We start from the raw sequence: 117,371 nt of genomic DNA, 5'->3' as shown, positions 1-117,371 counted from the left end.
TGATTATCAAAATGTTTCCTTTTTCTCGTGTCTAAGTTTATATTTTCATTGCTTTAGCATAAAAATTTATACATCTAAACGTGCTCCTTAAAACCTATTAGCTTAAAATCCCAAATTTGTTTATTTTCAGTATTTTATATCCGCACTTGATCAGTATTTTATAGTACCAGTATATTATAATATGTACACTCATGTCCAAAATTATTGTCGCATGTCTATAAATATGTTGTTATAGGAATATAATTTGATAACGATTTCGCACGGTATTTCTTATAATGTTAGTATGTGTATAATCGGGAAATGTATATTTGGGGTAAATTTCACTGGAAAAGAATTATAAATACGAAAATTAGAGTGAGTAAAACAAAATGTTGCTAAATGGACAGGAAAGTTTTGTTTTCGTTTTATTGTTCTTAGTTACTGCTCTTTTGACATGAAATATGCCACATACATGTCTTTGCCGATTATGCACATACTAACATTATAAGAAATACCGGGCGAATTCATTAGTAAATTATATACCTACAACATATTTATAGACACGCGACATGAGTGTACATCAGGGGTATAAAACGTAGTCCTTTAAAATATTCATGTGTTCATTACCACTCACTGAAAACGGTTTAACTTCTATATCCGTAGGATACTGTTCTATGTCTTACTGTAGGGATTAAATAATCGTTTGTTGTGTACTACTCTATACATTTTAGTTTCAGGTCTTGTTACTACAGTAAATCAAGTCTTACGAGTAACCTTACGTGGATTCAAGAATGTTTTACTTTCAATTCTTTCTTCTATTAAATTATAATAATGCTCAAAGGTAATTACTCGACATGCCCGAAAATCTAAAGTAATCCTCCTAATTTTATGTACATACTCGAATTCTCTCGTTTGAATGCTTTTAATTTACATGCATAATTCTTCGTTCCATATCGTATGAAGACATCTATTTCCCAACCTTGTGGAACCTCCTTTGTTAATTCTCCTACTGCAAGCCTTAATTCAGGGAGGTGAGGCAAAAACATGGTAACCCATAATTTTGCAATTGCTGCGTTTTGCAGCGCCAAATAAAGAGCAACGCATGCCGTTTCGTCTAACATTGTACGTTTAATCCTTCATGCATAGTCTTATGTGAAAAATCAGCTTTCCGACTTTGGAAATGATTTGTGCAGCAGAAAACCTCTAATTTCTTAAAATAGTAAAATTGTGGGTTACCATGTTCTTGCCTCACACCCTTTAGTTGTCATGATTGAACAAACATAATACTGTCTATGCCACAGTACAGTACGTTGTTACGTCCAACAGTGGTCATTGGTCGTGAAGTTTAAGCCTCACTCATAACGTTATGAATGTTGCGGGCACAACTTTCAAAAACTGTTCGGCTAATTTTCATTTTCTCTGTCTATATGTTAAAACTAAATGTTTCTCGTTAATAGGTATTACTGACTGCATTTCGTATTCTAATCCATATAGAGACGCTTTAAATTTTTCAAGAGAATCGACAATTACAGATTGTGAAAGATCTATTCTTTGCCCCTATTTGCAAAGAATGAATTCAAAAATATTAGCTGTATTGCTATATTCCTTCATGTGTAAAATATTGTATGTGCTTTTTCTGATATTTCTTTCTAATACATTCGGCAGAAAAGTCTGAAGTTTCTTGCTTCATTTGAAGGAGTGTATTTACATAACTGCGAAACAAACTATTTGGATGTCCATCCTTAAAACTTATTAGCTCAAATTCCCAAATTTCTTTTATTTTCAGTATTTCATATCCACACTTGATCATTCTATGTAATTCGGGAGTACAAAACGTACACGTTGAAAATATGTACATTCGTCAATATTACTTCTCTGCATACATTATCGATATAGTCCATAACATTCCATTACATGTATAAGGCAGGATAGGGAAACAAATCACTCGGAGGAAAGACGGTATACATTTAACTAGATGATGGATATTTCAATGTCTGGAAATCGGGGAGATTCACGGACCATCACAAAAGGGTACAACGATGTCATGTCTGGGTAAGAAATAATCTCATTATGATTACATTCATACAGTGCCTTATAACATTCTACACGACCACCGTGGAAACTTCTTAGGGATAAGATTATCAACAAGATAATCACACTGATCTGTACTAAAATTCCGCATTTTCTTGTCTGATTTTACTTTAGCATCCCACTCACATTCCCATGCGATTTTTGTGATTGTGGATTCATATCGATCTTGTGTGATTGAACGATGATTTAAAATGAACCAAGATTTATAGATCAAGGTTAACATAACATTTTGGACAGCCATGCCAGGAGGACCCATTAAACTCAATTATTTTTTACTTTCCTACCTATCAACTCTGCTTTAACTATAACGTCTTTCCAATCCATTAGTAGAATATTCGATTTTTGTACCTCTTGTACATTCCATGTATCGTAACCATTGCAAAGCTTTTATACTTTGCCGGTCGCGATGGTCAAATCCAAGATGAGGAATAATTCGAATATTTTCTGCTAAATACAATAATCGATAAGTCAACATTGAAATACTTGCAAGTGTGCGACCAGAGATAAAGCATTGGATTCCGCCCGTTTTTCTTCAATTAGATCAGAGAATTTAATCATTGCTTCAGCTGAAATCTAACATCATGTCTGCAGTAATCGAACATTTCCTTTTGCATGTAGTACTGCATATTGTTTACTACACATTCTTTGTGCTAACTTATTCTTTGCTTTCTTCCGCACTTCGTGAGACTGGATCAAAATAATGTAACTCAGAAATCTTTCGTATATAATTTTGGTTTCTCTGTATGAACAAGGTATGAAAATATCCGGTCTTTAAATTTTGGTTTAAGCGTAATGTCTTTGCAAGTACAGATAACTTGACACCCATATACGGAAAATTATCCCTAAAAGTAATTTATTTGCTAATATCTCTATAATTTTGTCCCTGTGCTATTATTGGTGAGATTTTGACTTTGGATCAATGTCAGACGCAAAAATCATATACTTACAACCGTTATGAGATAATACTAGGATTGATTTAAGGGTGGACCGAATAATAAGTACGTGACGTATAAAGCCTGTAATAGAGACTGAGAAGTGTTTCTGACGTCATACGCAGTCTTAATTCCTAATTCCCATTGTCTTAAAGGAAAACTCACTGTTTACATATTTACGTTTCACAAAGTCGTTCATCACATGTGTGCAAATTTTTGTCGCCGAAAATCATATAAAGCAGAACAATCAATACAAAGTATGACATAAATGGGAAGATTGTCACAAACGCTCTTCCCATTCTCTATTACAGTTTTGTGATTGTGTATCACTTTTCTGTAAGAAATAGTCTGTGACAATCTATACATTCGCGTTTTATATTATTTGAAGAAGATACCTCATAGAATGTTTTACAATATGTATATTTCTATGCACATTTGTACATCGTAATTTTCTAAACACTGATGACTGCCCTTTTTCCCTAAAGACGATCTGATCGTAATCAACTGATAATGTTGATCATTATATAAAAAACATATATCTGCTTTCCAGAATCACTCACTTTTCATTTTCAGAGATGGTCGAACAACTACTTTCACATCTTTGGATCCTTCAGATAGATTGACTCGTCTTCCGAAAATTATAAATAAAATCTCTGACGGATATATGTCCTCACTATGTATGGTTTTATTTTATAGGTGAAAAAGTAATGCTGTAAGTAAAATTTTCTAATAATGTAAAATTTATTCGTTTTATTTTTGTACAACTTGCATTATCCCAACGATTATTACACAGCAAGTGGTTGTGTTAATACAGAACATTAGCTGATGTATTTCCCTCTATATGACCCCACGATATGTTCAATGTGTTTTGTTCATATTTCATACTTCACATTCCACATGTCATATGTTTCACATTCCAAACTCTCACATTCCTCTAAAACCAATGATAGTACATTTTAACGTTTATGCTCTTGCTAGAATGTATACTGTTATTGTGAGTAAGCACATCTTAGCAAGAAATAATTCTTTCGACTCTTCAATAAAATATATGAAACAGGATAGTGACCTGAAGACGATCATCATACCGATGGCTAAGAAATCGAAACAAGAGAGACGTAAAGATTATAGAACTATTAGTTTCATATTACATGCAGCAAAATATTGCTTCGAATACTGAACAGAAGGCTATATGGAAGAACAGATGAAAAAATTGAGGAGGAACAGTTTGGGAACATGAGAGGGGAGTGCACAAGAGATGCAATTGCATTAAGGGCAATCGGTGAAAGGTTTATAGAAAAAGGGAAAGGCGTTTGTTGCATTTATTTAGAAAAGACTTTTGACAGCGTAAATTGCGAATTGTTGACGGGAGTTCTAAAGTAGGTTAGTTGGAATGGAAAGATTGAAGATTCATAGGAAACATAAATGAACCAACAAGCATTAGACTAGGGGAGGAAATGACTAAGGAAAGGAGTTCGATAAGGATGCTGTCTGTCGCCAATATTATTTAATATCTATGTAGAAGAGTGAAAAGTCTAAATAATGAAGACAGTATTTCAGTAAAAGGCGAGGAAAGGTTGTGCAGAATATGGGATGAAAATAAATAGTGATTGAAACGAAGCATCTGATGCCAAATATAGTCGTGGGAGGGGAGAAAATAAAGCACGTGATAATTTTCGATACCTGGGTATTATTATTATTATTGATGATATGAAGTGCAAACGTGAAATAGAATTATTTTGTGGGACCCTTAATAAAGATTTGAGAAAAGAACTCAAAAATGTTTCCTGTAAACTATTGTATTGTATGGGGCAGAAACATGGACATTAAGCAAAAGTGATAAAAAAAACTATTTGAAGCCTTGGAATTGTGGCGTGGAGAATTAGCTAGGTTATGCGGGAAACGAATAAGGGAGTGTTAGAAATGTAGGGAGAAAAGAGCAATTTTATTGAGAAAGAAAAATGGTTGAGGCATTAGCTAAGAATTTTATCATGAGGGACGTGCAAGAAAGCAAATGCGGCAGGAAAGATGAGGAGAAGCGGAGACTAGAATCACTGGACGATATCAAAACAGGAAAATCGTATGTAAAGATGAACAGGTTAGCTGAAGACCAAGGAGGAAAGAATCTTCTTGGTTGATGCAAGTGCCCTACAAATTATGGCAGAACACCAATGATGATGACCATGTCATCCATCTCATCACCGTCTCCCTTAGTCTCGGTGCACAATGTGAGATGTTAAAACCCTCAGAAAATCAGTAGTCTACCATCTTGAAAATCACTTAAAGAAGGATTTGAGAACTAACATTATGAAGTGCAAGGGTACGAAAGTAGCGAGGAGTGGCTTAGACAATTGTGCTTGTAAAAATAAGCAAAACAGTTTCTGCGTTGAAACAGGTGGTTTACGTGTTACTGACGTCTACAAATAAAACACATATTGAAATAAGGAAAATGTTGAAGGCAGTGTACAGTGGGTTAATAATGTTAAGAAGCTAAAAAAAACTAAAGAACTAGAGCAGCAGAGAAAATCGTGGCAAAAAGTACTACGAAAAAAGTGATGGACGTTTCTTAAGGAAGCCACTTGAGATCGTGGAATTAACGTGAAAACAAGTGTGTTATCCTTGGTTCATGCATGTGGATGAGCATGGCAAAAAATGACTGTTTAGAGAACGATACGAAGTGGCATAAAGGTTTGGCGGTCCCGTAACGAACAAAAATTATCCCAGCTATGACTAACTCCTTTACGGTAGTACTCGCGTTTCATTTTATTGAATAACTTAAACAAAAACATCTTTGTGCAGTAAATGAATATCAAAAATTAAGCGAATTCGAAAATAATACAAGCAACGATCTTTGCAGGCAATTCCCTTCCAATGTCGTAGTCATTACTCTGAAGTCCCATAATATTCATGAACTCTGGGCATGATTTTGAAAAATTGGGAATTTTATTCAAAATTTACGAAATACACCATAACTTTTTCTTAATTCGTCAAGAAATTCCAAATCAAAGAAAAGTAAATACGAAATCTGATAACACATTTATTCGTATATTTTGTTCCAATAAAAGAAAAATAATAAATTTTTGGAACGTATGAAAACATTTTGGGAAATAGCTCTAATACTCTACAAAATACTAGGAATCAGTACTTAACATAAAAGTGGAAATTATCCTTTTATTTTGCGTTTGATTGCAATATGATAAACAGTAAAAGAAGATGTTTAATTCTGAAAACAAAGGGGCACGGTGGGTCAGTGGTAGAGTGACTACCTCTGGTGCATGGGTTCCTTGGTTCGGCCCCTGGCCAAGTAATTTTGTGGTGGACATTGTTTCTTTCACATTCTGATTCCATTAGCATTCACTTGCCGTAATTATAGTCTCCCTTAGCCTAAAGAGCATAATCGAGGTACGATAAACTGATAAATTTCATTTTCATCTCAAAATAAATGAATATAGTTTTGTTCCATACCTAGATGAGAGAACTTTTATTAAAATTCGTTATAACATCCGTTATAATTAAAACATTTTGAAGAAAATTTCACTAATCCCATCAGAATTACGTAAGAAAACTGAAATTTAAATTGCAAATTTAATTATGCCTATATTACGTAAATAGTTATAGTTTCACAACTGAAACTGCGTAAAATAGCTATAAATCAGTATTAAATTTATTACATAAAAGATGTAGCTAGGCATATTCATCTTCTCTTTCGTGCACTAAAGTTTTTGGTATAAGTGCACAGTATATATATGCAGTGTACACGTCCTATAGGCACTTTCAGGAGTGGAATTGTTCCAATACCCTTAATTAATTTTGATGATGATAATAATAATTTGGACACCTGTTCTGCTTTAGCATTACATCAGTGTTTCGAAAGGAAACTAACTCGTATCGTTACATTTGAAAAAATCACTATGAAGATATTACAAATCGTTGCAGCAGCAGAGAGTACTTGTCTTAATACTACTATTAATGGATTCCATCTCGAATCTTTTCTGGGAGCTATAGAATACATAATGAAAAGCAGTTGATGGGAAGTTTGTGCGAGACTATATACGCGAAAACTAGTTATTCACATATTTCTGGATAACTTTTCTCTTGAGTTGTGCATTGTCATGCTTTAACCCTTTGGGGATCCTATGGTACAATTTGTACCATATGCGTTTTTCATGGTACATTGCGTTATTTCTCTTCTATTTGAGCTTTTTCGTCCGGTTTTTTTCCCAAGTCCAGAGGCCTTGTAGAAGACATTACGTATGGTTTCAGACCGTCCTGCGTCCAGACATAGGAGGTGATGACATCATAAGTCAAAACTTTCTTTTCTCATTTTCTAAGCCTATGTTCAATATTTTGTGGCGGGCTTATTTTTCTACGTAGAAGATTGAAATTTTGCACAAACATTCAGTCCACCGAGTAGTATTTACCAGATTTTTTGTTATGATGTCAGTGCTAAAACAGGGGGGAACCAGAGGGGCAAAGGGGTAAAAAAGTAATTTTTTACCCCCAAAATCCCGTTTTTCGTCATTTTCCCGCCTTACATACATGATAGGACCACGTGAGTCATACCGTCTGAAAGGCAGTTCCAGTCTGAAGAGAACGACGGTCGAATTATTATTCTAGGGTAATTAGGGCCGTCTCAGTGAATTTTTATCCAAATATACTTCTGTATAGGGTAAAAGTGGGGCATGGTAGGGAAATTTTTTCTGGCGAGCCTATTTTTTCACGTAGAAGATTGAAATTTTGCACAAACATTCAGTCCACCGAGTAGTATTTACCATATTTTTTTTTCCGATGTCAGTGTTAAAACAGGGGGGAACCAGAGGGGCAAAGGGTTAAAAAAAGGGATTTTTAACCCAAAAATCCCGTTTTTCGTCATTTTCCCGCCACACATACATGATAGGACCACGTGAGTTATACCGTCTGAAAGGCAGTTCCATTCTGAAGAGAACGACGGTCGAATTATTATTATAGGGTAATTAGGCCCGTCTCAGTGAATTTTTATCCAAATATACTTCTGTATAGGGTAAAAGTGGGGCATGGTAGGGAATTTTTTTCTGGCGGGCCTATTTTTTCACGTAGAAGATTGAAATTTTGCACAAACGTTCAGTCCACCGAGTAGTATTTACCAGAAGTTTTTTTTCCGATTTCTGCGTAAAAACAGGGGGAGTCCAGAGGGGTAAAAGTTGAAAAAGGGAAATTTTGTCCCAAAAATCCCTTTTTCCAGGAATTTCCCGCCTTAGATACATGATGGAGACATGTGAATGGTACCGTCTGAAAGACAGTTCTATTCTGAAGAGAATGATTGGCGGATTATAGTCCTAGGGTAATTAGGGATGTCTCAGGAATTTTTTTCCCTGAGATCATAGTGTTTTATGGTAATTTGGGGCATTGTGGGAATTTTTGATAAAAATTCTCCCGCCCTTACTATTCAAGATAGAAACTTGAAATTTGGCACACATTCAGTATACCAAGTACTATTTATCAGATTTTTTTTAGATGACTACGATCACACAGGGGGGTCCAGGGGGGCCAAAGTTCGAGAAAAAAAATTCCCTCCGAAATTTTCACTTTGACATTTTTTCCCGCTTGTGGTATATGGTATGAGCATGCAAGTGGTACCATTTGAAAGCCAGCTCTATTCTGAAGAGAATGAGGTATGAACCATGATCCTAGGATAAATAGTGACGATACAGTAGCTGCTTGACTGAAAGTCTAAAAAATAGCCCAAAAAGCCAGGATCCTTTAAGGGTTAAACAACCGCGCTCCTATCTGTTCTCTCAAATGAGTCCAAAGATCTTCAAAAAGCAATTTTAGAACCCGCGGTTATTCCAAGGGGTTACTTGCGAATCAACTATCACCTGATGAAGTAGTTTCCACAGATTCTTTGAGTCTTTTGTTCAAATTTTTGAACTTACATGCGAGCAAATAAGAGCCGAATGTCGAGCAACCGCTCTTTGGTTATAACAATGAAGAAAGGATAATGAGTGCATTGGAGACGAAACATCGTCCCTAAATGAATATGTGGCAACTACTGTCTGCGCATTATTATCTATCACAGGGTCATTCGATGTTCGTAAGGCAACGAACAGCTGCCTGAAGCCTCCAAGAACTTGAAAAGAGTCATGTTGATCAAAAAGTATACATTATGAATATAATGCAGTCAGGTTTCGTAGTGCAAAGTTTCTAAATTTATTTGATCCTAGGTAAAGTGATGTGGTTTAAAAAATGCAAGACCTGTCCATCGAAAAATAAACATTTTCTCAGAAGCAAGTGATATCAATATATATACACATTGTTTTGTACGAATAAAGAATCCAAGATGGTGGAAGGTGTAGGGGTTCAACTTTATCTAACAACTTGCACATGTTTTTTTGCTGATCAATAACAGGAACATGAAACCCACGAGGCGAAGGTCCAACAAGATCCAATCGAAGACAATGAAATTAATAGAATATTGTTAACATGAAACAAGATGATGAGGTTGAAGAAATGCAAGAGATGTACATTAAAAAAATAAACATTTTCTCACAAACAAGTGATATCAGGACACATACAGGATACCTCAAAAGTCCCCTGACATAGGGTAACTGTTATCAGAGTTACAACAAAATGTAACAGGTCCAAATATGTTTTCAATCTAAAGTGAAAGAATTTTTTAAATCGGGCGAATCGTTTGGCCTGTAGACTCTTTATGCGCCCAATGTTAAATGAAAATGAAACGTTGCTATTCACCTGGACCCACAACATAAGCGATTGAAGTTACTGTCCTTTACGCTAATGTGCTGATGGAAAGCCCTCATTTTAAACATGCCTTATTCACCACACTTACAAAATATTTCCACTTCCCGTTCCGCCCTCTCTTCCACCACCCCGTTAAATGGCAATGTTCCATTTTCATATAACATTGGTTGCAGGTAATAATAGAGATAATTGTTTGTTTGTTGTTAAGGCTTTGTCCCAAAATCATCAAGGAGGACAGGATAACGAAGTTTACAGGAAAAAACAGCATGTAAGCAAAAAAGTTTGTCTAGTGCGAGACCGAGCAAATTTTTGTGCTCGACAAGAACGTCGTAAGACAGAACAAAGTGCAAATACTAAGTGGACAACAGTTAGAGAAAACTCACGTTTTGAAAGTTCTCTAAATGTTACCCCTCTCTGACGAACTCACGTTTTGAAAGTTCTCTAAATGTTACCCCTCTCTGACGAAACATTCCTGTATTTGCGAATGAGTTTCTCATAACTTTCTGCAGTACGTACGCAGTGAAGGATCGAATCTTTTCGCATATCGCGGCTTTGAGTTTACCCAGTTTATGAGGACGAGTAGCAAACACACGATCCTTTAAATAGCCGCAACTGTAGCTTATACGGATGGACTTTTAAATCTTCGTGTAATATTCTACCCAAATTCCGACGTGTTAACTCTAATGACTTGACATGTCATCGTGCAGCTCGTTGCGAACTTTGTTCGATTGCTCCATTTACTGCTTGGATAGTCACTGTAGTTCCAACCGTCAAATCCTTCCCCCATTTCTTCACACCATGGGCCAACGAAACAATATGACGACGGTGCAGTTGAAAATGACGCAGAAATTCACGCCATAAAGCCTCACAACTAGCAGTTTTTGTAATACACTTTCACCACGAAACGCGATGCTGCCCTGAGCACTGCTCTATGGCAAAATTAAAAAAATGATTTTTTAAAGTTTTACGATTATACGGACTAGGCTGAAGGAGAGGGTAATGATGAGAAATTAATGAAATGGTGGAATGAAAAATGGGAGGAAACGGAAAAACCGAAAAAAACATACACACGGTGTTTGTCCACCACAAAGGTCAATTAGTGCGAGCTGGAATAGAATCAGGGAGCCCATGAACAAGAGGCCAACGCTCTACAAGTGAGCCACCAAGACCCCTATGACGAATGAAATAGCATCGTATATGCTACATTGTCATGGTCTCACAACATTGTCATATTTAACAATGACCGTGTACTACATGATTCAAAATTTCCCACTCCCGCGCGCCACCCTGTATATCAATCGATGAATCAGATCAAGCGGAACAAAATGAGATGTTTCAGTAAATCTGATGTGTAGTTTTCGAGAAAATCGAGAGAACTTAATTTTAATGGCGCTAAAAGGTATACAAGGTGTGTTCAGAAATTATCGAATCTTTAGTTGGCAAAAATACATTTATTGAATTGGAAATCCGAAACACTAATCCCCTTGAAAGTAGTCTCCTTGGTAATGCAGACACTTCTCCCAGCGCTCTCGCCATTGTTGCAAACACTTCTGGAACGCAGTTTTTGGCAGTGGTGATCAACAATAAAATCGCATTCCACATGATGTCTTGACTCAAATCGGGTCCCTTTTAAGTGCATTTTCAACTTGCAAAATAACCAGAAGTCACATGGATTCCTGTCGAGTGAGTAGGAAACCTGACGACACACATGAATGTTGTGTTTGGCGATGAAAGCCTGAATCAAATTTCGCGGACACACTCCTCATGCCCAAATTCTCGTTCAAAATTAAATATACCGATTCGATTGAATGGTTTTGGCTTGGGTATAGCCAAGCTTTTGGGAAAACTTGATGCAATATCGCTGCTCGTTTTTCTCTGATTTTACACAATTCTTCAAATCCTACAACCGCTTACTACACGGCTTCACTTGCTGTCAGACTGCCAGCGACTAACGTTTTCTGCGGGCGCGAAAAAATTCACAACTGCGCATGAGTGTTTCCTCTACATTTACACTGAAGAAAGTCTCCCGCACTTCATTAGTTTACGCGGGGAAAAAATAAGGTTCGATATTTTTTGAACAAGGGGACACTGTAGTCTAGTGGTTACAGCGTTTGATTCGTGTCCGCGTGGTTCCGGGTTCGATTCGCGGCCGGTGCTTCCTCAATTTTCGACGTCCACCCAGCGTTGTGAGGCAAATTAGGAAAGTCACGTGAATAAAAGACGTGAAGGCCATTAGGTCTAGAAAGCTCCCAATACGCCGGTTAGCGATATTGCGACGCGGCGCGCTGATCACGCGTTCGTAGCAGCTCAGACCTACAGATGGCGTAGAGCGGCTCAGGCCCACAAATCGGATCGTTACGCCAATTGGTGGTTTGGTATTTTTTGAACATACCTCGTATGTTCGCTGCTAATAATAAGTAACAATTTCTATTCCACTTGAGTTATTTAGTGATGTACATATATGTTAAAAAACAATTAACTAGTAGATTGTATCTATCCTTATTGGTCTTCTAAATCACACATGCAACTCTAATAATAACGCACATGTTATTTAAAGATTTTTTTTTTAATATTTGATACTTTGTTGTCACACAAAACAAATAAACAAAATTTTATTTACACACCATCAAACTGTAATTTAAGAAACACAACAATTTTATTTGCATTTGTTCACATGTCATACGTTGACAGGTTGTTACGGAAAGAAGTCAAAGGCGAATAGATTTCATATTTAGCTCATGACCATACTCCTTCGTCCATGATAAATAAAATTCAATTTTCTTAATGTAAGCTTTCAATTTACCCTTCGGGAAGTACAAATGACTGGCTGAAGATTGCGTAGGGAACTTCTTGGAAAAGGATCCCTTCTTCTCTACTCCAACAGCACCTAATAATTAAAAAAAAAGATTTTAAAGAAATATATTAAAAGTATTAAAAGCTAAAAGACAAGTAAAATTAGTCTCATTTTCGATTTTAAAAAAGGGAACTACAAAAAGTGGCGCAAACTTATCTTAAGTAATTTTCCCAACTCCCTCGTGGCTGCATGGTTAGTGAAATAAATCTTTCTGTTTTACGTCCCAGGGTTACGCCGGCTAGGCTAAAGGAGACGGTCTCATGAGAAATTAATAAAGATTGTAGAACGAATAAAGTGGGAGGAAATGGGAGAACCCCGAGAAAACCTATAAATACTGTGTTTGTCCATCACAAACACACTTGACGCGAGCTGGGATCGAACCAGGGAACTCAAGTACTAGAGGTGAACGCTCTACCAGTGAGCCACCGCCTCCTGCACTTTATGTATTTGTGTGAGTAGTGTTCATGAACTATAAAGGTAATCAAGAAAATTCTGTCGCTTTTGTGGAGGTCTGTGTTCAATTGACCCTCACACCTTGAGTTGAATGCGAATGGAGATAAGGCGGTCAGTTGTTGGTGTGGATATATCCAACACACAACCTGCTTAAGGCTGTTCAGTTACACCGTGAACCAGCGTAAGGCCTAAGTGAACATGGGACCTCCACAGAGCGTCGTAAGGGCGTGTATGCTGTACGAGTTCAAACTGGGGTCAAAATTATCCGTGCTGCACTGTTGAGGGGCGGAAGATATGCCAGATCTTTGGTGAGGGTGTAGTGACTATGGGGCCAGTGCAGCTGTGGTTTAACAGGTTTAAGGACGGATATGAAACATTCGACGACGCATCACGTGCCGGAAGACCGCCACATGCACAAAATGACGATCTTCAGGCAGCAATTGAGGCGAAAAGTGGACAGACATGTGAGGAACTGGGACTACAATTCAATGCGAGTGTAGAAACCATTCAGCAGCACCTCCAACTTGGGAAGCACTAGAAGTTGGGTCGATAGGTCCAAATGATTTGGCTCCGGGTCAGAAGGCAAAGCGAACAGACACCTATGTTTCTTTGCTGTCTTCTCTGAGCAAGGAGCCATTTCTGGACAGGATGTTGACATGTGATGAGAAGTGGGTCCTGTACGAAGCTCCACGGCGCCATCATCATTGGTTAGCATCCCACGAACCGGTTCCGAAACAGCCGAAACCAGCACTGCACCAGAAGAACGTCCTCCTGTGTGTTTGGTGGACTGCTCACGGCATTGTGCATCGGCATCGGAAACTGCTACCAGCTGTTCAAAGCATCAATACAACTATGTGCTGTCAGCAGTTGAGTCATGTTCAAGAAAAACTCAAAACTCTGGAGCCAGCACTTCTGAATCGCAAAGGGGTCCTCCTGTTACAGGACAACGCTAAGCTCCACGTGGCTAGGATGACCTGGGACACCATTGTACGCTTTGGATGAGAAACACTATTGCATCCACCATACTCCCCGGACATACACATCGTCCGATTATCACCTGTTCCATTCCTTGGACAATCACCTTAGAGGACGTCAGTTCAAATCCTTAGTAGAGGTACAAAATGCACTTGATACTTTCTTCGCTTCACGTCAGAGAGAGCATAACGGGACTGGCGCTTTACTTAAAACAACATTCACACAATATAAGGCAGGTTAATGTGATAGGTTCAGCAAAAACAAAGAAACAACGGGAGATTAAAGAATCATTCTACTACAACTGCGATGGAATTCATGGCCTTCCAGAACGTTGGCAGAAGGTCGTCGATGCTGATGGGGACTATTTTTGATCTTCCAGGTACGTCTGTGGTGACATATCAATGTTCGAAGATGGGTGGGTGAAAAAGCGACAGAACTTTCTTGGTTACCTTTATAATAAAATGTAATATATCGAAAACGTTACTTATTTTCTTTCATCTTCAAGATTACACTGGCTACACAAAATTGAACATTTTGTTATAATGCATATGACAACTGTAACAATAAAATTTAATGATGTTGTTTCGAATGGAATTAAAGATGGACGCCAATAAAACTTACAGAAAATAGAACCAGCTTTGTAGTCAACTCAACAGAAATTTAAACATACCATCAGACAATTAAAAGCAAAATCAAAATTAGGGATTAATGGATAATACAAGAAGTAAAATGACTCTTACTTTTTCCTGATCCTTTAATCATTTTTTTTCCTTCAATGAAGAGTTTATGAAGATCAGATAACGCTGACAAGACATAGAATAGTGGATTCTGTTCATCAGGTCCTTCTAAAATACATTTCACAGACTTCTTTACGTCTTGAACAAATGCTTCGGATTCTGAAAGCCATTCACTCTGGAAAAAGAAGGAAATGAATGAAAAACAAATATCTATAAATAACTAGACGGTATGTAAGGTTTTGTGAATATTAATACCAGTCTTTCTGTTGAAAGCTTCAATTCGCATTCACAAATATACTTGCAATAGACCACAACCAACAGATGAACGTGTTCCGTCTATTCTCAGAACAAATTTCCAGTGGTCGCCAACTAGGTGACACTCGTCCAGTCTTTTGTCTTTGCGGACAGTTTGCAGCCAAAGTTTGTGATTCATTCTTGGTTAGGTTACACGTAATCATTTGGCCAAGGAATTCTTTTGGCTCCCTCTTTGCAAGATGAAGCTCCTGCGTGTAACGTTTAACGGTGATCCATCCTACTACGAAGTCACTGCTCCAACTCTGTTCTACTATGAGGGAAATTCTAAAGTTTGTATGGAAAACAGCCATATCGTACCCTTCTCAAAATCCTTTTTTTTTTTTTTTTTTTTTTTTTTTTTTTTTTTTTTTTTTTATGGCATATCGCCCGCTATAACATCTTAGCTCTGATACATAACAACAGTCAGATTAATACATGTATGCGTAGTTTAGTTGCATTATGAAACCCGGTCTGACAGGTGTTGCTATCTGCAAATTGTTCGAACGCAAATGTGTGTATCAATCCCTTCAATATAAACCACACACAAAGAGCGTAGCTTATTCAAACATTCCAGGAAATAACATATCTATAGTACTTCACACGGAAAGACTATTGAAAATCTTAACCTGTTGATGTAGACGTACGTAGTGTACGAGTAACCTACGTGTTTTCATATTTTTCCTTAAGCTAATTTCAAGTGTTCAGAAAACCACATACTATTCCCAAAATGTACAATATAAGGAAGTATCAAGAACTTTATTGCAATATTCCCTCATATTTACAAACAACACCACATGCCTCAACACAAAGATCACCAAGCAGCCGACGGATATCGTCTCCGAAGAAACACGAGGAAGAGACGAAAAGGACCCCTACAACCCCTCCGGAGGCTCCGCCTCCAACACTGACTATAAAGGAGAATGTCAACAGGCACAAGCCGATCACTTCCTGCCTTTCTCTCCAAGCTGCTCTGGGCAGGAGATACTACCAACCTCCGCTCTGCTACGATTCGTCAATGGAAGAATGCAGGTAAGCTTTCAAACTATCGCTACAATTCACAGAACACATGAACTCCTTCCTTGAAATTGTTAACTAAAACAAAAATATACACAAAGCGTATATATATATATATATATATATATATATATATTTATTTCCTTCACTTCTTCAATATTTTCAAAACGTCAAATGTATCGTGATTTCGATATAAGTTTATTTATTTAAAAAAAAATACAAACATTGATCTTTAAAGGCTCTTTATTAAAGCTCCATGTTTTTCTCAATATACTGAATGCTTTAAAAATCTGTAAGCTTTCAGTGCAATTCAAACATCTTAGAAAATACTGTAAGAATAAACCTGTTACTTTCTCCATTTTCCTTATAATAATCTATAGACTTATACAGAATTTTAATTCTACTTTCTTTGATGTAATCTTATCTGTGAACGAGGATAACAGTTCGAAAGATAGACAAGTGGCCAAATTCATCTGGAGATAGGCTTTCGAAATATCGCCAACATTCATAGAAAACATGAGCACTTTCTTTCGTAAGTAGTTTACTAGAGCAAAAATATATTGAAAAGCGCCTCGATCTCCTCCGGTAGTGTTACAAGAAAAAGGAAGATAAAATTACCAGGTATAAACATGAGAACTTGCAAATTTAAATTTACTCCCCCCCCCCTCCTCTTTCTTTAGCTGCGTCAAAATTACCAATGTCAGCTACTGTGCATTGGCTACTCTTCTTGTGCACAGTTTCCGAGTTCTGATTGGCTCAAAACTAGAACAAGAATTTTAGAAAAACCAAAAATGGATCAAAATTTGCGTTCTTCGGCAATAATTAACATTTAGATCGGGGCCCACAAAATTTTTAAACGGCCCCTAAATCGATTTTTCGTATTTTTTTACGGAATAAGCACATCATACTGAGTTAATAGTTCGGGTTTGGCTACACTGTATGTAGTTCTCCAGATATAAGGCCTACAAGAAAAATTTTGATTGAAATATAATGGATCTTTTAGTCCAAAAAAGAAAAGAAATTACATCATTGTATGTCTACAATAGTGTTACACGCACATTAACAAGGTACAATGACGTCTAAAACTGGATTCTTATGGAAAAACATTTTTTTCTTTCCCCGAAACTTTGAGATGACTATTTCAAATCAGTTTTCTATCAACTGAAGATAAATAAAGGTTAAACAAAAAGATTTCTTTAATACTTGAAATCAGAAAAAAAAAAAAGTAAGTACCACATACAAATTATTAAGAAATGGTTACGGAAGTTTAAAGAGTTCACCTCCAGACTCTCTATAAAGAAACAAAAAGAAAGTGATTAAAAACTAACCTGTTGAGAATGCTCCAAGAGCATTGCCAGAAGGAACTTAAAAAGAATTAATTTTTCTTATTAACTTCTACAGGCTTTATACTAATTGTTCTATGTACTTTATTATTATACTCATTAAACAATTCTCGTAATATATCTATACGTTTATAATTTCCTTAACTACTAAATTTTTTCCACGTGTTTTGTTTAAGAGTTCTGTTAAAGCATTCTACGATATGCTGTTTTATGAAAACACATGCTCAAAATTGAAAAATTTGCAAAATATTATCTCTCTACGACTTACGGCTAGCGAGATATGGCTCCTTAAATCTCCTGAAATTAGAAGTTTTTTGCCAATATCTGGGGGAACGGTAGTCAGTTGGCTAGTGCCCACCAGTTACTATTTGGTACCAAAATGTTCACGCTCCTCTTAGGAATTGATCAACGCCAATATGGTCTCTCTACGACTTACGGCTCCCGAGCAATGGCTCCTTAAATCTTCCGAAATCGCAACTATATTCTGGCCAATATCTCGGGAACGGTAAGAGTGACGCGAAAAATTCCATCTCTTTCTCAGATAGTTTTTGATGCTCTATCGAATGGAGAGATCAAAATTGAAAAATAAATCGCAAATAACAGACACACACACATAGAGACAGAGACAGAGGGAGAGAGGGAGAGAGAGAGAGAGAGAGAGAGAGAGAGAGAGTTCAGTAAGGAACTTTTTAAGCTCGTTGAAAATGGATAGAGTAAAATGAAATGAGATCGAGGTGCTTTGAACTGCAACGTAGAAATAATTTGGCCAATTAAAGTGAGTAGTTCGACTTCTTTTTCCTATTCGCATTAAAAAAATGGTTTAAGACAAAATTATACTATATTGTACCGAATGATTCATATGAAATAATTAACAAAATAAATTTGATTACAAAAAATCATATAAAGCTGGGCCATAAGTCACTTGACACTAGTAGTTATCCCTCAATTCACTAGGATAGCAGTAGCTGATTGACATAAACAACACGTTATGGTAGATTCATGAATAATACGAGGATAAATCAAAAAGGAAAGGCAATTTTCACATAATATCTCTATTTCTATCCAGCAAAAACTATACATATTTCTTTTCCATATATATGTCCCCTGCAAGACAGTATACTTTTGATATTGTATTATTAGCTTTTGTATCCTGTTCCCGAGGAAGTTTTTGGTTTCTCGCAGAGCCACGTCTGCACCGCCTCTTTCAAAGGGCAGAAGATATAGTAATCCGATGGCACCTTTCACTGCTGAATGGAGGATTTGAAGCAACTCAAAACCAAGCTGATATCTACTATTACCCTTGCTGTATGAGGTCTGACGTGGAGTGCAGTACGAGCAACCCTTTTGACGAATTGCAGATTCCAGTTTGTCTTACAGGACCACAAATAACTTATACTATTTACAATTTCTTCATGTGGGTCTTGTTCCTCGATGGTGTACGTGTGGAGAGGTGGGTCCATATGTGGTCTGTTTGCTACGCAGTGAGTGCGGCAATAATGCATAGTCCTATTTTCACGTCACTCCAAGCATACTGTAGAAAGGGGCACGGTGACTCAGTGGAAGAGAGTTTACCTCTGGTCCTTGGTTCGATCCTCGCCGAGGTATGTTTGTGGTGGATGAAATCGTGTCCATGAAATTTCTCGGGGCACTCCCGTTTCCTCCCACTATTTTATTCCACCAATTTTTCCGTCATTATTCACTTCCCTTAATCATCTGTCTCCCTTAGCCTAAAAGACATAAACGTAGGACGTTAAACTTAAAGATTTTCAATTTATTTGTATACACATGAAGTCACACATCCAGTATTCGTTTATTCCTTCAAAAGCACGAAACTTCCTTTAGTTCTTGATTTATCTTCGTTTCATAGTTCTCTAGTTGATAAATAATTACTTTAAAATATTTTTTTCTTAAATGACTGGTGGCCCAGGCGTTATATAAAAACAGTAGATAAAAATAAAAACAAATCTATACTTACACCCATAGCTTCCTGAATAACAGACTCCACAGCAAACTGAGCGCTGCCGAACGTCAGCTGATTGCTCATATTTCCACACAGCTCCAGAAACGCGTTGATGGCTTCAGCTACAGAGTCGTGAATATCGCCGTTGAAAAGTTTTATCACATAGACATAGCTGCACAACACGTTGATCAAACCAAATTTCACACAGTGGGAAGGTTTCGTACTCTGAAAATAAAGATAATTTGTAAGTTCATATAATTCTAACACAATATAGTACGAGAATTTCGAATAAGATACCGAAAATGATGTTTCAAACTGTAAACTTTTTTATAATTATTAAATATTAATTTAATAAGTAAGGGTTAATAATAGTTATATAAAAAAAGTAAACTTTCTGATACACTCGTCACCTGATTTCCGAAACTGCTTGGCCGAGGTAAAGTTTAACACGAGGATTGATTCGTAAGCCATGACAACTTTATTTTTTCTCGTGAACCGAATACAATACTAAAAATCTAAGATATACATCGGAAAGTGTGCGACGCCTGAATGTTGCCAACACATAAAATATGGATGGACACTGTCGTATGGAAAAAGCAAAACAAAGGACAGAGCATCATTATGACACGAGCAACACCTACTAAAGACAAACATGAACCAATACACATTCTGTAACAGCCCTCAAAGTAGTCATCTAGGTTATCCATAGTTCATTGCTAGCGACGGAAAAGAGGATACATATGATTCGGAATTGTGTCACCTCATTTTGCCAAAATACTCTTATAACGTCCTCTTGGCAAAATGTTTTTCATGCAATAGCTTTTTCAGTTTGAGGTTGAAATCATTACAAAAACTGAAATCAGGATAATAGAATAGTTGTAAGAAAATATTCCATCTCCATCGCAGTAAACCGTGTTTAACAATATTTGCTGAGAAACGCTTCAGAATATATATATATATATATATATATATATATATATATATATATATATTTAATTAAATAACAGGTACACACTTTGAACCCAAAAAATTATTAATTCTGCTTATATAATTTCAACCCTCTCTCAGGCCTTCCTTATTAATGTTACCTCTAGTCGTTTTTTCTTTCTCTATTCCGAAGAGGTCTTTCCTCGAATATTTGAAAAACATAGGATCATTCGGAAGTTGTTTAAATTTGTAATATCACAATGGATCTTTGCACTGTCCACTAAACAAATATGTTCTTGAATGTTCACAATTGATTCCCGTATTTTCCACTACAGAAATCTGGTATTCAATGTTACACTTTTTTCTTTTCTATTTTATTTTCTTAATGCCACTGTTAGAATTTAGAAAAACTATTTTACAAATTTAATAACGTGTAGAACTTCTTGGATGCATACTTAACATAGAAAAGAAACTCACCTTGCACCTGGTGCTTTTGTATACCTGTTAAAACATAATATTCGATATTTCACCCCGCGCTGGGGCTATGATCGCGAAAACTCCTACCGCAAACTGGAAGAAATCATTGGGATATTATTTGTTTGGTTCTGTAATATCGAAATACTCAAAGTGTATCCAAAACACGAAAGAAATATTCAACATTTACCAGTTCGAACTATGTCCGTTCATTTTTAAGATTTAATCTTGGAAAAAAAATTGTCTTGTTTAGATATTTTCACTTTTCATTGCTTGCTTCATTGTGTTCACTATTTCCTTAAATTGATTCATTTTCGTCTGTTCACCTACGTACAAGATTTGTTTTAGTTATGAAAATAATATTCATGTCTTTTCATTACAGATTTGTCACAGTATCGTATGACTACAGGTGTTTGTTGAGTCCATAATACTGTTATCAGAAGATGGTGATGTGTGACTTATTTGAAATTAAATAAAACCTATTTACATTGTACAAATGAAGAATCTTTATGTTTAGGTCTTGTCTATACACTTCCATCGGTGATACAAATTTCTCCCGTCTGCATTAAGTTTAGGATTTCTTGTTGTAATGAAAAACAATTCAAAAAGGAACATCTCGACGAGGGTGAAAGAACACATCAGGGATGTAAGAGGAGAGGAACCCCCATATCAGGACTTTCAAAGCACTTGCACATCAGGACACGACATTCATAGCACTGACATCTTACATTCGTCCTCTAACAACATAGAAAGGAATGCTTTTGAATAGTTTTTTAATAAAACAAGAAATCCTAAACTAAATGCAGAAAGGAAAAATTTCGATCACTGATGGGATTGTTATAAAGACTTATCAAGAACAAAATAAATTTTATTCTTCATTTGTACAATGTAAATAGGGTTTTATTTAATTTGGAATATGTCACACATCACCATCTTCTGGCAACAGTGTTCTGCAACCTATAGTCATACTTTAACAAATCTCTAAAAAAGATATGAATATTATTTTCATAATTAAAACAAATTTTGTATATAGGTGAACAGACGAAAATGAATCATTCTAAGCGAAGTGGATACAGTGAAAGAAGCAGTGAGAAGTGAAAATATGTAAACAAGACAAATCTTTTCAAGAATACATTTTTAATCTTAAAATGAACGGACTTAATTCAAACTGATAAGTTGTTTTTTTTAAGTGCTTTGTGGACACTTGGAACATTTCGGTATTACAGGACTAAAAAACATATCTCAGTGATTTCTTCCAGTTTGCAGTAGGACTGTTCGCAATCTTGGCGTCAGCGTGGACTGAAGGTTTGAAGATTAATTTTGGTTTTGCTTTGTTTAACGTCCCACGACTATTCCTGGGTGGCTAAAGCATATGTGGATCTACTGATTATAGTGGAATCAGAACCACTTTTTTCGTTCAACTCTACCCCCACCGGGAATCGAACCTGGCACCATGCACAGGCCAAGCGCGAGTCCTGTTGAAGATTGTTTTAACAAGAATACTGAAGCACCTGCAGGACCCAAGGTGACTTCCTTTTGTAAATATTTTTACACATGATTGAAAAAAAATGTTCTATTATCACAGCTACATGTTAAGAATCCTATTTACAAATAAAACACTTTTATACATTTTCACACTCAACTCACTGAACTGAACACTAAAAGAATTTCTTCTCCTATGAAATTTTATACTATATTAGGTATTATAAGTTGTTATTCTGAAAATTTCTAAACTGAAATCTTTACTCTATGTTTTACGTTTTTCTTGGTTAAATCACTAACGCCAACTATTCTTTATTTCAGTAGCCTATGCTGTGAAACGAAAAGCAATTTGCTGCTTCACAAATCAACTTTGAGCAGAATGAAGAAACAATTATTGTTGTGATATGCAGAAATTATTCTCAAAATTCTTATATGTATAGCTAAAGAAGAAAATAAACTACTTTTTTTTTTTTTTTTTTTCAAACTTGTGGTTTTTAAATTTACATACGTCATCCCATTTATGATTCAGATTACCTTTACTGAGATTTGAGTAGCAAATTTTTGTACGAATGAAAAATATCTCGAATACAATTTTATTTGTATTTGTAGAACAACAATGAAGTACTTTTACTTGATGCACCTGAGGTCCTGTTTCTTATAAGCGGGGATTATGTGGAGAGGTGAGGAAGGATCCACCTACACATGTATGCATACTTTACAAATGTATCCTAAAAAATAAATTTTTTACATCTTAGGGAAACTTATACATTGAACGACTCATATACCAGAAACCACACAAGTTCTATACAGTGACAAGATTACGATGGAGTCGGAAAAATGGTAAAAGGTCATCGAAAAAAATGATCCATATGAGGCTTCATAGTGTTATTTTCAAATCACAATAAACGCATTCTCAACTTTGACCTACAAAGGCTGAATACCTTTCAGACAACCTGTTTCATGATTGTTATAAATTGTGACAGAATCGAGGTAATAACATGATGGAATTCTAACAAGTAGAGTCCAACATAGTCACACGCAATGAAAATGAAATGAAATCTTTGAGTTTTACGTCCCACGATTATGCCGGTTAGGCTAAAGGAGACGGTGATTATGAATAATGAATGAAATGGTGGAATGAAGAAAGTGGGAGGAAACGGGAGAACCCCGAGGAAACTCACGTAGACGGTGTTTTCCACCACAAAGTTCACTTGACGGGGGCTGGGATCGAACCCGTAACTCCAAGCACCAGAGGTGAACGCTCTACCACTGAGCCACCGCGGCCCCTGAGTCACATACAAGTAACATGTCCGTGATGTCCAACATTTGTCACACGTCGTCCCCTATATCTTCCTTCTGTGCTTGAATTGTCATAAAAAGGATTATGTTTAACTTATTTATCAGTGTGAACTCCTTCGACGCTAAGCGCTTAGCGTACATGCCTCTGGCGTGGGAGACTCGGGTTTGATTCCCGGGGGGAGCTCATGTAGTTCAGATTCCACGTTAATCAGTAGGTCCTGTCTCACATAGCTTCGCTGCTGAAAGGGACGTCGGAAATCAACTCAACTCATTTATCAGTGTATTTGATGTTCGATCTAATTCCTGCGTAAACATAGGTTTCAGTGTGAAGTGTTTTAATATCTAAACAAGCTGCTGCGCAAGTGTTGATAGCCAAGGAATCGGCTAAATCAAGTGAATGCAGTTTTACCAAAGAAATAATTGATTAAAATATTGAAGTTAATAAGAACAAACGATAAAATATTACGGATATAAATATTAATATAATTGATTAGAGAAATATATAAATCATCGATGTTAGTAAGTGTGTTTTATTTTTTTTATGAATTACCCATTGCTTCCATTCCGTATATTCAAATATTAAGTGATTGTTGTCTGCAGTAAGGTTGTGTTGATGTTACTTGCTGTGTACATGCTATTGCAAGTTTATCCAGTATTTTATACCAGGATTGATCGACGAGATATGTTAGTATATGTTAATATTAAAGCGACTAGAGACGTTCTATTTCAAATGTGTCCTCGGAAAATATGTGACACTTCGGCTCCACCTTGTCGCCCTCTTACAGAGGAAACCTTCCCTTTGCTTTGAGAAAAGAAGTGAATGACCGCGGCTGTGTTGCCAATTTGTCATTCAGTCGTTTGGTCTTGGCGAGTGAAGATCGTAGTCTACTTAGAATGGCTAATAAGACAGAGCACAGCGAAGCCGCCCTCTAATGGAGGAAACCCTCCCTTTGCTTAGGGGAAAGAAGTGAATGACCTCAGCTGTGTTGCCAATTTGTCATTCAGTCCTTTGGTCTTGGCGAGTGAAGATCGTAGGCTACTTAGAGTGGCTAAGAAGACAGTGCACAGGCAAGCCTGTGAAATAATTCAATGTGGCAATTCTGTCCGCATCTAACTATTGAAGATTCTCGGCCACAACAACCTGTCCTTCAACTTTCGAGAGAGATACTGGAAAACACAAATCAACAGCAGAACCAGCAGGGGCACACTTGAACTAGAAAGGCTCTAATATGCTTAAATAGGATGTATAGAACTGGCAGAGTCTTAAAAATCTTAGTGGGTGGTAATCGGAACTGTCCGAACAATCATATCCTCTTACTAGTGACATTGTAACTTAACTTATGTTCAACGACGTTGCCATAGCTTTGGTCCCCATTACACTGTGATTAATGGCTTACACATGTAGGTTCTTTATTTCTATATAGAGAAGGGGGAAATAAACAAACACTGACCAACTTGCCTGCATATATAGATCATTCCTTCTCAATGGAAAAAGAAATATTCTGTTCAAAGCAGGTTGAAACTGTCAAATAACAAAGCAACATCAAGCACTCGGAGTTTCCAGACTACTTTTTTCTTCACCAAAACATTTAAGACACTCCATTCCTTGTTCATGTGAAGGAGATCAGCTTTTGCTCATCCCTATTTTCGCCGAGAGCTGCCGTCCAGTTCGAATTTTGTTCCTCTCCAAAGGAAGAAGGAAGATTTTTCCACTCAAAGTGTCAAATAACAAAACAACACAAACCATTCGGAGTTTCTACGCTACTTTTTTTTTTCTTTTTCGCCAAAAACCTTTCTCAAGTGACAGAGAGGAATACGCACTCCTTTGGTCGAGAATTATCAGCTAGCTAGAATTTCTTGGCAACACCGGATTTCAGAGAAAGTATGTTTCACTACCATGTAGTAGGAGGAGAAGGTTAATAGGTCAATTTTCCATATCTCCCCCAAGGTTTTTAAGATGTTTCTAGAAGTTTATCTACTGTGAAATCAGCAAAATTATTCAGCTGTTATGTTCTCCGAAGCAAGTCAGGCTTGTGCTGTTAACAATTACGGATCTCGAGGGATGTCGGCCTTATTCTGGAAATTAAAAATAAAGTTTCTGTGACCTGTCTCGAATACATCGGGTGAATCCTGTCGACCTGACAACGGAGCGTGACAATGTATTAATAATAGTTTGTGCTATACTTTCGGTAAATTATCAATACTTTCATCGAACGCATTTTGCTAAAAACTGTAGCACAACACATTACAACCATAGTTTATTCTTTGGTTATTTATTCACAATTATAGATAGACACAAAACTATCATTGAACAGCATTCAAGTCTATAAGTTTACAAACGGACACCAGGAATACACAGAGGTTCAGTTCCAAATGACGTCAATGATATTAAATATTTTTATTTGCATTTGATTTATCCATTTATAGTTTAATTACGACATTGTTAATTATAAAATAGAAAGGATTTGAAGCAATTTAGCTATTTGGTTTTCAAATATTGATGATGAGTACAGAAAGAAGCCAGTTTGAATGAACTCCATAATCACTAACATAAACCTTATACTTTATCGATAGATGTTAGACAAAAGTAGATGGCTAAAAAAAAGAAAATTATCACCACTTACTGATATCATATTAAACGGCAGAATTCCACCCAGCACTGGAGGACACGTGGCTATATACGGGGGATCTTCATTTTTATCACCAACTTCTTCTACAAGTTTCTCCTTTCTAAAAACAAAACAAAAACACATAGTATGCAAATACAGGAAAAAAGCAATATTACGAACTATAGTTATGTCGCTGTATGAAACGTCCTTCAATCACATAATCCTATCATCTAAATCAGAAGATTGCTGATGACTTCATATACTTGCAAGGGATCGGCTGTTGCCTCTAGGGTTGCCAACTCTAGAAAATAAAATTACCCCTTCAAAATTCCCTATGGAAAAATGAAATGAAATCTTTGAGTTTTACGTCCCACGGTTATGCCGGCTAGGCTAAAGGAGACAGTGATAATGAGAAATGAATGAAATAGTGGAATGAAGAAAGTGGAAGGAAACGGAAGAATCCCGAGAAGACTCACGCACACGGTGTTTGTCCACTACAAAGTTTACTTGGCGGGAGCAGGGTTTGAACCCGAGACCCCATGCACCAGAGGGGAACGCTCTACCATTGAGCCACCGCGGCTTCCTCAAAATTTCCTATGATATAGGCCTGAGTGTGAAGTATCTCTGTTCGGACCCATCCATGGAAAGGAAATGCACTATCGCGAACAAATGTGCACTAGCACTTGTATTCTGTATATCCGTAGTACATTCACTAATAAGCTTAGTAGATACATTGTGATAAAAATAAGAAATTGAAGTCGGTATTGATCATTCTATTGTATTTCCCAGTAATTACCACTTCTTCAAAATTATCGAAATAGATAAACAAAAGTATATTAATCCTTACGTGACAATTTTGGCTTTACAAAATGAAATTTACTCTTTAAACTTATATTTCAACATTGAAGGATTTCGACATTTGATGTTTTATTCTGGAATAAAGATTTCAAAATACCGGTCATAAAGGGACTAGTAAGAAATTTGTATCGGTCACCGGCCTTAATCAAAGTAACAGTAACATTTCCGGCCAGTTGGTAACCCTAGTTGCCTCGTCTAGTAAACAAAGTCGTACGCACAATATTTTTCCCAGCCGTTCAACTGCATATCAATAATTTAAATAAGTACTACTTTTTGTAGGAAGATAAAAGGCGGCATAAGGAACTAATAACAAAACACTAACAATAACATGAGGATTTAGAGAGCACACGTAAATAAGCAAAAGCCATACAGCCATAACTGATTGGGGGAGTCCAGGGATATGCACCCACAGCATTAACTCCACGTGCTTTCACGTCAATGCAGAGGAACCAGGTCAAGTGTAACAGTATAGGACTGTTTCGTGTATACTAATTTAAAATAAACAATTGTTACATTTTTAATACTATATAAAATGTGATAGTGTTAGGGTGTCTACTAAAATTCCAAAACGAAATTTCGTGACCTTTTCTTTACCAAATCATAAAATTTCCTAACATTTTCAAGAGCCAATTTGCGTACGGGAGGCCGAATTTTCATCCATGCGATACAAACGTACTTTGCTTGCGATTTGGTAGCATCTAAAGCCGGCCATAGACATTTTTGGTGGTGAATTTTGACGTTTCACAGAACAAAATTTTTCAATCTGTACTTACATTTGTACAGTTAAAAAAAATCGTGACCCAAAAGCTAAATTTCGTGACTTTTTCGTGACTTTCATGACCGTTTTCTGATTTCGTGACATTCGTGACCGATAGACACCCTGTAGTGTGCACCATTTCTAGTGTATAAAGTATTTGGTCTAGGAATTAATTCGTGCGGGTGGACAAGAGATGGCGCAACGAACGGAGCGTCCCACAGTTCCGTGTATCCACACATGTGTTGCAAACCCCTGTCATCGCGTATCGTTCGTAGTATAGGGCAGTGGATTAAAGCGTCAACAACACCAGTTTGTAGTTAAGTGAACATGGCGCAATTTGTGCCTAATAAAGTGTTTTTGCGGGGTGTCCTGCTGCATTACTTTAACATGCAGAAAAGTGCGACTGAAAGTCATCGTATTTTGGTGGAAGTGTATGGTGACCATGCTCTAGCTGAGCGAACGTGTCAGAAGTGGTTTGCACGGTTTAGAAGTGGTGATTTCGGCTTGGCAGACCAAGAGCGAGCTGGACAGCCAAAAAAATTTCAAGACGAAGAATTGACAGCATTGCTCGAGCAAGATTCGTGTCAAACGCAGGAACAACTTGCAGCAGCATTAGGCGTTGATCAAACAACAGTCTCCAAACGCTTGAAAGCCATGGGAATGATTCAAAAGATGTCACATTGGGTTCCACATGAATTGAAAGACAGAGACGTTGAAAGACGAAAAACCATTTGCGAATTGCTGCTTCAACGACAGAGCAGAAAGGGGTTTCTGCATCGAAGAAGTGAGAAGTGGGTCCATTTCGAGAACCCTAAACGAAAAAAGGCCTGGGTGAAACCAGGTGAACCAGGTCCATCACAACCAAAACGAGATATTCACTGTGCAAAGGTTATGCTGTGCATATGGTGGGATATGAAAGGTGTGGTGTACTATGAGCTGCTGCAACCGGGTGAAACTATGAATGGAGAACGTTATCGACGACAATTAATGCGTTTGAAGCAAGCTCTGGCCAGAACACGACCAGAATGGGAGAACAGACATGATAAACTTATTGTTCAACATGATAACGCTCGCCCACATGTCGCAAAACCGGTCAAAACCTATTTAGAAAATGTCGGATGGGAAGTTTTACCCCACCCGCCGTATTCACCAGACGTTGCTCCTTCGGACTACTACTTGTTCGATTGCATGAACAACGATTTGATTGGACAGCGGTTTACTTCTTCAGAAGATATCGAAACATGGGTCTCTGACTGGATCGCTTCCAAGGATGAGGACTTCTTTCGCCACGGAATCCGTACATTGCCTGACAGATGGGCGAAAGTGGTGGCTAGCGATGGACAATATTTTTCTTAAGGTATTTATGTATTTTGTGTTTGTACTACAGCTTCAATGTGTGCGTACCAACCGCACGAATTAATTCCTAGACCAAATAGTTTATTATACTGCCAATTACATACCGAAAAAGACATAAGTTCAAGAATAGCGCAGGCTAAACAAGCATTCAATGGGAAAAGAGGACTACTAACATCAAGAAATGTGTCGTTGGACGTTCGAAAACGATTTATTAAGACTCTGATATATAGCGTAGTGCTTTACAGATCAGAAAAGTGGACATTGAGAAAAGCTGGAATAGGATATCCAAGCTGGAAGCATTTGGAATGTAGTGTTGGCGCAGAATGCTGCGGATACCATGGACCAAAATGAAAAGGAATGAAGACGTACTAAAGGAAGCTAATGAAGGACGACAGATTATGAAGATAATAGGAAAATCGAAGAAACAGCAAATTTCGTAATTTTATTTGACACTCTGATTGAATCATGTATCGATAGAGGCATCAGAAAACCAGGAAGAGGAAGACCAAGGATAGAATATCTAGATGCAGTTACGAAGAAGAGACCTTATCAAAGTATAAAACAGCTCTCTTAAAGGAGAGAAAAGTTTTAAAATTTCCAATGTACCCACCAACCAATGGTTGAGGTGAACAAAACGACGTAGAATTATCCCATTAACTTTTGCATACATGTTCCATGTTTTGTGAAACTATCTTCAAGAAAAGAACTAATTTTAATCCTTGAGTTTTACCTGTAAGTCCACCATGGCGTCCACGGTGGTACTACTTCCGATACATCACCGCTATTCACCAGCTGCTCGAAGTCCTGTTTCTCTGAATCTGTCAACCTATCCCACACAGCATCAGCGTCGTCCAAATTCACACCTTTCAGGCGCTCCATTAATTCCAATCCTTCTTCGTCATCTGAATCTATGAACAAATCATGGAAATACTATATGAAAATTTGGAGTGATCATCCGATTCATCGTAAGCTTATCTTAAGCATGTTTTCCCCTTTCCTACGCCACTAGTCTACAGTGATACTTTGAATATGAATTTTAATAATGGTTCTCACACTTCAGTCTACTGCACAAGCAGCTGTTTCGGTTGTTGTATTAAATTGAATGAGAGTCCACTTTTTCTTTCTTTTCTAGTTTTAATACTTTATATGCAGTAATTCTAACATCGGATTGCATAACTTGATGTGGTTATTTTTTTATATATTTTAAATCACAACAATCACAATATTATAACACTACAAGCCAAAAAAATGGACTGTACCTAGGTATATATTGACTTTTAGTGTTGTCATATTCTGGCCACCCTGTAAAAGTAATAAGAAAAACACGCATTCCTCCGACCAATAATAGTCAACAACTCCTCCAACCAATAATAGCATTTAAACACACAACAGCGATTCCACAGAACAAGCGCAGTGACTAGTCATATAGGATATATCTTGTTCAGCAATCACGAGTGAATCAAACACAGGCACCCGATTAGTTGTAGCACAATCCCTATGGTATGAATATTTGAGCTCTAACATCAGTGGATTGGTAGCCCACCGCCACGGGAAGCCAAACATGCATTCAATACTTGGTCCAGTGGTTACTTTATTTCTCGAATTATAAGAAAGACCAGGCACAGCACGAATACCGGTACTTGTGAATGCAGTGGCGGCGCGTGTCCGACGAAGTCCAGTTAGAAAACAGTCAGTTATGACTCGTGAGCTAAACAAAAATCGAAAATACCAGTCTCGCACGTTAAGCAGTGACCTGGGAATTCATGTTTACAAACACCGCAAACGACATCTCCTGACAAATGAAAAGAAGGTCCAGAAGATTCTAAAAGCAAAGCGCTTACTTAAGCGTTACGCAACAAATGGACAGCGTCGAATGCTTTTTACTGATGAAAAGATTTTCAGTGCTGAGGAGACTTTTAATGCCCAAAATGACAATATCTGCCACATCCTCTAGAGAAGCTGGTGAAAAGCCTCCAAGGAACCAGAGGGGTCAGCATCCATGCCTGTAATGGTGTGATCTACGAGGGAATAACAGCGCTCCATTTCTGTGAAAAGGAGGTCAAAACGTCAGCCAAAGTGTACCAGGAGACAGTGTTTGAGAAACTAGTCACACATCTCACCAACACCCTTCCATGGACAGAACTGGAGCTTCTGTTTAAAGCAGTCTCTTCGGAAGGCAGCTCCAGATTTTCCACTTGTGTTGCGTAATACAACTGATGAGTAGCCACAAATACTTAAGTACAGTGTGCATGCTAATAGTGGCTATTTTGAATAATTATCTGTGATTTTGGTTTATAATGCATTCATATAACTCATAACCATTTTGTGTCAACGTACTTAAAACTGTGGCACAGTATTATGGTAAGAATAGGTATATTGAATATCATCTCACTTCAAACATACTCACAGACATTTTTACTACTCATAAATCCAATTATTTCTAGAAAAAAAAATCGATACACTGTACGACCTTAGAAAGAAGTAATTTTGAATATTTGTAGTTTACATCCTTATGCGACACCCAGGTAACAAAGGACAGTTTCTACTAATAATGCGGGCTCCGAACCACGACTAGGGCTTCAATATGGTGCAGTTGAGCTCCCTCGTGGCTAAGCGGTTAGCGTACGCGCCTTTGGCGTGGGAGACCCGGGTTCGATTCCCGGCGGGAGCTCATGTGGTTCGGATTCCACGTTAATCAGTAGGTCCACGTCTCATATAGCCTCGCTGCTGAACGGGACGTTAAACTCAAAATCAACTCAACTCAACTCAATATGGTGCAGTTGGCGCAAGATCAGTCCTTACAGTATAGACAATTCCTTACCAAACTATTTCGCCTCCACGAGAGGTGGATTACAAAGGACAGTGCCACCGGTCCTAGCCACAAATAAATAATACTAATAAAACGAGTGTCTTTTGGAAACAAATAAAAGTTCTAGCAAGTTGGCAACACTGCCAACTGAATTGCAACGCACGTAAAAATCATCATATTGATACAAATCAACTTTCTGAACTTTATCAAAGCTTTAACACACAGTTTCTGATTTAACGCGAAATATATATTTCATTTTCTATTGTTCCGAACCGATTTTGGATCCCGAGTTGGAAACCCTGTAACTCGAAAACGAAGCGGAATTCGAAGCATGTTTATAGGAACTTTTCTACTGGATTTGATGTCAGGATTCTACTCTCAAAATTTTCATACTCCCTTTCAAATCGCCTTGTGTATAGGACCTAAATGCCCATAGGAAATATTTACATTGCAAGTACAAAAATCGAAATTTCAATAATTAATTGCGAATGTTACGGCCTGCAACCGCATGAACGGTTAACGGATTTTAAATACTTAGGTACTTCTCCAATACATGTAAAAAATTCAGATTTTTAAAAGGTGGGGTTTTTGAGAAAATCGCGTCCAAACATGGCGTCTTAATGCAATTTTCAGCTTTTCATCATGCTATAACGTGGGATGTAATAATCAGAAACGTAAGTCCTTTACATTTTCAAGAGACCTTATGGAGTAGATTTCGATGCTAGAAGCAGATGGTTGATATTGCTCGTGAGGACAGGAAAAAAAAGGTTTGAAGTTAGCAAAAATTTCATCAAAGTTGGCAACATTGCGAGTAAATTGCGCGATTCCTATTGGACCAATAGACGAATTTTGGCCCTCCAACGAAACATACAACTTTATACTCTTCCTGCTATTGCGATTACGTTACTAAGTACACTCGTTTCTCTACAACAAAACTTTTAATTTGACATGTTTTTCAGTTTTTCGAGCAATTCGAGAGGAGGGCGGCCATTTTGGAAGGCTGTATATCGAAGGAAAAATTTTTTTCAGCCAAAAGAAAAAATATGGGTCTAATAATATTGCATGTAGATCCCATATAAAAAAAATAAATGAAATCTGAGACTATGATGGGGACCAATTGTGGTTTACCTGGACGATTTGAAATGGAATTGGTCAGAAATAATTTCTAAGTTGACAACACCGACATTATTGTTATCTTTTTCCTACCTTTTGTTTTTGAAGTGAGGTGTCTTCAAAAATTTCACCTAAAGCCTGTGACAAACATCTTGGCATTTCAGCTAAACGAATAAAACGCAAGCTCTGGCGCGACGTTGCCAAGTGGTAAAGGAGTGTGGCTATGGCTAAGCAGACAAACTACAGCGCCATCAGGTGACAGGGAATAGATGTGTATGTGTGCAAAATAAACGTGGCAATACCTCTGGCCTCTCATTTGCTAGCAGAATTTAAAGGGAACTTGGAGCGAAGCCTTCAAATGCCAAGATGTTTGTCACGCCGTTTAGTTTATATTTTGATGTGTCATATTGAATTCTTTCCTTATATATGTGTGTCTCCTTGCTTTAATGCATATAAATGTCGTGTTTTGAGCATGGATGAAGTTAGGGGTTGTCTATTGTGGGGGGCGAAACTTCCGGGGGTTTAGAATACCCCTCAGTCGAGTGGGAGGTCCGGCAGTTTTCCTGCAGGAAACTGTTAATATAAAAATTCGGTTTTTGAGCATTTTTGTGTATATTTCTCTATAATACAACATAAGGAGGATCTTTATTTTTTCAGATTTGCTGCTGGGGAATAAAAGTCCCTCTATGTCCTCCTGCCCGTAACTACAGAGAAACTCTCTAATGGTTTTTAGTCATTATGTAAATCGAAATGCAATCTTTAGGTAACATATTCTCATTGTATTTCATCATTTAGATAGCCGGTATGTCAAGTGAAAATCGAAATAAAACATATCTTTTCTGTTTTTTTTTTTTTTTTTTTTTTTTTTTTTTTTTTTTTTTTCACTTCGAACACTGCTTGTGTGTACTTGAATTCTGGAATTTGTAGCTGTACATTCGCTGAGGAATTTTTACAGGCATATTACAGATATAAGAGGAAGTTATGAAAGCATAGCTTAAACCCAAATATACAGACCTAATAATTCGTCATCCAAGTCCAACTGCTGCTCGTGTTGTCGAAGCAATATCTGCATCATATTTTTCCTCGCTGCCCTCGCATCAGGGTCATCCTCTTGAATCTTTATCTCCTCCATCACACAGTCCCGGTAAAATAATTCGGAACATTCTGAGTGCTGTTCCGACTTGTAGCAGGTCAGAGAGCAATAAGGATAACAACATTTTGGACAGGTGTATTTTGCAGTCTCTGTGCTGCAGCTGAAAAGAAACTAAACGTTAGGCAACACACTTACAATTAACTTATTCATCTAGCTATATGTCGTTTCAGAGCTAAATCCGTTTAATGGCCTAGAAAAATACGGAATTATTAATGATTTATAGAGAAATGACTCACTTCGTTAACACTTTACGGTGGCTCAGTGGTAGAGCGTTCATCTCTAAGGCTGATTTGATCCTACACCATGGGAGTTTATGGTGGAAAACATGCTAGTGAGTTTTTCCCTTTCCTCCCACATTTTCATCTACCTTCTCCCATAATTATTCACTTTTATTGATCATACGTTTCCTTTAGTTTACACCAGGGTTTCTCAACCTGTGGTACGCGGAGCTGCTTTGGATGGTATCAATAATGAATATGCTTTGGTGGTGCAATTGTGGAAGAGGTTGAGAACCCCTGGTCTACAAAGTATATGCGCGCGACGTAAACAGATTTCATTCTCTTTAATATTGTTAGAAGTCTTCAGTACGTTAAGTCCTCACTGTAAACATTCCCACTTTCTTTCAGAGAAATGCAGCCATCTTAATCAGTGGGTTATTTGAAATTTCACTTACACTGTAAACTTTCTCACCTCTCAAAAATTGATCTGTTTCTTCTTGAAACCAGTCAGGAAGAAAACTGCGCTTGGCTGTTATGACCACACACTTACTATACACGCTATTTCGTTAAATTATAAGCAAACTACGTTGACCGGGAACGTTCCGAGCTCGAATACCATAGAAGTCTGTATGAGACACATATTCCAATTGAAATGTAATATTTTCCATTGTACGAGCTTTACTTTTAACAGACTTAACTCTGATTTAAACTATTCGCTGAGCAAAGCAATACGGTTATTGTAAAAAAATATTAACGTCAAACAGTTTCGGAAACTGCCCACTTACCTTCATCACACACTATCTCTGACGAAGCCAAAGTGGATACTTGGCGAAACTGATTTTTTTTTTTTTTTTAAATACAATAACCGTATTGTTTTGCTCAACAAATAATCTAAATCAGATTTAAGTCTGTTAAAAGTAAAGCTCGTACAATGGAAAATATTATATTTCAATTGATATACGTGTCTCATACAGACTTCTATAGTATTCGAACTCGAAACGTTCCCGGTCTACGTAGTTTACTTAACGAAATAGCGTACATAGTAAGTGTGTGGTCATAACAGACAAGCGCAGTTTTCTTCCTAAGAGGTATCAAGAAGAAACAGATGAGTAGTTTAAATCAGATTTGAAATGGGATACGTAATCCAATCAAATGCAAGAATGCTAATTATTTAGCAACAAATGAGTTCTTGTGACTTTCATGGTTGCGAAGGGAGGAATATTCCATAAGTTCAAGATAGGAGAAAACACTGACTACCACTATATTACTATATATTTATTTACAAATTAAATTTGCGTATTTTAAAAGATAAAAACACCTCATTTTATATATTTATAAAAAATAATTTTTTATAAGGATGCACGGTAGAATGTTTTTATTACTTAATAATTTGATAGGGTGCATATTAAATACTAATTAAAGCGGTTTTTATCAAAAGTACCCAGAAGGTAAATCTCGTGAACGTTTCAGCAGGGTTACTGCCATCTTCAGCAGAGATCCTGTTGGAAACTGCACAGAAATATTTCTTAGAACACCGAGAAAACCTACGCACGTTGTGTTTATCCAGTACAAAGCCACCTGGCATGATCTGCGATCGAATCAATGACCCCATGTACCAGTGAGCGTTCTATCACTGAGGACCGTCCAGTGAACTGCCATAGGTCGTGTTGAATTACAACTATTAGTGTATGTGGTTATTTCATTCTCTGATAATCGATAACAGTTACTCGAATACATTAAACAGCAATTCTCCTACCTTAAAAGACTCAAAAACAAAGTTTCGAGGCACTCTCACCTTTGGGTCTTCGCATCTAGTGAAAACTTACTGCTACATAAAGAATATCATGTACTGTATGAAATTCCTTATAAATTAAAAATAGTGGAATTAATTTAAATTTTGATAGTAAGATTTGCTTTCCTTCCCAATTTATATGTAATGAAAAACCTTTTATGTACTTTTATGTAAGATCACAAATAGCAAGAAAGATGTGGGGAGTACCTCGAGACCATATAAAGATTTTATATCTTTTCGGTGTTTTAAGGTAGATTTTTTTTTTATTTACGGCTTCACCCCTCCCCTCGGGTTCACCTGTGGATCCTGGATCGAAATCAATGAAATGAAATATTTAAACTTGAAGTCCCATGGTTATGCCGGATAGCTAACGGAGACGGTGATGATGAGAAATGAAGGAATGAAGAAAGTGGAAGAAAACCTTGAGAAAACCCAAGCACACGGTGTTTGTCCACCACAAAGCTCACTTGGCGTGAGCTGGGATCGAACTAAGGATCCCATGCACCAGATGTGAACTCTCTACCACTGAGCCACCGCGGCCTCAGGATCCTGGATTGAATCGGACTCTGCTGTGATCATACAGTGTGGTTTGGTAACTTCGGGTTATGTTCTCTAAAGAGGAGGGTGGTAGGTCTCTCTACTCGTTAGAAGGCTGGTAACAAAAGAAGCGAGCAAACAAAGGGGAATTCTTTTGAAGTCCCTTGTAAATATAATACGCACGTACATCGCTAATGCATTGGGAGTACAGAACGGCCATAAGTATAAGGCTGGCCTTTCAAGGATGTTGCCTCCTGATGAGTGATCAGGAAAAGTGAGGTGCGAGACACTATCAATATTCATCTATTTTATGTCCTGGAATTCTAATGGGATTGTTATATAACTAGAATTATTTCAGCATCCAATCCTGTTGCCTTCGACTTCTGGACACTAATGAAAATCTCCACCACTACAATGCTCCTAGACACTAATGGAGATATTATTATATTTTATACATTCATCTTAGTTCTTTTTTTCACTACAATCATCAACAGGTTATTGAAATGTTGGTTATCAGTACAGATACTAGCAGCCGAAGGCAACAGCAGTGGTTGTCGAAATTCTATTAGGAATATAACAATCCGATTAGAATTCCTAGGACACGCAATAAATCGATGCTAGTTAATGTTAACAAAATAAGCCAGATTCTATCTCCTAAATCATTGTATGTATATATATATATATTACTAAAAGGCATTTTAGTTGGATACTTCAATTGCACAACGTTTAATGTCATGTAATGTGATAAGTTTGCATAGATGCTTTAAGAACCCGCTACTCAAAAAGATGTGAGTTCCCACTGAAAATTTCGCCATTTACTAAATAACAGACGTATACAAAGATTAGTCCAAGTGAATACTTAAACCAGCGTTTTAGGTCTATTTCTTCTTAGCCATCTTAGGTAACTATAAACTGGCTTTCTCGCCATTCACCTTTTCCTTTTGAATATTACATGTTATGTGGAAAACAAGATCATCGTACTCTTCTTGACCAGCCCTGGTAATTTTCATCAGGATAGTCTATGTCAATTCAGGCAGGGAGTTACCTTGATAATCTCAGATGTTACTGAATTCGACAATGTTAACCCTTTTAAGATCTTGGCTTTTTGAGGTAAATTTTAGACTTCCAGTCAAGCAGCTACTGCTTCATTGCTATTTCTCGTAGAATCACGGTTCATACCTCGTTTTTTTCACAATGGAGTAATCTTTCCAACGGTACTACTCGCTTGTTCGTACACCTGAGACGGGAAAACCGGGAGCTTTTTCGAAAATAACTTTTTAAAAAATTTGCACCCCTCTGGCCCGGGTCTGAGCTGACGTAGGGATCTCAAAGTTACTGAAAAAAAAATACGTACTTACGTACACAAGACGTGTGCAAAATTTGAATGTGATAGCTTGAAAACTAAGAGCGGGAAAAATTTTTGAAATCTGGTACAAGGTCAAAAGTATGTATATATAAACATACGTAGCACATAATGCAAAAATTCACTGCCTCATTATGATTGGTCCTAGGATTATTGTACATAGCTAACTCTTTACAGAATAAAGCAACCTTTCAAAGGGAGCCACTTGTATGCCCATATCATACACCAAAAACGGGAAATTTGGGGAAAATCCAGGATATTTTCAAAAGAAATTCCTTTTTCGAAAACTTTGAGCCCTATGGGCTCAAGCCTGGGTTGACGTAGAGGTCTTTAAAAAAAAAATAATAAAAAAATAAAATTTAGACATACTTAGAGGTGTAGACATTGCGTGTACAGAATCTCAATCTGGTATCTTGAAAACTAAGGGGGGGAAATTGCCTCAAGGAAAAAAATGTGATGCCACGCCTCCCCTTCCCAGCCTCGCTTTGGCGTATCCAAATTGACCACCTGGTTCCAAAACGCATCTCGCGTGTTCTTTGGTTCATGTCTGACGATCAGTAAAAAAAGTTTAAATGCCTGTTATAGGATCCAAATGTGCGTTTAGACAGCACTGCATTACGGTACGAAAATATACCATGGATCGTATGAGGGTTAAAATTTACGACAAAGTAAGAACACGCGTTTTTTCTTTTGTCCCCGCCCCTCAAAAAAAAAAAAAATCCTGGCCCGAGGTACAGACCGCAAGAGATGGCGCTTCGGGCAACATTTGTTAGGATTGATTTTTGGCAAAATATTAATATACTCTTATCTCTGAAACGATTCAAGATATTTTGTTACTTTTCGTTTTATTTAAAAGATAATAATTTACTGATTCAAATGATATCCTCCGTTTGGGCATATGTGTTCAAGTTCTCGTGATGCAACCTTCTGATTTTTTTTTAAAAACATGTGTGTTTTAACCAGGGTGGATTGATTTAAATCAGTCTGATTTAAATCACGATTTAAATCGAGATTTAAATCACTTGATTTTTTAAATAAAAATCGTTGATTTAAATCAAATTCCGAAATAAATTAATTTAAAGTGAAAATAAGTAAAATCCAGCCTCTGTTGTGTTATTTCAATTATGGAAGATAATCATAATACAATAAGATGCAAGTATGTACAGCACAGTATGAAAACGAGTGTTTCATGCAGAGGATGATTAGGGAAAATCACGTTTTGAACGGGTAAGGGAGGAATTCTGCTTTCTTATCTTCGTAACATAAGGTTTTAACTCTTTAACTATTCCAACGAGAAAATCACCATGGACATTTAAGACGAAAATTCTTTTGTGTACGCGTCTGTTTGTTTCCAGATAATAGGGGCGTATTTATAAAGGGTCCCGATTCCCTCTCCGAAACTTAAATCTTTTTTTTAGATTTTATAAATTTAGGCAAAATTTGCGTATTTCATATGTATTTCGTGCCGCAAGCTGGTTTCTTTCTTTTTCTTTTTTTCTTTTTTTTTAGGTATGTCCCTGCCAAATATGAGTAACTTGTGAAAAAAAAGTATCATGCTGATAAACGTCGTCGTACTTTTTCCTTAGTGCTTAAAAAACATTGTTTGGGATTCGAGATGCAAAATAGCCGGCTTTTTTGAATTGACGTTTTTTTCACATAAAAAGGAAAACCCGGAAATTTTGGCTTTTTTTCATTTTCATGATTTTTCTATCTAAATAGCTTTCTTATAGCTTTCTTATACTCTATAGTTAAACAAGATTTCATGACCTAAATGCCATATTTCCCTCTAGAATTCACCATCATGATGGATGGAGCACATGTTTTGTGAATTAAACATTAAGTACGTAGTATTTGAGAGCAATTTTAGAAGCTATACAACTTTATTTTAACTTCTGAGTTGACATTTTTTTCTTCTTTAGATCATTTCATTTTAGTTATTCGTGTTTCATTTCTTAGAGCTTAGTACTCTAGTTTCTAGCACCCACATTTCTGTTATACTGTAGCTGTGTAATGATGTAGCAATAATCTTCCGGATGCAACCTTGAATACCATTTTATACAAATAATCAGTACGGATTTAGAAATTGTATTTTGGGAGCGTTTTTTCTTATTAATGGTTAGTTTTTTCTAAAAATGCCTGTGATTTTCATTTGAGGGAAGCTTGAAGTTTATGAGTAAAGACATAACTAAAATTTCGTTTGTTTTAGAAATTCCGTAATTTCGGAGAACAGGCTTCAGTCCGAAAGACACCCCCACCCTAACCCCTTTCGCAAATCCGTCATTGCTGGTAATTAGTAATAACAACAATTTAAAACATAAGAAATGAAATCAGCCAGGAATCACACTACACGCACTATCTCTACATTCACAGATGGAATTAAGAACTTTTGTCGAAACGGTCAAATGCGGGACTGAATCCCGGATTTCCCAATAGAAGTGGATTCCATTATTATTTAACTTTGTGCTGGAATACGCTATAAGGAAAATCAAAGATAGCAACCAGGGCCTAGAGTTGAACGGTATTCACCAGGTGATGGCATATGCTGATGATGTAAATTTAATAGGGGATGATAGGAGAACAATAGAAAGAAATGCAGAGATCTTATTAAACGCTTGCAGGGACATGGGTTTAGAAGTAAATGCAGAGAAAACTAAATACATGGAAGTGCGTCGGGACCGTAATACGGCAAATTGTGGGGGCGTTAAAATATTAAATAATACTTTTGATAAAGTGGATACTTTCAAATATTTAGGATCAATATTAACAGATGAAAATCATATTCACGAAGAAATTAAATGTCGACTAAAAGCAGGGAATTCGTGTTACTATTCGGTTCAAAATCTCTTGTCGTCGCGAATTCTGTCGAAAAATTTGAAGCTTAAAATATATAAAACGATAATCATGCCTGTTGTTCTGTATGGTTGCGAAACATGGTCACTTACTCTGAGGGAAGAACATAGACTGAAAGTATTTGAGAACAGGATCCTGAGAAGAATATTCGGACCCAAGAGGAACGAGAATGGGGAATGGCGGAAACTTCATAACGAGGAACTACATAGTTTATACGGTTTACCCAACATTGTTAGGGTCGTCAAGTCTAGGAGGCTTAGGTGGGCAGGTCATGTAGCTAGAATGGAAGAAAGTAGAAACGCTTTCAAAGCCTTGACTGGAAGACCCATAGGAAAACGACCATTAGGAAGACCTAGGCGCAGATGAGAGGATAATATTAAGATGGATCTCGCAGAGATAGGAATACAAAGTAGAAACTGGATGCAATTAGCTAAGGATAGAAGTCAGTGGAGAGCTTTTGTGAACGCGGCACTGAACCTGCGGGTTCCATAGGCCATAGAGTTAGTTAGTTAGTTAGTTAGTGGAAAAGCTAACAACACACTCATATTTGTTGTGCTTGACTTAAATGTATTTCGTAGGTTTTATATATATTAAGGGAAAGTTCCGTAATGACATGTTGAATTCTTGTTAAAAGTTCAGAAACCTTTAGGACTGGGTAAACTGTGATGATGGTTATATATTCCAGAGCCTTGGAAACCAAACGCTCAGATGAACAGTATTACGCATATGATCCATGAACAGAAAATTCAGTACTTTCCTGACTCTAAACAAGCTTAAGGAACAGTCAGTGCATTACAGAATTTGGGACTTTACCGATTTTGCAGGTCCGAAGTAAGTGGTAACAGATTATTACGTATGTAATAAATGAATAGAAAATACAGTTTCAACATTTCTGTTTCATTTCAAAGAAGTTTCTGTAGGAGTAGCAAAGGCGGAAGCAAGAGGTGCATTAGCAAATTAGGTGATTTTTGAGCGTCCCATACAAAGATTGCATTATTTTCAGTCTTTTAAAGTAATACGTTGAATTGTAATAAAATGATTATTTTTCTTTGTTACTCTAGGACGAATGTTTATGAAAATCTCGGAAGTCAGACATAATAAACTTATAGGCTGTAACAGATTGACGAGGGAATGATATTTATTTATTTATTTAACAATCACCAGATGCAGCTCAGAGACTATTTATTTTATACTGGATACCTAACATGGAAAGGATTTGTGAAGGTATCGGCCAGGGTCTGTTTTAGTAGGTACCATCCCAGAATTTGCCTGGTAGGACTGAGGGAACCACTGGAAAGCCCCAGTCAGGATGGTCGGCAGCGGGAATCGAACCCATGACCTCCCGAATGCGAGGTCAACGTTGTACCACTTGAGCCACTTGATATACGTAATGAACAAAGAGAACAACATGTTATTTTTGAGAAAGCTACGACGTCGAAACTTAAATTGTTTTGTGCGTTTGTTCAGTAAATATATTATTATCACCCCGATGTGTTATTTCTTTGAACTCACACACACAGTACAATAAATTCTGTATGTCATGTAACAGTTTTTCCTTGTTTTTGTATTTTTAATTCAAAATAAAAAAAAAATGCTTATAATGCATATGAAAGTTAAAACTTAACTGCAACTTATTATATATATGGATTAATTTTTTGTGATTCATAATAAAAATGTGTTAAGAATTAAAATCGTTTGAAATATGTTTTCGAAATTCATGTTTATTTTCGAGGTTTTGTATTATTATGTGCATCCACTACTACTTAAATGAGTTTTTGTATTGTAGAGAAGCGAAACAAAACCTGCTTTATCAATTTAAAGCAGAATTTGGTAAAAAGCCCAACAATTTCCAAGCAAAAAAAGCGAAGCAGAAAAAAGAGAGTTTCCCCCACCAAAAAACGTTTTTTTTTTCGAATTCTTGCATCTCTATTTGGGATTGAAATAAGTTAACGACTGCGAATCAATTCAAAATTCAAGCCCAATACTGTCATTTAAATGGCATAATTAACATTTAATATTAATTCCTAATGTTTTATATTCAGTTCGTGACTTGTATTACGCGAGAAGAAAGATTTGATTTAAATCAAAAAAATCGATTTAAATCAAAAAAATCAACAAAAATGATTTTTTTCAAAAAAATCATGATTTTTTTCCACCCTGGTTTTAACTATATAACTCCACGCTCAGGAATTATAACTATCATTCTACTTTCTGTACTTCTGTAATTCCTGAATATTCTTTATACTTCCAAGCTTTCGACTCTCCCTTGGAATCTTGGTCACGAAAGTTAAAAACAGTAAGAAAAAGAATAGAAACATCCAGGAATATAAAATGGAACGCACTTACCAAGGGAAAAGCTGTGCTGGAAAACACGCCGTCTAGTACGTCGATGACCTTACGAGTTAGCTCCAATCTGCTGCTCTAGTGCATAGGGCGCGAGCCTTTGGTGATCCCGGATTCAATTCCCGGCGAGGGCACAAAAAATTGATTATTTTCATTAGTCGTCCGTATCGTTTAGTCTACAGGGCGTAATCAAGGGATGTTAAACTAAAAAATTTCCGTGCTATCTTAGTTTCGATAAGCATACGGCAGTATGATATATTGAATTCTTTGTCTTTCAACACGATATTTACTCTTACTACCTTAGAATGTATTTTTATCGAAGGAATTCTATTCCTGGGTGCAGACTAATTTTAGAAGGACTTTATCATTTTCCGTATATATACAGTGTTCGGATATATGCCATAAAACTAGTGCAAAAACACAATCCAACCCGGCTAGGTGGCCACAAAAACCAGAATGCTATCTATTCGAATAAGGGCGGGGCAAACCTGGTTTGGCTCGCACACAACATGTTTCTCGAGGGAGCAGGCGCGTCAGCGACGAGGGTATGCGTGTAAGTGACGATAGTGGAATCATACTGTATCCCTCATGTTACTAGATGCCTTAGCTGTCGGCAGAGTTTGAAAAAACCCGGGCTCATTTTAAAAAGCCCAACCCACCTGGGTTTTTTCGGGTTTAATTGGGTTTAACCGGGTTTTATAGAAATATTTCAATGTCTTTGGAGTAAAAGTTTAAAATGTGATTTGTATTTCAAGATTGTCATTGTCACAACTTGCAACAATTTTCTATTCACTGCTGTTTTGGAAAAGTGGCCGCCATTTTGAAATTTTACATTGGATCGCCGAGAAAATATATCCAGCAAATTTAGCATATCTCGTGCTTCCACCGTCAAAACTTCAACTTAAAAGACTGAAAATTGCGCTTTGTAGCGTGAATACTTGCTATTTTGAAAAAAATTGCCGCCATTTTGAAATTTTACGTTGGTATGCCGCCAAAATCTATACAGGAAATTTAGTGTCTCGTGCTAGTACACTGAAAATTTTAACTTAAAAGACCGATAGTTGCACCCTGTAGTGTGTGTAGCAGAGGTAGACAAACGAGTTGAGTTGATTTTGTCTTTAACGTCCCTTTCAGCAGCGAGGCTATATGAGACGGGACCTACTGAATAACGTGTAAACCGAATCTCATGAGCTCCCGCCGGGAATCGAACCCGGGTCGCCCACGCCGAAGACCCGTACGCTAACCGCTTAGCCATGAAGGAGCTTGGCAGACAAACGAACAAATGTAGATCAAGTCATCCAGAAGCCTGACTGACGTTCTACAAATATGAATACCAAAAGGGTCTATTAATTTAAAACAAAGATACAATTCATGTTGTATAAAATAAATATTTCGAAATGTCTGTCAAATAAACATCTTCCAGCGTAAAATAAATGGCTTTACTATTGAAGTTCACTTCCGATAATTTGTGCTTTCAATTATGGGAATTTGCAGAGCACTTGTCGCAAGACGGTTCTTTCCTGAAAATTAATTTAGAACAATTAACAAAGATATAATTCATATTTTATAAAGTAATTGCTCCAAAATGTATTAAATGAAATTAAATATCCTCCAGCATAAAACAAATAGTTTTATTGTTGAAGTATTAATTTCCGATGCTTCTGCGTTCAATTGCGGGAATTTCCCGAGCGCTTCTTTCACCAGGGAGATTTTTTTTTTTTTTTTTTTTTTTTTTTTTTTTTTTTTGAAAATATAGGTTTCTTTATTGAACATCGAAACTTCCACCAGTATGGAAATTTAAATTCAGCACTTGAAATAGTAAGCGTTACATAGTCTTCGGAACTCCGAGTATTAAGCTTCTTAAATTTGAGAAGAATATTTACGTTATTGCTTATGTTGACTCTACAGAGTGCTTATTTGGAGAGTAGCAACAAATGACTGAACTAAACTGTTGTTGTTGGAAAACCAAATTTTACTAAAGAATACTTGTGTTTTACATCAAAAACGTAAGAAATAATACTAACAGTTTTACTGATGTATTTATATATTTACTATTAGTACCGGCACCTATGGCCTTAAACCTGTCAAACGTATGAGCGACAGCGTCCCTCGGTGTCGCCGAGACCACGAGAACTTTATTTGCGGAAAGTATTTTCTAAAGTACAAAACTGCATATTTTACTTCGAATAGGCTATAAGCATAATCCATACATTAATTTGTTCTATAACTATCTCAGGCTAAGCTTTATTTTTTTAATTCATTCAGTGCATTCAGAACTTTATAAAGGTCTCATGTTGAATGTTATTGTATACCTTAACGTGAAAGCACCTGATTCTCCCAAGGAAAGTCTAAAATCTGATAGAATCACTTTCAATGTGATCACCTTAGTTGTACCAATAATACACTAACAAAAAGCTCAAGAACCCAGGTGAGTCCAACCCGAAAAAAAAACACCGGGTTTTTTCGGGCTTGGCCCACTTGGGCAAACCCTGGCTGTTGGACACCTTTATCGTTCCTTTTCATGACATAACACTGTATTCATATACAAATTCAGTCTATCATAGCTTCCTTATAGACTATTACGTGCTAAGAAGCGTACACTTTGGATTACGTTTTTAGAATATTAGGGATGTCAAATGTAATTTTTATCACTTATAACATGATTTTCATTATATGAAATAACATCAGTTATTTGTTCCGTAAATTACACAAAGCTATGGTTACCTAAAATAGGATAACACCAAAATTTCATTTTTCAAAAATGTTTAAGAACACGGTTTGGAAAGCAGAACAAGCGTTCCCGGTAGGGATGTTTCAGTTGGTTTCTTTGAGGCGACAAAATGGGATATGTGTTACCATAGGGGCCGCCTCCGGAAAATATCAAATTTTCACTCTTTAAAACATACCTCAAGCGAGTAGAGGCACGTAAAAGCACGGTAGGGAAAGATAGGTTGGGTTCGGTTTTTACCATTCTGGTCCCTTAGGACTGTAACACCTGAGCCTAATGTGACTTAAGGGGAAACACTTCCATCTTCCAACTAATTTGTACCCTGGTTGGCCTTCTCAACTTCCCCTATCCCAGAATGGTCGCACAAGACACACGTCGGCTTATGCAAAGGATGAAAACAAAATGACCGACAAAGGAAAAGTGTTAGGTGCCTATCCTATTTTAGGGAGGCATACATTTGTAAAACCTACGACAGAAATACGTTGATTTCAAAACAGGATTATATAAGTAATCAAAATATATCGCGACCTTACTTCACACATGTATTAGGTGAAATACGAAATGCAAAGTTCGTCAAGTATTACTACATACGGAAGATATGAAGTAAAGTGCTATTTAAGGGAGTCAACTAGTGTAGATTGAATTGCAACAAAGCTATGATGTGTTTTTATGGGTTATGTTTAGATGCGGAGGGCCAAAAGTAAGTAAAAAAGCAGAAGATTTACAGGAGGAATGAGTATGTGACGTAAGGGTAATTAATTCGTGTGTAAATTGTGAGGTCAATACTTCATTCAGATGTTCGGCTCAAGAGCAGATTATCGTACACATTTTTTAAAAGGCAGTGTACGATTTATACAAACTGTGAAGGTAAGTGGAAATTCTGGTTAAACTTAACCTAACATAACCCAAACGCAACTTAATTACTTAGCGTAATTTTAACATTTTTTCTCGAAAAAGGCTGATCCCCTAAAACTAAACATATGCCGTTTTTATGATATGTGAAGTGTTTTCCACTATCCTTGTTTAGCTAGATGTACACGCACCGTCGCTGGCGCGCCCTTTCCCTACGGACCCCATGCTCGCTCCTCATGTCTTCGGTAGGTAGCATTCGTACATTTTAGTGATCAGCTAGCAGAAGCTGGTTTATGTTTTAAGCTTTGTAGTTTTTGCGCCATATGTTCACACGCTATATTTATACTTGGCCCTTATGAAGTCAATATGAATCTACAATGCAATTTCATTTCCTAATGAAGTTTATAAGGCAGTTCTTGCCAAAAACCTGTTTCTTTTCACTATTCTCGCTTACGCGAATACTCACCATCACTGACGTGTATGTTTCCTTCGGACGCACCCTAACGCGGGCCCAGCAGATTTGCCCTGCCTCGCCTGGGTTGGATAGCATTCGTATCTTTTAGTGGCTACCTAGCATACGGTACTTTGTTTTAGGGTTAAATTCCAAAGGTGGGCGTCCGTTTCCAGCGAAATTTTTAAAATTTACAGAAAATATATGGATAATTTGATCGTTTGTGTGCTTGATAATATATAAAAGTCTCGAAAAATATGTTTATTTGTTATATATAAGCGGTTATAAACATGGGACTATATGGCGAGCGGAGGGAACTACTTGGCGCAAGGTAACTGAACAGTTGCATTGTGGGAAAGAAACGAGCATTTATGTTACCAACATGGCGAATGTGCAAGGGCAATGAACTAGCAGTTTTAACATTTGTGAAGGAATACATTGATAACGAGCAAAATCTTTTAAAAGTTTGTGAAGAGCACGGATTAATGAACCTAATAACAAATTGCAGAAAGTGTGGAAAGGAGATAACAGTGAAAAAACTTGACGAAAGCGGACGCCCAACTTCGGAATATATGCCTTGTTTTACAATGTAGTTTTTATGCCGCACATCCGGAAGCCGTATTTGTATGCAATTTTCAACAATTATATCTGATCGCCCCTTTAGATCTTATGTATTCCAAGTAGCCTATATTTAATTGTTGGCCATACGGATTAGTAAGTGGAAACCTTTAATGGGACAATACGGAAATTATTGAAAAAAAAATTAGTTTGTCAACAAATGTTTCTACTGGTACACTATAAGTAAACCAGTACGAGCAATATTTCATAATGTAAGCTCGTGTAAAATAGGATGGTACAACACAGAGCTTTGGAATAAGTATTTTTATTTAGACTTGACGTGCAAGTTTATATCTTTCACCTGTCTCATACGTATGTTTCATATGAAGAAAATCGTAGTATTCTTGGGAAATACATGTAATACTGCAGCACGATACACTTTAATTCTGTTCTGCTTGATACCTCCAAACTTACATTTTACATGTAATAGTTTCTTCTTCAAAGTTTTCCATTACCACACATAAATCTGTTTTGACGTTTCGAGATTCTGTTTTTTGATCTCGCACGAAATTTTTATAAAATAGATTTTAATAAATATACATAAAAGTAATTATTCTGATACATAAGTTCACTATCAGTTTCATTAGGCTATTAGTAATAAGCACTTTTTTTTTTTTTAATTTATACCAAATGACAGTTATCGTTTTTGAAAATTGAATTGTTTTTGTGCATGTTACACAATTATCTTGATTCATCATTTTTGAAACATTTGACTCGCTTGACCATGCTTGTTTCTATGATACATTGTAACAAAAATATTAATGACTCTAAGAATAATATTGACAACGACAGCTAATATTTATAACTATTTTATTTAACCAATATATATCTTGGACGTTCGTGTCAAAAAATAAAAATGTAAAAGAGTATTGTGTGAATGTTCATAATCGACTGTGTTCATATTGGTTAAAGAATGAGTAAGAAGAATAATCTTTTTTGAGTCAGGAAGATCTTACCGCGCAATTGGAGTGATGTGACCTCAGTCACATTATTAAAGGATTGTAACTGCATGCCATGTTTGTATTTGTTTCAAAATTACCAGATGTAATTTAGAGTTAGTTAGTTTAATAAGTTGATTACTTATGTACTGTTTACTATTTTTATTATTTCTTTATTATAATTTTATTGATAATTAAGTCCTCAGTTTATTTTTTGGTAGCTGAAGTAGTGCAATCTCATTATTCAGTTGCTGCATCGTGCATCAGACTTGATTCTGGTATTACTGGAGCCGGACGCTCGACACCGGTGTGGGAAAGTTTAGCAAGTGATAATTTTTGTGAATTGTGGTTACATGACTGTGTGCTAAGGTTGATTTTAATATTGCTTGAGGTACAAATATCCTATCTGTAAAAATGGTAGGAACAAGAGTGTATATTGGAGGTCTTCCGTATGGTGTAAGAGAAAAGGACTTGGAACGTTTCTTTAAAGGCTATGGCCGAATTCGAGATATTCTTATAAAGAATGGTTACGGTTTTGTTGAGTTCGATGATTATCGTGATGCTGATGATGCAGTTTATGAATTGAACGGTAAAGAGCTATTAGGGGAAAGAGTATCTGTAGAAAAAGCACGTGGGACTCCTCGCGGTAGTGATATGTGGAGAGGAGGGGGTGGTGGACGAAGCAGCAGGAGTTTCGGCCAACCACCTCGTCGACGTAGTCGAGCAGTTGATAAATATGGCCCTCCAACGAGGACCGAGTATCGTTTAATTGTTGAAAATCTATCAAGCAGAGTAAGTTGGCAGGATTTGAAAGATTATATGCGTCAGGCAGGCGAAGTAACTTACGCAGATGCACATAAGCAGCGAAGGAACGAAGGCGTCGTAGAATTTGCTACACATTCTGATATGAGAAATGCATTAGATAAGCTAGATGATACTGATCTTAACGGCCGCAGAATTCGTCTGGTTGAAGATACAAGACGTCGCAGAAGATCCCGATCTTCCAGCTCAAGATCTCGTTCAAGGTCACGTTCCCGCCGTCGATCACGATCAAGATCCAGGTCAAGATCTAGATCTCGCAGCAGGCGAAGTAGCCGAAGCAGAACCCACAGCAGATCGAAGAGTCGAAGCAAATCAAGAGAAAGATCGAAATCACCTACCCACAGCCGATCAAGATCTAAATCACGTTCAAAATCCAAGTCGCGAGATCAGTCAAAATCTCGATCTCGCTCGAGATCTAGATCTCAGCCTAAATCGAAGTCCAAGTCAAGATCTGCGTCTGAACCTAGACCAGAGTCAAAAGAGCGGTCGCAGTCGCGAAGCCCGAGTAAGGACGGAAGCAGATCACGAAGTCCTTCCAAGTCACCCGAGAAAGATGCAGAAGATCAGACAAATGACTAAATATTATAATGTTTAATTAATTTACAAATATGCTTTATATATAATAATCTTAACTATCTGAATTGTTCTTACCTTTATGTAACCCCCATTATTTCCTTTATTGTAATTACCTCAAGTAAATGTGCAGTCAAGGCTGGTTGTTGGGTCCATTACCAGGATGTGGAATACCTCTGTGTGGGATCCACGTACATGAAGTTGTACCAACTTTAAAACATAATTTTTTAATGTGTAGTTAAGTTCATTGCTGAAGCCTTTGTCTCAAAATTGTGTATATTCATGTTATGGTGTTTATTGTTTGCGCTATTATTTCAGCTGATCAGTTCATTTGCACTTTTTCCTCGATACCTTGCTTTGGTTCCATTATTTTGGTTGTAAATGGACGTTGAGGAACGATTTGTATTGTGTAGAGACAGAGAAATGTGATTTTTGTTCGATTCGTAATGGCCGGTAGGGACGAGGACGATATAGTAGAAGACTTTTATGGTGTTTATTTGTTGTATTGCACAAATCCTAAATACAAAGGGCGAACGTATATTGGTTTCACTGTGGATCCAAACAGAAGAATTAAACAACATAACAAAGGAGTGAAGTCTGGAGGGGCCTGGAAAACAAGCAACAAAGGACCATGGTAAGATTTTTTCGTTATTATTTATAGATAATTTCTATTATTTCACTAACTTATGATGCTTGCTTGTATTGGAAAGGCTCAGGTAATATATTGCTAAAGTTCGGACCCATCGTTATTCTATACTGAAGATGTGTGGCTGGTCTAGGAATGGGCTGAATAGCGTGGTAAACACTACACCTTGTAAGTCTTCGAACCAGCTTCGATTTTCGGTTCAGTCATACCTTTTCACTCAGAATTTCGGGAATAGCAAAGTTAACATGGATGGGATGGAAATATGTGTTTGATTTGGATGGCATTTACTATCCCTCTCCCCCTGCCCCCCCGAAATCCATCATCGGCTCAGGAGCTAGTACTGTGACTTATAATGAGCCGTTGTAAACGATCTCGTTTATGAGTGTATCCACCATCGCTGACGCACCTGCTCCCTACGGATGCACACCCTCCCTATTGCTTGGGTGCTCCTGCCCTCACTCAGTTGGATAGCATTCGTGCCTTTTAGTAGCCACCTAATAAATGTTGATTCGTGTTATTTCACTGTAGTTTTTGTCATACATGCATACTGTATTTATACTCATCACAATTACAAATAACGAATCATAATCGCAACTAAGTGAGCCAGTCGCTACCAAGAGATTTGGGGGAGAAACTAAATAATACCCACACGTTATTACTATAGCTTATAGTTTGGACTACCTTCATCGAAGCATTTAATAACGTTGAGTTATGAAATTCTAAGGGTTAAGATAGTATATTTATATTACTTAAAGGAAGGGAACTTTACCTTTAAGTAATTAATCTCTCAAAATACTTCCACATTCACATTCTTTGTTAAAGCATTATTCCTTTTAGGTTCACTCGAGCAGACAGTTCTACCAGATGGAAAATTTACAGGTTAAACTCGATGTGAAACATTTCTCGTGAAGGAATTAGTGTGAATATAAGTAATTACTGTCATTACACAGCATATTCAAATGAATTTTGAGTGATAGTGAAAGTATTACATGTGTAAGTGTGCTTCCACTATTCCCCGTCGCTGACGCGCCTGCTTCCTACAGATGCAACCCATCGCTTCCGCTCGTGCCCCCTACTGCATTCCTGTCTTGACTCGGTTAGGTAGCATTCGTGCTTTTTAATGACCACGTAGCACAAGTTGATTTGTGTTTTATGCACTGTATAGTTTTTATGCCATACGTCCACACTGCATTTATACATAGCCCTTAAGTCTATTTGCAAGTAGTAATGGAGCTCCTCATTTAGTGCATGCTCTGCTAAAAGAAATAAAAAGGTCAAATCTAACCTGAAAATGTAAGAAATGGTCAAAATTTGGCAGAACCGTCTGTTTGAGTAACACCTTCCTGTTATTTATCGATGGAGCACCTAAAATTTTGTACTTTTAAGTGCTCCGATTAAAACAGTTTTAAATTGTTGATGTTCTGAATCACAAAACAAAAATATTGAACACTAAGGATCAATTTTATTTTATTTTGTGTACAGCATGGGCTCTTTTACTGCTATAACTTGTAATGTACTGTTAGGATAAATTCAATTCCATGTTATGTTGTATTTGCGTGAATCTTCAATGTACCTTAGTTATTTTAACAGGTTGTCTATCAGAGTTTGCCCAAGTGGGCCCAACCCGAAAAACCCCACCTGGATTTTTCGGATTGGACCCGCCTGTAAAAACCCACCTTGGTTTTTGAGCTTTTTGTTAGTATATTGTTGGTACAACTAAGGTGATCACATTGAAAGTGATTTTTATCATGTTTTGTTGGTCTTTCTTAAGGCAGATAAGATTCTTTCGCGTTAAGGTATACAACACCTTTAAACATAAGACCTTTATAAAGTTCTGAATGAATAAGAAACCTTACCTTAGCTTGAGATAATTGTAGAACAAATTAATGTATGGATTGTGCTTATAGCCTGTGCTGAATAGAAAATTTCATACTACTGGAAATTTCGATGTACAGTAAAGAAAGCTGCATTTTCGACGATAGAAAGAAAAAAATTGCAGTAGTCGAGTCAAAAAGAAGTACTCGGGAAATTTCCACAATTGAACGCACAAAGCATCGGAATTGAATACTTCAACAATAAAACTATTTATTTTATGCTGGAAGATATTTAATTTTATACATTTAGTTTATAAAATATGAATTATATCTTCGTTAATTGTTTTAAACTAATTAATTTTCTGGAAAGAACTGTCTTGCAATAAGTGCTCGGGAAATTCCCGTAATTGAACGCACAAAGTATCAGAAGTGAACTTCAACAATAAAACCCATTTATTTTACACTGGAAAATATTTATGTCGTGTAACACATTTTGAAACTTTTATTTTATATATATGAATTATATTTTTGTTTTAAATTAATATATTTGGTGTTCATATTTGGCGAACGTCACTGAGGCAGTGCCGTAGCTTAGATTTTTTCTGGAGGTCAAGCATTAATACGTGTATTTTGGCCTCCTAGAAAAAGTTGTTTTACTAATTCTTGAGCCCCCTTTTTCCATATTTTGTTTACTCTTTATGGGCCTCACGGAGCCTGTGGTCCCTCCCGCACGGCAAGGTCTGCGGGGCCGTTAGTTACGCCCCTGGGCCCGTTCTATTCATGACAAATTAAGGGAACAATATTGACAAATTTCAAAGCCATATGAATAAATATTTTTTCTAGGGCTCCTTATAGTACACATTTTTTTACTGAAATGGGCCCATGACTCATTTTTGTTTTATTTACCTTTTGTGTGCTGTTTTATGTAATGTAGTGAGTCTGTTTGATGCTTCATTTATAAATTCATATGGAGTAAGAAAATTTTGTCTTAAAGTACTCCTCGAACGACGGGGAGCTTCCTTGGGGGCAGTTGTTCCCTGCCCCCCACAAGTTACGGCCCTGTACAGAGGCTACTGGGATGATTCAATATTCATTTGTTCGGTTGTCTGCCTGTATCATATATACCACAGGGTACCACTTTCGGTCTTAAAAAGTTTAAATTTTCAGGGTACAAGCACGAGACACTAAATCTCCTGTATAGATTTTGGCGGCATACCAACGTAAAATTTAAAAATTGCTGCCATTTCTTTCGAAATAGCAAGTATCCACGTTACAAAGCTTGTGAAATTTTCAGAGTACAAGCGCGAAACGCACTAAATTAGCTGTATACATTTTGGCGACGATCCAACGTAAAATTTCAAAATGGCGGACATTAAAAAGAATAGCAGTGAATGCAAAATTGTTTAAAATTGTGACAATGCTAATCTTGAAATATAAATCACATTTTAACACTTTTACCCCAAAGACATTGAAATAATTTTAAAAAAAAGGTAAACCCAAAAAGTCCCATATGCGCCTAAGTGGGTTAGGCTTTTTCAGAAAAACCCGGGTTTTTTCAAACCTTGGTGTCTATCGGTCACGAAAGTCAAGAAATTTAATTTTAGGTTTTTTTTTTTTTTAAAAAAAAAAAAACCTGTACAAATATAAGTAGATACTGGAAATTTTTGTTGTATAAACGTCAAAATTCACCGCTAAAAATGTCTGGTCAACTTTAGAGGCCACCAAATCACAAGCAAAAAACGTTTCTATCCCATGCAAGAGGTTTCGGCCTAATTCGCACTCAAATTCGCAAATGTATGTCCATCATGTGTATTTAGATATGTGATTTAAAGATTAGTGAATTTGTGAGTGTTTGCTGTTGGTTAATTACAGTGAATATATTGAATATACAGTGAATATAGATGAGTGCGAAAGAATGTAGGTACTGTTATTAATTTTTGAATGTTTCGAAATTTTATGGTTTGATAAAGAAATGGTCACGAAATTTCATTTTGGAATTTTAGTAGACACCCTGTTTAACCACCCATCTTGCTGTGGCTGGCTGCAATTTTATACCCCCAGGGTAAACTTTACGTGGAATGAAATCTGTTACATTTTAAGTTGTGGCTCTAATTTTCATGTAGGGCTAAATCATTTCCCGGTCAGCTTTGAAAGGTTAATTATTGAACTAATCAATTCACCAGTTTATTCATTTGCCTGAACGTACTTCTTAGTGCCACAAGTTGTCTTTTTTTAATTTGTTGAACTTGAATTTTGAGTAAATTAGCAAGTAATAATACATATAATTCTAAGACTTTTCGGGAGTAAATTTCATATAATCGAGCATGAGACTGGCGGGAACTCGAACCCGATTTCGGGTGACTGGGTCGTTGCACTGCTAAGCCACCAGTGACTGACAGCTACCCTACAGTGTTTAGGTGGGGGAGGGCGTGATAGTTTTTCTTTATTACTCCGTCATTGCTCTGTGGTTCCACGTAGGCTACTTTGAAAAAAAAATATCCTTATTATAGAAGGAAAAAGACCCGGTCTGTGAGTAACGCGTATTCCTAACAGTTAGCACTGATCACTTCAATATGTGCGTGGTGCTAATAGATGGTGCTACTGTACAGGTAATTTGTGGATTTAGTACTATTGTGCTGTATTGTTTCACTTTAATTATTTCAGAAAACGATAAGGCCGTAACCACATTAGGATTTCAGAATTAATATTTGTGTCTTTCAATAGCACAGCTGTGAAGAACCTTTTTTTTTTCTTCAGTTCATTGGGTTTTATTGGGCAATGTTGGGTTTTATCAAATTTTGTACGTGCATTTAAAGTCAATATTCCTACTTAAAATACCATTTAAGCATTCATGTTCTATTGGATACATGAAACTTGAATTCCCTTGTGGGACCGCGGCGGCTCACCTCGACTGGGGTTTTTGGTTTCATCCCAGCTTTCGGCAAGTGGGGTTGTGTTGGACAAATATTACGTGCGTGTTTTTTTGAATTCTCCCAGTTTACGTGTGAGCTTAAAGTTAACAACTTTTCTTTGAGCGTTATAAAAAAAAAAAAAAAAGTAATTATTGTTGTGAAAGAAAGCAATTGGCCTTGTGCCTCTGTTTTCTTCCTCTACTTATATATTTCCTTTTGCTCAGGGAATGTTGTCATCAATAGTTTCTGCTTTCTACTAAAGAACAATTTGCATATAGTATTCCGCAGAGGTAAAATAGGTTTTTAGTTGTCATTTAATCCACGAAATACTCTCTACAAATTGTTCTTACTGGATTATAGGAGATGTAAAGCAGGACGATATGATGACGACAAAAACTGTATAAAACTCAAAACAGAAGCATAAGGTATGTCACTTTCTTTTGAATATATTGCCTAGAGTTTCTATCAGTATATGCTGTTATAAAGGTACAGTGGAGAGTAGTTTATCCGCATTAGTTGGGACCGAAATCTTTACGGATAATCAAACATCTGTTTAACAAAGAAAAGCACGTTCAGTCCGAACTTTTATATAAAGAAATTACCAGTACAGTATACATGCAGGGTGTCTCAAAAGTTTCCTGTTATCAGAGTTACAACAAAATGTAAGAGGGGAAACCGTCTCCATATATGATGTTTTAAGTCCAAAGTGAAGTTTTTTTTTTTTTTTTTTTTTAAATCGGACGAGGCGTGTAGACTGTACACTCTGTATGTGCCCAAGATTAAATGAAAATGCAACGTTGCCATTTATCTGGACCCACAACGTAAGTGAATGAGGTTATTGTCTTTTACGCTAACGTGTCGATGGCCAGCCCCTATTTCTAACATGTCTCGTTCACTTTATGTTGTGGGTTCAGGTAAATGGCAGCGTTGCATTTTCATTTAACATTAGGCGCATAAAGGGTGTACAGCCCAAACTGCTCGTCCGATTGGAAAAATAAAATAAAATAAAATCCTTCACTTTGAATTGAAACAACATATTTGGAGACGGTTTCCGCTTTTACATTTTGTTGTAATTGTAATAACAGAGTTACCCTATGTCAGGGGACTTCTAAGCCAACCTGCATGTATACAAAAGCGAGATAAATGAGAAAATACTCCCAATATATGTGGATAAACGACGTTCTACTAGTGTATTATATGATGAATATATGCCAGTTTGGTTTGAGCCCATTTTAGTAATTGATGATAGTTGTAGTAAAGCACTGATGTCTAAACATTATTTCTTTATTTATTTTTAGGGAAATGGTGCTAATTGTTCATGGGTTTCCTAACGATATATCTGCTTTACGGGTGAGTTTTTGATGTACTGCTGAATGAAAACTTATTTAGAAGTAATTGTAGTATAGGTTCTCAGTGCCGTATGTTTCTTTGACAAATATATATATATATGTAGTTAAAATGATATAATAGCACATTTTTCTTAATTAATGATATGATTAGCCTTACAATGCAAGTGAGATCACTCGGAGAGCAGCTGCTACTGCTCACATATTAATTGATCTATAAGAACATTAAATAACACGTAAATCACGATACGTTGAACAACAGTCCTCTTACTCAGATACCAAATGAATACCACAAATATACACTAGTTAATTCATATTGCATAATCCAAGAGCCATGATAGCAAAGCAGTTTGTCATAGGGTTATAAAGTAGTCAAATCTACATGGGTTATATTTTGTGAAGTGATGGTTTGACAGGTGATAAAGAGCAAATTTTGTGACAATTTTTTTTCGGTATTTGTGAATGCTAGAACTACTTATTATCCAACATATCATGATTTTGTTTTTAACGTTAGTTACAATGTGTAACCTGTGTATTGAGTCGATTTTTCGTACTTCGAGCGACTGACGATAAAAGCAGTAGGAGCTTTCGAAATGATTTCACTGGCATAAATACATTGGCACTGAAAGGTTAATTTCGTTATACATATATCGTCGGCGCTCAGGGTAGAAGTCACTAACTCCAAAAACATAGAATGGAGTCAGGTACTTCTTCCAGTACGATAACGATACACACGACATTCTCAAACTAGATGTAGCAAATGAAATTGCGCTAGAGCCTGTCCTTGCTGGCGCTGCTGTCTTTTTTTTTTTTTCGTACCTCCCTCAAAAGAGGGAGAATAGTTGGATGCGGACAGGGTTACCATTTCGAATTATTTCCTGGACTTCGCTGTGCACTGTCTTGTTATGCATTCTAAGTAGCTTACGATCCTCACGACTGAATGACAAATTGGCAACACAGCCGGGGTCACCCAAAGCAAAGGGAAGGTTTCCTCCACAAGAAGGCGGCAAGAGTGGGGCCACAGTAGGTTTCACATTTTCCGAGGGCACAGATGAAATAGACAGGCTCTAGGCTTATTTATCCTTAACATAACAAATGCCATCTGCTACATCTAGTCTCATAATACGTACCACCTTGTGTATCGTTATCGTACTGGAAGAACTACCAAGCTCCATTCGTATGCTCTTTTAGTTAGTGACTTCTGCCTGAACGCCGACGGTAGTAACCAGTTCACCAATTATAATTATGTGTATCACGTAGATTTATCACTGCAAAGCAAAATTCTACTCTATGGAATCCAATTTTCTGTGGATTATATTACTCACCTCTCTGTTTTACAGCGTAAATATATACTCTTACGTGGGAGTAGTCCTTCCCGCTGGTGTAATGGCTAGCGAGTGATCCTGGCGGGAAATGTGATTCCGTTACGGCATCCCGGATTCCACTTTGTTCTTTAGATATTCGTCTCAGTCTCGGTGCTAAACTTCCAGTGAACAAACAAAATCGTACCTGAAGATCTATTTCATCGAGGCTTCTCGGCTTCATTGCCTATGTGAGGTTCGATGACAAGTTGTTGTTGTAAACTTAAAAGTTCTGTAGTTCTATGAATTCATTCGTTTTATCGTGTTCTTCGCGCCAAATATTTTTCGAAAATCACCATTCCCTGTTCTGTATGTATCGGCGACCAGATTTCATATCCATACAATATGATTGGCAGAAATATGCATCGTTTATAAATTATGCAATATTTGTCGTGAAGAGACGAGTTTCATTTAGAGTATTAGTGCACATTTCCTCTCAGTGTTACATTTTTCATCAAGTAGTTTCTTTCACCACTAATTTTCAACGTTCATTGCACAAGATTTAATATTTGTATGCAACTCAGTGACATGGGTTTTGAATGCACAATAAAGCTCCGATTTTCCGCAGAATTGGATGTCAAAGGCACCACGGATAGCGAGAATCGCGGATAATCCGGAAAAAAAAATAAATACTAAAAATGAGATGCAAATATGAAAACAAAAATACTGTACTTCAGCATAAAATCTATTGTTTGTGTTGCTCAGATCGTCAAGGTCAGTGATCAGAGAATATGAAAACCATGACCAAAACAAAAGAACAAAATCTGCCACTCATCCACAAATTCCGAGAAGGCCTATAGCATTACGATGCACAATAAAACTGTCAGTAATTTTCGACCTTCGCACTGTAGGGGCTATTCTATTTTCCCGGTGGTTGGCTTGAAATTTTATTTTATTTATTTATTTATTTTTAATTAACTCTCACTTCGCACTGAACAATGAATGTAATTTACTACCACGCAAATCACCCTTCCCAGTTCCCGTTTTTCATACCTTACAACAATCAGTTTCTGCTTATCAGAGTAGGGTTGCACTTCGAAGTATGCACTATTGTTGGAAATATTCATTTTTACAATGTGAGTCCGCGGCGACTACTTATGAAAAATAATTGAGTGCGACTGCAAGAGGGTTAAAAAATTTTTTTCGTTGCACTCGTGGATAATCCGTAGTGCGGATAATTGTGGCTTTACTGTAGTTGGTAATGAAACAAGAAATTGACGCTGACAACTTGAACAGCCATGAAATGATGAGATTCCAGCAACTTTTTGAAGCTACTTCTGTGCTATTTAATTTTCTAGAATGACATATGTTTATTATGTATGTCCTAGTAATCCATTGTCTGTTAATGTTTCAGAGTATAAAACAGCTTGATACAGTTAGTATGACGGGATTATGAGACGGAATTTACGAGGGATCTTTTTTTTTTCTTTCTTTTAAATTAAAGTTTTACCCCGCTTCTCCGGAAGTTATGGCGTAGTCAAGTTGGAAGTAGCCACTAGAATGTGTGTAGTGTGTAAATGAATACTGATCGATCTGTTTTCAAATTCTCTCATTATTCTTTCGGGCTTATTTAAGGAATTTTGGGTGTGTTACAAAAATTGCAAGATACGAGGGGCTTCAGAAGGAATGCACGTGAAATACTGAAATTTTACAGTTCTCTACATACTCTGTCCGAAGTTCAATACACTTCCGTGCACGGCGGTCCAATTTTTTGCAGACAAGTTAAAAAAAAAAAAAAAAATCCTGAAGACTGCTCCGTAGCACTAATCATCTCCTTATCGGATCGAAAATAGCGTCCATTGGACTGTTGCTTTGAGTTCGAGGAATAAGGATGATGTAGACATTGAAACCATAGATCATGCAAAGTCATTTGAAGTGCTCGATGGACAAGGACAAAATCCCTTTTGCAATTTTTAGCGGCGTTGCACTTTCAGTTTTGTGTGTAATGCAGAAAAAAATACTCTTGCATTAAATGTCTGACCCTTAGGCAGGTGGTCTATGAGTACCACTACATCCTTATCCCAGAAGAATGTTGCAAAACTTTCTCAACCGACTTCTATCTCTTGAACTTCTTGGGGCGAGGAAAACATGAGTGCCGCCACCCCATTGACTGTTGTTTCGTTTCAGGATCGTAGTGATACAGCTATATTTCGTCCATGGTTACTATTCGTAACAAAAATTGGTCGGCATTGCAGTCAAAATGGGAGATGACTTCCCTTGATGTTCTCACTTTTTCACACTTTTGATCTGCTGACAGATTTTTGAAAACCCATTTTGCCGAGACCTTGCACATGTCAAAGTTATTATGAATTATGCAACCGACGCGTACCCAAACAATGCCCACAATCTCTGCCAATCGTTTTTCTGAAATTTTCAAAAATAATGTCATGAATTTCATTCACGATTTCGGGGCAGTCGCTGTTTTAGGCCTTTCTGCACGTGGAGAATAATCTGTTGAGAAATCACCACGTTTAAACTGTGCCAACTACTTCTTCACTGCATATGACGGAGGAGAGTCCCGTAGTATTTCTCTGATTTCCTCATGAATTTGCTTCGGTGACTTTCCGTGGTAGGACAAAAGTTTGATGACAGCCCTGATCTCGTTGTTCGTGAAATTTGTTGGTTGAGCGCACACAGTCACTTCAGCGGCCAGAAAACGCAATAAGAATTTCGTTATTAATATGGAAATTTGTATTTGTACAAACAGAAATATGCTATTTATAATTGTACAATTTCATCATTCTACCTGTACGCGTGGGTCGTGTCGTATAGCCGCTCTTGAACATCTGCGACACCTCGATAGAATGTGGCAAGATTTTTATTTTCGTCTTGATAGTTCTCTCCAATCAAATCTTTGGGGCCGCGGTAGATCTGTCGTAGAGCGTTCACCTTGGGTACATGGGGTCCTTGGTTGGATCTCATCTCGCGCCAAATGAACTTCGTGATGAACAAACACCGTGTGCGTCGGTTTTCTCGGGGTTCTCCCGTTTCCTCCCACTTCCTTCATTCCACCATTTCATTCGTTTCTCACTGTCTCCTTTAGCCTAGCCGGCATCACCGTGGCACGGAAAACTTAAAGATTTCATTTTATTTCAATTTCCAATTAAATCTTTGTAACGTGTGAAGACTTTTTGCTCTCGAATGACACCTTCACATTTCTCCGTCGCTAATATAATTTGCACTATGTGAAGCTATTTCATTCTTGTTGGTGTCTCATAAAATACACAATTCAATTCGTATCCCAGTAAAACGTTAGAAGTGGAATGCAGTTTTCATAGTTTAGTTACATCATTTACTCACCGTATTCCGCCATATGAAATAATAGTCTTTCGCAGATATCTTAGTAGATGCTACAAGTTGCACAGTTTAGAGGCGCATTATACTGTGAGACGTTTTCTATGTATTTTTCAGTTTGAGTGGGCCTGGCAGCACCCTTACAAATCCCGTCGACTTCGACATATTTCTAAAAAGAAGCCACGAGAAAATAAATTCCAGTTTTGCCTCCGAGTACTTGTCGAAATGTTGAGTGTTGGTCCTTGGAACAGATTGCCTCTTACCATTCGGTGGTTGTCTCAGGAATACGCTCAAGAGTTCCCTGTAAGTTTTTATTTTTATTCATTTGTGTCTATCACCTTACTGCATAGAGAAATTCTTTTTTATCTGTGCGTACTTGAACAAAAGCGAGGGGAAAGCTTCTTCTTCTTATATTCTTCTAAGACGTTAGCAGCCCATCATTAATTGGCTCGGTCTAAATAAGTGAACAGAAAGAAATAAGGAAAATTTGCGATTACTGTTTGGTTCAAATCTTTTGATGTTTAATGCGTGTCCTGTTATTTTTTCAATACCCAATGAAAGTTACGCGTGGTTGCCTAATATTCGATGCTTGGGAGAAATATTGTTTACACTCAAAAATGTCTTTATTTGCAGAATGTTAGTATATGTTTTGAGAAAAAGAAAATTGTTTCCAAATGCTTAGGGGAGAAACGCATGATTTTACATATAGTGATTTATTATTTTATTGTAAGATTGTTTCTTTATATACAAGTCAAACTAAACCAGTGTTTATTCTCGATTTGAAGCGTTTACTTCGTTCTGTCATCTGTGTTTCACGTGTACACGAAAGGAAATTAAATCAGACAACGTCGCTCCTGCGCGTCATTTGCTTTCGTCAAACAAGAGGTTTGAACCAGACAGTAGTTTATTGTTTCCTTCGTTACGCTAATGGTAACATGCTTTCGAACTCCTACGTAGCTATATGGTTAGTATGCTGGGTTCGATTCCCGGTAGAATCTGATGTTCTTCGGATCTCACGTTAAACTGTGGATTGAGGTTTCATAGTACCTCGGAGCTAAAAGGAAAGCTGAGCTCCAAATAACCAAGTACTGTCTGAAGAGCGTTAAAAAAGAAACGAGCCGAAGACTGTAGTGTGCACACCGATGATAGAATGGTAATATTATTGCATGTGTAACAAATAGGCGTTCCAACAAGAGCGCGGAATTTCACAGCCCGCCACTCGAGGGTCACGTGTGCAAAACCACGTGGCTTATAAAACCAGCAGAAGCAAACAGATCGTCCAGCGCAGTCGTGTTGTGAGTAATGCATCAGTGAAATGGAGGCGTCGAAGGAAGAGCAAAGAGGTGTTGTTCGTTTTCTGACGGCGGAAGGAGTAGGGGGAACGGACATTTATCGAAGAATGTCACAAGTGTACGGTGAACATTGCATGTCCCTTGCAAGGGTCAAGGAATGGCAGAAGTGCTTCAGGGAAGGATGGGTGTCCTTAGGCGAGATGCACGTTCTGGAATACCACACCGTGTTGCCGATGACATCGTCCAGCTGATTGATGCACTCTGCAAAGATATGAAGTGTTTGAAAGCACAGAAAGACTAAATAGACGAAGTAAAGTTAAACTAACCTTGTAGTTGTCAGTATTATTACAGTGTGTACCGTAATCGAAATTGTAAGCCAGAAAACAGTAATGTTCTACACGAAAAGATCAGCTTAATTTTATTGTATGTATATTTAGGCATGTTAGACAGGATGACTGTATTTATTCATTAGAATGTTACAATACAGATTTACGGTATCTTTTGGAAAAGCAAGTAGCACCTCCATTGTAACGGAATTTTTGTTCATTATCGGGCCGCTGTGGCTCAGTGGTAGTGTGTTCACCCCTGGTGCATGGGGGTCGTTGGTTCGATCCTAGCTCGCGCCAAGTGAACTTTGTGGTGGGCAAACACCGTGTGCATGGGTTTTCTCAGGGTTCTCCCTTTTCCTCCCACTTTCTTCATTTCACCATTTCCTTCATTTCGTATCATCACAGTTTCCTTTAGTCTAGCCGGCATAATCGTCGGACGTAAAACTTAAGGATTTCATTTGATTTTTTCTTGTTCATTATCGTTCCTTAAGTCTTGGTTTTATATATCTATTAATTTCCTCGGTAGTCCCTAAGTTTTACGTAATGTTCGATCAAGTACCCCATTGGAGAATCGGGATGATTTGCACAGGAAGCATACGTCTGTATCATTTGAGATATTTGGGAACTCTCGTGTCTTAGTTAACGCTTTTGGTTATATTGTTTTAAAAGAAAGTATCGAACATAAAAGAGTCCACGGGGACTCAGCAGCAGAGCGCTCACCTCTAGCGCGTGGGTCCCTGATGTGATCGCAGCTTCCTCCAATGGGTTTTATGGACTACAAAAACCGCGCGCGTGGTTTTTCTCGTGGTTCTCCCATTTTCTTCCACTTTCATCTTCATTATTCCATCATAATAGTCTTCCTTTGCCTCGGTGCATAATTTCGTGGGAACTAAAAAAGAAAGTCCATTATAATCCATTATTTGGATTTCCGTCGAGCGCACTGTTTTTTCCCTCGTAGAATATTGGCAATCCTCTTGTGCGACTTAATACTGTTACCTTTCGGTGCATTTCCATTATCCTTAACACCACAATATCTGGCAATTATACAAAATTAGCATAGAATAACTTTCTGCAGGGAACTCGTGCATTATATAATGTATTTTTAAGATCATGTACATGATGAGTAAAGAGTAATATTGTATTGTTTTCCTGAACATAATTTATTGGCCGACAGTTCGTTAGAGAGCCTTCAGTCGTACGAAGTAATCTACCAAGGTAGTTCAATAACAATAAATTTCCAACACTAAAAGTTTGTTGTTGGAATAATGTTGAAACCATTGTTCTGGCTTACCGTGTTGGTACGTAACTCCTACGTTGTGCAATTCTCTCACAGATTTTTTCAAAGTCGTAAGTAGGCTGTACGTCTTAGGTAACGTGAATCGTATTATGACTTAAATCTCTTGTATTGGAACGGGTACTCCAGTCTGTAAGTAACCAGGTATACTCTAATAACAGATTCCTTATATCCATATCTCGTCTTAACTGAGCAATGACATTAATTCTTCTCCCATTATACATTATACTCTTAATTTTTTGCTGCGGCAGCGGTGGCTCAGTGATGGAGGACTCACTTCTCGTGCATTGGGTTTCTGATTCGGTTCCAGCCTGCGCCAAGTCAGCTTTGGAGTGAACAAATACCGTGTGCGTGGGTTTCCTAGGGGTTCTCCCGCTTCCCACTTCATCACCGTCTTCCTTAACCTTGATGCATAATCGTGAGACATTGAACTTTGAAAAAGAAATCCGTACATTAACTTCTTTTATGGTCTGCCTGTTTACCAACGATCCAGTTGCTTGACGGTGTCAGTTTGGGGATTTGTACATTTTCGTGTTTGGAAGATTCGTCCTGGACTCAACCAGACACTATTTTTAAATGAACATCTCAATCTTTCGTTGATGCTTCATCAGACATTTCTCCACTACCATTTTTTAAAAATATTTTTTCCTTTCTACTATTTTTTCCAATATGATGAAACGTTAAGAACTGTCACTAAAGCGTACTTTTTCTTTTATAGTATGTGATTATATTTCCATTATGGTGAGAATCCCAGTAAGGGAGCACAAGAATTTAATTTTACAGTCATTCACTTCGATTAATAATCCGTCTCCTTTAGCCTAAAGGACATAACTTTGGGACGTTAAACTTAAAACTTTATATATGTATGTATATATGTATGTACAGGGTGTTTCAAGACAACACCCACAACGTTTGGGAAGTGATTCCTGACACCAAGATAAGACAAAACTATAGACCAACCTGGGTGCACAAATGTTTCCTTTCGGAGTTAGGCTGCTGAAAACATGAGAAAATAAACCTTGAAGGTTCATAGCTTAGAAACAAAGGGATCTACCTTAGTCAGTTTAAGACTTCACTTAGGAACTAGTAGTGTCCTATCCAAATATCCATGTTTCAAAATCTTGCGATACTTCGACAACAATTTTTATAAAGGTAGTTGGTGAGTACTTCAAATTATGTGCCCGTAGCCAAACTCCCTGTATAAAAATTGTTGCGTGAATACCTTAGGATTCTGAAACATGATTTTTGGGTAGGACACATACTGGTTCCTAAGTGAAGTCTTGACCCCAGTATGGTAGGTCCCATAGTATTGGCGCTATGGACTATTAAAGTTCATTTTTTCATGTTTTCAGCAGCCTAACTCCGAAAGGAAGCATTTGTGCACCCTGGTTGGTCTATATTTTTTGTCTTATGTCACTTCCCACATTTGTCGGTGTTGTTTTCAAACACTCTGTATATATATGGTAAGAAAATGAATTTTCAAAAAAACTGTGAAAACGTTTTATCACGTACTGAAAAGTACACTGTAAGCTCTTTCGGGGTTCTATGGTTAGCGTATGAGCCTTTGGCACCGAAACATGGGTTTAACTCCCGGTAGATCATGTGGTTCGGGTTCCACTTAACCTGTAGATATACGTCTCATAGAGCCTCGGTTCTAAAAGGGACGCGAAACTCCAACCAACCAATATTTCGCCAGAGCCTTACTTTCAGACATGTTCATCTGACTACACACATTCTTTTCCTACTAATACCCCTTGCTTACTTGTTGAAGCTTTTTAACGAACGAGCTCATGGTGTACTTTTTATATGATGTGATCAACTGAAACCCATTTCCATATGATATCTGTTGAAGTGTTAATGGTGTTTAACTACCCTTTATACACAATGTAAAGATTTCATGATGAGTGTATGTCACAGCATTTGTGCTTCAGAAGAAGTTACTATAAGCGCTGGGAGTATTTCCCCATTGTGTAACCAGTCTACGAATGCCGTCCCTGTAAAATGTAAAGGATTGGGTTTCGAAGCATTGATAGGCCTTCACCTCACCTTGAACTTTTTTTAGAAGGCCAGAGATGTTAAAAGTCACAAGGTGAAAGGTCAGAAGTGTAAGGACACCTTTCCATAAGTATCCTGAGTAGTAACATCATTGGCTTGTCCAGGACGGGAATCCCTTGTTCCTGCTCGTCCGTTCATAAACATTCTTGGCCAATTGACCACTTTCGTTTTCGGTACGCATTAGTCGCCACGAAATACTTAATCTCGTTGACATCTTTCAGGAGTGAGGAACTGTATGACAGTACGCTGATCTTATTTGGACGGGCTCGGGCGCGGCACGCCATCTTTCAATGGTTATTCCTCCAACGGCAAAATGCATGGTAGTTACGGTGAACGTACAGATTTCAGAAGGAAAAATAAAAGGTACGGACTTACCAGGGTAAAGCAGTGCAAGAGGCACCATATCATATCATATCTAAAATCACGTGCCAGATTATGAGAACGCAGGTTGCAATATGATGGGGTTAATTTGCGTGTTCTTTATTCTTTCGTTCATTAGTGGAAAGTTACCAACTCGTATGGCACTACAGTGCAAGTTTTTAAAATACTGCTTCCCATTAATAGCAATAGAAATGAATAAACAGAAATTCAAAAACGAGTCTCTTTACGTTATTTATAGCTCCTTGAAAATTTGATAGAGTAAATGTTTTTGAATCAGATAATGTGACACCCAAACGTGGAGCATCTTTTTACAGCCAGCTTATGTCTAACAGGGAAAGAATTCGGGAATAGGGCTTTATAGACGAGACTCATCAGAGACTCTGATCCTACATAAGTGGCAAAAGACTGAAAGAAAGAAAGGTAATGGATGTCAAGGTCACTGGCGATGTCTTGCTTGACTTTGGTCAGAATATTATTATTGTGATTTGTCGCCTATCGTGAGGAGAATCTTAAATATCGAAATAACTAAAACGATATCGACTATACGATCTTTTGGCTGTTGCTTTTGATAACGTATCTTGCCCATAAAGAGCACAAATTTCTTCGTGGAACTGCGTAGTTTTGTGGAAAATTCACTCATCTTCACGACACAATACCTTTCGTCTGTTTATAAGAATTGCAATACGTTATGCACATGTGCCAGCTTCAACCGTCATCTGTCGAATGACGTTAGGCTAGGCCTGACTTGCTGCGACTCGTATATACCTAGTAGCTTAGGGTACTGATGTCATCTCGTGTGCAAAAGTTTTTTAAGGCTACTCGATGTTGCTTCTTTAATTCATAATATCCTCCTGTTCCAGACTCCAAATCGATTTTAATTGCTAGAGAAACCGTTTCTTTAGAAAAAAAAAGTGCTGAACTTCTTACCGTTGTATATGGCCAGAAGAAAGCCCTTTTTTACACATTTTCAGTCGGGACAGGACGTTTGGGCGCGGACGTTTTGGCGCTGCCGTTTGGGCGCCAGACGTTTGGGCGCGAGGTACATAGTAAAAATCACAATTTACGACATATAAAGTAAGCTATTGACTGAAAACTAAGCGCCAATCAAGATATATACATTTCCTACACTTCTATCTTTATCTCACCTCATTTATCTGTATATTTTCTATCTCTATCTTATTTATTCATCTAAATTAAATAGTTTAATGCGTTTGTGGCATTTGTTGCCTAACCTCGTCATGGATTGATTTTTCGCTTGTTCACGATTCTTGTACTTCTGATCTAATTTTTGTATTATATAAGAAAGCTAGGAAATAAAGGAATCAGACGAACTGTTAATTTTCTTAATGTTAATTAAAACATATTGATTTAATTTTTGTATTTTTTTAAAGAAAGTTAATAATTACATATTTATGAATATTAAAATTTGTTTTCTTTCGTATTACGTTTGCCAAACTCTTCTCTTCCTTAAGTCCAATAAAGAACTACCAATAAAAGATTGCAGCGTAGTCGCTAACACTCTCGCCTTCGGTGCGATCGGTCCCGGGTTCGATTCCCGGTGGGGGCACTCGGTCGAAAAAGTGTAACACGCTCTTTCAGGCCAACCACCCTGAATGAGGTTTTCCTGGATTTTCTTCATTCACACCAGGCAAATGCCGGGGTGGTACTTAATTTATAGGTCCAGGCCGCTTCCTTTCTTCCCCAATCCTTTCTTCCTTCCCTTTCCCCGGATAGTGTGCTCCCTCAAACGTGACGGGCTAAATGGCCTTAGATGCCGAGAGCCCAGAAATCTAAAAATCCTATATCCTAATCGAGTTGAGGGAAAGATATTTTGCATACATGGTGTCTAAGACATATTTTGCGTACAGGATGTCCAACACATTGAGTTTAGGAACTGTAGTATGCCGTATTTCTGGTATCACTTTTTTTTTATTACCATTCCAATATAAAAATCAAAACTTAACACACATTTTTTTCGTCCCATTGTAAGCATTTAATCTGCATTAAAGAAAGTGGCGAAAGAAAGAAAAAAAAAAAAAAACAACGATTTCAAAGTGAAAAATAATAGTTAAGTGTACATATATTGGTCATTTAGCCACTAGAAATGTGTTTGACATTCACACTTATTGCGTAACTACAGCAGAAGGCCTGCTTTAAGTTTTTTAATGGAATAGGCTCACTATGTATGTAATGCAGTCAATCATATGTAGTCTGGTCGACTTACATTTGGCTTGAAAAGTTATCAAATAAAAAGCACACTTAACTTTCGTTGAAACTTAAATTTACAAAATTTAATTGTTAATTCAGTTTTTATAATTTTGAAATTCCAGTATTTCTAGTATGTAAAACAAAATCCAGTATAATTCAAGGACTTCCACTACAGTAGACACCCTGTGATATCTTGATTTGAACTTAGTACTCAGCGCCTAACATAACGACTTTTTAACTCGCGCCCAAACGTCTGGCGCCCAAATGGCTTCGCGCCCAAACGTCCAGTGCCCAAACGGCGGCGCCCAAACGTCACGTACCGTTTTCAGTGAAGGAAAGTGGAGACGACAGACAAATTAGGAAGTGATCCCCATCTGTGGTTCTTATTTTGTAGTGACCGGCAGTATATTACAGTGGGGTCCCTAAAACTCGGCACTCGATAGCCTAATAGTCCGGGTAATTCGACCACACCCTGACAAGGCAAAACAATTCTGTTCAGACATGTTCAAGGTCATTGCCGGGTATTTTTCTGAGATTGTCTTAGGTAAATTACTGTACAGTGTGTATTCATTTTCATGTATAGTAAAGGCTCTATGCCTTCATAAAGTACGTAGTTTTTCTTTGTTTAAGGGAAATTGGGCAGTTTATTGTCTGTTGTATTCTCAAGCAACCAATACAAACAAGAGTAATACTGTATTTTCTTAAGAAACACTCGTATTCATTCTTTTTGAACCTCATTCCCGATAACCCGGCATTTCCTCAAACTCTGCGATCCTTCGGTCTACATTAGGCCGAGTTTTCGAGACTCTGCTCTATTAATTGATCATCACTGGTGTAAATTATGAACTCTATACCATTTCGAAATAAAGACCGTGAAGAAATCTATATTTTGCCATTTTCGAACATACGTAGTGCGTACTTAGCATTTTCAAATATTACACTTGAGCAGTAACATAACAACACGCGCATACTAGACCTCATTTACAGTAAGATCGCAGTATTTTTACTTTAGTGTTAAATTTTGTTATTGTGTGTGGGATCGGACTGACCTCCACCACTACCTAAAGATTAATATACAGTTACTTCTTGAAAGAAGAGAAATATATTTTTATTTTGAGAACTTTTTGTTTTATGGTGTTACGTTTTAACAATAATGTGTGAAATATTTAAAATAAACCTTTCTTTTTTCATAAGTTACTGTTGTTCATAATTACGATTTTTACGTTTTACTTCGTAAAATAATTAATTTAAATGCTAACTCTTTTAAGTCACATCATAATACTAAAGTTAAGCCTTTCTCTCTTATTTATATGCTATAATGTTGATACAACAGACTTCATGGTCAAAGGAGGTTGTCTCGAAGCCAGCTGGTTGGTGTGATGGTGGAATGTTAAGTAATATCAACATCAGCCCATGGTTCACTGCACAGGTAGCTGTCAGGAACAAAAATAGAACGGCTTAGGTATCATAACGATATAATCCAAATCTTAAACTTACTTAACTTTAAAAACAGTTTAGTATACACATATATCATTGTACTTCTCACAGTTATTATTTGTTATTTTTCGTTTCAGCCGAATCGCTTGCCACCTCTTCATATGCCTATTGCCTATGGTCCTGTGAAAAGCAAAAGAATTTCTAAAGTTCAAACTGCGAGTCCATTGACAGTTACAGACGCAGAAGTGTTGTGTGATTTGTGTGGAAATTGTGTGACTAAACAAGACAAAATGTTATGTTTGGATCCAAAGTGCTCTTTAGTTAGTCATGTCATCTGCCTTGCTAAGCGTTTCCTGCAAGACAGCAATAATCTAATTCCAGTGGAAGGTTTTTGTCCAGCGTGTGGTGTACACGTACTTTGGGGAGATCTCATTCGAAAGAAGAAGGGTTGTTATCGTAGTCTTTGCTCTACAGACGATGATGAAAATGATGAAGATTGGACACCTGAATGCTTGCAATCCGAAGAGAGAGATCTCGATTTATAATCAATCAATCAAGTTTGTTTTCAGTGTTCATGTGATTTGGATAGAGTAGCATTGTGACAGTTGTAAAAGAATCGAATTTAATATGTTGCCTAAATGAGAATGAAAACTTAATATATTTTATTTTGTTCTAGGACATACGCGAAATTTTTTGTTTTTAATTATGTTTGTAGATATATATATAAAGTCACATATGATGCAATATGCTATAATGAAAAATCAAACGGGGAAACAAATTTCGGTTGTTGTTGTCTTTTGCTCTAAGAAAGTCTGTGGATTAAAAAAATTTCACTGGATTTTGTTCGCCAAACTTGTAAGTATCTATGCAATCTATGATAAATGTATTTCTCCTGTTTAAAACTTGGTAAAGGATTTTTAGCAAAAGAGCCTATGACATGAAAGTGGGTAACATTTTTTCCTGTAGTACTTTGTATACGTTTGGCAATTTACATTTTGGAATTTAGTAACTAAAATAGTAGTGTAGTGTTAAAGTAACAGAATCTTCAAACATTAGCTGATTTGTGGATTTGAGTACCGCGTATGAAAAATTCTGTTGACGGTAATTGTGATTTCGATGGATTGTAAAATCAAGAGGTAACACAATGAAGTATTTGTCGTACTGTAGATTAAGGGAATATTTGTGAAAAGTTTTTGTGCAATCTCTTCTACTTATGAGTTGCTGCACATCTGGATTTTTTTTTTTAATACACGGAAGGAGAGAGAAATGTTTCTTTTGATTTTGTGAAATGTGTTAGTTTAACTGTTGCAGCAATTTGTAGTTGCGTGGTTGAATATTAGTTTATACAACATAAAGTGTGTGGCGTAATTGTTCCATCGAAACAGGTGCGAAAGGTTCCCTTGAAAACTGGATTTTTTTTTTTTTACGATCTATTAGTACGATTCTGTCAGCAATGAAAAAAGATTTATTAGGTATAAATTTGACTCAGTAGAATCACTTGATACTTTCCTTGTGTTTAAAATCAAATATAATCATGTGTCATTGTGTTGGGAATAATACTTCAATGTAATTAATTTTGGTGTACACAAAATATGTACGACATTAGGAGAGTAAAAGTGTATGAAAACAGATGAATTTAAAATATTTGCCTATCTAATGCAGTTGTTCATGGATCATTCGAAGTTAAGAAATCTAAGAACATAACTTTTTAACTTGACTAACTACTCACTTGTTAGAATTCTCAATTTTGTACTAACCCATGGAAGGTCAAGCTATTTAACACCCGCGGAGTGCCAAGCGGGGTACAAATTGTGCCCCAGCTTATTTTTGTTGTGATATGTGTTTGCTCGTGAGAGTTTATAAAGTCATCATTTTCATCACTTTGATAGTCAGTTTCTTCTAAATTCTTAACGTAGTCGTTGGCAGATGAAGAATCATACACAAAAAAAATCAGATTCTATTTCTTGTTCGGTCAGGGCTGCACAGTTCATTCTGGAGCTTTAGTTAGCTGTTACAGAATGGTACTCAATGCCAAGTGATAAGATCAATGTTTGCTAATGTAATATTGTCTCATTCTTCTCAGAATTTATTATGTTACGAAGCAGTAGTGGCAACTCAAATATAAAAGAATGCGCGTTGCAATAATTTAAATTATGTCCAGGGAGTGCTGAATGGGTTATGTTTTGGATCCCAATAAAAAAATAATTTTTTAAAAAACGAAAAATAGCATACACTTTCTATACTGAAAATTATTTCATTGCTGTATTCTTCACTTATTTAAAGTATAAGTAAAATGGGAAACCAACAGTCATTACTTACAGAGATATCATAGAAAAATATAAGTGAGGTACAATTTGTACCCCGCTTGGCCCTCCTAGGGTTAATCACTAAAAACTTGTTATTTTTCGCTATCTTGCTAACGATCTCTAATTACAAATTTCTAACTTGTCCTCTCGAATATTTGAAAAAATATATATATTTCATCAAACAGGAAAAGAAGTAATAAAATTCTCTGCAAAATTGAATTTTGCAAAAATTAAATTATATTAAGAGAGGAATTAAGCCATGAGAAAATCGAATAATGTAATATTTGCAAACGTATTGCGAAATTTATAGTTTTCCTGTGAAACTTAAGTAAAGAATACGTCTCTTCTTCATTTAAACAGAAATATAAAGTCTGAAAGTAATGTTCTAGTTTTCATTTGTTTTATGTAATCCCTTATTTTCTATGGTTGAATTTATTATATGGATAATTTTAGTTCTCTTTGATTTTACTGATTTCAAATAACTGCTTTCTTTTCTTTCTTTCTCTCTCTCTCCAGTCTCTTTCGTCACCTGGATCAGAAACTAGTTGGCACGCGTGTTTGGGTGTGGAATACTTTAATTCTTAATGTATTTGACGTTACGTTTTGTTGATTTCCTTGATTCTGTTACTTTAAACATTACATGGAAAGTAAATGTTAACTGTTTTGTGTTAAGTGAATGTTTTTTAGTACATATGGGTACAATTAGTTTACAAAAGTATTGTTTATTTAAGGCTTAACAATAATAATAATAATATTAATAAAAGAATTTAATAATAGTTTTTACCGTATTAGTAACAAAGATTAAGGGCTAGCCGTGAATGTAGAAAGAAAAGAATGGTCTTTGATTATATAGCTAGTAAACTTGTAGATGAATGTCTTTTTCAATGTATGAAAAAATAATATTGATTATATATTATTAGAAGTACATGATATAAAGTAGTATTATTGTTTATGTTCTGCATTACTTGAGCCGCAGAGCTCGAGCTCTTAATGGAATTTACTTTGATAATAAAGAGAGAGAGGAAAAATGTAATTAATAAAGATTATATATAACCTGTCTGCGAGTTTCTCATGAAGGACGACATTCTCGACTAATAGTCTTACCCTTAAATAAACCAGTGCTAATTGTGTAGGAACACCTAAAGTTTGACGTGATTTATATAATGTGGGTGAGAATTAAGAGTACAATAGGTATAAGTTTTGTAATAATGTAGTCGTAATTACAACAAATCGGATTTCATTCTTCACTTCTAACTAAAACTAACCTTATGGCCTATGGAACCCGGAGGTTCAATACCGCGTTCACAAAAGGTCTCCATGGACTTATATTCTTAGTCAACTGGGTTCAGTTTCTATTTTGTATTCCAATGTCTGAGAGATCTATCTTAATATAATCTTTTCCTCCCATCTGTGCCTAGGTCTTCTGAATGGTCGTTTTCAGACTGGACTTCCATTCAAGATTTTGAAAGCGTTCCTACTTTCTTTGATTTTGGATACTACATAACCTGCCCACCTGAGCCTCCTAGATTTGATGACTGTTAACAATGTTTGCTAACCCGTATAAATTATGTAATTCCTCGTTATGAAGTTTCCGCCATTCCCGTTCCTCTTGGGTCTGAATATTAGTATTAGGATCTTGTTCTCAAGTATTTTCAGCCTACGTTTCCCTTAGAGTAAAAGCGACCAGGTTTCGCAACCATACAGGACAAGAGGCATGATTATCGTTTTATATATACAGTATTTTAAGCTTCATATTCCTCGACAGAATTGGCGATGACAAAAGGTTTTTAACTGAATAATAGCACGAATTCCCAGCTTTTAGTCAACATTTAATTTCTTCGTGGATACGGCTTTGATTTGTTAACATTGATTCCTGATATTTGAAAGTATCTACTTTATTAAAAGTAATATTTGATATTTTGACGCATCCATAATTTGCCGTATTACGATCCCGATGAACTTCCATGTAATTAGTTTTTTCTGCATTTACTTCTAGACCGATGTCCTTTCAAGCGTTTAATAAGACCTTACAACAATACTCCTGATCCTTAAAAATATTATTGAGCCACTATGAATAAACCAAAATAAATAACTCACTATCGCACAATATGTTTATTAGAAAGTTCAGATCTTTAACGTGGCACAACTTAAAACGTAACTTACGTTTTTATAATAAACAAGCAATCCGTCGTCCTAGTTACCAAAACCTTCTATTACATACATTAAAAGGTATCTATAACAACATTCAAAACACAAAATCATAATTTAATGTCTTCTTCTTCTATCAAGATAGCTGGCTAGTGCATATAAAAATCAAGTATCGCCCAAAAATTTACAAGCTTAATACAAGGAAATGACAATGATACAACATATCTTTGTAACCTCTGCATTTCTTGCTATTCTCCTGTCATCCCCTCACTTCTGCTTCATTTTATTTATTTATTTGTGGGGTCACAGAGAGGGGCAGAACGTGTAATATAAACAAACATGCTGGCCGACAGACTGTCTAGCGAGCCCAAATATTTTCACGCTATAGTTAGTGGGATAGGGAGTGCCATAAATCATTCGGAGATAATCAAAAACTAATTTGAAGCTTATAGTTCCGTTTCTGACACGGGACAACGGAAACGCGCACTCAGATCAGAGGACAATATGACACTGGTGCCGGAAATCTCTGTAGTAGAGGACTCACCTGATGCAAGAAGTTCCTGGTTCAACTCCCCCCCCCCCTTCATGAGTTTGTTCGGAGTTTTCCCGTTTCGTCCTACGGTATCATTCCATCAATGCTTTCATTAATCATTCGTCTCCGTTAACCTTCAGGGCATAGTTGTGGGACGTAAATTGAAAGATTTGATGCTAGAAATTTTTACCCTTAATTCGCATAAACCGATTAGGCTGCTAATGAGAGCGGACTGTCGAGATATACGGTACGTATGATGATAAAAAGTGATTGATACTTCGTCTATACAAATTCGATAGCGTGCAGAAGTGTTGACATTGAAAGATTGTGTTCGCAAAAGGGAATTCGAGTATTTACTTCTTCGTTGGATAGAAGATTGTTCGGAAACACACACTTGAGCGTCGAGGCCGTTTTCTATATGGATGGTTTAATCGAACTATATAATTACCATTACTGCACGGATAGGGTGAAGGTGGTAGAAGATATATCATTCCAAAGTGCTGTGACTTGGATTATCGATGTATATTTTCTGCGTGATGACACAAATGCTTCGCGACTTCGCTATGGTGAAAGATTGTGTGTGACCCATTGTGTTCGGTAAAACAATATTGGATCTTGTTTATTGGAATGCGGAGCACTGCTTCGCTTTTCACGAACCATACGAAACTGATTGGATTTGCAGTTGCCGACGTCACGAGCGTCCTGCAAGAAAAATAAATGTAACACTGAGGGTTTTTTGTGAAGTTTGGCAAAGGACGAGATGTACTGAACAGAACTTGACACATGATATGGTATAGATTAGAAGAAAGTATTTCTCTTACGTTAGGAGTATAGAAATTTTCAGTGCCCATTTAATTCTCACCCGCTGTGGCCTTTTTAAAGAAAAAGCGCGAGCTTTCTCAGTATTGAAACAGGTTGAAATAACGAATAATGCATGTAAATCAGTCCACTTATTAGAAATTGAAAATAGCCGCTGAATACTTTGAGTGAAATCTTTCCGTGTTCTGAGTGTACAGGATCACAAAGTCTCGTTACTTCCTATCGCATGTCCACAAATTCATAGATGGTCGCATTGTATTAATGTGGGGTCATGGCAGAGGACACCTTTGAGATAGTGTGACTAGTATTTATTCCAGAGTGTGTGTGAGTCCACAATAGTCTTCATTCTCCTCCATGTACGATGTGATTAATCAACATTGCTGCCGTGATTTTAGTGAATGCACATCGAGCAGCATCCTTAAGTTCAATTGTCTCGTAACGTGTGGCAACAACCTTTTGTTTCATCGAGACCGAGAACGGTTTCCCTAAAGTTTCTTGGTTTGTGTAACGGACCATTATGGCTTTCGCAGTAGTCACCACGACAGTTTCAGTGTGCGTATGTTAAAAAATAAGCATGGAAAATTGCCAGGACAATCCTTCTCAGTAACTTTAATTTAGGCACCATTTGACAACACACACACTTAAGCCGTTCATACACCAAAGGAGAATTGAAAATATCCATCTGTTAATTTTTGAACTGTTATTTTTTTTCTCGAAAAAAAAAAAAAATGTGTATTTTGTACTAACGTAAACTATACTCCGCGTCACTCGAATTGTCATATAGCGTCAGCCAATAGACTGAAATAGTGTGACGTCACGTCCTTCTCGTTGCCATGGTGATCGCCATTTTATTTTCTAAACAACAAGTAGCCTAAATACCTGAAGAACCTATGTGCAAAACGAAAAGAGTGATGAAATATTTCGGAACTGCAAACATTAGAGTGGAACAAATACTTACGTTTCTTTTTAAATATTTCTAATGATTGAAACTGAAAAAAAGGGTAGAAAAGAAATATGTTAAATAATGTTACGTGCATGACAAGCATTGACACTGAAATTAGCGAGTTCACACGTCTTGTGAAATTTTCTCTCTGATGTTTATTTTGAGAATTCTATATTTTCAGGTTAAATTAAACCTTAAAAGTATACTCACCCTGTTCATAATCAGATATTAACTTTAAATAATTCCGGAAAATTTTTGATTCAGGAATATAAGTATGATATACTATTGCAAATTTGAAGAGATTATTGTTTAACAGTTGTTTAAAATATATACTGAAACATTCATAATTGGATGTATAATTATTGCACTTTTTTTTTTTTTTTTTTTAAGTTGATAGAAAATATAAGAAAAGATGTTACCTATATCTACTGATGGTCTGGATTAAATATTTCTAAAGGCAGCCTTTTCTTTCTTTTGTAATGTATACTTAGAAATAATATTGTGCACTCCTCTTATAAACAGAAGACATTAGAGGTGTAAATGCCCCAATGGAATTAACATTATTCTAAAAGACTTTTTTCCTTTTTTAAAAATCATATATTTTTACAGCTTGCAGTTTGTCAATCTACACCTTAGGGAGGTTATATTGTGTATAATTGCTTCCTATGGTGGATTACATGATAATTGTGCTTACATTAACCATTCGATTTCTACCTTATTACTTAGGGATGTTGAGCAAGCTCTTTAGCTCCATTAGCTTCACGCGTTTGTATAGACAAAAATATGGCGATCACCATGGTAACGGGAAGGAAATGACTACATCACTATTCCAGTCTATAAGCTCGCAGTGCGCTGTTACCAAGCCTTCAGTGACGAATCTAATCGTTCATAATTGTCCACAAATATGAATGATTAGATTCCTCCCTGAAGGTTTGTAACAGCCCACAGAGAGCTAATTGTCTGATGCTATACGCCAATTCAAGTGACGCGGAATATAGAACAATTAAGGACTGAACAAAGCAAGTATTACGTATGTAACCATTTTTATTCCATACAATTTCTTGCCAATGTCAGTTTCAGATAAATATTGCGCCATTTCTTTCAGCACAAACAAAACCGCGTGATTTCTAACACTCTCTTTCCACTGAAGAATGATAATTGTCCCTTGTTTCTATAATACGAATATATTTTATTGACAAACAACGCCATCTATTCCGAATCAGAATGAAAATAATTTTACGTTCATTATTGTGACAAGTTACGCCAAGGAAGGGATACCTTAATGTCTACTACGAAAAGTTTTGTAAAATTTTGGGATACTTCTCAAAGAAATAATATATTGAACGGCAAAAAATAAAATTTACAGTATTTTTGACAAGATCTGAGTTCTGGCACGATATTAAAAAGAAATCCATAAAAAACATTTGAAAATAGTGTGGATATTTTTTTAACCCTTCCTTAATGTATGAAGGACTAAGGTAAGTCTACCAGTAATGAAAACTTTTTTTTTGTACCTTTTACGCAATAATTTTCTAAGTTTATATGAGAGCATGTGATAGTTTGTTCATTGGATAGTCTGTTCTTTCCCTCATATAAATCCTGAATCAAGTTGTGTGTGGAATAACTGGGAAGTAGATGATATTTTATTTGCTGAGGGGCCTGCAGTTATATGAGTAATGGACAGACAAAGGTAAGTCCAAAAATTAAACAAAATGAACGTATTACAGTTTATTACAAGGATGTTATAAAATAGAGGATCTGCCCATACAAGAAAATTGTGAAACCATACGTCACTGCTTCGCCACACTTACTCTGCCCACTCCACGCCACTAAGATCGTGATGTTTCGAGCCAACAATCATGGCGGAAACGAGAGTAGCCAATCAGACGTTCCGGTTTAGATGATGCTCAGGTTTTTTTTCTTTTCTTTTCTTCATTGAGTTCATATTATGAATATACGTATGGACAGATCCTCTATTTTATAACATCCTTTGTTTACTAACAAATAAATCGACATCAAGTTAGTAACATAGGTTTAAAAAAAAAGTACGAAGATTTTGTCAACAGGGAAACCTGAGACAGTAGCAAGCTACGCTTACACAACGTATACGTATGCCTCTTTGTCTCTCTTGTTCTGTGTATGGGGGAGGGGGCGTTGAAAATATACGTAGTTATTTATAATGAGTAAAACATGTTCAAAAATAAAACTGCCTCCAAATGTTAATACAAACAACAATGGTAAACTATCACAGAATATAAATGTAAAGACAAACTGAAATGTGTGACATACCGTAATGATTCAACTAAACCGGTTTAAAATTCGTTGATTTTATTAAAATGATTAATTTGTAGATTTGTGTTCTTTTCTAATACAGTGAATGTATGACGTGAACCTATTGAGAACTAGTCGCACAGTAAATCGAACGGCGACTTCTCAAAATATACGAACAGGAAACGAAACCAGAAACTTTCCATTGTACATTAGCTATTTACAAACGACCTTGAGCTTAGCACCTCCCAAAATTATTATTATTATTATTATTATTATTATTTTTACAATATTGTATCCATAAGAAGGGAATAAGATGAATCGAGCAAACTTTATCATGTTCTTATGCTTTGGCAATTTTCAAAATTTAATATTTGGAGTAGAGCTGTATACCTCTCGAAAATTTAGAAGAGGTGCAATAATGTACTTATGCTCTATGGATACCGCTATACTCTTCCATAACATAATAAACCAACATTAAAGAGAAGGATCCTTGAGGTTAAAAACTCCATTTTGGTAATTTATACCCATGAAACGGAACGAAATGAATCACAAGGTGCATACTATAATCCTATACTACCATACCAAAATTTAAAAATTTCGGAATTTCCATCTCCACATCACCCTCCAGGAGACGCGTTAATGTATCCCATATCCTGTGAAAGACAATGGGGCTCTATATCTACCCATAATGTAATAAACCACCATTAAAGAGGATCCTTGACGTTAATTACCTATTCCGACAGTTTTATACTCATAAATGGGAACGAGATGAATTACCCAATTTTAAAAAATGGTACATATCAAGGTCATACGTTACCATACCAAAATTTAAAGGCTCTCTCCTAGCAAGATAGTGAAATCGGCCCTTGATTCAAATTGGGTTGCTATTGACCCAAAAGGTTATCCGTGACCTAAAACTACCCCCAAAATTTTGACCCCCTCCCTTTACCGAATTATCGTATCACACACGTTCAAAATTGAATATTTTTAAATTTTGGTGGAGGTGGTCGAAAAATGTTTAAAGTTTCACAGATTGTAGATGCTATCTAGATCTAAATGTGCAATTTTTTCAAAACCATCCACGCGTATACCTATTCCGACAGTTTTATACTCATAAATGGGAACGAGATGAATTACCCAATTTTAAAAAATGGTACATATCAAGGTCATACGTTACCATACCAAAATTTAAAGGCTCTCTCCTAGCAAGATAGTGAAATCGGCCCTTGATTCAAATTGGGTTGCTATTGACCCAAAAGGTTTTACTCCCTTAGGTACAACATGTTTTTTTCAGGGCCTGAAACTGATGGCAACATTGTCAATAAATAAATAAAACTGAAAACAAACGTATTTTTCGCACAGTTTTTCCACCGTTTTAGGGTCCCTTCGAACAATCCTTTGCCAAAGTTCACAATTTTCGTTTCTCTTGCGTCCCTTCTGCTTCTGTCGTTCTTCGGCTTCTTCGATTGTATCCATTTCGGAACAGAAACCAAATATATCTCCGTACAGTGCTTCCACTTCAACCGACTCTTGCACAACAAAGTTACATACAGCTCACGGTAGAGAGCGCTACTGTGCGGCCAGTGAAGCAAACACACATACGAGAAGCCGCCCAGTAGAGAGCGCCACTGAAGCAAGCACTGATAGATATGAGGAGCCGACGCGAGGTGTGTGTAACTTTGTTATGCAAGAGTCGGTTGAAGTAGAAGCACTGGTACGGAGATATATTTGGTGTTTCTGTTCCGAAATGGGCACGATCGAAGAACGAAAGAAGCAGAAGGGATGCAAGAGAAACGAAAGTTGTGAATTTTGGCAAAGAATTGTTTGAAGGGGCTCTCACCTTGAGGGCCCTAAAATAGTGGAAAAACTGCGAAAAACACGCTTGTTTTCAGTTTTGTGCCTTTTTGACAATGTTGCCATCAGTTTCAGGCCCCCCAAAAAAATATGTTGTACCTAAGGGCATGAATTTTTTCACCAAAACATCAATGACGTGTCCCGCTCAATTTTTTCTACATTTTTTTGAAATTTTCAACGCAAAAAAAATAAATAAATAAATAAAATAAACATCGATGGTTTTGAACAAAATTGCACATTTACATCTAGATAGTACCTACAATCTGTGAAACTTAAAATTTAAAAATATTCAATTTTGAACATGTATGATACGATAATTCGGTAACGGGAGAGGGTAGGGGGTCAATTTTTTTAAGTTAGTTTTAGGTCAAGGGTAACCTTTTAGTTCAATAGTGACCCAATTTGGATCAAGGGCCGATTCCACGATCTTACTAGGAAAGACCCTTTGGCTATTTCCAAAATTTAAGGGTAGGACCGTACACACCTCCCGAAATTTTTGTAGAGTGCTAATGTACTCCTGTCTTGGACATCTATACTGAATTATAACGTAATAAACCATCATCAAAGGGTATACATTATGTCAGAAACCTCAACACTTAAATTCTTGGTAATTTTATACCCATAAAAGGGACAGATGGACCTTTGGAGGTCCTATGCACTTCTTCTAAGGTGGGTCAAGGAAGCAAAGGTGGTCCTATATACCCCTGACAGTGATTATATGTACCCCTGGACCAGGACTATGGTCTCTAAGTCAGACCCAGGTGCGCAAAAGTTCGTCCCCATACTACTGCGTGGAATGAAAATTATTTAGTCGTATTTCAGATTCTGAGTGTTGAATCGAACCATAAGTGCAGTACGTATATCCATATTCAATGTATGAATAGGTTCAGCTTCAACCCACGCTAATATAAATGGAAGTAAACATGGGTTCGATGTCCGATGGGACTGGTAGCCTTTGATATGAACTCAAATTATGGTTCGGGATCTTATGGTCCTTTCAAGTAATATACCTTATGTCTCACAGCTTTGGTATTAAAAGAATTGTTCAACTTCGAATAATCGATTAATCAGTGGTGGTTCTTGAAAGAAGTCACAAGTTTTTTCGTTTTCTTCCCTTGGCTTGTAGCGTTAAAATTTTCATTTTTACTGATGTATCATGTAACTTCTCTCAAAAGCTGCCATTGTGATCAATCAATCCAAATTGATCCAACACCAGACATGTCGGGCCTTATGCAGAGTCGCTTTGACGTATGATTAGGTCATACTAAAAGCCCGTCTACTGCTGGAAACATGTTAGTCAAACTCTTTAGTATGGCATTAATCACGCGTCAGAACGACTCTGCATAAGGCCCGTCATGTCTAGGGATCTTATTCCGTACAGATTAGCGTCTACGCAACGTACAGTATGCGCTTTCGATTACAATAGCACTTACAATGGTAAAGTTCAAAAATAAATGTAAAACACTTATTTTTTAATATAAAGTGTCCCTTAAAATATTTCTTCAAACACTTTTCAATATTTGCAGATAAAGGAAAGAAATACCGTCAAAATTCTCTCTCGGAAAAAACAAAACGAAATTTTATTTCTCCACGTCATACATGTTCGTGCAGTCGACATGTACCTTTGCCCGTCACAAATAGCGTACGAAACTGCAGAATTAAATCTTTGTGCTATATGCAGACAATGGATATCTATATAATTAGAGAGGAAGGATTTCTGAAAATTGATCCATCATAATACCAATTACTGCGAAGCTTAAATTAAAGGACAAAATACGAATACAAGAAGGGGTATTGTAAAGTTTTTATTATCATAGTAAAAAAAAATCAACATTCAGGGACTTGTGATTTGTAGCTATTAACCCCTCTCTATGTAGGGTTACATGCGTAGGATCGAAACTGCGTAGCATCGAAACTGCGTACGATCGAAACTGTGTACGATCGAAGCTGCGTACGATCGAAACTAAAACCGGCGTAGGATCGAAAACAGATAAGGTCTTATGATCGAACAATAAAAAAACAATTATTTTATAATCACAGAATATTAAGTAATAGGATTTTTTTTGAAGTTATATAGGGAAAAATCGGAGTAGGATCAAAACTGTATACGACCGAATCTGCGTAGCGTCGAAACTGCGTACTGTCGAAACTGCGTACGATCGAAACTGCGTACGGTCGAAACTGCGTAGGATCGAAACTGCGTACGGTCGAAACTGCGTACGATCGAAAGTGCATAGATACGAAACTGAGAAATAAAATAGTGACAAATATAATTAAATAATCATACAGGGGTGTACCCAGGAAGTTTTTCTTGGGGGACTATGACTTATTCAGGAGGACCAAAAAAGCTAAGTCTTGTCTCAGCAGGGAGAAAGGAGAATCCTCCCCCCAAAAGCCACTACTTCTGATCAAGTTGGCAAATTCCTTGTTCAGAAGATTGCCGTTAAGTTCAATTGACTTAGCTTAACATTTTCTTAGTTACCTAGTTGCTGTGAATTGTCACTTCTTTTATAGACTTTGCAGGTGGCACAATCGAAGGTTCATGTAATTAGTTCAAGTTTTTGCTAGTTTGGGCTTCGTCCCAAATTTACTAACTTCCAGGGTTGTTTTGTTTAAATCAAAATATTTAAAACAAATGATTAAAACTTTTTTTTAACAATTGATTTTGTTTAAAACAAATTTTGTTTATGTTTTAAACATTTTGTTTTAAACACGTTTATTTTGAAGACTTGTCTTAAACATATGTTTATTTGCATTTTATTTTATGTTCGTAAAAAAAAAAAGAAATCTTCCAGAGCAAGAGAACGTCCAAAAGTGCTCCCCAATCAGAAGACTATTTTCTTCCCATGTGAATGGTTTGATTTCTCGTGGCTACAGCAGGTCAATGTGGTGATCTACAATTTATTTTGTCTCTTTTCCCCCTTATTTTTAACGTATAATGTATTGTTTAAATGCTTCTCAGTTAACGTGCGAGAAAGTGTCGTAGTCGAAGGTTGGACTACTTCTAGAACTGATATTAAAAAATAAATAAAATAATTATCACGGAAACAAACTGTTGTGTTGTATTCATTGCGACGTTGAGGTTCTGAAATTAAAATATCGCAAGCATTCGTTTGTACAGTACATGTTAGTTCTGTCTCCGTACAACATGGAATCGTTTAACATGGATTATGCTTGAAGAAAAGAAGGACATGATTTGATACAAATTTATTAGAGTAACTCAAACTCAATCAGGTAAGTAAACGATCAAACGAATTTGTCACAAAACGTGTAAGAAAGAAATGGGTGATTTAGTTCCAAGAACGAAAATCATTATGAAAAATGCAATGCTTGGTAAAAATGGAAACCCAAACAAATGGTAAAAATGTTGATCCGAAAATTGCTTCTGATGAATCTAACGTCAGTGGTGTGGCTGAGATGCAATTGGAAACTTCAGGTAACAACTAATTTTGTATCAACAATATCTTTTTCATTAGATTATGAAAATTTTATTTCGTACCTCTTCCCCACCACAGTTCTAAATTTTCTTTGAAACTTTACAACTTGGCATAGCTTGTATGAAGAGACCAGGTGAGAAACGCAAGGTATGGCAGTCGATCGTGTAACTAACCAAGTGTGATACTTATTATAACGTTAGTGCTGAACGTCAAGGTCTGGGACAATTTGATCTCAATTTGTTTGTTTGTATGTATGTACCACGCTACAGGGTGCAATATTCAGTCTTTTAACATTAATTTTTGAGGATAGAGACACGAGGCGTCGGAATTTGCTGTATAGATTTTGACTGCGATCCCACGTAAAATTTCAAAATTAGTGGGTCAGATCCCACTTTAAACAAAAAGCCCTGTCTAATATAGCCTTGCTACTGATGCAAGATGTAATCAATCAAACTAAACAAACTAATTTTATATGTTTCGAACAAACTTGGGTTGCAGGATAAATTTGGCTTCAACTCAACATTTAGAGCACAAGGGATCCAAGTTTATTTTCAGAAAGGTTCACTTTTGCTCAGCAAACGTAATATCTTCGTAGCATAGGGTATGAAATAAATGAAACAAAAAACACGGGAAAGCGTGTGGACCAGAGTTTCATAGGACAACCGCTAGACAAGGGCGTTGACGGAATGGGGAGGAGGGCTAATTTTCCCTTCCCCCTCCTTGCTCATACATTTAAGATATTAACATTATACTTGTATTGTGTATGTTGCAGCGTTGGAATGATTAACAAGTCAAGCTCCGAATGTCATAGTCAATGATGCATAATTACGTTACATAAATGCAGAATGTGTCCAAAAGAATACATCGACGTAAAATGTCATATTTTCACAACCACGAATCCGAGATGAAAGAAAGAAAAACTACCTGAAAAAAAGGAATCTAGAATTTTGTATGATTGCCGCTAGATAGGGGCGTTCGTTTAGAAATCATCCGTCTTCTGCCCTGAATTTCAGATTTTTGGGGCAGTAATGCAGATTTAGAAACATTTTGCTTAGCAAAGTCCAACATTTAAAAATTGAAGTCCTTGTACCGAATAAATACGGATTTTGATCATTGGCCGTAAGGAGCTATAGGCCTATATTGCTTTCTTGTATATTTTTTTTACCCAAGGATTTCAAAGGTGGCTCTACTTTCGAGTTTCGGGCCTGCTTAAAATTCAGGAAATTGGACCTAAGCAACTTCCCAGTTTTAATCATCTGTATGTTCTTCGTATTTATTCGGTGTAATTACCTCAGGCTTATTCTGTTGGACTTTGCTTATCAAAAGATTTCTAAAACTGTCTTACCGTCCCCAAAATCTGAAATGCAGGGTGCGGATGAGGGTGGTTGCCCTCCTGTTCCACTGACGCCCTTACTAGCGGCTGTCATATGAAACTATCCCACGCCGTTTCGCATGGTTTTAGTTACATTTGTTTTGGATTCTTGACTGCGAAGTATTATTTTTTGAAATAGAATTCATTTGCTGAGGCAAACTGAAGTTTATTGAAAATGGATTTGGATCTATTGTGCTCTGAACGCCCCAAATATTACCTTTCGTCAATAAATTTTTGACTCAAAAAACAACCAATTACATAGACTTGCAGAAAATATAAAGTTAGCACAATATGAAGTGTGCTTCAAACATTACTTTTCGAAAACGTAGCCCTATTATTATAAAATAATTTTATTAGCACCAGTGTTATGAAATAGTAATCAAATTTTGCAACAAAAATCTCACCCGCCTCCACGAAACGCTAGCTTAGCCCCTAAAGGCATAACTACAAAACTTTTAGAAGCGGTAACTCGAAATGATTTTCTTTATGGTTAAAATAACCGCACAACAGCATTTCTGGTAAAATTCTAGCCCTCATGTAACATGACACCATTTGCATTTGAAATTTCGAATACTAAGCACAGATGTTCGCCATGATGCTTGATAGCACCATCTGATGTGTCAGACCACTTCCAAGATTCATCATTCTGAAAGAAAACGTCAAAAAAAATAATAATATATGTAAACGAAGAAAAAAATAATAACGTGCAATGTACTGGAGAGAAGTCGCTAAAATTAATTCTCTTTAACGAGGACGATTTACGAAACATCATCTACTAATTGAAGTCATGATTATTTTCCAATACAGTAAATTTCAATAAACTTTCTTGTTATCGTTAATTACTCCCTATCGGACTCCCGAAGAAAACTCATCGAAACAACTTATTGACCGTGCAAATAGCGACTACTCTGTCATGACTCCGTTTTCTTTCATTCAGAAATAGGAAAGAAAGAGAAGAAAGTAGAAGGGTAAAAGAAGGAGGTAGGAAAAGAAGAAAGAAAAGAAATAGGGTATTTTAATGAGAAACAGATTACTGGATAATTCCGGAAATATAGTAAGAAGTCGAGAAAGTCCTCGAAAGATAAATCATTCTAAATGTTATTAACGACTAATCAATTTCGGAATGCTTCGGAATAGACACATGTTCCCTCATACCACCCAGACCTAGCTCCAGGCACCACGATCATGGGGTTGCCCAGACCTAGACCTGGAAATGAGAAAAGTGAAATTTAATTCTTTGTAATATTATTTCAACCGGTGATTGATAACCATCCAGCATCTGAACTTTGTCCTCTAGGATCGACCACACATATGAATTAGCCAAGAAAAAAAATCAAAGTTATAAACTCAATATAAATTTATGTGTCGTATCAATCGAAGTCTCAACTTTCTGAAAGGAAGATGTCGTATTTAGGCTCATCCTGCTATTTTTGCTTCACTCCTCGAGCCGATTTAAACCGTTAGTGACGGTCCTTCATGACCTAGGTTATTTACCTTAACACATATGTCAAAACATGACACATATATTACAGATGTTAATATGACAAATGATATCACACAAATTACTTAAATTAAATCTATCAGGCATTCACACGCTCACTCACTCAGGACAGTGTATATATGTTTAAAGGAAACCAACTAACTACAAAGATACAAATAGTTTATTACATTCATAGTGGAAAAAAGAAAAAATTAATTACAACGAAAATCTTAAAAGCACAAGTTCTTGGTTATATATTAATAGAGTACATAGTGTTATATTTTAGTAAATTTTTTATATATCCAATCATCTTGACAAATAGAAAGAGAAAAAAAATTATTTACATGTATCATATCTTAGGCATGCTAAAACAAATTATGATTTGCGACATACGCAAAAAAGACACTTATTTCACTTGAAAAAAAAATTGACAAAGAGGAAAGAAAAGAGAACAAAAAACTTTTTGGTGTATCAGAACTTATATGAGTCTCTACCTCACATCGGGTAATAAAATATTAATGATTTTGAGCGTTCAAATCACGGATCACGCACTACTCATAGTGTCCAAAACATTTCGCTCCATTTGACTTGGTTTGTGGTCATTTATATATCTATATATATATCTAACTATCGGTTTACAAAAACCATTTATCGTCTATTTTTGGTTTATAACTCGTAACAGTTTATGTCTGCAATCGCACATTACGACGCTTTACCCATCTAGGGATTTTGAGAAAATAACTTTCACTAGAGGATGTTTCTCCTCTTAGACGATCCATTTCCAAACTTATTATTTGAATAGTTTTAAGTTATTTATTTAACACAGGGACACGTCATGAGACCTTTCTTCAGGATCACTTTCGTATATATGTGTATATAATTCGGATTTTTAAAAACGATCTCCCGCAGGTGTACGGAGTATAAAGGTTCAAATTGAGGATAAAAAAAAAAACTGGTCAAGTCACAGGATACATATGAAGGTGAGAAGGATTCAAGGTGCACTTTCCACAATGGTTTTAGGTTGGTAGTTCAGGGATAATATGCGTTATGATGTGAGTTACGTTTAGACCTGCCGTTATTTTCAATATATGCCATTACATAATTACATAAGGTACCATTTACATTTATTCAAAAGAAAAGGAAAATTACTTAAGTGCACGGCGGTATTCTTAACAAAATCTACATTCTTACATTCGTCGGAGAACTTACTGGTAAACTATAGCAACCAACACACGTTTAGGGGGACAGACACGGGCGCTCTTACATATATTCATATAATACCTTTAATATCATACTTTTACTATAAAATCATATTCGTATACTAAGTACATATACATTTCGACGTATTCATTTCTCTCTCTCTCTCTCTCTCTCTCTCTCTCTCTCTCTCTCTATATATATATATATATATATATATATATATATATATATATATATATATATATATTTATATTCAATAAATGCGCACACATTTAAATTAATCACCCCAATAATAAAATTTTGACAAGGTTGCAAACATTGTCCCAAAACAAATGACTTCCGACATTACATATGAAAAAAGAAAATCGCTTTTCTACCTGATACCGCGCATCTATAAATTTTTCACTTTTATATAATCAATTCGTGCTTAAATCATGAAGAAAAAAAAACTTTGTGAGGCAGGCACGTAACACAGAGCATTTCTAAAGATATAACTAGATAACCTAAAATACAATTTATGGGCCCAGGTTAACTACAAAGTAATCGAAAACCAACACAGAAAAGAAAGTGACCAATGGATTAAAAAAAACTTAAGGAGAACGATGGTGAAAGAACGTAATCGAAGTGTCGTCAAATACGAAGACTTTATTCATTTCGGCGATAGGTCAAAACGAGATGGAGGACTCAATCACTATCTACTCTATCCATGAATCGTGACTTGCAACGTCTCAGCTGGTAATTTCAGATCAGAGTTGTATGTTAAATAAATCGTAAGCAACAAGTTCAAAATCGGGGGGGGAAGGTTGAAAAATTAAAAAAAAAACTTGAAGAAATGAAGACAGCGAGAGAGATAGAGAAGAAGGAAGACGAAGAATAGGGACGCCAAAGACTTAAGTGAGAAATAACTAACGCTACAAAGATAGAAGTCGAATTTTTCTCTCAACAAATCCATAGCCAAAATATTCTTAACATGCCAAAAGGGTGGTCTACTCAAATACGTAGACTCAAGGGGCGCCCTGCTGCCAAGGATGCAAGTTCTGTGTCCATCAGATCCCAATCCCACAAGAGTTTGGTTGTAAGATTGAAATCCGAGGCCCGTATCCGGCCCAAACCAGCAGGATAAAAGGAGAGGGGGAAGGGACCAGGTAACTGCGTCCCCAATTTTGAAATCTCTAAGTAAGTAAAAAAAAATATTCGACCCCTTAGAAATACTAAGAAGGTTCTAGGACAGTAATGAAACTAAAGTAAAAGTAATAGCTAAGATATCCCTAACTAATGATTTGCCAAAATAATAACAAAAAAAAATTAAATAAACTGAATTTTGGATCGGTGATTTCTATTGCCAAACTTCACCGATAGCTCCCCTTCGCAGAATGCGCTAAATTCTGAGGCATCGATTAATTTCCATCACTATCTAGTTTGGAAACTAATAAAAGAAAACGAAAATATTCAAGGGGGGAGAGGTCGATGCCCGGGTACGGTACAATAAATTTCAATAATTAATTGTTTTGCTTCTGTACCCCTGTCCGAACCGTCGCCTCCATGAACATTGTAAGCTAGCCTGAGTAGGTAACGTGAAGAAAAAAAAATCTCACGGAGTGGTACATTCTATTTTTAAAACCGACCAGAAGATATGATTCACTACAGCCCTGTTGTATAACTACTACTGTCTTTTCATAATTGATTATTCAATATGTCTAGTCAGCGATTATATGATGCTACCCATTCTATCAGACAGTATTCCTATGGTTGATTACTACTATAACACATAAAACTACAAAGTATTATCATAGTCCGACTATATATCGCCCTCCTGTCCGCGTGATATCATGGTGCAGGGGTCAGAACCTGAGATGTTTGTAGTTACACGTATCTATTCAATATCTATATATCAACACACGGCGAAGTATTCACTGGGCTACTATATATATTTAACTATATGGGTGTCCTATATTCTATATTCATTTACTACAATATTCATATACTTTATATCCATATTCACATTAATATTCATATCATATTCATATCATCATTCTTTTCATTTCCCACGACGCTATATTCTACAAACACCCTGTTTCCTCTATCTACACCCAGCCTATATACACATTTCATCATAACACTTTAAAATCTATAATCACTGCAAACATTTCCCATTCCGATCACCGCACGACAACCTCACTCGAACCCAAGACTCTTTCACCACACACACAATACTACGTAATACCTGGTAGCTTTATTAAGAACGAAGAAAAAAAATCCTACGTATATTCACTGAAAATAGAATTATCTGCGATAATGTTTAATGTTTATAAAATTCTGCAGCAACAATGAACTTCTGCAGCCACGAAGAAAAATGAACATCTAATATAATTCCAAAGCGAAGAACTAGCATCATATCGCCCGACTTCTGTTAAAAAAATTACGTATTGTTTATTTATTTAAATATTTCGATTTCTAGACTAGGCAGAATGTTGAAATTTTCAGAATATATTAATTTTGGGCCACTTGACCTAACTGTACATTCATATGGGCTGTGAATTATACCTTCTAGGTTTTATTTCGGAAAGAAAGGTCAATTTCATGAAATCTAAATCACTAAGCACCTCGACAGAAGAATGGCGGTAGTACTGACTTTTGACACTAGGGCTAGCGACGATATAATCAACCCTTGAACAACTGAATGTGACCTTGTACACGGAATTATTATACTATATTACGTTCACTTTTGAATATTGTGTATGAGTTCACTTAATGACGGAATAATAAAGAATTTATCGCATAGTAAATACTACACTGTCCATATTTAATTATCTCACACACTCTTTCATCACTTAACTACCACAATTACTACTACTAGAACATGTTTCTACATTACGAACACATACATGCCACATTCATACTACACACTACATTAATACATGTTATACTAATAAATATATACAGAAAACATTCATATTTTACCATGTTAAATCGGCTCTATGAAAGGTAACGAAAGGAAAGAAATGAACAGGGCCAACTGGCCCTTATATTTACTAAATCACATTCTTTACTCAACCTGTTTAATCAATGCCCTGAGGGGACATATCGAAGTATTAGCTAACAATAGGACCCCTGCCCTGAAGGGGCAGGAACCCGGAAACAAACTAAATGTTCAACTCATCCCGCTGGAAGCCGTACTCCCAATTTGGGAGTCAGATAGGAGCCCTTACTGTGAATTTACACGTGCATTATTCTACCTATCTTAACTACAAAGAAATTAAATACCGCCATGTTACGAATGAATAAATACAAATGAAATCACATCCACTATATACACGAACACAAACGGTAGTGGGGCAGGTCTTACGTAACTAGAAAAGGAATAATTTTAAGGATAAAGTATTTTAAGGGGAAAACACCACTTTCCGAAACTATTTGTGGATCCCTAAGAATAACTTGCGAACTGATGCACTTCACAAACCTGTCCACTATTGACTATATCCGCTCAACATGGCGTTACTAAATTATGTTTCCTATTTTTGCTTTTTAGTCCAGTTTTTACTCTGAAATTTAATAGTTTATGGCTCCCAAGACTTCCAGTGATTTTTAGACGTTAGTAAAGTTCCAATATTACCTTTATTTGTAGCTTTTCTCACTCCTTTTCGACCTTTTTGATCGAGAAGATCAGAATCTGGCGTCTTCAGCGAGACTTCCCGGCATGGAATGGAATAATTGCGCCCTAATATCATAGCGTGGGTTTATCAGCCAATCAAAACTAAGCATTTTGGCGGTGGGGCTTTGAAACGAATAAAATTTGGTAAAATCTGGATTAAACTAGATTTTAGAAGGACCTAGGTATCTAAAAGAGAGGTGAAGGGTGGTCCTGAAAATTCTGTCGAATTTTAGATTGGTTATTTGATCTGGAAAGTTCCGTCCAATAATGGATCTATATTTTCGGATAGCACTGACACCGTAAGAATTGTAATAATCCATTTACACATCCATATACAAGACTTATAACTAATTTAAAATATAAATAAAGATATTGATTCCCAAAACTATAATCCGTAATGAATTTTTTACAGTTTTCCATGTTAATTTGAAATAGAATAACGAACAATATTACGAATTATATGAACAGCCAGAAATTTTTTGTTAAACGTCAGATACAGTCGGTGCAAAAAATTTCGGGCACCCTCCTATTAAAAACATAATCTCATTAGACTGTAATGGCACATTACAGTTCCCCGGCGTCGTTAAAAAAAATTTTGTTTGAATAACAAAATTTTGTTGAATAGAATTAACATGTATTAATACTAATAAACTAACTACTCACTCATACTCTCATACACTCAAATGAGACAGTGTAACATTCACTTTGGGTATTGAGATAGAAGTTCCCGTTTTTTGTCCTCAGTACAGTTGAAAAGCTTAAGATTCTGGAAATTGTGAGTTCACCTTTTAGGTCGTAGGAAAACACTAGGTAACCAGTTCGCAATATTCCCATCGAAAGTGGGAAAATGTTCAATATCCCGGAGGGAAACTTTAGAGCTCATACTAACATAAGCAGGGGAATAGTTAGTGGGAATTAACATATTATCCTGCACAATCGGAGTCGTCACCGGATTTACCACCGACGACGTAGTAGCGGTGTTATAATTACCCATGTAAGTGAAAGGGATTCTGTTGGTCGTATTGAATATGTTGGGCTCCATCCCCGGACCAATCGCACCCATGAACAACGACTCAGAATGGCACCCATCTCCTCTTCCCGGCAACACGCTATGTGATTGTATACCTCCATGTAAGGAGGGAGCACTCACGCTAGTGACCGTAGTCGTCACAACACTCGACTGATTCGGCACACTATTGGAATTGAACCACGACTTTGGTTCTGACTGATGCATGGGGTAGTGCGTCGCATTATCCCGTGCATCAACTGACGTTAAATTTTCTTTCCCTGCGCCACGGGTAGTTGTTATAGCGGGTAATATTTCTAAGGAATCGCTACCGGGGAAAGGATAGGTTACCTCTGATTTTTCGCGACTAGATTTTGTCATTTCTTTTTGAATATTTGCTATCTCGTTTTGAATTTTCGAAATTTTCTGGTCTGTTACTTCCAGTTTGGTTTCCAATGATGTCTGACAAGGTTGAATTTAAACTATCAATTTCGGCCTGCTGTGTTTCTAATTTATTGTTGATTTTATGCAATTTGGTATCTATTTGTTCAATTTCAGAATTTACATGCTCTAATTTACCCTCAGTCTCCTGCTGAAATTGCTTTAGGGACTGTTGAGCCTCGCATCTGACCAAATCAATTTCAGTAGACGTTTGATCCCTCAATGTGGTTATTGAGGAAGCAAAGTCCGAACATATGTTGTCGATTTTCTGGGTTAGTACCTCGAATCGAGATTCGGTTTCTCGTTTCGAGGTATCAAATTTCTCATTTATTTCACGTCTCATCTTCAGACTATTTTCATTTATTTCGCGTCTCATCTCCCGGCTATTCTCATTCATTTCATACCTCATCTGTTGATTATCCCGATCTATTTTCTGTAACATCTGTTGTAATGAAAGGAAGAGAGCGTCATTATTAGATGACACAGTCTTGCTTTGCTTTCCTTTGGGTTTATCACCAATTGGATCCCCATCTTTTTCATCATCATCGAGGTCAGATATCTCCACTGGAGATATTTGGCCTCGGTTCTTCGGGGTACTATACCCTCGCTCACCGTCCGAATCGGGATGTTCATTTTCTTTTTCAGAGGATAAACTCATGGGTTCACGCGACTGGTGGAGCTTCCTCTCACATTCTTTGCAGTATTTAACTATTTCACCAGCCCGGACCTTTTCTGCATTTTCAGCAGTATCCTCTAAATTAATACAACTGAAATGGATCCATTTCAGCCCACATTCGTGACACATCCCTAGCCTACGAGAGACGCGAGCTCTTTTCTCACTACTTTCTAAAGTACATTGTGTACATGAGACTTCCGCGTTCTCGTGTGATACTACTTCCCTATTAGTTGCCATAGTTTCCATATAAAAAGACACAATATAAACACATGCAATTATATCCTTATAAACTAACAATACTTATTTGGTCTAGGAATTAATTCGTGCGGTTGGTACGCACACATTGAAGCTGTAGTACAAACACAAAATACATAAATACCTTAAGAAAAATATTGTCCATCGCTAGCCACCACTTTCGCCCATCTGTCAGGCAATGTACGGATTCCGTGGCGAAAGAAGTCCTCATCCTTGGAAGCGATCCAGTCAGAGACCCATGTTTCGATATCTTCTGAAGAAGTAAACCGCTGTCCAATCAAATCGTTGTTCATGCAATCGAACAAGTAGTAGTCCGAAGGAGCAACGTCTGGTGAATACGGCGGGTGGGGTAAAACTTCCCATCCGACATTTTCTAAATAGGTTTTGACCGGTTTTGCGACATGTGGGCGAGCGTTATCATGTTGAACAATAAGTTTATCATGTCTGTTCTCCCATTCTGGTCGTGTTCTGGCCAGAGCTTGCTTCAAACGCATTAATTGTCGTCGATAACGTTCTCCATTCATAGTTTCACCCGGTTGCAGCAGCTCATAGTACACCACACCTTTCATATCCCACCATATGCACAGCATAACCTTTGCACAGTGAATATCTCGTTTTGGTTGTGATGGACCTGGTTCACCTGGTTTCACCCAGGCCTTTTTTCGTTTAGGGTTCTCGTAATGGATCCACTTCTCATCACCCCTAAATTTGATGCAGAAACCCCTTTCTGCTCTGTCGTTGAAGCAGCAATTCGCAAATGGTTTTTCGTCTTTCAACGTCTCTGTCTTTCAATTCCTGTGGAACCCAATGTGACATCTTTTGAATCATTCCCATGGCTTTCAAGCGTTTGGAGACTGTTGTTTGATCAACGCCTAATGCTGCTGCAAGTTGTTCCTGCGTTTGACACGAATCCTGCTCGAGCAATGCTGTCAATTCTTCGTCTTGAAATTTTTTTGGCTGTCCAGCTCGCTCTTGGTCTGCCAAGCCGAAATCACCACTTCTAAACCGTGCAAACCACTTCTGACACGTTCGCTCAGCTAGAGCATGGTCACCATACACTTCCACCAAAATATGATGACTTTCAGTCGCACTTTTCTGCATGTTAAAGTAATGCAGCAGGACACCCCGCAAAAACACTTTATCAGGCACAAATTGCGCCATGTTCACTTAACTACAAACTGGTGTTGTTGACGCTTTAATCCACTGCCCTATACTACGAACGATACGCGATGACAGGGGTTTGCAACACATGTGTGGATACACGGAACTGTGGGACGCTCCGTTCGTTGCGCCATCTCTTGTCCAACCGCACGAATTAATTCCTAGACCAAATATTAATCAGGTACTATTCATAAATTAAGGGACTCCTATCTAATTCCCTCCTTGGGTCAACTTCCAGCATTTTCAAATTTTAGAAGTCACTTTAGCAAATTCCTTCATTTCCCCCTTTCTACAGAGAGAGACAAAGATAGCAGAATAGCCAATGACTATAATTATTTAATCTCACTGTAACTTTTTAATTATGCACCTTTTGTGGCCAAGTCAATATGTGCTCGATCCTAAACAGTGTTTAATAAATAATTTCAGATTCGTTACCAGGGAAAACAATTGTTTCCATGGTAACTATCCGATGTCAACGGTCGCCAATATTGAAAGAAAACGAAAAAAAAATATATAGTTTTAAACGAAGATAAGGCGCAATGTAGAGGAGAGAAGTCGCTAAAATTAATTCTCTTTAACGAGGACGATTTACGAAACATCATCTACTAATTGAAGTCATGATTATTTTCCAATACAGTAAATTTCAATAAACTTTCTTGTTATCGTTAATTACTCCCTATCGGACTCCCGAAGAAAACTCATCGAAACCTCCAGTCAGGACCTAATTAGTTTTCAGTTTTGTTAGAAATAAGAAAAGAAAGAGTGAGAAGGGAAAGGAGGGAGAGAAGTAGAAAGAAATAAGAAAAGAAAAGGAAAAGGAGAGGGGAAAGGAAAGATTGAGGATTTTAAAGGAGAATGGATTACTGGATGATTTAGGAGATATAGTAATGAATTCGAATGGTTATTATCCGGTAAATCGTTCTAAATGTTATTAACGACTAATCAATTTCGGAATGCTTCGGAATAGACACATGTTCCCTCATACCACCCAGACCTAGCTCCAGGCACCACGATCATGGGGTTGCCCAGACCTAGACCTGGAAATGAGAAAAGTGAAATTTAATTCTTTGTAATATTATTTCAACCGGTGATTGATAACCATCCAGCATCTGAACTTTGTCCTCTAGGATCGACCACACATATGAATTAGCCAAGAAAAAAAAATCAAAGTTATAAACTCAATATAAATTTATGTGTCGTATCAATCGAAGTCTCAACTTTCTGAAAGGAAGATGTCGTATTTAGGCTCATCCTGCTATTTTTGCTTCACTCCTCGAGCCGATTTAAACCGTTAGTGACGGTCCTTCATGACCTAGGTTATTTACCTTAACACATATGTGAAAACATGACACATATATTACAGATGTTAATATGACAAATGATATCACACAAATTACTTAAATTAAATCTATCAGGCATTCACACGCTCACTCACTCAGGACAGTGTATATATGTTTAAAGGAAACCAACTAACTACAAAGATACAAATAGTTTATTACATTCATAGTGGAAAAAAGAAAAAATTAATTACAACGAAAATCTTAAAAGCACAAGTTCTTGGTTATATATTGATAGAGTACATAGTGTTATATTTTAGTAAATTTTTTATATATCCAATCATCTTGACAAATAGAAAGAGAAAAAAAATTATTTACATGTATCATATCTTAGGCATGCTAAAACAAATTATGATTTGCGACATACGCAAAAAAGACACTTATTTCACTTGAAAAAAAATTGACAAAGAGGAAAGAAAAGAGAACAAAAAACTTTTTGGTGTATCAGAACTTATATGAGTCTCTACCTCACATCGGGTAATAAAATATTAATGATTTTGAGCGTTCAAATCACAGATCACGCACTACTCATAGTGTCCAAAACATTTCGCTCCATTTGACTTGGTTTGTGGTCATTTATATATCTATATATATATCTAACTATCGGTTTACAAAAACCATTTATCGTCTATTTTTGGTTTATAACTCGTAACAGTTTATGTCTGCAATCGCACATTACGACGCTTTACCCATCTAGGGATTTTGAGAAAATAACTTTCACTAGAGGATGTTTCTCCTCTTAGACGATCCATTTCCAAACTTATTATTTGAATAGTTTTAAGTTATTTATTTAACACAGGGACACGTCATGAGACCTTTCTTCAGGATCACTTTCGTATATATGTGTATATAATTCGGATTTTTAAAAACGATCTCCCGCAGGTGTACGGAGTATAAAGGTTCAAATTGAGGATAAAAAAAAACTGGTCAAGTCACAGGATACATATGAAGGTGAGAAGGATCCAAGGTGCACTTTCCACAATGGTTTTAGGTTGGTAGTTCAGGGATAATATGCGTTATGATGTGAGTTACGTTTAGACCTGCCGTTACTTTCCAATACATGCCATTACATAATTACATAAGGTACCATTTACATTTATTCAAAAGAAAAGGAAAATTACTTAAGTGCACGGCGGTATTCTTAACAAAATCTACATTCTTACATTCGTCGGAGAACTTACTGGTAAACTATAGCAACCAACACACGTTTAGGGGGACAGACACGGGCGCTCTTACATATATTCATATAATACCTTAAATATCATACTTTTACTATAAAATCATATTCGTATACTAAGTACATATACATTTCGACGTATTCATTTCTATATATATATATATATATATATATATATATATATATATATATATATATATATATTCAATAAATGCGCACACATTTAAATTAATCACCCCAATAATAAAATTTTGACAAGGTTGCAAACATTGTCCCAAAACAAATGACTTCCGACATTACATATGAAAAAAGAAAATCGCTTTTCTACCTGATACCGCGCATCTATAAATTTTTCACTTTTATATAATCAATTCGTGCTTAAATCATGAAGAAAAAAAACTTTGTGAGGCAGGCACGTAAGACAGAGCATTTCTAAAGATATAACTAGATAACCTAAAATACAATTTATGGGCCCAGGTTAACTACAAAGTAATCGAAAACCAACACAGAAAAGAAAGTGACCAATGGATTAAAAAAACTTAAGGAGAACGATGGTGAAAGAACGTAATCGAAGTGTCGTCAAATACGAAGACTTTATTCATTTCGGCGATAGGTCAAAACGAGATGGAGGACTCAATCACTATCTACTCTATCCATGAATCGTGTCTTGCAACGTCTCAGCTGGTAATTTCAGATCAGAGTTGTATGTTAAATAAATCGTAAGCAACAAGTTCAAAATCGGGGGGGGGAAGGTTGAAAAATTAAAAAAAAAACTTGAAGAAATGAAGACAGCGAGAGAGATAGAGAAGAAGGAAGACGAAGAATAGGGACGCCAAAGACTTAAGTGAGAAATAACTAACGCTACAAAGATAGAAGTCGAATTTTTCTCTCAACAAATCCATAGCCAAAATATTCTTAACATGCCAAAAGGGTGGTCTACTCAAATACGTAGACTCAAGGGGCGCCCTGCTGCCAAGGATGCAAGTTCTGTGTCCATCAGATCCCAATCCCACAAGAGTTTGGTTGTAAGATTGAAATCCGAGGCCCGTATCCGGCCCAAACCAGCAGGATAAAAGGAGAGGGGGAAGGGACCAGGTAACTGCGTCCCCAATTTTGAAATCTCTAAGTAAGTAAAAAAAAATATTCGACCCCTTAGAAAAACTAAGAAGGTTCTAGGACAGTAATGAAACTAGAGTAAAAGTAATAGCTAAGATATCCCTAACTAATGATTTGCCAAAATAATAACAAAAAGAATTAAATAAACTGAATTTTGGATCGGTGATTTCTATTGCCAAACTTCACCGATAGCTCCCCTTCGCAGAATGCGCTAAATTCTGAGGCATCGATTAATTTCCATCACTATCTAGTTTGGAAACTAATAAAAGAAAACGAAAATATTCAAGGGGGGAGAGGTCGATGCCCGGGTACGGTATAATAAATTTCAATAATTAATTGTATTGCTTCTGTACCCCTGTCCGAACCGTCGCCTCCATGAACATTGTAAGCTAGCCTGAGTAGGTAACGTGAAGAAAAAAAAAATCTCACGGAGTGGTACATTCTATTTTTAAAACCGACCAGAAGATATGATTCACTACAGCCCTGTTGTATAACTACTACTGTCTTTTCATAATTGATTATTCAATATGTCTAGTCAGCGATTATATGATGCTACCCATTCTATCAGACGGTATTCCTATGGTTGATTACTACTATAACACATAAAACTACAAAGTATTACCATAGTCCGACTATATATCGCCCTCCTGTCCGCGTGATATCATGGTGCAGAGGTCAGAACCTGAGATGTTTGTAGTTACACGTATCTATTCAATATCTATATATCAACACACGGCGAAGTATTCACTGGGCTACTATATATTTAACTATATGGGTGTCCTATATTCTATATTCATTTACTACAATATTCATATACTTTATATTCATATTCACATTAATATTCATATCATATTCATATCATCATTCTTTTCATTTGCCACGACGCTATATTCTACAAACACCCTGTTTCCTCTATCTACGCCCAGCCTATATACACATTTCATCATAACACTTTAAAATCTATAATCACTGCAAACATTTCCCATTCCGATCACCGCACGACAACCTCACTCGAACCCAAGACTCTTTCACCACACACACAATACTACGTAATACCTGGTAGCTTTATTAAGAACGAAGAAAAAAAATCCTACGTATATTCACTGAAAATAGAATTATCTGCGATAATGTTTAATGTTTATAAAATTCTGCAGCAACAATGAACTTCTGCAGCCACGAAGAAAAATGAACATCTAATATAATTCCAAAGCGAAGAACTAGCATCATATCGCCCGACTTCTGTTAAAAAAATTACGTATTGTTTATTTATTTAAATATTTCGATTTCTAGACTAGGCAGAATGTTGAAATTTTCAGAATATATTAATTTTGGGTCACTTGACCTAACTGTACATTCATATGGGCTGTGAATTATACCTTCTAGGTTTTATTTCGGAAAGAAAGGTCAATTTCATGAAATCTAAATCACTAAGCACCTCGACAGAAGAATGGCGGTTAGTACTGACTTTTGACACTAGGGCTAGCGACGATATAATCAACCCTTGAACAACTGAATGTGACCTTGTACACGGAATTATTATACTATATTACGTTCACTTTTGAATATTGTGTATGAGTTCACTTAATGACGGAATAATAAAGAATTTATCGCATAGTAAATACTACACTGTCCATATTTAATTATCTCACACACTCTTTCATCACTTAACTACCACAATTACTACTACTAGATCATGTTTCTACATTACGAACACATACATGCCACATTCATACTACACACTACATTAATACATGTTATACTAATAAATATATACAGAAAACATTCATATTTTACCATGTTAAATCGGCTCTATGAAAGGTAACGAAAGGAAAGAAATGAACAGGGCCAACTGGCCCTTATATTTACTAAATCACATTCTTTACTCAACCTGTTTAATCAATGCCCTGAGGGGACATATCGAAGTATTAGCTAACAATAGGACCCCTGCCCTGAAGGGGCAGGAACCCGGAAACAAACTAAATGTTCAACTCATCCCGCTGGAAGCCGTACTCCCAATTTGGGAGTCAGATAGGAGCCCTTACTGTGAATTTACACGTGCATTATTCTACCTATCTTAACTACAAAGAAATTAAATACCGCCATGTTACGAATGAATAAATACAAATGAAATCACATCCGCTATATACACGAACACAAACGGTAGTGGGGCAGGTCTTACGTAACTAGAAAAGGAATAATTTTAAGGATAAAGTATTTTAAGGGGAAAACACCACTTTCCGAAACTATTTGTGGATCCCTAAGAATAACTTGCGAACTGATGCACTTTACAAACCTGTCCACTATTGACTATATCCGCTCAACATGGCGTTACTAAATTATGTTTCCTATTTTTGCTTTTTAGTCCAGTTTTTACTCTGAAATTTAATAGTTTATGGCTCCCAAGACTTCCAGTGATTTTTAGACGTTAATAAAGTTCCAATATTACCTTTATTTGTAGCTTTTCTCACTCCTTTTCGACCTTTTTGATCGAGAAGATCAGAATCTGGCGTCTTCAGCGAGACTTCCCGGCATGGAATGGAATAATTGCGCCCTAATATCATAGCGTGGGTTTATCAGCCAATCAAAACTAAGCATTTTGGCGGTGGGGCTTTGAAACGAATAAAATTTGGTAAAATCTGGATTAAACTAGATTTTAGAAGAACCTAGGTATCTAAAAGAGAGGTGAAGGGTGGTCCTGAAAATTCTGTCGAATTTTAGATTGGTTATTTGATCTGGAAAGTTCCGTCCAATAGTGGATCTATATTTTCGGATAGCACTGACACCGTAAGAATTGTAATAATCCATTTACACATCCATATACAAGACTTATAACTAATTTAAAATATAAATAAAGATATTGATTCCCAAAACTATAATCCGTAATGAATTTTTTACAGTTTTCCATGTTAATTTGAAATAGAATAACGAACAATATTACGAATTATATGAACAGCCAGAAATTTTTTGTTAAACGTCAGATACAGTCGGTGCAAAAAATTTCGGGCACCCTCCTATTAAAAACATAATCTCATTAGACTGTAATGGCACATTACAATTCTCCCTCAACCCGTTGTCAACGCACAAGGATGGTGAGGACTTTTGTTTTGCCATGTATATTGATAGATTGTGTGAAACCTCTATAGTTGGTAAATTTTTAAATCTACCTTAAAAGCTTACTACATCCAAGAAAATACTTCCTGTATGAGAGTCACTGGCAAGAGGGTGTAATAAAAGGGGTCGTTATATGAAATAAGTTGAAAATTACTAATCTATACGGAAATGTTCTGTACCCAACACTGTGTAGTCTTAAAGAGAATAAAACAAATGAAAAGATCGGTTGAAAGAGCAAAAAGTCTTAATAAATACGTGATTACTCGATTTTGAAATATGTTTAAAATAATATTTTAAACTGTTCAAAATGTTTAAAACATGTACTTTTTTGTGTGTTTTTTAAAACATTTTAAACACTTTTTTCATGTTTTAAACACGCGTTTTGTTCTTTTTTTTAAAAAAAAAACTGTATTTTTTTCCAACCCTGCTAACTTTTGACCAAGTTGGAAAATTAGAATGCGTTGCTGCCAATATTTACTTAAAAGACTTCCGTTTCTTTCAATTGACATTTGGATTAGCATTTTCTTACTTACCCAGTTGCTGTGATTTTCAATTTCTTTATGAACTTGGCAATTGGCAAAATTGAATGTTTATATAATCAGTTTAGTTTTAAGTAGGTGGGAATTTGTCGCCAGATACAAAATTTCTCATCCTACGGCCTCGCGCCTCATAAACCTACTAACATACCAAAATTCCTAGTTTTTATTCCGATTTCAATTACGGTACCTAAAATATGAGATTTTGTACATCCAAAAAGTCTATTTAAATTACACAGTTTTTTGTCTCTTTAAAGCTGCTAAAAATGGAAAATATTCACTTTTGGAAATTTTCTATATACTCCCAGGATGCTAAAAACTTTGCCAAATTTAATCCTTGTAGTTCTACTGGAAGTGCCTATACTGTAAAAAATCGTTGTATTATTTCAACGACATGCCTATGTGTTGGCACGATTGTGTTAAAATATAACACAAACAAGTGGTTAGAACAACTCTCTCTCCGTTTGGAGTTGTGTGTCAAATGCCGCTAGTTGAAATGACACAGCCTGTGTGTTAACACAAGTGTAGAATCTTCGGTGTTGTTTTCTGCGTGATTGCCAAATATGTTGGGTATCTAATTATAAAGGGTGCCTTTGGCGTGGGAGACCCGGGTTCGATTCCCGGCGGGAGCTCACGTGGTTCGGATTCCACGTTAATCAGTAGGTCCACGTCTCATATAGCCTCGCTGCTGAAAGGGACGCTAAACTAAAATCAACTCAACTCAACTAATTATAAAGGCTTATGAACTGAAGCTACAGGCAAACACAGTAGAAAGAAATACTTAAACAAATCCAAGTATACGCAAAATTTCAAAATACAAACCGCGCGATGTGTTTTCAATTGTTTTACAAAATGTTTCTGAAGAAACCCTAACAGCACAAGATGTGCTAGGCATTTACCATTTTGGTGTTCTAAATTCATCTCCCACATTTGATGCATTTATTGCTTCTTTTTCAAAGCGGTTGTGTACTAGAAGCAACAAACGCATCAACTTTATTAGATGGCAACTGGCGCCGATCATTTGAAAGTGAATATGGAAGAACTATAAAATAAAGTAAATAGACAGTCATCATTTTGTAATAAAATTAGGTCTACATGGCGAGCAGATTTTATCCCGAACGGTTATCGTCGAATATACGCGGGTTAAAGGAGCACTCTGATTAGCCAAATTCAAAAGACCTTAAGAATTTATCCCTCTACAAGCGACGGTTTACGTGTTATAGGCTGCCAAAAACATGAAAAAAGGAATTTTAAAGGTCCATAGCTCCAAAACTATGGGACCTACCGCAGTCGGGTCAAGACTTAACTTAGGAACTAGTATGTGCCCTATCCAAAAATGCGTGTGTCAGAATCCTGAGGTGCTTCCACAACAATTTTTATAGAGGGAGTTTAACTACGAGCCTATGATATAAAGTACTCTCCAACTACCTCCATAAAAATTGTTGCGTGAGTACCTTAGGAATCTAAAACATGTATTTTTGGATAGAGCACATACTAGTTCCTTAGTGAAGTCTTGACTCGACAACAGTAGATCCCATAGTTTTGGAGCTATAGACCTTTAGAATTCATTTTTTCATGTTTTCGGCAGCCTTTAACACGTAAAGAAGGAACGGCCATTTCGCCCCGCTGCTACAACTGTCAGCGTCTTGTATCGTGTTTACTGTAGTTTTTCTTTCAGTGGTCGACGGGATTGCAATGATTGTTAGTGACTGAATAGGTAATTATTACTCCTTGTTGCACATTTCATGAGGACTTACGTAACACAAATGAACATACTAATACATACATAAAATAAACTATAAAATTGTATTAGTTTAGCGATGCCACGTTTTTCATACTCGATACATGTGGGGTGAAACCCGATTAGCATGTACACCTGGTCTTACCCCACCATTAGGGTACTTCCGGGTGATTTGCTTTTTTGTGAAAAACATATATGCAAAACAATAGACAGAACCTATCACATTTTTGTAGTATTCACGAATTATAAGTCAAGAGTAATTGTTCTGATCATCATTCCATTTTGTTGCCAATCTTGACTTTGACAACACATCAAACCTTAGTTACCCATTTCTATCCCACTTTCCCCTATATAAAAATTACTTTAATATCCTTTTTCATTCATACATTACAATATACCACTCAATTTCATTCATATAGTACTTTATATATATATATATATATATATATATATATATATATATATATATATATATATATATATATATATATATATATATATATATATATATAAAGCCTGCCATATTTTTTCCATGATAATACGGGACACCTTCGATCTCTTCCCCCGATGATGAGAATAAATGGAATGGTGAAATGAAAGAGTTGTGGGAAAGGGAAACTCCGAGAAAACCCTCACACACGGTGTTTGTTCACGACAAACCCCACTTTGCGCAAGTTGGTATAGAACCAGGGCCCCGCAGCATGTGTGAACCCTCTGCCACTAAGCCACTGCGGCCCGGAAGTCCTCGAGACGAGACACATAGGCGTATACCTAACGTGTAATTTGTTCGTAGCGGGAATTTCTGTTATGGTATAGTTAATTACATACAATGAAAAACCGAAAATGTGATGTGGACAATCGCGACCGAAAATGTAATGTGGACAATCTCGAACAAGCAATAAACAATCTGCGTGATTTGTTTTAGATTTCGGAAAATAGGTTCTGCCAGATTTACGCTTATCGACTGTAATCGTTTATTTATTTATTTACTTATTTATTTGGGAGGGAAGCAAAGTATAATACATTTCAGTCATTACACATGCAAAGAGATGTTTTATGGTAATTGTTTTTTGCTGAAATATAACTTCGGTATCTTTTATACGTGTTTAGGAGCTGAGATTATTATCTAATAATTATAAGGAAGATACAAGTTTTTTTTTTTTTTTTACGAAGATACAAGTTTTTCACCTTCGTACAACAATTCATGTTTAATAGGCGTATAGAAGGGGCTCATGCCCAAAACATTGGGACTCCATTTCTGGGGCCCCATGTTGGGGGCCCGGTTCCTGACCACCACTGTGCTGAGGGGAATCGGATCTTTCCAACGTCACCATCTGTATGCAACAACTCCATGCTGAAACGAGAAATAGAGTGGACTCAAGCCCAACATTTCGGAACCACATTTTCTGGAGCTTCGAGGCCAGGGCCCAATTTCTGACATTACCGCTTTCGTTAATCGACCCCGACCTTTCAAACGCTAACACTATAGTACAACACCATGTTAAATAGGCAAATAAAAGAGACCTGAACCCAAACTTTTGGGATCTCATTTCTGGAGTCTCAGGTCCCGGAGCTTTCCAACACCACAATATGTATCCAATAACTCCATGCTTAAAAGAAAAATATAATGAAGCCAAGCTCAAAATTTCGGGACACCATTTTTGGACCTTTGAGACAAGGGCCCAATTTCTGACGTTAACACTGTGCTCAGACGACCCGAACATTTAAAAACTTCACCACCCACCCACATACAATTCCATGTTTAATAGGCGTATAGAAAGAACCCGCGCCCAAAACTCCAATGCCACCATCTGCATCCACTAACTCCATGTCTAACACGGCTTCCCCATTGTAGGAGGATTTTGACGAATTTTCTGCAGGTTCTTTACAACTATTTACAACGTTTCAAACTATTCATAAGAAATGAAATTTCAATACATTAGAAACTATGTTCTTTTAAAATGTTCAAAATGGATGACAGCATTGATTTCCAGTAATAGTTGTAAACTTTCGTAATTTTATTCTCTATTTGAATAGTAGTTTAATTTCGAATCTTTTACAGTTAAAAATATTTTTGTGAAATGTAACTGAATACATTGAAATGCTCCAACCCCCACGGGTACGTGTTCCAATTATAAATCGATTTGAGGTTCAGCGTACAAATGAGAAACTCCCAAAGCGAAGTACAATATTGTAACGTTGTTGACATACATATGAATAACTGGTGATTAGGTCGTTAAGCTGTACATAAAATCATATAAATTTTCATTCATATTACGCAGACAAGTACACACAGAACAGCATATGAATCTTTATCTGACTTTTGTTTCTCTAACTTTCTGATAGCCTTTAGAAATAATATCTTTACAATCGAAATATTCGTTAAACATTACTATTATTCTTATCCTTCAATATTCATTATACATCATATTCTTCATTACTTTAAATTCTTCATATTACATAACTATTTTACATTATATTCCGTCGAAGCTGTTTCAAAGTTAGTATTACACTTCTGACATAGTCATCATTACAAATCATAATTGATTCTCAATCCATACGCCTGTAACTTGTACATCCTACCTGCAGTGTGGATCCTACGCAGTTTCGATCCTACGCAGTTTCGACGCTACGCAGTTTCGATCGTACGCAGTTTCGACGCTACGCAGTTTCGACCGTACGCAGTTTCGATCCTACGCAGTTTCGACGCTACGCAGTTTCGATCCTACGCAGTTTCGACGCTACGCAGTTTCGACCGTACGCAGTTTAGGTCGTGTGGAGTCCATGAATATAACCCTAATTTATAGCTGCACAGGTTAAACAAATTAAAGAGAGAGAAAAAATATATATTTTTTGAGCGCATGATTAAAACTTAAATTATTTCAGGGCAACTGCGTAGGATCGAAACTGCGTACGGTCGAAACTGCGTACGATCGAAACTGCGTAGGATCGAAACAGGTTTTGAGCTGAATTTTTCGATCGTACGCAGTTTCGATGCTACGCAGTGTCGATCCTACGCCGCATTCCCTCTATGTAGTCACTACCCAGAGTGAACACATTTCTTTCAGCGTTCCTTCATTTTAGGAATACCGTCATTGTAGGTCTGTATGTTGTCCTTTAAACCACTCTTCCACCTCATGAATGACGTCATCTGTGTTGTCAAAATGGCGATAACGCAACGTATTCTTCATTTGGGGAAACAAGAAAAAGTCACTGGGTGTGAGGTTGGGAGAATCAGGCGGATGCTGGAATACCTGGAAGCTACATGCCCTTGTTTTATCGACAGTAACTTGAGATGAATGAACTGGTGTTTCTAAAAAGATGTCAGCAAACCCAGTGCGCAGATACCTTAGACATGTGAAGTTCGTCATGGATAATTTTCCATACACTACCATAACTGAGACTAGTCTCATTCATAATCGTTTGAATAGTTACACGTCCGTCTTCGAGGATTAAACACTCCACTTTCTTCATAGTGGCCGCATCATCAGTCAGGGATGGTGTTCCAGGTCTTGAGTCGTCTATGAGGGACGTATGGCTAGTTTGAAATTTCCTTTTCCACTTTACAATGGTGTCATAAGATAAACAATCATCGCCATACACAGCTTTCATCTCATTGTGAATTTGTTTGGCATTATTACCCTTGAAATGCAGAAATTTTATCACACTGCGAGCCCCAACCTTATCCATCTTGCACTTTGGTTACTTTTGGCACGTCCTGTACAAGAATAACAATCATTAGGACCTAATTTCCTTAACATCTTGCATATAGGAACCACACATAACACTGACAAAATTTCATCATCATATCTTAATAACTACCTGGTGATAATTAAAACTTTCGATACTCCTCGTAGAAAGAGTACTAAAGCAGATGTATTGCGTTCCTTACCAACACCAAGAACCTCTCATAATGAGAGGAAATGAATTGAACTGAAAGATGAAGAGGTAAGCCCTCTCCTCTGGCTAGTGGCTAGCACACGTGGTCCCGGTTTGGTTCCCGCTGGAAGAGCACAAAAAATTAATTTCGTCATTATTCACTTTCAGTAATCATTTGTCTCTTTTAGTTTTATTGTCTTAAAATCCTCATGTGTGCTTTCTTAGACCATTGTCTGCAACCAAACACACATCGTAATTCCCCCCCTCCTTCACAAAGTTACAGAGAAATCGGCGCCCTTCCCAATGGGCGGAACTTAAGAACTTGTCAAAGTTCATTTACTATATATATATATATATATGGCGTCTCTAGTATGTAAAATTTGGGGGACTCAAAGAAATTACTTACTACCTACTTAGCCCAATCTGTTTATTATTTTCAATTCCATTTGTTACCTTTCTGCTTACCTTCACGGACCTGCTGAGACATATTAAGAACTCTGTTATAATCATTTCACAGCCTGAATATTATATTCCAAATAAATATAATTATTATATGTTATTCTGTCGTTAGTAATTAGAATAGAATATTGAATATTTTGTACTTCAAAATATTGAGGGGATGCCCCCCGCCCCGCCAGAGACGCACGTACATATATATATATATATATATATATATATATATATATATATATATATATATATATATATATATATATATATATATATATATATTTACTCCGCACGCTGATTTTTCGAAATTAATATTTTTTAAAAAATAGTAAAAATCCATATTGCTTATTCCAGCTTTAGCGTTGCGATACAGTCTAAAATTTTGCTAATACTTTCACGAAGCTATAGCTCTGTCAGATAAAAAGTTTATGTCGTGTTGGATCAAAAGCTATGTAAAGGGATTGATAGTTATAAGCACCGTTCTTTCTCTTCTGCATAATACATGTATGTGCTTCGAACTACTAACCAAGATTTTCTTTTTTCCTGAAAGGAAACAAAGAAATATCTACACAAGAACAATCCCAATAACTTAATTTAAAATCCAGATTTTTAAACGCATTTTAATATATTTTACGTTGTATCAAATTTGCATACGCCATCTGCGTATTTTGAAATCATCCTCAGTATTCCATTTGCTTCCTGCGTCATTGCCCACTGAAATGTAAACATCTCGAGGCAGTAGTTAGCACTTCGTAATATGTTGATTCACGGTCAAAACACAACACAAAGCTTGCTGAGAACGGGTGTGTCCATTCTACAACCACACCAACTGGTTCTTGTTCAACGAATGTCCAGGTAAGTTTACAAGTTTTTGTTTCTTTGTTAATTTAGACATGTTAAAGAGATAGAGACATTTCTATGTGTAAAAGTGAAATGTCTTTGTTTATTTATTTTTTGTAACAACTGGGATAAATATTTTGTGATTATTTAATCAGGGATTGGAGTCTCAAAACCAATCATGTGTTAAAGATTGCCTTTTGATTTGTACTCAAGTGCTCTTTTGACATCACATTGCTAACTTTTCAATTGAGTTACCAGCAGAGTATGAAGTACTTAATACATCCACAAGTGAGTATTGTTATGCAACACTGACAGAATCCTGAGACGTCATTTGAGAGTGGGCAGGGGATATTTAACCGCACTGAGTTTGAGCTACAGATGGATGTCAAAATAATAGAAACACTTAGAATTGAAGGAACGTAGTCTTGCTTAGAAACAGTCAAGCGGAGACCGCAGCGCTGTGTTGTTAATTGTTTATTATTGTGCTGCCAAAATGACTTGAGCTGTGGCAAAAATGCGAACTAAAGCTCACACCCTCACACACCCATGCGTTGAGCCACTAAGGGTTCAGCTGTTGCTAAGCGAGAGAAAGCGAGTGGAATTCCTTCAGCCGATAGCAGCGCTTGCAACGGAAGACTAGGGATCAAGTCAATGTGGTATATTTATAGTGCAAATTCCGTACTGTATGGGGAGCAGAAGAATGGCAAAGTTCAGTGAATTGAGGGGACGATGATAGATTAGCGACATTTGAAAGTTTGACTTGGCAGTTGGTAAGATTGTCTACCGACATAAGAGGTTTTCGTTTGTTTTTGTTTTATTAGTATATTAACATACAATTAATTAAAAGGTATGTGTTTTTCAAACTCAGGGAGCGCCCCTTCTGTCATCTACAAATGATGCTTCTACGGTGATAATGTAAAATGGATGATCTCTCAGATTTCCAAAGAGGGCAAATCGTTGGCACTCGGTAAAAAAAGTGCGAGCGTGACAAAAGGGGCAAATGTGATATTTTGCCGCATGTGGAGAACACGTTTCATTTTGGACATAAAGGGCAATGCGGAATGAATTTGGATGTAACGGCATCGTAAGTGTCACTGTTCGTCTCAGCGACCCTGAAAACTGTGGATTCGAAACTAATATCGGTCGTTTTCGATTATTTTTAAATATCTCCCTATCTCCCCCCCCCCAAGTTGCGCCGTCAAAATGAAATGATAGAAACCAGCTAAAGCTTGAATCTAATCTATAATTGAAAATTTAATCGAAATCGGTCGAGTGGTTCAAGAGTTATAAAGGCACAAACATAGTCTCTTTCAATTTTATGTATTAGATAGAAGTTAACACATTTTCAATGAAAAAATCTGCCTCTGATCCTTTGTGCTCTGAATGCCCCTTATCCTCCTCTTCCTGGATCCGATTTTGATTAAAACTATTAAGTCAGTGGTTCTCAACCTTTTTTGATTGACGACACCGTTACAGAACGTCTAGGACATCGCGACACATTTGTTTCATATTTTTAATAATAATAATAATAATAATAATAATAATAATAATAATAATAATAATAATAATAATAATAATAATAATAATACTGAAACCAATTAATTTTTATAACTACTCTATATTGCGCTGAGCATTATTGCTACTACTGGAGGTATTGACTGGTGCAGTCTGTCTCGATTTTAACTAATTATTATTATTAAATCCTTCAAGATTTTTAAATTCTAAAATTTTGCCAACCACTGGTTTAAACTACACGTTTGATACACGCATTTTTAATTACTAACTAAAGTTTCAATTAATTATTTTATCATTTCTCCTAAATTCCGATGACGCAATCTGCGTCACAATCTTCCTGTGGCACAATGTTGCCAATCCAGTTTATATGTGTCACGGGACCACGGTGGATCAATGGTAGAGCGTTCACTTCTGGTGCATGAGGTCCTTGGTTCGATCTCAGCTCGCGCCAACTGAATTTTGTGGTGGACAAACACCATGTGGGGGTATCCTCGGGGTTCTTCTGTTTTCATTCCAACATTTCATTAAGTTCTTATCATCACCGTCTCCTTTAACTTACCAGGAACAACTGTGGGACGTAAAACTTAAAAAATATTATATCATTTTCTTTAGTTCTTAGTAAATGTTTCAATTTATTATCCCTTATGTTACAGGAAAATTCCAAAATGATAACAGGATATATAATACTTCTTGCCGCGTTGGTGATACTTTTTCAGGTTAGTAATTATTGATTTTCTTTTAGAAATTAAGTTTCATTTCAACTCATTTTTATAGTATTAATGAGTATATTGACTATAAAGTCATTTTCATATAAACTGATGTACAGATGGTGATCAGAAAAATGGAAACACCTGCAGTTGGCTACACGTCAGATGTATGGGTTGGCAGTGGTGTCGTGGCGCCCGCAGCGCCGGACCGCTGGTGGTGGTGTGTTAGGTCGGTCTCCATACTACGTCAGGCGCAGTGGAACAGCAGTGTCCAGTGGCTGCAGCAGACGGAGTTAGTGTAAAATGGGAGATCTCTCAGATTTTCAAAGAGGGCAAATTGTTGGTGCGCGGTTATGTGGAGTGAGTGTGACGGCAGTGGCTACTGTGTTAGGTGTGTCGCGTGGGACAGTGTCGAAGGTGATGACGGCCTATACAACACACGGGAAAACCACATCGGGGAAGCGGAACAGTGGGCGGAAGAAAATCATGAGTGACAGGTCACGCCGGGTATTAAAGCGCATTGTCACGCAGAACCGTCGTACCACTGCGGAGCAAGTGACGGAGGAACTCAATCAGAACCTCCCCTACCCTGTTTCGACAATCACAGTCCGCCGCGAAATACATGATATGAACTTACGGGGTCGTGTTGCACGGGCCAAACCGCTCATCAGGGACCATAACGCTTTCGCACGCCGCAAATGGTTTCGACCATGCAACTTGGACCGTTGAGGACTGGAAACGTATGATATGGTCGGATGAGTCATCCTTCACCCTATTCCCAACCACGGGCCGTGTTTATGTGTGGAGAACGCCCAAAGAAGCTTATGATCTGCAGTGTCTCCGCCCAACTGTAAAACATGGCGGCGGCTCGGTGATGCTGTAGGCCACCATATCATGGTTTTCATTGGGTCCTGTGGTTACAATTAGCGGACGAATCACTGCCAACGATTATGTCGCAATTTTAGGAGACCACTTGCATGCTATGGTCCGGATGTTGTTCCCGGACAATGACGCCATCTTCCAGGATGATAATGCACCCATTCACACAGCTGGCGTTGTTTTAGCGTGGTTTGAGGAACATCAGGATGAAGTTCAACACCTCCCCTGGCCTGCCCAATCCCCAGATCTCAACATAATTGAACATCTGTGCTCCGTCTTGGGAACACGACTCCGGCGACGATTTCCACCTCCATCCTCTCTCACAGAACTGGCCGATGCCCTGCGCGAGGAATGGTGTAAAATTCCACTCGCTACCATTCACGACCTTTATGCCTCCATCCCACATCGCATCAAGGCTGTTCTGAAGGCGAAAGGTGGCCCGACACCATATTAATCTGGTAAGTTGCAATTTCGTTCAGGTGTTTCCAATTATCTGATCACCATCTGTATGTATGTATAATCTGTTCAATATGTCCAATATGAAGACATAAAAGCAGAAAATAGAAACTTTTTCAAACTATATGAAAAGACTTTTAAAAAATACTAAAAGGCAGACAATAAAAGTGCTGAAAAGCAGATAATAATAATAATAATAATAATAATAATAATAATAATAATAATAATAATAATAATAATAATAATAATAATAATAATAATAATAATAATAATAATAATAATAATAAAGTTCATAAGTGGACAAAATAATTTATTACTATTTTCTACTTTTTTAAGTGGTGCCAAGAACAAATTAACCTAACAAAATGATTTCCATGGTAATTTTATGAAGCATTAATATGTTTGCCTTCGCATAACTTCAATTTTTTTATAGATCATAGAAATAAATTATTTTGTGCTTTTAACCACTTATTTAACCAATTATTATTATTATTATTATTATTATTATTATTATTATTATTATTATTATTATTATTATTATTATTATTATTATTATTATTATTATTATTATTATTATTGCTTTTAGGCTTTGATTACTTTCTAGTTTTCAGTGCTTTCTTTTCAAAAGTCGATTCATATTTTTTAAAGTTTTATTTTCTGGTTTTTAGTATGTTTTTGAAGTTGTTCTGTTTTCAAAAAGAGATTTCTACCTTCTGCTTTTTAGTGCGTCTTTCAAGTGAGTTACTTTATTTTAAAAAAAAAAAAAATATGTACTATTTTGTTACCTTGATAGTTTAGGTACATATCTAAATTGACGGTATAACACTGAATTCCTATAAAATGAATCTCTCTACGAGACATAGATTAAGAAATTTGCAATAACTAACTACCAAAATTATTGAAATATTTTTCATTAAAATTTTAGCTAAGAACGTTCCTTGGAAATAGTTCAATACATTAATGAAAACTGCACCAAACAACATGTACTGTAATTAGTAGTGACTTTTTGCGCACGACATGATTAGCGTCCTAAATCCCAGGATAGGCCTATGTGAGTCACAGAGTGTCTGGCCTAACTCCATTTGATAGCTGGCAGTTCAAGCTAGTAGATATGCAAAAAGTATTGGGAATTCATGTGATCTGATGAATGGCACTGCACCTTTAAGATGAGTAGAATTTCCGCAATACTAAACTATATTTTACAATATTATTTTGATAAAGGTACAAATGAAAAAAAAAATGAACTGTTTATGGGCAACATACGTTGTCAAAAGTAGGGATGCACACGAGACGAGTCGAGACAGGATTTTCCTGACAAAATTCGAGTCGAGACACGGCTTTTCCAATAGAGAAATATACATTTTTCGAGTCGAGACATCACTTTTACAGCACATTTTAGAGACGAGACAGCCACAAATCTTGTCCCGTGCGCATCCCTAGTCAAAAGTAACAGACAAAATATAGTTCATTTGCTTTCGTTCTGGAAATTTCGATATCTAAGATATTCTTCATAGTAAGGGATCAATGACAGAAACAGTGGTTGATATTCTTGTAAAAGCTTAGCAAGGCTGGCATATAAGCAGTCATGATATTGTCCAGGGCCAAATTAAGGGGGAGCTTTGGGGGGTTGTAGATCCGGGCCTCCATGTGGACGGGGGCCTCCACTCTGATCAAAATTTCAATTGGCTGTCTAAAAAGGATCGTAAAAGATACAGTCATCATCATCAGATAAAATATGACCAAAAATATGAAACAAATTTCTTTGTTTGTTACATCCATCGTCTTAATTTGGAAAGATCTATTAGGTATAATATCGTCTAATGCAGTGTTTCCCAACCTTTCTCAACTTGCGGCACACTGTAGGTGTAACTTGAATTCTCGCGACACACTCATATAGATATTATTATTATTATTATTATTATTATTATTAGGGCCTATTATTATTATTATTATTATTATTATTATTATTATTATTATTATTATTATTATTATTATTATTATTATTATTATTATTATTATTATTATTATTATTTGTAAATATAAAATACAGTGGTATTTATTATGATTACTGATATCCTTTTCAGAGAGAAGAAAGCTCGATCACTGGTTTTCCCCCGTGGTAAATCATTATGCTTATTTTTCTTTCTAATTTAAAAATAGAAAACAATTGCAATGAAATATAGGACTCAGGTTTTTAAAAGTACACTTTCTTTTTCGAAAACTGTATCTAACCTTTCACTAAGAACGAAGATCACTAAATAAGGAACGAACAAACAAATCTATTTTAGTTTTAAAACACAAATGTAGGTAATTTGTATGTATATTTGCTTTGCAAAAGGATTGAATGATATTTTAAAACTTCAAGTTACGAAATAGTCTGCAACAATAAAAAAGCGATAATTGTCATAACAATGATAACAAATACTTTTTTTCAACATTAAAAATGTACAGAAAAGTAACACAGCATGAAACTTAAAATTGTAGATTTATAGTAGAGGTTCATAGTAATGTGAAATAAAAATATACATTTTTCCAATGTCTTGCAATTTGATTGCTATAGAATTAATAATTTTGTTTCGATCTCCTCGCGGCACACCAGCGGCCCATTCGCGGCACACCGGTTGGGAAACGCTGGTCTAATGCATGGCACTGTTGATGTCGTAGAACTACGTATATTCCCTTAACTTTCATACTGTACTATCACAGAAATGTATTAGGCGAAGTCAGCAGGGACCACATATTTGTGCTAGCTCCGGGCCTCCAGATGTTTTAATCCGGCCCTGACGTTGTGAATGACCTTAACATCTATTACTAAACAGGGTGCAACTATTTGAAGAAAGCTGGCTACAAAGATGTTCTCAACCCTTTGGTGGTATGCAACCCTCCTTATTTTGTTGATTATTTGGTTGCCGCATATTTCAGGATAATATATTTCATCAGGCGTCGCTGGAATTATTTCAATTTTTTAAAAAAATAATTATTAAATTTTTGAAAATGTTTTATACGTAGAAAATTTCCTTGGGAACAGCTTATTTGATTAGTGTCAATTGCACCGCAATATGGTCAATGGTTCTCGATATAATTATGAACATACAACACATACATACATACAGATCAAACTCAGGACCTCTTTTTTAAGTCGGTTAAATATATACAAGCATGCTGTATAATGGCGGCTTTTGTAGGAAATGTATACTGCGTGGACTATCTATCGTCAAACATTATTGTAGCTTTTAGGATGAGGATTATGATTAGATTTCCTGTCTTTCGGCATCTGTGGCGATGTTGGCCCATTACATAACAAAATCAGGTATGCAGATGGTACGGTTATCATAGCTAGAATCGAAGAAGGACTACAGGAGATGATTGACAAAATAGTTGACACTGGAAAACTGTATGGAATGGAAATTAACATC

General features: G+C 36.6%; 3 protein-coding genes and 1 long non-coding RNA gene across 5 annotated transcripts in view; 3 read left to right on the top strand and 1 right to left on the bottom strand.

Annotated features, from left to right (window-relative positions):
• Window positions 1-12,306: 12,306 nt before the first annotated feature.
• LOC145692639 (zinc finger HIT domain-containing protein 2) lies at window positions 12,307-48,649 on the bottom strand. Of its 2 annotated transcripts, none has more exons than XM_081767986.1 (7): window positions 48,371-48,649; window positions 34,066-34,304; window positions 29,860-30,037; window positions 26,174-26,279; window positions 19,383-19,592; window positions 14,760-14,931; window positions 12,307-12,624 (listed from the first exon to the last, which is right to left on the bottom strand). In XM_081767986.1, exons 1-7 carry the CDS (start codon window positions 48,406-48,408, stop codon window positions 12,446-12,448), a joined length of 1,122 nt encoding a protein of 373 aa, XP_081624112.1. In that variant the 5' UTR covers window positions 48,409-48,649; the 3' UTR covers window positions 12,307-12,445. The 2 variants fall into 2 exon arrangements, with proteins under 2 accessions (XP_081624112.1, XP_081624113.1); XM_081767987.1 differs by lacking the exon at window positions 48,371-48,649 and adding an exon at window positions 47,354-47,371 and having other exon boundaries at window positions 12,308-12,624.
• Window positions 48,650-49,063: 414 nt separating this feature from the next.
• Window positions 49,064-50,832, top strand: LOC145692640 (serine-arginine protein 55-like). Its single transcript, XM_081767988.1, has one exon. The coding sequence runs from the start codon at window positions 49,309-49,311 to the stop codon at window positions 50,293-50,295; it is 987 nt and encodes a 328-aa protein (XP_081624114.1). The 5' UTR covers window positions 49,064-49,308; the 3' UTR covers window positions 50,296-50,832.
• slx1 (structure-specific endonuclease subunit SLX1) lies at window positions 50,736-73,718 on the top strand. The gene is made up of 4 exons (XM_081767989.1): window positions 50,736-50,923; window positions 56,960-57,011; window positions 61,780-61,965; window positions 70,796-73,718. The coding sequence occupies exons 1-4, from the start codon at window positions 50,736-50,738 to the stop codon at window positions 71,201-71,203; spliced, it is 834 nt and encodes a 277-aa protein (XP_081624115.1). The 3' UTR covers window positions 71,204-73,718.
• A 36,419-nt stretch (window positions 73,719-110,137) lies between these two features.
• Window positions 110,138-117,371, top strand: part of LOC145691531 (uncharacterized) — a 16,937-nt gene continuing 9,703 nt past the window's right edge. The window contains exons 1-2 of the long non-coding RNA XR_014132402.1: window positions 110,138-110,413; window positions 112,567-112,629. This is a non-coding gene — a long non-coding RNA (uncharacterized LOC145691531). The remainder of the gene's footprint in view (window positions 110,414-112,566; window positions 112,630-117,371) is intronic.

Source organism: Thermobia domestica, chromosome 8 (genome assembly GCF_964235325.1).
Source record: "Thermobia domestica chromosome 8, izTheDome1.hap1.1, whole genome shotgun sequence".
Taxonomy (NCBI): domain Eukaryota; kingdom Metazoa; phylum Arthropoda; class Insecta; order Zygentoma; family Lepismatidae; genus Thermobia; species Thermobia domestica.
The sequence above is the reverse complement of the archived record's forward strand: the minus strand, read 5'-3'. Positions and strand labels throughout refer to the sequence as shown.

Bases quoted from the DNA above. Each gene is read 5' to 3' on its own strand.
- LOC145692639 (XM_081767986.1), bottom strand. From the start codon at position 48,408: ATGGAAAACTTTGAAGAAGAAACTATTACATGTAAAAT. The intron at 34,305-48,370 runs GTAAGTTTGGAG...GTTTCTTTTCAG, and splicing joins GAAACTATTACATGTAAAAT to CTGCAGCACAGAGACTGCAA. The intron at 19,593-26,173 runs GTAAGTGGTGAT...CTTTATTTTCAG, and splicing joins TGCCGTTTAATATGATATCA to AGTACGAAACCTTCCCACTG.
- LOC145692640 (XM_081767988.1), top strand. From the start codon at position 49,309: ATGGTAGGAACAAGAGTGTATATTGGAGGTCTTCCGTATGGTGTAAGA.
- slx1 (XM_081767989.1), top strand. From the start codon at position 50,736: ATGGCCGGTAGGGACGAGGACGATATAGTAGAAGACTTTTATGGTGTT. The intron at 50,924-56,959 runs GTAAGATTTTTT...ATTTATTTTTAG, and splicing joins ACAAGCAACAAAGGACCATG to GGAAATGGTGCTAATTGTTC. The intron at 57,012-61,779 runs GTGAGTTTTTGA...TGTATTTTTCAG, and splicing joins ACGATATATCTGCTTTACGG to TTTGAGTGGGCCTGGCAGCA.